Source organism: Electrona antarctica, assembly GCF_951216825.1.
Source record: "Electrona antarctica genome assembly, chromosome: 6".
In the NCBI taxonomy this organism is placed as follows: domain Eukaryota; kingdom Metazoa; phylum Chordata; class Actinopteri; order Myctophiformes; family Myctophidae; genus Electrona; species Electrona antarctica.
In genome coordinates, this window is record NC_136811.1 from 26,476,476 (window position 1) to 26,591,475 (window position 115,000).

At 42.5% G+C, this 115,000-nt stretch overlaps 3 protein-coding genes and 1 long non-coding RNA gene across 5 annotated transcripts in view; 2 read left to right on the forward strand and 2 right to left on the reverse strand.

The window, feature by feature from the left end:
- Positions 1 to 4,168, forward strand: part of LOC306924757 (doublecortin domain-containing protein 2-like) — a gene marked incomplete at its 5' end in the record, with an annotated part of 26,212 nt that extends 22,044 nt beyond the window's left edge. Inside the window, 2 exons of the mRNA XM_079503390.1 lie at positions 1,330 to 1,397; positions 2,522 to 4,168. Coding sequence (XP_079359516.1) covers positions 1,330 to 1,397; positions 2,522 to 3,319 — 866 coding nt within the window. The 3' untranslated portion in view covers positions 3,320 to 4,168. The remainder of the gene's footprint in view (positions 1 to 1,329; positions 1,398 to 2,521) is intronic.
- A 5,517-nt stretch (positions 4,169 to 9,685) lies between these two features.
- On the reverse strand, positions 9,686 to 12,340 carry nrsn1 (neurensin 1; the record flags this gene model as incomplete). The annotated part of the gene is made up of 5 exons (XM_079502746.1): positions 9,686 to 9,789; positions 10,882 to 11,069; positions 11,733 to 11,851; positions 12,014 to 12,106; positions 12,242 to 12,340. 5 exons carry the CDS (start codon positions 12,338 to 12,340, stop codon positions 9,686 to 9,688), a joined length of 603 nt encoding a protein of 200 aa, XP_079358872.1.
- Positions 12,341 to 45,171: 32,831 nt separating this feature from the next.
- LOC306924251 lies at positions 45,172 to 92,782 on the forward strand. 2 transcript variants are annotated; one of them, XR_013790145.1, is made up of 4 exons: positions 45,172 to 45,462; positions 83,005 to 83,048; positions 87,561 to 87,677; positions 91,321 to 92,782. It is a non-coding gene; the product is annotated as an uncharacterized lncRNA (long non-coding RNA). The 2 variants fall into 2 exon arrangements; XR_013790146.1 differs by lacking the exon at positions 83,005 to 83,048.
- Positions 46,481 to 52,766, reverse strand: LOC306924764 (uncharacterized protein). Its single transcript, XM_079503400.1, has 2 exons — positions 52,734 to 52,766; positions 46,481 to 47,605 (listed from the first exon to the last, which is right to left on the reverse strand). The coding sequence occupies exon 2, from the start codon at positions 47,571 to 47,573 to the stop codon at positions 47,004 to 47,006; it is 570 nt and encodes a 189-aa protein (XP_079359526.1). The 5' UTR covers positions 47,574 to 47,605; positions 52,734 to 52,766; the 3' UTR covers positions 46,481 to 47,003.
- Positions 92,783 to 115,000: the final 22,218 nt, after the last annotated feature.

The following is a 115,000-nucleotide window of genomic DNA, read 5'->3' on the forward strand; positions in this document are numbered from 1 at the left end:
TGTGTGTGTGTGTGTGTGTGTGTGTGTGTGTGTGTGTGTGCGCGTGCGCGAGCGTGCATGCGTGCGTGCGTGCGCACGTGTGGAATCAATGTGTTACAGCCTTGATGTACCTTGTGTATTACTTTCATATTTAAATATATAATGAATGTTACGATAATGATGATACGGTTGGGTCGTTTGAGCTTACAAATGTAGTTTATCTTTACCATGGAATTTTATCATATGATCAGTTACCTTAAAGCTTAAAAAGATTGTGAATACCTATCTCTTCTTCACCTCCATTGTCTGGGGAAGTTGTTTACTTGTATGAACCTGGTTGGGTGCATTTCATTTTATACCACCAGGTGTCACTGTTGTTCTATGTTTGTTGAAGTGGAACTTGCAGTTTATCTTTGTCTTTATGTGCCTCACACAGTATGGGTAATATATCATTTATTGTAATCATGTCATACATTACAATGAAATGCATGAGACATTTCTGTAAATGATATCACTACCTTCCACCATCTTACCTTTAGCGTGTCATTCTCATCTTGACCTTGTTCAAACCTGTGGCACACTATCTAAACACCTTTGTTCAATTCCTCTATATTTAACTTCAGTTGGCCTAGAAGCCACAGGTCCTTGAGGGGTCTCTACTCTCTTGCTAAATAGTAGGATTGATAGAGTTACAGACCTTTACAGAGTAGTTACTGTAGTTAGTTCCTAGTTGTTTTTTGGTTAGTTGGTTTGTTAGTTAGTTCATTGTTAAACAAATGGGTTAACAATAACTCTCAAATCAATATACGATAAGGGTCAATTTGTTTCCATGTATACACTTTCAGAGTTAAAGGAACACAGGATTTTACAGTGAAGAGACAAAGAAACAATAAATGGAGGTCTGTGACTTAATGCTGATTAAACTGTGGATCCTTGAAAAAGATATGTTATAATTTAGCTATTGGAAAATAGCAGATCTACAAGCTCATAGCGCGCCACCGAGTGGCGCGCTACGAGCTTGTAGGTCTGCTATTTTTGAAAAATCGTAAAAATGTGGCGCAAATCTTTGAATGTATATTCTTTCAAAGTGAATGTTTTTAACCCAGGCCTAAATGGGTTAAGAATCCCTGGCCGAGACAAGCCAACATATCGCACATTGAGATGGGAATTCACAGTAAGACTTCTGTGCGATAGTGGTTCTGTTGACTTGCCAAGACCGCCGCAGGGTGACACCTTGCGTTTCCCATCATTCACAGTGTGTGTGTGTGTGTGTGTGTGTGTGTGTGTGCGTTTCCCATCATTCACAGTGCACAGCGATAACACTTATGTCTCTCTCTCCTCTGTTGGCAGATGATGAATCAAAGGTTAATGATGCAGACGCTGAGCACAAGTCTCCTCAAGACTCTCCAGATGAAGAGGTGACATTATAACTACTACCGCCAGTTCAGACAATGGCATTCATGTTCAGACTGAGGGTTCAAAGTGTGTGCACTGTACTGCCATACAGTATGTCTCTCTTTTTCTCCTTCATGCTGTCTAGTAAAAAATCACACCCGTGTGAACTGAGTGGTGTAGGTCTTATATAGACTGATCAGCTGTGGTCTGACGTAATGTCTGACGTAATGAAATCACACCCGTGTGAACTGGGTGACCATAGCAACCATGCTCATTTTTTGGTACGAACAGACACGTACACTAACAAAGCCAGTTGGTACGAACAGACACGTAAACTAACAAAGCCAGTTGTAGGAGTGGTTTACACCACTCAAAAACAGTATACAAGCTAACCTAAACTACACCACAATGTGTTTTCTTTTTCAATTCATTGTTAATGGTTGTAATAGAAACACTGACAGACAGACACATTTTTTGCACTGATGTAAAATGTAAAAGAAAGGACTTCTATTGTGCACACTACCACTTTGGTGCAGTGGCACAAGCGTGACTCAAAGCTCGGCCAATCCGTGAAACTGATTGGGCTTCTCCCCCCATAGATATTTGTTGTGTCCTCAACAGCGCAGCTGACAGACAGATACAGACATGCATGGTTTATTGGTTTCAAACAGCCACCAGTTCAAGCAAATTCCAACTTGGCACAAACCATCCCTGGGTCATCACTGGCAAGTTTAAAGTCAATCGCTCAGACTGTGCTCGAATTATGCCTGGGAAAGACCGACAGACAGACAGACAGACAGACAGACAGACAGACAGACAGACAGACAGACAGACAGACAGACAGACAGACAGACAGGCAGGCAGGCAGGCAGGCAGGCAGGCAGGCAGGCAGGCAGGCAGACAGACAGACAGACAGACAGACAGACAGACAGACAGACAGACAGACAGACAGACAGACAGACAGACAGACAGACAGACAGACAGACAGACAGACAGACAGACAGACAGGCACGCACGCACGCACCCACGCACGCACGCACACACATATTCCTGCAATGCATAGGTCATGGGAAATAATCCAGTTAACTTGTGTATTTAATGCAATATGAAGTTAATTAAGTTCTGTGGCACTGTATGTGCATTACAGAAAGCTGCAGCCATGAAGAATGTTGAAAAGATGGAGGAGAAGGTCACAGCTGCTGCGGCCACAGACACAAATGCAGAAGACACCTCTTCCATCAAAGAGGAGAAGAAGGAAATCCAGGCGCCAAGCCAGACATCAGAGGAAGGAGCGATAGCAGGGCCTAGCTCTGTGAATGGAGGAGGGGAGAAGGACAGGGAGGCCGTTAAACAGGAGGGGGTTAAGCAGGAGACTAAGGAGAAGGAAAAGGTTAAAGAGGAAGCTAAGGAGGAGGCAGAGGTACATGAGGAGGTTCAACAGGAGGCTAAGGAGGGGGAGCAGATAGAGGAGGAGGTAGAACAAGGAACAAGCAGCAACAGTACTGACGAAGGCCAGGATGCCAAACAGGAGAGAGACAAAACCAGTGGAAAGGAGGGAAAAGACCCAGATAGCGTAAAAGAGAACGAGAGAGGCAACGACACAGATACGGACGGTAAAGAGAACAAGAACAGAAACGGCAGTGAACCCCCAGAGAAGAATGGTAGGGGCGGTAGCAAGGAAGAAACTGAGGTCAAAAGAGAAGAAAGATTAGAAAGAGAGGGTGCCAAAGGAGGGTCACGAGAAGTGGAGAGAGAGGTGAATGGAGAACTGAACGGGATAGCGGAGGAAGGTGCAGTGGTCAGTAAAGGGGTCGGAGGAAAGAAAAGGGAGACTTCAGAACATGCCAAAGTGAACAGAGATCAAATGGATGATGAGGAGAGCAACAAATACCACCAGAAAACAGGTGAGCAACCCAGGGAAGAGAGAGGTGGAGAAAGGAAGTGAAGAGCATGGTTGAGTGGAGTCGAGAATAGCAATTATACTAGCATTAAACATTACAGGAACCCTAGTGTATCTATTCTGGTCACAGTAATAAGTGGAAATAAGACAAACATCCGGCTTAAATAGATGAGCATTTGGCTAAAATAGGTGAAAATTCGGGAAAATAGCAAATCTACAAGCTCATAATGTATCACAAATGGCACGTGGTGAGCTTGTAGAGCTGCTATTTTCACTACTGATGTACGACAAAGTATATAGTGGTTAAGGTGGCAGAGCAAATGCAAGGATTTACTATAATCCAAGATGAAACACTAAAGAAATACTGTATTAGATGGCCTTATATATTCTAATATGAGAAAAGAAAGGTCTTCGCACTGTGGCGAGCAAATTATAGCTTTGATTGAATGGCTAACATGTCACCTGGAAAGCACCACCAGAAAGGTTTCAGATAAATGTTAATGGCTGGTGCGTATGAAGCAACAAAACAAATATTAGCTTATAATCTGCCGTTTAATTAAGATTTAAGCTCTATATTAAACTGCTTTATTGTGTCAATATGCACTGTGAGTGTGGGTAGTGTGAGTGACACAGGGGAAATGGAAGTACAATAATTGAACTCCCATTTCCACTGTGTCTCTCACTACACACAACCATAATTAGTATGGCTTTGGACTATAAGCACATTTATTTATATTTGTCTTCAACCTTATGATTATGCTTGGTATTTATTTTTAGAATTGTGTTTTTGTATGATATGGTAGACAGACAGCTTGGGTTAATGGCAGTTAAACATTTCAATCTACAACGGTGTTTTAAGTCAATACTGCTTCATACTTTATGCATATTTGTTACAACTAACAACAAATAAAGGACAAAATATACTAAATGATTCCAGTTAGTCTTTTATTCGTTCCAGTGACATAATTTCAGACATTTTACATTGTATTTCTTTTTATATACTGTAGTCACTCAGACTATAAAACATGGGAAGATCCGGTATGTATTGTTCAGTGTAGAGTGTACACTCTGTCTTGCCAAGGCCCAAGGGGCCCACCCCATATTTCATTTCTGACGTCACCACTGGCTCACACGTCCAGAACATTAAGGAGATAAATAATGTAAACTAATTTACATTATGAGGCAACTTTTCTGATTTCTTTGCAGAACTATAATCATCTATCTCTCTTGACTACAGGTAGGTATAGGATTACTCTACCTGCAATACTATTTCTACTGACTACAGGTAGGTATAGGATTACTCTACCTGCAATACTATTTCTACTGACTACAGGTAGGTATAGGATTACTCTACCTGCAATACTATTTATACTGACTACAGGTAGGTATAGGATTACTCTACCTGCAATACTATTTATACTGACTACAGGTAGGTATAGGATTACTCTACCTGCAATACTATTTATACTGACTACAGGTAGGTATAGGATTACTCTACCTGCAATACTATTTATACTGACTACAGGTAGGTATATGATGACTCTACCTGCAATACTATTTATACTGACTACAGGTAGGTATAGGATTACTCTACCTGCAATACTATTTATACTGACTACAGGTAGGTATAGGATTACTCTACCTGCAATACTATTTCTACTGAGTGTCTGTCAGAGTTATTCAGACTATGACCTCAGTTTTGAGTCGAATATTCCCATACTGTTTTTTACCTTAAAACAGATTACATTGATGTATTAGATTTTTGCCCATCTGTCTACATACTGCATGTACAGCACATTCCTTTCTTAACCCATTTTCACCCAGACTGAACTCCGTAATTTTGTTTGCATCCTGTGCTAGAGGCTTATGAAACCATATTGCTACAGGCATGATAAAGTACCCACCAGCCAAAGGCTTTTGACCCATTAAATGGTGTGGTTTTTTTCTCAGGGAAGAGGTTTGCATAAAAACACCTATAACATACACCCACAGACAGACGTGGCAATGAGTATGTGCGGTCTAATTCTGTTTATATGATGCCTTCCCTGCTCCACTCTCTCTTCCATATGATATATTGGTTCAAATTGAGATTCAGTGTCCCCTTTAATAGAAGAAACACGAGAGAGAGAGAGAGAGAGAGGAAGGAGGGGGTACCTCACCTGTGAGTCATCCTGCTTCTCAGGTTCTATTTCTGGATGTCCTATACTGCATCTCACCACCTAGCCTCTCACTGTGTGTGTGCGTGCGTGCGTGCGTGCGTGCGTGCGTGCGTGCGTGCGCGTGTATGTGTGTGCTTGCGTGCTAATCTGCTCGCAATAGCACAGCCCACGGCTCCTCTTCCCATAAATGATTATAGTAACAGGTCTTATGTAACCTAATCAAGGTTTAGTGCATTATAACCTTGTGTCACCGTCGGTTGGAACCCTTGTATGTCCAAAACCAAAACTGTTACTTGTGAGGAAACGTCAAATGTACATATGTTCCAAAGGATCCAATGTTGTTATTAATCATTCATATAGCTCTTGTTAATACTTTTTAAGCAGACTTAACAAACTTAACCAAATGTATAGAAACTCATAATGTAATTAGGAAAAAAATATCTGAGGAGCACGTTTTTGGTCTCCACCAGGCCAGGTAGCTTATTGTGGGCCAGCAAAGTTGGGAAAAAAACAAACAAAAACTTAAGGAATATTTGGGGAGTTGCGGAATAATCCAATCTATAACCAATGGAAAAATTACGAATTATTATTGTTCTGTTATAGCGCCACCTTGATGCAGATTTGAAAAATGTAGGGCATTTAGTTCAAAACGTGTCACTTCTGCAAACTTTGAAAGTTAATCTTTGCCAATCAGGATGTAATCTGAAATCTTGATCACATGCTATAGAGATAATGTGTTTTGGGGCTGAGGTTCTGCTCTGGTCTCCAGAGAGTGTGCATGCAGTTTCACGCAGCACACCGATTGGTCCAACGGTGACGGAGATTATAGCTGGTTATATAATAAAGCATATAAAGATCCATTTCTTCATTTTAACTCAACATTAATATTATTATTAATATTACTTGTAATGATTTTTCACAATGTTGGCTACTGTAACAATTATGTGAAGAAATTATGAAAATAAAACAAATAAATTAATAAATTCCACACATTAATGAGCCACAGAATATTCATTTTTTTAATTGTGTTCTTTGAAAAATAGACATATATAGACATTGATATAGTATTTGTTCTCTTTCCTATCTGAATCAATAAAATGTATATATTCATTTATATTTATTAGAATCCATTGATTAAAGTGATAGTTACCCCCCAAAATTACTATTTTCTTTTCGATTACTCACCCCATGGAGACGCGAATTCATGAATAATTATTTGTTTCAGTCGCATTCCTAAGCCAATAATTTGATGACCAGCTCCCTATGCTCCCTATGGAGACTCTTTGTGTCTCCATAGGGAACTACTGCTGTTCATCAAACGTATTGGCTAAGGAATGTGACGAAAACAAACACAAAGATAATCATAATTCAAGTTTCCATGGGGTGAATAATCGATAGAAACAATGTTATTAGGGTTGAACTATCCCTTTAAGTGGCCCTTGAAAGTGAAATAATATGGAAGTGAGGTCAACTACTCCTAAAACATGTTTCTGTAAGGTTTGCTATGCAGTAGAACATACAAATCCCTGCGCAACTTTGTGTCACAATAGGGAAACATCAAGTGTCCCAGTTTCGCCAGGTGAAGGCATTTTATTCTGCCCCTGTCAGTGTCCTTTGCAAACAATACAGCAGTGATTCCCAACCTATGGGCTGTGAGGATATTGCAAGTGGTACCCTATGGGAACTCACTAGGATTTTATTGATTATATAACATTAATGTAAAGAAATAATGTAAAAAAAAAACAACACAAAAAATAAAACTTAATGTCATTGTATTCTTTTACTCGTAATACCAATAAATAGGAACTTAAAGTATACGTATTATTCCATGGATCCAAGCTGGAACACAGTTGACTGATTGATTATTAAAATAAACATCTCTGAACATTGAAGTGGTCAGATGGGGGGCCCCTTGCAAACCCTGAGATTTTCAAGTGGGCCCTGAGCCACAAAAGGTTGGGAACCGCTGCAAATACAGGACTACAGCTTTGACTTCACCTCCAGGGGAGCCTTGCATCATTGTGCTCTGGTGTTGAATAAAGAAACGCAACACATTTCCATTTTACAGCAAATCAACTTGAAGACATTTAGCTCAAAGCAGATACACCGCTCACATTTTGAGCCAATATGTGGTGGTGGTGGTTTTGCCAGCAAGATTCCTTTGATATTTTTGTTCCGTAAAATGCATCACCTCAATCCACACATCATTTGCTAATATCAACAGATGTGTAAAATATTTACAACTGGGTTCATCACCTTTAAACCATCAAATCATAAACGATGAAAACAAACTTGTTATTCACAATATACAGTAGCACTATTACTCAACACATTATCACCCACCAACTGACCACTCTGACTACATTTGAGAGTTTGTAGTAACTTGTCTGGTATGTCTTCTGGTATGTTTCTAACAATGCTTTAAGTGTTTTTTGTCGTTTTCATTTTTTTTAACCTCCATCGTTTAATACAATATGTTTGATCTGGTGGTTATAGATTTGTTATTTATGTAGTCTAAGAGACATAATTTATTAGTGTTCAAATTACATCACTCACAAAAGTAAAAGAAGGCAGAGGAGGAGAGTGGATGGGGATGGCATGAAAGGTCATCTTACATGATCACATAGATTCTCGAAATCATTTAAGCAGCTGTGCTTGAATTCTGTACGCCAGTGGTTCCCGGCCGCCGTCCCAGTGAAACGGCCGGTGACTGTATCAGAGGAGACACATAATGGTATACCTCCCCAAGACCAGCAAGTAGGGGATGGCAGTGACAGGGACTATACTGTGTACACATGAGGGAATTTGCACTAAATTGGGGGTGAAAGCATAGCATTTAAGATACAAAACATTTAAACTAGAGAGGGAAACAAAACACGGACAATGTATAGCAATTCTATACCCAGATCTTAAATTATTAAAATGGCTGAAATAGCAGATATGGTGTCACTGGAAAGCTCAGTGTGCTATCTTCACCTCTGTCAGGTTACAGTATACCTAACACCCTACACTACCTAACACTTATCAAATACTAGTGCCACCTTTAGACCACAGTGGGGCTGTTATGCTTGTCTTGTTACAGTAGTTGACCCTGCAGCAAGCTGACGTCATGATGACGTTATGATAACGTCCTCCGGCCCAATATTATGTATATAATATATATATATTCCAGGACGTCTTCACCAATTGAAATAATTTAGCTTATTCTGGGCCGGATCTGACTAGCTACTATATATGACTTAAGTTGATCTGGCCTCTCTGATTCATCCAGGGATGAATTCTGGGCCAGATCTGACTAGTCTTGGTTTGACTTGATCTGGCCCCAATAGAGACGTCACTAATTCGTCCAGGTCCTGACCGTGCTTGTGGGGAACAGTTTAACTACTTCAATCATGTTGCAGAATGTTTGCCTATTATGACACACAGAATGCCATGGTTCATGTTGTTAAGTTGTCCCCGGCCGTGTCCTGTGAAAATAATCACAGGAAATTCACAGGAATGCTAGATTTATGTTGTGGTTGAGTGCTGAAACACATTGACTTTATCTTTCTGTCTAGTTTACTCTGTGCAGCTTCTCTTTGCCAGTTTGCTTGTAGGCCTATTGATCCTTTCTGGTGATTTACTGAATGCAAGAAGACAAGGCTGCAGCCTAAAGTAGACAAGACAGGAGATAACATGATGAAATGTGCCCTTCACATCCATTCGAATCTTCAATGTCTCATCTCCTGTGATAACTAATCACGTTATTGACAACAGCACACATGCGCACGCACGCACGCACGCACGCACGCACGCACGCACGCACGCACGCACGCACGCACACACAGAGAAACTGATTTATGACTGACAATCTGTGGATATAAAAGCTACCATGACAATGCATATACAATCAGTCAGCAACGCTTTGTATATTTTTGGTAGTTGTTGAATGCTAAGTTTTCAGATAAACGTAGCATTGGGCTTTGATGTTTTGAAAACATAAGTCTACACATAAAGATGTAATATCCTTTTCAAAGCATGTGGAGATGATCAAGATGATCAATCATGTAAGCTGACCTTTCAAATAAGAGAACACAAATATGGCTTCATACATACTGTACAGTACATTGTGTGTGCGCGCACACACACACACACACACACACACACACACACACACACACACACACACACACACACACACACACACACACACACACACACAATGCACATACAGTACACAATTCTTCACTTGATCCTTTCATCTGAACAGTTGTCAGGTTTCAGATTTTGTGTTGATCGGTTGGATGTTCTGGACTTTGGACAGAGTGACAGGCACCTTTCCTTCACCGGGGGTCGGCGCTCTTGTTATGGGGTTTCCTGAAACGATAGCAGCATTGCTATATTTTTCAGCACATAACATATTTGAGTTGTCAAGATCATGTCAATATGATGTCAGAATGATGTCAGTATCATGGTCAGTATCATGTCAGTATCATGGTCAGTGTCATGGTCAGTATCATGGTCAGTATAATGTCAGTGTCATGGTCAGTATCAGTATCGTGGGGGGGCAAGGTGGCATAGTCGGTAGTGCTGTCGCCTCACAGCTAGAAGGTCCTGGGTTCGATTCCCGCTGGGGACGCTGTGGGCGCTGGGGGCGTGCTCTCTCCTCCACGTCATCAGTGCCCATACCCGAGGCGGGGTTGGTGAAAGGGCCCTTCTGTGTGGAGTTTGCATGTTCTCCCCGTGTCCCCTAGGGTAGGTAAACATGCAGTAATCCTAGTCTCTAAAACTACCTTCCCCTGGCCGGGGCGCCCGATGGAGGGTAAAGGAACATGGTCAGAATAACGTGTTCCTTCCATTCGCTACGTCCGGCCGGGGAAACTCCCCCCTGTCAGGTGAAAAGAAGCAGCTTGGACTACTCATGCATAGAAGGAAGCATGCGGTCAGTCCGCTGCCCCCCAAGTTGGCAGAGGAAGTGTAGCGCCCAGGATTACATTAGATAATTGACACTGGGTGAAAAAATGGGTTGCAAAATCGTGGGATAAAACTATCAAAAAGCCAAAGAGTATCAGTATCATGTCAGTGCCATGGCCAGTATTTTGGTCAGTATTGTGGTCAGTATCATTGTCAGCATCATGGTCAGTATCGTGGTCAGATATCATTATCATAGCACCATGTTAGTAACTGTTTTACTATGGCTAAAGATCCATACAGATAGTACAGTACTGTACAATATAAATTAATGTACAGTATAACCACCAGGTATTATCTATATTGGGCAGTATATATAGATCATACATGTATAATTTTGCCTGAAGCTAGCCATCATACAACAGTGTCCTCATCCACATCCACATCACAACATGGCTATCAGGACACCATCTGACCATCATACTGTAACTGTACAACCAAGGCTTTACAATTCATTGGCACTTCAAATAATAATACAGTTGGTAGAAGAAACCTTACCGACTGTTGCCTGGCGATCCGCGAGCCTCTCTTTAAACTTCTGCTGGAGGAATAGTTCTTCTTTGGAGTAGCTCTTGGCAAAGGCAGACAGTAGGAGACCCACAGCCATGGACGTTCCTCCCACACAGAACAACACAGCGCCTGTCAGCTTGCAGACATCCAGGGCACGGTTGAATGTGACAGCATGGCTGGGTATGGAGATTTGTTTTAGTACTGTATATTAGCGACTTAAAATAGTGAAATCTCAAGCCTGGCTTGCAGATCTGCTATATTTGTCATTTTCAATTGTTGCGGGAAATGTTCATACCTTTTTGACAAAATAGGGATGGGTTGAAAGTGATAAATATTATTGTTAAGAACATCACAGAATTTCCCGGAATCTTGTACTGCACAATCAACATTTCTGAACATGAAAACATTCGCTCCCTTGCTTTCAGTAACATCTGAAAACCAGCCATCACAGTAATGTAAACATACGGTCGGCATGATCTACTGTATATAGAGATAGATAGTTTATTTTTCTCGGTCATGGTTTATCCAGCATTTTTACATACTGAAAAGGGATTGACTTGATACAATTGACCGAAAAGGAAAGGGCTGAAACCGAAGCTTATTATGCCCACCTTTTCGAGATTTCAGTAATCTCATAGAAGGAAACGAAGGAAAAGACATAAATCAAGACAATAAATATCCTACTACTTATACATGCATTGCTCTCTATACTATAATACCATGTGCCCAATGATGCCATTTCAGTGTTCCTAAGCTTACATATATCTTTCTATATTCCTTTTTTTATGCTCCAGGCAATAAAACATATTTTACTCTTCATTGAGATGTCAAGATGATACCTGTCAACAAAAAGGAGGTCATCCTCTCCGAAGGCCTCAATCCTGGCTGAGGTGGCATAGCCCACCAGGAGAACAATGAGGCCTGCAAATAGGATCAGGGTACCAAACGCAAGGCAGACCTGGAGGGGAGAGGAAATAGGGGAGAATAGCATAAAGTTGAAGTGGAGGAGCCATTCTGAACTGAAGTCTTATTTGTGGCTCATTTTCTAAAATAAAAATGGTGAGGATAATTGAAGGGAACTTTTCAGTATTGTTGGAGCAAGCCAAATGTCTGAGCTCACCTTCCAGAGTAAAGATCTCCACCGGCTAGGCGATCTCTGAATCTGATAATCTTCATCACGTTCCCAGATGGAGGCTGTGCACTCCTCATAGAACTGGGTTAAAACATGTAGAAACAGTTGACTTTGTTTTAGTCTTAGGTGTAAGAACTGTCCCTGTAATGCCATTGTGAATGTGTGTCTGTGTTCTACATGTAGGTGTAGGTAGGAGCGTGTGGCTGTGAGTTCTACCTGGTGTAGGTATGAGCGGACTCCATACTGCTGGCAACTCCCAGTGGCCTGGGCTTGCTCAGCATACTCCGACCCACAGATTTCTGGGCAAGAAGTCATTCTTCACAACCGTCAACCTGATACGCACGCACGCACGCACGCACGCACGCACGCACGCACGCACGCACGCACGCACGCACGCACGCACGCACGCACGCACACACACACACACACACACACACACACACACACACATGCACACACACACACATGCACACACACACACACACATGCACACAACCACACGGTCAAAGCTTTTGCATGGGATAAAAGAGTGCCATATAGACTGAAGTGCATGAAAGAAACCCCTGGTTGGCCAGTATAGAATTCATTCCATATGTTGATCTGACCTCATCTAACCATATGGAGCTGACCTGTTCTGACATCACAATGCTGACTCGACCAGCTCAGCAGAATGATTGCTCTCCAGAAAGATAGATCTACAACTCTACCTTCAAAATTCTTCACAGCACAGGACACTGAACAGCAGGACGTTCAGGATTCTACCTTTAAGACAGTAGTATTTTTCACTGTGCATTTTTTTTGTCATTATGTTTTTGCCAGCCAGCAACTCTACATCCTCACGGACACCAGATTAATAGTTTAACTCCTGCTTCTTAACTGTGCCGTATAAAGAAGCTCTGTTGTTTCAGCGCAACCTTGTCGCTTCTCGCCCTAAAGGCGTCTTACTGATGCTAGAACAGGGGTTCCCAAACTTTTCAGTTCAAGACCCAACATTTTTATTTGGTATCTCCCTAGGACCCAAAGTTACAAAATGACAGATAACAGTCTAATCATTGCCGTCTTGAGCCTGTGTATTTCTTGTCGTTATAAACTGGAACGTCTCGATAATCTGTGTATACCATGCATGCAAAATGCAATTTTTTGCATCCAATGGCTTAGTTACGCCAGCATTGGCCTGAGCTAACCCTGATTGGATCTCACTGATCAGTCACCCTGGCCCCTCCTCTCCCTCCCAGTGCAGCGCTACGTCACATAATTTGGAGCGACGCCCACCTGGAACGGTTGACTCCCACTTCTAGCCCAGAGCGGTCAATGCGTTCCTCCAGGATTTCATTTTTAGCACCAACGAAAATGAAAGCCTGGTACAGAGGCTACGCCAGCATTATTGTTCTGAAGCATTTTTTTTAAATAGGCCTAATAGAAGTGTTTAGAAACATTCATATTTTCATTTTGATTGTATGAAAGCCGTTTTGCATGCTCCTATCATTGGTGATAGGGGCATGCCTTAACAGACTTAACACTACTGCAACTATAATGATTGAAAGATTCGTAGGCCTACCAACCAACCAACAAGTAGTTAGTAACTAACTATCAGATCCAGGTACACTTACTGTAGACATTTATGCAAAACAAATCTTCCTCCTTATGTAATAAATTTAATACATCCCTGCACTGGAAATTAACATGTCCTCTCTTGATCTATTTAATTAGCTTGGCACTCATTATCTGGCTGGAATCATTTCTCCATTAGTTGTCCAATCCAAACCATTGGGTTCCTGAGGTCTCATCCTTAAAATAAAAAAAAATAGCACCGTAGCACTGACTATTTAAACAAAACTATGCTTCCCCATAGTACAATTTCCTCTCCACAGTAACCACCAGCACAAAAAGAGATTTGTCACTATGGAGATTCAAAACACCTGCCCTGTGACAGTTTAAACGTCCGTATAACACATGCATGGGCAGAGGGTTGTGAACTTGTGTTTAAATGAAGCAGCGGGACAATGTCTCCCCCACTGCTGCTTCCTCTCAGTGGTGGCCAGGTCCAAGGAAATACACAAGCGCACTCTGGCCTGCTTCCTCTCAGTGGTGGCCAGGTCCAAGGAAATACACAAGCGCACTCTGGCCAGCTTCCTGCTGGCTGCCCGCTGGTGCTGTGTTTGTTCCAAACGCTATGTGGTCTATTTGCTCCAGTTCAGTTACATTCCACCCTATTTGCTGGAGGAAGGGAGTCAGGGTACTCTCTCCGCTTTAGCCTTTTTTAGTCTTTTATATTCTTTTCCATGAAAACCAGAGATATACGGCCTAGTCTGGACTGTACATATATTATACATATTGAAGAATGCAGAAACCATTCCACATGTTAATGCTATAGCCTGTAGACGCTATTGGAACTGGCCCAACTGGTTCACCAATACTACACATGAAGTTCCACTTTTCACACAGTAGCTTAGAAGTACCATAGACTATACACTCACTATATGCCAGTGCACTGGCACCTTCTCACAATGTGTGGACACAGAACCACTGTGGCACACAGAAATGGGACATTTCTTACTTTTACCACATTGACTTAATTCTTATGGCTTCATCCAGAGTGGGCCATGTTCTACACACTGTCCAACTGATGCATCACCCGACACAGTTAGGGTTTGCCATCGACTGGAAAAAGAATCCCTCCCTGGGAGCAAGTCTGCTAAGCTACGCACTAAACTCTTAGAGCCAAGGCAAGCTGTCCTTATAAGCAATAAAGGAGGAGCAGCAAAGAAAGGCAGTGACACTGTAGGTTAGATCAGGCCACCCTGTAGTGGCTCCAGCTGGACCTGTATATTATGACATCACGAGCAACACCTGGTTTCCATTCCCCCAATAGCCAGGAGACATAAGAGCTTACTCTCCCCAGGGGTGTTCCTTCTGCCAAAACTGCCTGCAGTCCTTTCAATACTCCACATGTTATACAGGTGCCTATTGTACCTGACAGGATGTGGGGGGAACTGTTAGAATGGGTCTGTAAATGGTGTGTGTGGTCCACAGGGGAGAACGGATCATTACTGGAAATGACACCAGCGCCATTAATCCCACAACACTCTCTGCCGCTAATAACGAGTAAGGAGCGACATTCGCACAGTGGTGGCCTACTCTACATTAATCAACAGGCAATGTGGCGTAAGGTCTACAGAGCTATTGAAGGCTGCAGAGAATATCTGTGGCAGTGGCACATGCTGTATACGTGAATACAGCTAATGGCAGTACCTTCTTGCCAATTCCAATGGAGAGCATTGTTTATAGCAATAGCATAAGGGAAACTTTGACAGAAAAAGTCTTGCTCACCGTATAAAAAAAGAAGGAAAACTCCTTAGACCAAAACTTAAGAAAACATTTTTTCCTTTTATTTTATCATGCTCATAAAGTGCTCTGTGCTCAAAGTGCAATTAAAAAGCAAACGTTTCGGTCCTAAGACCTTCGTCAGCGCTATTATAGCAATAGCAGCAATGCCCAGACTGGATCAGCCTCTGATGGCTAAAGTCTAAGTTATACTTAGCTGCAGCACGCAGGTGCCGTGCAACGAAAGTAGCTCATTTACAAGCTCACAATGTGGTGCATTAACGCGTTGAGGGGAAGATCTTAAAGTACAAAGAGGCTGTTACAAAGTGTACTCTATTAGGCTCTGTTTTTCCTGCAGCTTCCAATAGAAAGAAGTACTGTGGGTCAAATTCCACTATTTAAATGTATCCTTCAACTCTCTCCTCGTACTGTAACGTTGGTTGGGAATGAAGCTGGATTCAGCCACCCTCTCCTTATATAAGAAGATTCATATAGGGATTCAGAAGGAGGCGGCCTGTGTTGCACTCCTCAGTCTCTCAGTGGGAATTGACAATTGTGCTCGAGGCTCTGTCTGAAAGAGAGCATATCTCTCTGAAATGGTTGTCAATGAAAGTATTTCATTGAAGCACTCAAATTCAAAACAAGATGCCCAGTCATTCCATTGACACTGAAGACTGGCAAAATGGGTATTTATGCTGCTGGCCTTATAATATGAGCAAAGCCTCATAGAGGCATAAGTACATCCTGATTGGCTGAGTGCACACATTTAACTGGGAACACAGCCCCATTAGAGACAAAACACCACCTGTGTTCATAATGTGTCCAATCTATTGTTACTGTATTAATTTATCTACTAAATGTGTACACTGTACAATCCTGAGAGTTACTTCAACTACGAGAGTGTACACACATTTTTAATTTAGGTTACATTTAGAATAAAAAAAAAAAATGAAATAATGTTGAGCATTAATAGTGTATAACCTACAAAGGATTGCATGACTCATGCATCAGAGAGAGAGAGCGAGAGAGAGAGATGGGGGGGGGGGGGGGGGGGGGGGGGGAGAGAGAGAGACACAGAGAGAGAGAGAGATTGTGTGTTTAGCTTTCTGTGTCATTCAGTTTGTCTACTGCCTGCCACTAATAATACTCTGTCTGACACAGTAACGTCACACTACGTCTTTCTACCTCTTTAGAATAATAGCAGATCTATAAACTGTCAACACGTTGTGTGTGATGTGTTGTGAGTTTTTAAATCATTTTCAACAAATGTTGCCCCCAGAATAGTGAATAGAGAATTTGTGTTCAAAGTAGTCAACATGGCACACAAAATAGACAATTATTGTTTTAACAGTTATGTCCAGATATATGACCATACCGTAAAATGTCAAATTATAACCCTAGCATGTAGCAGCTAGCTTCATATAGGCATTCTTCTCTCCTGATATAGATTCCTGTCACATGCAGGCCTTCTTGCTCAATACTGTACAACATAGCTCCTTGAATTAAGAAATATTACACAAGAGGGTGTCTGCGGTCTGCGGTTCCGAAAGGTATCGCAGAAGTGCATTAATGACGATAAAGAACACCCTCAAGTGTAATAATGTAATAATTATACAACAGTTCCCCTTAAAACTAAGAAAATCGCCGAAAAATAATACTTTTTCAATGACAGATGTAGCCACTACGACCACAAATGTCCCAAGAAACTAGCTAGCCTAGCCACCGAGTCTGCTGCACTCTGAGAGAAAAGCATGGCTGAATTCTTTGTTTTGATTAGCCGTGCCATTATCGTGGTTTAAGCATGGCTAGAAAGCTGTTTCAACCAATAAGATTGCTTCCTCGAAATGACCTGTTGTATAATGGTGGTAACACCATGTTAAGAATTCAGGTAGTTGACTTGACTCACTTTCCCCAAATTAATTATTATATTCAGAGCTTTAGAGACCCATTACTTTCAATGACTATTATAGCTCCAATCATAAGATTGTGCCCAAGTTGATAGGCTTTATTTTTTACTTTATTTTTTTATGAAGTTGAATTATTCAGTTAATGTTTTTCAGTTACACCAATTTAAAATGTTGCCATCATTCCTCCAAATATTCTCTCAATATTGAATAAAATATGCAAGTAATTTGCATACATGTATATTTTCTAAATGTGTCCCTTTTAAATTTAACTGAAAGACTTATATAATCATGTAACTAATGTAAACAGATGAGATTCATAGCATATGAATAGTTACATAAGATGTCACCATCTTGAGAGAATTCACAGTGACAGGCCCTTGAGCATCAATGAACCACTGGCACATGGTAGGGAATGATGCCATGCAGGATCATGACATTTTACTTGAAGATTACTTGTCACGAAATAATTATAATTAACAATTTGACATTGATTGAAACATTATGAATGAGTTACTGTAGCTTCTTTAGGCTTTGAAAATAAGCAATGCACTGGGCAGATATGACATATTTCATTATTTTATACTTTCAAAATGAAAAGTGGAAATAGCACATCTACAAGCTCACAACGTGACACGTCACAACACGTGAGCTTATAAATATGCAATTTGTTTTAGAATTTGGGGATTTTGTGTTTTTTGTATATTCTTTTTCTTTTTTGGGAGGGGGAATGATTTGAAACTCTATGTAACATAATTCAACATGGAAACATGATTATCTCTAGCAACTAATTGCAACATAGGCGATTATGTAATAACTATGACAGGCTACTGATATGCAGATATCTTGTCATTTAACTTAAACCGCATACGGTTGATGGCTGACCGGAGTCCCTCAGAGCTCTGTGCTAGAATATGTTCTGTTTCCTGTAATTGTGGGAATGCTTTCGCTGGAAATATAGCAGATTGTCAAGCTCACAATGTGACCCAACGGGGTGGGTTGTGAGCTTGTCGATCTGCTGTTTCAAGCGGATGCTTTCCCACAATATGGATGGTTTAAGTGGTTAAAACAAACTTCAGTGTTCTTTCTTCTACCACTATTCCACCCTAGCACGCACGTAGGCACGCACGCACGCACGCACGCACGCACGCACGCACGCACACGCACACGCACATGCACACGCACACACACACACACACACACACACACACACACACACACACACACACACACACACACACACACACACACACACACACACACAACCCTCAGTTTGCTATGCCAGTTTCACCTTGAGAAGGTTTTTTTACTTCGAATATTTCCGCCATAATTAAAGGGAATGCTTTTGTAAATTGTAACATGGGAATACACACCTGTTGATGTTCCATTACTGTTCAATGATCCACATTAAAATAATAGGCTATATGCATGAGGCATGCCCAGCTAGTCAATATGATTGACCTTGTGTGAACAGCTAAATATAAAGTAAACCATTATTATTTCACGTTTCAGGTAAGCCAATAGCCTACCTCTCTGATAAAGGATGTGCTTTAATAGCACAAAAGAGGCATGGTGCAATTTATAGGCTATACATAATTGGCTCAAATGACCGTTTCTTGCAGCCCGGAGCTGTCCATGGTACTGAAATTCACAGTGGACCAGCCTTCAGCTCAGCTCAAAATCACAGACGTAGTACGTGACGCCATAGGTCCTCCCTACCCCCTTGAGACAAAAATAGACTCAACACACACTTTTGCTGGGCTCAGATAAGCGGTAATTCAAAGAACCCATGGTGGAAATAAAAGCATCGTTTTGCATAACAATCAGTAGGCTACTTAGGCTATTAAATGTCGAACACTGAATCTTCTGATATTTAGCCTACAGTATTATAAGTTATGATTAAATCAAATGCATTTAGGCTATTTGTGATTTTGATGTACCAAAATCTAAAATGGCTTATACAAGTTAAATACACATGCAGGGGAGGAAAAACGCTTTTTACATAGACATTTCCCTAGACGATTGTTCCACACAAATCTGCTTCCAGATAAGATATCGTTAGCAAGGCTTGCAGCTTCGAAATTAATTTCGCAAGAAATCAACAATTGTCGTACAAAAATAAGATGGTAGGCTACAGCTTATTGCCCAAATAAAAATATCAAATAAATACAATAATATAGGCTACCTGTCATTACCAGCTCGGAGAGTGATCACTCGCTGCTGTTCCCTTAGCCAGGTCCCATCACTCTACGCTTCATCTCTCTCTCTCTCTCTCTCTCTCTCTCTCTCTCTCTCTCTCTCGCTCTCTCGCTCTCTCTCTCTCTGGCAACCGACGATTCTGAATCATGCATGCGCTGCGCATGCGTCTGATCCATGTTGATATGATTCAATGCAAGTGGATAGGTGGATAGGATGGAGGAGAGCTGTGAGGGAGATCAGCGATGAAAACATCAATTCAATGGTCAGGGGTTCAGAGACGAGATATATATAATGCAAGCAAAGGCATTTCAAGAGTTATGCAGTACTATCAGCATTAAACCACTAAGTATATTGTATTGTCCTCTTTGATGATAGCAAATTCCATACTGTATTTTGATTGGATACAACAATTACAAAAAATAAAATTAAAAACTTGAATAACTGACTGACTGACTGACTGACTGACTGACTGACTGACTGACTGACTGATTGATTGATTGATTGATTGATTGATTGATTGATTGATTGATTGATTGATTGATTGATTGATTGATTGATTGATTGATTGATTGATTGATTGATTGATTGATTGATTGATTGATTGATCGATCGATCGATCGATTGATTGATTGTTTGATTGATTGATTGATTGATTGGTCGATCTCTGGAAAATAGAAAATAAAACGAATAAAAGCTATAAAGACTTCATTCATATCCTTTATATACATCACTACTTCTTCAACATAATTATTGACCATCTCCAACAAAGGAATATCTGTAGTTTCCTACTTTGTTTTTAATAAGGTATAGCCTATATGCACATGCAGCAGCAACAGCCTATAGAAACTGACATGTTTCGGCACGTCAGCCTTCAATCAGTGTTTCAAACACCTGCTGTTTGAAACAACAAAAGGCTGACGTGCCTTAATAGTTCCTTCCTCCTGTGTTTATTTGTATACTAACAACAACACTACATGTTTAGTCTAATTCTTATCTATCTTATTTTATGAGCAATGATAACAATTGTATCATTCTGTTCTCTAACCTCACACACACACACACACACACACACACACACACACACACACACACACACACACACACACACACACACACACACACACACACACACACACACACACACACACACACACACACACACACAGCACAGCACAATCCAAAATCACATTCCAGAACAGTCTATATTTAGCATGGCCATTGACGTAAGCTGAAAGTGTTACTCACCATCTCTGTATTCCTGGTGAGGATGGGGAATGACCTACAATAGCAGATAAACCACTGCACGACTTGAAAGGGAGCTTCAGGATAAGTAGTCTTTTTGAGCCAATAGAACAAGTAATAATTGACTTTTCCTTTAATCAATCAACATTCCCTCCCAAGGCTAAAACCTCTGATCTTCCACCAAGAGGCAAACAATATAGCTACCTCACTGAATATGAATATGAGAAAATGTAGCCACACTGGCTTCACAAATGTGCTGTATCCTTAACCACTACATTAACAAAACAATGTAATAACCTCCTACTGTAAATTATGGTTAGAAACAAATTATTAAAAGAATAAGGTATACATTCTGATGATAATATGGGTATATTTGTCCTTTGTATTGCATTTGCCTCATCAGACAGCCATACAGTGTGGAATACGCCATACCAAAACAAAATGTTAACAGGCAATACAATACTTGTTGCCATGCCAAGACAACTGTGTAGGGACTTGGAGCATTACTGTAATTGAATCATAACAAGAACAACACAACACAATGCCAATGTACGGGGTATCATCCACATGTATTCAATGTATTCAACAGTTTTCTATTTGTTAGGCATTTGCCACAGTATAAATTAAATACCAAACAAAGCATTGTTCTCAAACGCATCTTGCAGGTCCGCTTAATCCATTTTTATCTTTCAAACTATATCATTATAACTAAGATAACCATCTATTCGGTCTGTGTTTCCGGGAATGGCTGTTGAGTCTGATGAGTCAACAGCCATTCAGTGTTGACAGTTCAGAAACCTGCCTATACCAATGACATCATCTGTACTAGGCAGGTTTGGTCATTTGAAACAATATTTACTGGTAAAAACTTTTTCTTTCATTAATGCAAGCTTAATGGCTTCTATTTCAGCAAGCAAACTTTCCAAGTAGAGAAAGGCTGTAGATTATATTAGCTTGTAATCCCCATCGATGATGTCATTGGTTGTTTCTGAATTGTCCACAGCCCACCAATGAGACGCAGAGTCTCACTCTTAATTGATAGTTTGTTTTTCACCCTTATCAACCCAATGTGATTCTCTAACATCATTTTGGAATAGCTCAAACAGTGAAAGAACTGCAAATATCAGGAGTTTGATCAAGTGTGGCATCTGTGCAGCCTTGTTTATTCACGTCCATGGAAACAACAATGAACACAGCCCATAATGTCAGGTTTCCCTATAAATTAAAGGGTAGTTTACTTTTGTGATAACTACATTACTGCACAACACATACATGGTCACATTGGTCAGGCAAGGCTAATATTAGATTATTCATGATATTACTGTATATGTATCTATGCAGTTCAAAGATATTGCCATTTAATTTAGTGGTGATGGATGTTTGTGTTTGATACAGTTATACTTTACTGTACATTTACTTCAAATGTTAAGTGTGGTAAAATGTACTGTATTATTCTTACTCTTCATATTCTTCTTCTTCTGATTATAAAGCTGGCAGAGCGGTTTTGCAGGCCGTGAAGTATACAGTAGGTGTAGAGGCAGGTCTGTGTAGGAGTGTGCATTCAGTCTCATGCTATAGTTACTTATTGTCTGTAGAGCGTCGCAGTCCCGCCCCCTATCAGGACCCAGGAAATGATTCTCCGTTCATTTTCCTCATAGACATTTCAAAAAGTATTTATTTAAAGACATTTACGCCGCGGACAAAGCCAACTCGAGTCGTGACAACTCATGACAACAAACACAATATTTTGGACCAAACAAATAATTACAAACAAGAAAAAAACGGCAGGTTACAACACTTTTTTTGTTGTTTTTCTTCTTTGTAATTATTTGTTTGGTCCAAAATATTGTGTTTGTTGTCATGAGTTGTCACGACTCGAGTTGGCTTTGTCCGTGGCGTAACCGTCTTTAAATAAATACTTTTTGAAATGTCTATGGGAAAAATGCATTGGGAATCATTTCCTGGGCCTAGCGTCGTCATGAAAGGGGGCGGGACTGCGACGCTCTATAGCTTTCGATGATACTGTAGGTAACTCTGGCCTGCACTATCACACACACAGTGGTAAACATGTATGCTGCCTCTTCCAAATGGCATGAAAAAGACACACATAGAAATTAAGACAGGCAATCAGTCTATGCATTTACTAATCATTGCATACATTTTTATAAAATGCATTTTCAAAATCCGTATTTGTATCACAAATACATTTCTCAGACCAGTATCTATGTTGTATTGTGATCATTTTCTTTGACCCAGTATTCGCATTTATACCTTTCGCACATCTCTGTATACATTTATGTGTCGGTACATACGTGTAGTTTTCTCATAAATATGGATATTTCAGTATTGAGGCAAATGTTTTTGAATGGTGATTCATCCTGTATCCAGCATGACAGGACACCTGAAATAACTTGTGCTTATGCCTTCATGTAACAGCATACTAATGTTGTTTTGTTTGGGAGAAAATGTTCTGTTCTCTCCCTGTCATCTCCCCCCCCCCCCCCCCCCCCCCCATCCACTCTCTCTCTCCTTGTGTCTACAAGCTGTGCACCTCGGAACAGAGACGGTTTCCGTGGCAACGCAAAAAGGTCACCTTCAGGAAGTTCTCAGTGAGCGTGTGCAGAATGCCAGTCGGATAATCAGGCTTCCTGTAATGACTGATAACAGACCACAGCTCATTAGGGAGAATGAGCGAATGAGAGAGAGAGACAGAGGGAGCAAGAGAGATAATTCGTCACAGCACTAGGACAGAGAAGAACATTTAAAATCGCTCGCACACTGCCAGAACAAAATGTGCACCTCTGTGAATGTGTTGGCCACACAGGAAAATACTTATAATGCAGCCAGGAGAGTTTCATTGATTTAGACCGATGTGGCTATGAGGAGAGTCGGTAATTTAGGATAAGCTTCTTACTTGGCTTGAATGTCAAAATCTGTGCACAGTTGAACATTGTGTGTGTGTTAAAAATTTATATACCTTCATTTTCAACTGACATTTTGAAATACCTTCATTTCATGACATTTTGGCAATGATCAGATGCTCTCATCCAGAGCTTCTTATGTGAACAAGATCAGAGTAAAGGAGTAGGTTGTGATTGAGCAACCAGGTTGGATTTTAAGGACTGGATTTAAAAGGTCTATTATGACATGGTTCTTTTTAGGTCCTTGACATATGCATATGACGTAACTCATAAATCATGGTAGGTTTTTCCCTCTCTGTGTTCTGCTGCAAGGACGATGTTGAGGGACTTTTCAGTGAAGGCATTTTCTTTTCAAGGTTTTCACTGTTTTCCCAGGCTAAATAATATGTTCCCCAGGCTATTCCCCATGCACAATGTGTATATGCCTGACTGTATAGTAAAAGCTTCACTGTGCCTTCACAGCCATGTTCATATTATGGCAAAAGGATCACCCACAGTATTTTTTTTTAAACTTTGTTTTTATTTTAATTTTTCGGTAAACAGGTGGGTCATGTTGGGCATCACAGTACATTTGAAATGTAACATTTGTTACATTTCTATTATTAACATTCATTGTGTTACGGGTCGTACAGTTCCAGGAGAGTAAGGGCCGATTCATACTCCTATTTTAAAGCCGAATAAAAGTCGGTTCGGCTTTGTAGAGCCTACAATTTTACGTCATTTGAGGTTCGGCGGGGGCGGGTACCGTCCTAAAGTCGGCTCTTCGGTGCTACTGAAAGTTTCTGACGAGCCGAAATCATTTCGGCACTACAGCGCCGAAACAGCGGTAAAATAGGAGTATGAATCGGCCCTATGGGACACCCACAGTATTAAGCCGTTTCCACCAACTGTAACGTTGCAAAGCCTGGTTTCTATTCGATCTATATCTATATATCAAATTTCCGCTCTAGACCCGAACTACAATCTGCAAAATCCCCATCTACTTTCACACACAAAAACTGCTGGATAAATATACGACCAGGTGTAAATGAAGTGCGTAATGATAGCGTATTTATCCGTCCGATAGCTCACAAGTCATTCACCAAAGGTGGCGTAATGACTTAATTTGTGCGGAAAGCCCGTGTATCTCATTTCGCCTCTTTCCCAAGCGATTCGCCTGGTGTCGCCTGGTATAATTGAACATCCACACCATATAAGGCAACAGGAACAGGAACAGGAACAGGCAACTCGGGTTAAAAACGTCATCACAGCCTGCACAATGCGCAATTAATTAATTAATTTATTTATTTGACAGGGACAAAGCTCATTAATCAACATGTCAGTTTTCACCTCAATGTAAATGGCCCAGAGTTAGCCAAAGCTAATTTCCATCTGTAGTCCCTGGGCAGGCTCTTAAAAAATGAATGATAAAAGAAAGACAGTGTATAGTGTGCCAGCACACAACACCATGCGTTGATGCCATGTGTGCTAGCACCCAACACTATGTCCATACAAAAACACAATACAATACAGTACAATACAGGAACAGATCAACATGGTACAGGGGACAGAACAACTGAAAAGTGAAGTGAAAAATGACACCGGTGAGAAATACTAAATAGTGCTGATAGTTACTCATGATTACAGATTTAAATTGTTTTTAGCCACCTTTTCAGGTTGAATTTGAAGGTTTTACCAAACACACTACGTCTGATTGGCATTTCACAGTCCCCTCTGGTAGTTGCCCTTGTTGCTCTGTCACCACTGTCCCTTCGACCTATGAACTGTTTCAGTGGTGGAGGTGCAAGTCCATTTAAGATCTTAAAAATGAGACAAGCATCTGCAAAGTGTTTAAAGTTGTTAAAATTAAACAAGTTGTACTTTTGAACTATGTGGCAATGGTGGTAACGGTTGGGCTTTTGGTCAAGTGTTTTTAATCTCTGTTTGTACAGTGATTCTATGGGTTTTAAAGTTGTCTGATTTGTCTGTGACCAGGTTGTGAAGAGTTTAGCTGCATCGGTTGTTAGATATGTCTGAAATTAGATAAATTGAATTTGATTTTGTTGGCTAAATTTTTAACATGTTTTTTAAATGTCAAGTTTGAGTCTAGTGTAATTCCAATATATTTAAATTCTGATACTATCTGAATACTACTACCCTCGATGAGAATGTCAATGTCAGGGTCTGTGGAGTTACGTGAAAAATACATACCGACAGTTTTTTTTGTGTTCAGATGCAAACATGAGTTCCTCAGCCAATCAGATACGTGGCCCATGGCTGCAGTTAATTTATCTGCTTTTGTTTTTAGCGTGTATATAAAGAACTGTGTCATCGGCATACATTTGTATGGAGACAGTTGGACAGACGGAAGGCAGATCATTTATATATAAACTAAACAGGATAGGGCCCAGTATTGATCCCTGAGGAACTCCAATGTTACAGTTAAGATATGTTGACTGAGTACCAGTACCAATACGAACACTTTGGTTCCTGTTTGTTAAATATGAGTGCATCCATTTGATTGCTTCTTTAGAGAAGTTAAAGAAGGAGAGCTTTGACAGGAGTACCTGATGGTGTACATTGTCAAATGCCTATGCCTCCTGCATCTAACTTTGACTTTACACTTTCCAGAAAGTAACAGTTAGCTGTTTCTGTTGAATGGTTGGAGCGAAAACCGAATTGCAGTGGGTGCAAAGGATTGTGGTCCGAGTTCAAATGAGCAGTCAGTTGTTTTGCCACCCATTTCTCAGCTGCTTTGGATACAACAGGTAAAATGCTAATTAAGTCTCTCTCAAATTGTTTTTGTCTCACCAAATTCAATTGCGTTTTTTCCAGTGTTGCCAAGTCTGCTTGTGCTTATTAATCGATACATTTGGGCATGTATTCATAGACCTAGTTGCTTATTGTTTCTCTCGCATATAACCTGGCAACACTAGTGGTTTCACCGTTGGAGTGAAGAAATGGATCATTGTATCATGGTAGAGATTTAGGCATATGCGTTGTAAGATAAATAATGAACTTTATTAACTTCATTGTTGGCAGTGCTAGCATGCTTGTTGCTTCACTGGTCAGCAAACAACTGTGGAGTGGAGCGGAGAAACAACACAAATTATTGGGAATATTTAAACTGACCGTCCAAGACATTTTGTAGTAAGTTTGCAATTCATGGCTTTTAGGCTTTAAACAGCAGGCTATGAGTTCCTGTCTTAGCAACATACTGACCTGACGAACATCTACTAAGATCGAAACGTTGTCGTTTATTCAATAAAGTAATTCTTTACCCTACCTTCCTTATTTGCACCCACAGTCGAGGTGCGTGTAAATAGGTATGCTCTTCCCGTCTTAGCAAGCCAGAGGTTTCAATTTCCAAATTACAACTAATTAAAAACTCTAGGGACAATAAAAGATTATCAGGATACTTTCGACTGACCATCATTATCAACTGGAAATTAAACGATTCGGAGTTCGGGGACATTGCCTGACATGGTGAGGTGAGTAGGACTATAGTCTTATCTTCATGTAGTTCATCTTCATGTATAGTATAGGCCTGCACTGCAGATCCTGGCCGCCATGCCAATGTTATAATTATTTTATCTTATTACCGTAATATAATTGGAGAGACTAAGCCTTTTTTGTCAGGCCTGGCCAGGCAGCGCAGAAACACTCAAATTCAACGGGGTTTAACTTTTCGAGATAGGCAAACCTCATGTCTGTCTGTCTGCCTGTTTGTCTGTCAGTTGATCTGTCTTTCTCTCGGTTTGTCCCATCTTCTGTCTGAGTGTTTGCCCAACTGCCTTTCTGTGTGATTCTTTTTGTATGATTGTGCGTTCTGCTGTCTCTCTCTGTTAGTGTTTTCTTGTTTCTCTGTCCGTTTATCAGCTTTACAGCTAGCTGCCTGCTCGTCGGCTAGTCTGTCTGTTGTCTGTGTTCCGTCTGTCTGGTTGGATTGCACTTTGTGTTTGTCCTTTTCATTGTCTGTAGTGTGTGTTGCCTGTCTAATATGTCTATATGCTTCTGTCAGTTTTGTTCCTGCTTGGCTCCCTTTCTATCTGTTCTGTGTTTGTGCCCTTTGCCCAGTTCAGTGTTTCTGTCCGACCCTGCCCTTAGCCAGTCAGTGTTTTTAGTATCATAGGCAGAAAGGAAACACTAGGAACCATACTACAAAATAAGATAAACAGAAACCAAGGCAACAGTAGGTGCGTTTCCATAAAGCCGTTTTTTTGCGCATTAAGGCTCTTGCGCAAAATCTCCTGGATGGAAACACATCAAAGTGCGAATAAGTCTCCATTTTTCGCAAAAACACTTTTTCGCTTGGAGGTTGCGGATTTAGGCTTTTTCGAAAAAAGGGAAATGCGCAAATAGTGTATGGAAACACTTGCGGAAAAGGTTTTGAATTAGAAAGCATTGAACTCGCATTATATCGCTTTTGAACAGTTGGGGGGGAAAAAAACCGAGGCAGTGGAGTGAACGGTGCATGGGAGGGTGGCTAGAGGGAGAGGGAGTGATGTTGTGGATACATATAAGGTCCCAATTTACTACTACCCGATCCGTCCAATTAATAATTGTGTAGTGTGTTCAAAGATCCCCAACCCGACCCCATATGAAGTCTGAATCCTCCCGAGTTGATCGGGGCGCTCCGATCATTTTGATATCTGGATCGCTAGGCCTACTGTATGGATGCAAGACACACACACACACACACACACACACACACACACACACACACACACACACACACACACACACACACACACACACACACACACACACACACACACACGTGGTGTAGTAGACTAAACTTTTATATAACCTAGCTGCCTGGGTCCCTGCAGGCTATTCGATTTCGATCCATGCATATGCTTCATCTATTCTTATATATTCATTGCATAAGATAAGCAACCTAAACGTGTAGGCTAAGTTATTTACAACTGTTTGCAGCTGCAATCAATCAATTTACAGTATAAACGACCAGTATGCTCCAATCGAGTCCCGCGACATAGGCTACATGTGCCCCGAATATATTAAGAAAAGCATTACACAACAAATCGTTCTTTGTACGTTCTTTGACTGTATAGGTGTCGTCAATACTGTGAAAGCAGCAGATGCCCGCTGGCTTGCTGTAGACTTGCTGACGGTCGGTCAGCCGCTGACCAGGGATCAGATTACAGCGCAGTATATGGTGTCCCGTCCGTTAAACTGAGAGCACGCACAAGCGCATCAAATCCCTAAATCAATGGTGTGAACATGGATTAGGACTACTTTACATGAGCCTCACTTTACTGGCAAAACAGTGCCAACTACTGCATATTTAATGAACTTATTTCATATGCGCATTTTATCAGTTTAATGGAAACACCGACAATTCGCTTTTCTTTTTTCGACTTAATGAACATACGCTTCCTTTTTTCGCAAAGGCTTAATGGAACCGCACCTACTGTAACAGAAAACCAAACAGAACAAGAACACATGACCAATACAGAATGTACTGAACTGACAGAGACATAAGTCCAAAACCTAAATAAAGACAGTCAAAGTCCACGGTCCAGATGTTCCAATATAACTGTAGCTGATGTTCAACAGTAAATAATACAATGGCATTGTTAAAATGTTGAATAATTTAGACCACACACACACACACACACACACACACACACACACACACACACACACACACACACACACACACACACACACACACACACACACACACACACACACACACACACACACAAACCAACAACAGCCAATTAGCTACTACAAACGTTATGCAAAGCTCGGCCAATCACAGCGGAAGTTAGGTAGGTTACTCCGGAAGAAGAAGAATACAAAAGTGTGACAATAACTATAGTCTGTGTGCCCTTTGGAAACCACACTAATGACCAAATGTGAAATATCCCTTTAATTCACTTTTTCTGTAACCTTTTCTGACCCCAAATGTCCATTGAGTTCAATTGACCTTTTCGTGTCATTCTGCGCAGTGATTGGCAGAAAAAGTGTCATTCTGTGCTGTGATTGGCTGGAAAGTTTAACATTCTGTGCTGTGATTGGCTGGAAAGTTTGTCATTCTGCGCTGTGATTGGCTGGAAAGTGTGTCATTCTGCGCTGTGATTGGCTTAGAGGTGTGTCATTATGCGCTGTGATTGGCTTAGAGGTATGTCATGCTGCGCTGTGATTGGGTGAAAAGTGTCATTCTGCGCTGTGATTGGCTGGAAAGTGTCATTCTGCGCTGCGATTGGCTGAAAAGTGTCATTCTGCGCTGTGATTGGCTGAAAAGGGTGTCATTCTGCGCTGTGATTGGCTGAAAAGTGTGTCCTTCTGCGCTGTGATTAGCCTGGGGTCCACCTATGCTTTCTATGGTATAGACAGCTCCCGGCAGGATCCTCCGGAGACTAATTAATTAGAGAAACAGAGAGAGAGAGCAGTGTGTGTGTGTGCGTGTGTGCGTCAATTTAAAGTGGACTCGGTCCCAGACTTTTTTTTTTCTCCCTGGAAATAAAAACGTCTGGGTTTCCGAGGCTACGCTGTGATTGTCATTCTGCGCTGTGATTGGCTGAAAAGTGACATTCTGCGCTGTGATTGACTGAAAAGTATGTCATTCTGCGCTGTGATTGGCTTAAAGGTGTGTCATTCTGCGCTGTGATTGGCTGAAAAGTGTCATTCTGCGCTGTGATTGGGTACATCCAGATATACGCGTCAACTTATAGCGGTGCGGGAAAGCGTTTCCGTTTTTTTGCCCACGCTGTGTGTGTGTGTGTGTGTTTGTGTGTGTGTGTGTGTGTGTGTGTGCGTGTGTGCGTGCGTGCGTGTGCACATTACCAAACATTATGTCTACAGTGAAATATTGTGATATTGCTCTAAATGATAGTTAATTAAAAATATTATACCACCATCCAAACTCAAGATGCAAATTCCCACACTGTTATTGTGGCACCTTCCTGTAAACACCAGTGTTGATGATATCTATGACTTTCAATTGGCAAGACTGACATCTACTGGCCATCATGAGTTGCACATCAACATTAATTCTGTGCCTTGATGTGGATTTGTCTGTGTTGGTCACATCAATGTAATGCAAGTCCTGTGGTAAACATATTCTCCACTGTAAGTCAAACTTTTATTTTTGGTAGGCCATCAAGGTTAAACATTTTTTTAAATAGCCTAATTTGAAAATTGACAAACTCACTCTCAACTCTGGTATATTCTACCTTCTACACAGGAATTGATTCTTCTGTATCGGACTGTCAACTTAATGTAAAATGTTCCTGTTCTTGTTCCTCTAGAATTCAATGCTTTATGCATAGGCTAATCAGTTTCATAAAAGCATATTCAGAATAAATTGTTGGATCCGGCTGGTCACTGTGCAAGATGAGGGCATTGCAATACTTATAGCATCTGTCCTTTAAGTTGTGACCAGGGCTCAGCATCAATTATGACCATGCAGGGGTCAGCATCAATATGTCCGTACACGGGCAAATGTGTCCGTGGCAAAGAATTGGTCTTGTCCGTGGCAAATGTTTGATCCTCTTTTATAATATTATTATGTTATTATAATGTTATTATTTTGATCATAAGACCCAATTACTGAATGCCAAGTCTCCAGGTCTTCAGAATATGCCAGGGTTCCCCAATTAATTTTCCTCAAGGGCCATATTTTGACTAGGGTACCAGGCTGGGGGCCGAGTCCGCACGCACGAGGTCAAGGTCTTGCTCTGAAAATTCATTTTCAGGGCAAGACCCCATTTGAAAAGGATGCCCAGTTTGACATGCATACTGTAGGCTACTGACCCCCATTTAATACCATTTATATCTGGGACCCCCTAAAAATGGCCAGCGGGCCGCCTATTGGGGAACCCTGGAATATGCTATGGTAGGAGTCCACTAATACTAGCAGTTCTCACATGTTTTATTTGCAAAGACCTTAACTCTGAGAGTGTACAAATGGAACCAAATTGTAATGGTCCGATTGGTTCCAATTTAAGACACTCAGAGTTACAGACCTGTTATGGTCATCTCTTTGTGTTTCTGGTAATAGTATTGTCCACTCATATTGTATGTCCACAAGCCAGCATGGTGATAGCCCCTGATTATGACCAGTACAATCACTCCTCCACATAGGCTACTAGAGAGAGCAGAGAAGGTAGAGACAGCAGGGAGACATAGTTGAATGTACTAGAATGTCCCAGTGACGTCACGTGTTGCAGATGCTACACATTGTGAGCTTGTAGATCTGCAAACAATTAGACATTATGCATATAGGTTGAACCCTGGTGCTGTGATAAATACAAATAAATAATAATCCTTTTCCAAAAACAGCCATTTTAAATCATTGAAAGTAATCATTAAAATACACCTTTCGCACTGTATTGATAAGCGTTTAAAAGCTGGATCTTCCTCAGAGCATCCAATCTTAGCACTCTTGTTTTATATGACCCCCCTCCCTCTTTCATATGATGGATGAGAGAGAGTGGGACACCAGATCCATCCATCTGAGAAAGCTTCGCCAGGGTGTTGTTATCCATCCTTCATTGTATTGATCCCCCTGTTACTTCACCAGACCTCCACTGGAAGCCTGTGCTGTTCACTCAGGTTTTGTTGTATTTCACGAACCATTGACTGGAGGGGGGAAAAAATGTCGCTCCACTGGAGATGATATTTCTCTGTATGAAGAGGTTGTCAAAGTTCTGTTACACACAGATGAACCCCTGTGCAAGGCTCAGAGAATAAAGCTGTACAGTAGGACTAGGGTAAGGTAATGTATTGTTCGAGTAAAGCAATTATTTATAAACTGATTTTTCATTTTAATTGAAGAAACCGCCATAGATAATAATTAATGTTAGACTACCGCATACTGAGGATCTTTGTGCAGTTGGACTCTAATGTGGAATAATTGATGATAGTACCAGATAATCATACCTGATATGACATGATGAGAGCCACATCTTGATTCTTAATGAAGTCTTGAAACATGCCTTGATTTCTTGATAATTTGATATTCTGTCTTCTATGCTCTAATTACAATGGCTATGGGGAGCAATTATGGATGAACATTTCATGTGGTTCACTAACACAAGTCTTTACATTAAAATTAGTCTGAAACAGACTCTAGGCAACCCAGATGGATTTGCGAATTCCAATATAAGCCTCCATTTAATGAGCATAACTGAAGTTCCCACAAATCAGATTATAACTTGACCTTCAAGATGCATGTCCTCAGTAACTATTATTTGACACAACCAGAAGATTCAGGGTAAGACAGGACATCAAGCTATTCCTGTTAATCCACATTTAGGGAATAGGAATGTTAAAAAGATTCTGAATGCAACTATACAAAGTTATAATATCATGGATATCCATCCAGCCTTCATTTTCCAGTCCTATATACTGTACCAACTTAAACTGAAAACAAGATCTTTCAGCATTTAGTCAGGTTAACAAAACACTAGTATGGTACAAAATATTATGATGATGCTCTTCTAAGCATAAATGACATCAAGTGAATTTGACTGAAGTTTCTCAACACAGAACATTTAATAGATTTACATTTAATACATCATACTCTCTAATCATACTGTAGTCATTAACCACATTAACCCTAATAGAGCTAGGACCGATACATCATCAACATAAGCATCAACGAAAATAGCAGATCTACAAGTCAATAGGGCTTAAGTGGTCCATTAAAGTACCCCCCCCCCCCCCCTCTCTCTCTCTCTCTCTCTCTCTCTCTCTCAAACCGGACCCTCTCTCTCTCTCTCTCTCTCTCTCTCTCTCTCTCTCTCTCTCTCTCTCTCTCTCTCTCTCTCTCTCTCAAACCAGACCATTTCCACAGCCAGGCTGATGCATACTCCCCAGTCCCCAGCCCCCTATTTTAATTGTATCATTTCAGACACTTCCAGTGAGTGGTCATCAGTCACAGGTCTACAGGGGTTGATGTATCGGTCTGAGTTCTAATAGTCTCTGCTATTCTCTCCAGGCACAACATCGCTTATGAGGGACGCACATGAAATCAATTAATCACACTGGAAATGTTCCCTTTACACCCCCCCCCCCCCCCCCCCTTCTCCCCTCTCTCTTTCTCTCTCTCTCTCCCTCCCCCCCCCCCCCCCCCTCTCTCTCTCTCTCTCTCTCTCTCTCTCTGTGTTTTGCCATACACTGTATGTGTGAAGTGCTGTTAAGTTGAGTATCTGAGATAAAAGAGTGCCCATTCAAGTCATACAGTCAACAGTTCCTCACATAACGATACTTTAAGGGTATAAATGCATTACAGACTTGCGGTTCTGTCAATTTTACATAAAATAAACTAACAATAGGTGTATTTTAAAAGAAGGCATACTGAGAACATGGATGTACGCAACACATGTTGAGTTAAATACTACCGTATGTGTACTTGCTTGTGCACTTACTGTACTGTACTTACATACATACAGTATACTGTTAAGAAATTTAAACAACTAAACATGAATTATAGTATCAAGCAATATAATAGGGGTCATGGATGGAACCATATAACAAACCTCATCCTTGGCATGGAGTTGTCCAGGGGTTTGGACAAGTGATAGGCAGAATGGCATGACAGGTCAGGTCAGGTCAGGTGAGGTCAGGTCAGGTCAGGTCAGGTCAGGTCAGGTCAGGTCAGGTCAGGTCAGGTCAACTTATCCAGTCTGCATGACCAAGATCAGCACGCCATCGTGGCCTGATGATGATAATGACCATGATACTGACATGGTTTCTAAATTATATATTTTTAAACAGTTTGAGAAACACTCATCTAAATATATACCTGCACCAGTCCAACTGTTGGTGTTCATTTTAAGCCATTGATTCAACAGGTTTTTCAAACTCTCAGTGCAACAAAAGTTGCACTAGACCGGTCAAACTCTTTTGATTCTGTCAGTAAAACATGAATGAAAGTAGAGCATAATGTTGTGAACTGAGAGAATGAGAACTGAGGACTATGATTTCCCATTGTGAAATCATATCTCATCGTGTGTGTGTGTGTGTGTGTGTGTGTGTGTGTGTGTGTGTGTGTGCGTGCGTGCGTGCGTGCGTGCGTGCGTGCGTGCGTGCGTGCGTGCGTGCGTGCGTGCGTGCGTGCGTGCGTGCGTGCGTGCGTGCGTGCGTGCGTGCGTGCGTGCGTGTTCATTTGACATTGCTGTCTAACTACCTCTGATTTATGCATCCCTTTTTTTCCAATTGTTGTTTACAGAGTTTACAGTTACACTTACAGTAGGTTACATTTTAATCACTGTTGTCTTAAGGTTAAGATAAGTGTATAATAATGACTATCAGGGTTACAAAATGATTTTAACTCAAAGAGAAAATCTAATATAACAGACTAATAATTGAGTAAAGTGTGTGTGTGTGTGTGTGTGTGTGTGTGTGTGTGTGTGTGTGTGTGTGTGTGTGTGTGTGTGTGTGTGTGTGTGTGTGTGTGTGTGTGTGTGTGTGTGTGTGTGTGCGCGTGCGCATGCATACGCACACACGGCCGAATGCAGGAAGTGCAGGCCAGACCAGCTGGTGAGCAGCCACTGCCACGTGGCAGCATGCAGCACACTGTGCCACTGCTCTGCTTTTTGCCAAGCTCTCCAATTACAGAACACTGCTCTGCCAAGAGGCTCCCCTTTTTCTGAGTAGATGGGATGACTGGGCTGCAGCCCCTCTCTCTCTCTATCGCACGCACGCACGCACGCACGCACGCACGCACGCACGCACGCACGCACGCACGCACGCACGCACGCACGCACGCACGCACGCACGCACGCACGCACACACACACACACACACACACACACACACACACACAATTTGGAGACCCCACTCCTCTTCTCTTCTTTCTTTCTGTGCTGCACCTGCCTCTCTGCTCTCCAGGCCAGCTCTACTCTATCAGAAGAGCTGAGCTCTTTTCTTGCAGCGAGCTAATCCAACACCTGTCTCCAGGCTTTACACAGGGAATAGAGGCCTGTGTGAGAGAGAGACACTGAGAGACAGAGAGATAGAAAAAGAGACTGAGAGAGACACAGTGTGCGTGCGTGCGTGCGTATGTGTGTGCGTGCGTGCGTGCGTGCGTGTGCGCACGTGTCAGTGAGTCAAGGCGCATGGGCTCGACTGAGCGGAGGAGGTATTCTTTTTCATTGGTATTGGAGTATGAAAGAGGATTTGGTGAATAGATGGGTTTCAGATTTTATTCTGCAGGGGGATGGGGGTCAGGTTAATGCTATAGCACAAAGGCAGAAAGAGATTTGGCTGTAACTATTCAATATCCATCTGCTGCACACTAATGACACATACCCTGTGGAAAAACAGAGGTTAATGCACCCAAATAACTATTTTTTATAGCATTTTATAAGTAGCCCTGTAACCTTTTTAGTTGATCATACAATCAATCAAATTAATTTAATACTGAGTGTGAAAGGGATATTTCACCTTAAAAATAAAAAATAAGGTGTAATTTTATCGTATACTCAGGCTTTTGTGAACACCCTGGACAGTTTTTATAAGTTGCTCGATTCAGTATAGTTGTAGTAGTTAATTCTATCGGACACACCCCTCCTACGCATTGTTTCTTTTTTCGCGCAGACGAAATGAAAGCCTGGGTAACGAGGCTATGTAACTTCTAACTCCATTTTAACCATGATGCACCGAAAACGCCCGTCCTTGGTTCTCGAGACTCATACTGCCCTCCTAATATGTACATTATTGCTTAATGTTTTTATTATATTGATTTTTTTCCATTTTCGAATAAATTAAAAAATAAATGGAAAAAAGTAATCGGAAAAAACACGGCCTCCTCGCGTAATTAGGAGGACAATATCAGTCACCAAAACCAACCAAGTTGTTTTCGATGTATCTATCATGGAACGGGGTGTATACGATAATACATCGCATGGATGCAACTGGGACGTATCCTCAGTGATGGGTTTCGGGTCTACCGTCTCGCGAACATCATACCCCTCACTCGGGTGACCCAGCCTGGGTGATCAAGTCCCGACTTACGTCCCAGTAGCTACCCTCGATCAGACCCACTAGGGAAAGACCAGGGCCACACAATCCGTTGGAACCACTCCGGAACTACTATGCCGGGACTGAGAGGTAGGCCTACTATTCTGGCATGTGGAGGGACTAGGCTCTGTGGGTTGACTCCTGTCCGGGGCCCCTCCTACGTCTCACCAGGTCCACTCCTGCTCTCACCAGGAGTACAGCTAGGACCTGTGCGTTGCACCAGACTCCCAGAACCAGACACTTTATTCAGGAGTGGTGGATTCTTGAGCCACAATGTTTCTGCAGGCTCCACCGCTGGGCAACGGTAGTACTGCAGGCTCCACTTGCGGCTCGAATGGCCCTCCTAAAGGCCTCACCGAAGGTTTTTGGACTGGGGACCCCCACCCTGATAAGCACTTGGAATGTATGAGTATTCAATTTTGTTGGAAAGATACATATTGTGCAATATTGTGCAAATAGCGGATCTACAAATACATTCAATATTGTGAAATACAGTATTGTGAAAATAGCAGACCTACAAGCTCGCAGCGCATTGGCTATTTAAAAAAAATGTTTCCCTTTCTTATATTATTTGACAATTTAGCCAATGTTTATAGTGTAGTTTGTTTATTACTTTTGATGTATTAAAGGGGTCTTAAAAGTCCTTAAATTGTCACTTTACTGTCATCTGGGGACTCCCCCAAATCTTGTGGGTACCCCCAGGTTGAGAACCACTGATGTAAGTGATACTTCCTACTGTACATGTGATTTCATAGTCTTGTTTTCACATCTAAGCATGAAGAGCCATTGAAATCCCCCTCCCTCCCCCCCCCCCCCTTTTTTTAACAGACTTTAATTTAACAGGACTACACACACCAGACACCAGAAGATCTTGCTGCAGGGGTCTCTCAAATTGGAAATTTGGGGGAAAATAAATCTGAGATTGCTTCCTTCCCTGAGAGTCCTGAAAATGGCTGGAGGGGATATATTAGGGAGAGAAAGATAGGGGGACGAGAGAGAGAGAGAGAGAGAGAGAGAGAGAGAGAGAGAGAGAGAGAGAGAGAGCGATGACAGTGAGTATAGGGAAGAGGGGAAGATGGAGGAGAGAGTGTGTGTGTGGGGTGGGGGGGTGGGGGGGTTAATGGAGCATTATTCATGTTAGCCAGTGGGGCCTGAAATAGTCTTCTACCAGCAGTCAGTTCTGAAACCTCTTTGTTCCTGTGTGTTTGTACATGTCAGTGTGTTGTGATGAAGACATTTGACGATGACTTGTAAGGTATACACGCCTATGTAGTACTGTGTGTGCGTGCGTGCGTGCGTGCGTGCGTGCGTGCGTGCGTGCGTGCGTGCGTGTGCAAATTCTGTATTAATTTGAGAATATTTACAGTCATTTACAACCACCTCAGAGGGTAGTGTACACTCCTGTGTCAAATCGGCTACAAATTATTTCTCAATAAGATGTAACATTAAAGAAAACTCAAGCTTTTAACTTGAACAATCGATCAATGATGCATACGTACATCGATGCTTAAATCACAATTACTTCAACATCAATCAAATGAGGTTAATTTAATTCAAACAACGGCTGATCAGTCACACTGCATGCAGATACAGAACACAGTACTATACAGTACAACTCATATTACTCTGCCAGCCAGTGTCCTTACATGAAAGTGCCAGTGAGATTTCTATCTAAATGTGTTACTGGGTCAAGCTTAAGAGATGTGTGTGTCTAATGGATTGGCTACAATTGGGGGAGCAGACAGAATATAAATTCAAAGCCATGTGAAATGAAAAATGACATTCCATGCATCAACCATGGCTTGCAACACCGTAAGGCCAATATAGAAGCAGTTGTTATAGAAGCGTTGATATAGTGCGGCGGTTAAGCTCATATATGGAAGGTATTGTGCATTTTATGACTAAAGCATGAAACTTTCAGAATATCATCTACACACCCCAAGGTTTGATTTCAGACGTGGAACCACTTTCTGACTGACCTCTGGTGACCTTGAGGGGTCATTGACCTCAGAATTGCATTTTTGCACGTTTTGCTCCATTATTTTCCACTATAATAATTATTTACGTTTGTTAAATGGAAGTTTTGTTCTAATGAATGACAACTTAAACCCCAATAGTCTACAGAGATGGTGAAGCATGTCAACCTTTATGATATAAATGCTATGACATTGTAATAACATTAAAAACATCTAGGAGAGCCGTTAAGCTCATATGGAAGGTATTGTGCATTTTACGACTAAAGCATGACACTTTCTACAGTGCTAGCCCAATAAAATAAAGATGCAGCTCTTTACACAGCTACAAAAAGGACTGTATGAAGAGGTATAAGGAACTGGTGGAGATGGTCAAAGCCGAGAAAGCTGCACAGAAGCTTTTGGCAGCGAAGAGTAAAAAATGACAAGAACCACAGAAGAGGTAGTTGTCGTTATTTTAACATTATTGTATTGGTTTTTAATGAAGTTATGGAAGAAAAAAATACAGAAAGACCTGATTGATGAGTTTGTTTGGTTTTTATATCCAATGAATATAGTTACAGTATATTCAAAGGTGCTATAGGGCATAGCAGTGGTGGTCATTTTCTGGTTCCATCGCTCTGGATTAAGAGCGTCTGCTAAATGCCTAAATTGTAATCCAGACTCCATTCATTTTCTGGTTCCATCCATCCAGACCCCATTCATTTTTCACATTTCCAAACAATATATATATCAATCATTCTAAGCCTATGTAATCAAGCCATCCAGGATCCTGGTAATTAATGACCATAAATTCTGTGAAAAACAAATGAAAAAACCTCAAAACAAATGCTATTATAAAGGCTAATAGTATATTATATAATTACATATTTAAAAAGAAATCACAGAATCAAATGTTTTATCGTCATGATTCAGTAGGGTCCTGGATGGCTATAGGCTTATTCATTTTTTATATAAATATTCGTAGAAATCTCTATGGGAAAGAAACAATGGGGTCTGGAACGATGGAACCCGAAAATGGCTGCCAATGCTACTGTACGCGCCCTATTCATCTCATGATTTTGGTTTTGGGGGCAGTATATGGCGAGGGTTCAGGGTTCATATGTTTTGGGGAAGTAACTGTTGGATACTCATAAACCTCCTACCAGGTGGCAGGAATTTAAGGAGATGTTGGGAGATAATATGGTACCATTTCTGTCATAACACTTGCTACCAGTGACACTGATGGAGAATCCAAGCTAATATAAACTGAAGACTTTATATTTTTGGAAAGTTAGCTATTAATTGTTCTCACATTAATACAAAATCAAATTAAAACATTTAAATGTTCGAAATGAACAAACCTGCCTACCGACAATGTCACCGGTAGGCAAGTCTCTGAACTGTCCACAGCCCTACTCTGAGACACAGACTGAGTGGACAAAAATTGTACCATAATGAGCACTAGTGAGTTCACTTAGAACCACAACCTCACACTCAATGGTCTTTTACCACTATCTTCATCATCTCTCTCCTCATTTCCTTCAGCCTCTACATCTTCTTTGTCTTTATCTTTGTGTATTAGACCTTATATTAATCATATTGGAAAATTCTGTTTTCGGCTTCAATTAGGTTATTGAAGCAGGTCAGACCTTTGAGGTCAGGGGGTAGTTGGGGATTAAGGGTCTTGCTTATGTATACCTCGACACATTGCCGGGGCCTGGAATTGAACCTGGGACCTTCTGTTTCCCAGGTGGCTCATTCAGCTATGGCCATCCTTCTTGTGAATGGGTTGTAGAAGTTCCAACAGGAACTGTATTGAGAGACTATAGGCATGGTACTTTCTCACGGGGTAGGAGAGTAAGGAGACAGTATCACATTGACATCCTAACAGGAAGGAGGACAAGCACAAGCATCTGATAACACTCGATGCCTGCTTTTATCACAGACATGCATGACATCAGAGTGTGCATCATGCCTTGCTTTCAGATTCCAAGACGTCCGCTCTACCTCATGAGCCACTGCTGCCCCGTCACATTAGACATGTCATAAAATAGGCCGAAAGACGAATTATTATATACTTTATGCAAATTATGCAAATGAGTAACAATTTCATAATTTAGTTATGTCAAGAGATTAATTTATGTAACATAATATAGATGTAGACTCTAAAACAACCTTGATATGTTGACTAAAAGCAATAACACTGTATAGCTAATTCCTAATTTGTACCTATGTTTTACATAATTTATGCCAATTATGCTAATGAAGAAAGGGTGTATGACTTCACCATAATAACAGATTAATTTCTGGATATCACAAACATAGACATTGACTCTTAAGTCATCTTTCAAAGTTAAATGGATGCAAAATGATAGCCATTTCCAGTTAATTTGCTCATTAAGCAATTGATTTGCTCATTATGCTAATTACTCGAATTGTCCAACATATAACTTTTTGCAAACAATCATCTGCTAGCCTATAGATGACATTTTAATCATAAAAGGAAACAACATTTATGGGTTTAACATGGGCCCTATGGCGGTTTACAGCATGGTTTGACAGCCCGAAATGTGTACAGCCTCTGACAAGTTCCAGATGTAAATTCAGAAGTGTTTCCATGTCTAAAAACAAACTTCATGGTATATAGAAACACTGTAGAAAGTGTCATGCTTTAGTCATAACATGCACAATACCTTCCAAATATGAGCTTAACCGCCGCACTCTCTCTCTCCGCACTCTCTCTCTCTCTCCTAGATGTTTTTAATGTTATAACAATGTCATAACATTTATATCATAAAAGTTGACATGATTCACCATTTCTGTAGACTATTGGGGTTTAAGTTGTCATTCATTAGAACAAAACTTCCATTTAACAAACATAAATAATTATTATAATGGAAAATAATGGAGCAAAACGTGCAAAAATGCAATTTTGAGGTCAATGACTCCTCAAGGTCACCAGATGTCAGTCAGAAAGTGGTTCCACGTCTGAAATCAAACCTTGGGGTGTGTAGATGATATTCTGAAAGTTTCATGCTTTAGTCATAAAATGCACAATTGGTTTGGTTATCCGCTGCACTAATACAATTTTACATGAAGAAGTCCAGGTACTCTCCCACCTCCAATGGAGGTTGGTGTTAGATTTGTCCAGCAAATATACAATTGCCAGTTGTTCAAGGGTGAAAATATTATTAAAATCAACCCCAAATCAAAGGATATGTTACTTTATTGCCCTTATGCTATCTCGATGGGCAAGGCCATGATTTTCGGAGGGGGTTTTAAACTGTTCTACCATGGGATGGTAAGAGTAGAAATGGGGTAGGTACAATCCTAAGGGAAGAGTATAGGTTGAAAGAAGTTAAGGTCAGAGAGAGTGGCAAGCATTTGTGTCCGGGTAGAACTCCACAAGGTCATGGGTTCGATCCCGGGCACCGTCAACTCGGCATTTGAGTCCATGTGTGGCAAGTAGGCCTACTTGAAGTAGTTGTTCGGTGTGAAGACAGATTTGTCAGGTGAAATAAACGCTGTCTCCGTTGTGCATCTTTCCTGCTCTCCAGTTAGCTCATAACATTAGCCGGTGTTATCAGGCACTCCGCTGCGGTGTGTGCCAGAGTCCTGCATCGGGTCGGATACCCGCGGATACCCCGTGGGTACCCGAGTTTGACGTATGAAAACAGGCGGGCAAATATACTTTTCTAAGTTGACGGGTGCGGGGACGGGTGGAACGCAACGAAACACGGGTGGGTAACATTTTAATCAGAGTGGACCCGCACTGCAGGATGTTATAAACAGCAGCTGAGCTGGGTGCTTCTCAACAGCAGAGACAAGTTAAGTCCGTCACATGCCCAAGGAATCGCCAGTAATGTCACATCAATGCTGATTCCTGCATAATGGCGTTCTGTTTCTGCTGCTGTGCTTAGTGTGCTACTTCCTTGTTGCATAGCAGTGACATCACGGCCGAATCCTTGCTTCTTTATCGTAGACAACCCGCAGCACTCCAGGTTAGAATAAAGTCCTTACGGTGCAAGGCTCGAATATACAAGTTGAAATGAAGAAAATGCCCATTGCTCATTGTATGTCCTTTTTATATGAATTTATCTACCTCTGACGTTGATAACGAACGCGTTTCGGCCTGTGTGGCCTGTGTCAGCGTTATCAACGTACTGATGAAACACCAAGGGATTATAATGTCAACATTCAACACAAGATGTAAGCTAACCCAGGTAATGTACTGCGTCACTCTGAAAGTTTAACTAAAGTTCTAACGTAATTTGTGATACAAGAATAGCTTTGGATCAAGACGGTCATCAGGCTAATCTTTTTTATTTTATCATCCTATCCTTGTTGATATATTACGCCATTTAGGTCAAAATAAATCATGATATAACTTTATGTTGTGATAATAAGCCCAGTAGCCTCATTCAACTACATGTCTTCCGTTTGCAATGACGAACCACCGCCGCCCACCACCACAACAACCACATCACCACATGCGGTGTTGGATCACATAAAGTCAAAGATAGCGAACGGTGATACGAACGGGTAACAGGGCGGGTAACGGGTAATTTTTTTGACAGGCGGGGCGGATCTGGTTTCGAGTTTTATATAAATCACTGATGTAAAGGCTGGAGGTGGCAGAATAGGGGATGCTATGTGCTTGGGTACAGTGGTAAAGTATAGCTGCTCACCATCACAGAGGTCATGGGCGATAATTGGCACTGCATGTAATTCTACAGTCTGGGGCCGGCACCTGTCAGTAGGGAGTGTTGCGGGTAGGAGGAGTATAGGATGGAGGTCATATAGGGCCTAATAGGGAAAAAAGGGTGCCACGGATAGAATCCTGGGGGACCCCCTGGTCAATGAAGTATATACAGTAGGGTAGCCTAAAGCATGCACCCTGACTGAGCTGCTCCCAGATCTGTTGAAACGTCTCCTTTTTCCACGTAGAAACAGCTTCTGTGTTACTAACAACAACAATGTTTAGGGCAGTTGTGCTGAAAGATCAGATCAGGTATTGAGAGATTAATAAGGAAAAATAAAAAGTATCAGTATCATATTGTTTAATTCTTTTTTAAATTGTGCCTATATGCATCAGTCTTAAAATATAGAATAACCACGTTAAGAAACTACTGGCTGGCAGCTGCAGGTCATGTATAATGCCGTGGCCACAAAGTCATACAGTATACATAATTATGTAAATTGTATATGATACAATGGGAACATTTCTACATATTCGTCCAAACAAGTTAGTAAACAGCACCTTTTTGCCATAGTGACACATACTGTATACAAACATACAGTATACACCCACATGGATGGCATTCCCCCTGGCTTTAATTAGGTTATTTACCGCCTGTCACCTCATGTCTGATTAGCGGTAACCCATTGTGCATCTGTCCTGTCTCCCTATTTCACTAATTTATGTGCGTACAATACAGTATATACTGTACACTCTCAGCCATGCAAGCTTGACTACCATTCTCTCTCTCTCTCTCTCTCTCTCTCTCTCTCTCTCTCTCACACACACAAACGTGCACACACTATACACGCACAGACGCATACTGTACAAGTGTACATGCAAGCACACACACATTCTGCAGAGTGCCTCAGAGGTAATTCACCCTCACTTCTCCATTGCAATGAGATTATAACTGTGTCATCCAGCACAGGCTGAGCAGAACTAGTGGTGCTGGGAGAAAAATGGGCAACCAATGCGTGCGCGTGCGACATGTGTACACACACACACGCACGCACGCACGCACGCACGCACGCACGCACGCACGCACGCACGCACGCACGCACGCACGCACACACACACACACACACACACACACACACACAGTCACACACACACACACACACACACACACACACACCAGCCAGACTGACTGGATTAGCATATCTGGGTGAGATAAAGAAGCAAAAGATGGTTACTTAACTTTGACTTAATGTCCTCCATCTGTCTGAGTCTATCATGCTGGCGCTGGCTGACTGTCTGCCTGTCTCACGCTTTCTTTCGCCAACTGAGTGGACACATCTGCTAATTGCGTCTCATTGTATAAGTATAACTAATCAGGGTTTGATGGGGAGATGCAGGCCTTTTCTTTTGATATCCCTATAATACCCCCTATCTGGCCATTCACTTTTATTGCCAGTGGGGATACGCTTTATCCCGGATTATGGTCAGACTGAATTAAATACATTTCTGATATGTTTTATATTTATGTTTGATAATATCAAGTGTTAACCCAGGTGTCCCTATTTTCTTTCTTTCTTTCTTTCTTTCTTTATTTCTGCCGTATACTCTCTTGATCTTCCTGCCTCTCTTTCTGCCCTTTCCTCATAGGCATGCTCAAGCCAATAAAATCATATTTTTATCATTGAATCCACCAAAAGCCTGTCTGATTATCTATTTGTGTCTGGGGTGGCTTTGTATAAATGGGCAAGTGGGGCTCAGCCCCCCCTATCCTATTAAAATGTTTTAGAAGAGATACTTTTATATTCTGGTAGAATCTAAAGCAGCAACAGCATCAAAAAGTTTCAAGAAAAACACAAAATATGTCAAAATGGGCTGATGATTTACAGCCCAAAACAGCTCCATTGGCTTTCATTGAGGGGCTGTGCGGTCACTGGCTTTTGACCAATCACAGCTCCTGCTCTTGTGCTGCTGTTTGATGCTAAGGAATGGCGCGTGGAAGTATTTGTTTTAAATAGATTAAGTTTATTATTTGCTTTATAATCTGTTTTGTCCCATGTCCGTGGAGGGAAAAAATAAGAGACTGGGGGCATGTCGTCCATTATGGATATAACAAAAGGAAAGAGGACAAAATCGTATGATTTGTTGGTTTGAAATGTGCGCTTTTGGTGCTGACATGACATCCGACAAGAACACCGCTTGGAACGGAACCAGAAAGGTATTGTGAATTTGCTTCATTTATCTCACAAAGTTAAGAAACATGATCACTGGTTTAATTTAATCACATTGGAAGTGGCTCGCGCTGTGGGGGAGAGAGAGCGAGAGAGAGAGAGAGAGAGATCAGGAGAGAGATCAGGAGAGAGAGAGTGAGACGTGTGTGTGTGTGTGTGTCTGTTTGCGACTGTGAGTGTTTGTGTTTTAATTTGTTTCGGTGTTGTGCGTGCGTGTGTGCGCATGTGTGCCTTGCTTGCGTCTTTATTTCATTTTGGTCGGTGCTGCTTTCCTCCGAGGTGGAAAGCCTGGTGAGGCGAGGTTAGCCAGTTGCGTGTGTGTTTGATTTGTTTCGGTGCGTGAACGTGTGTGATTCTGCTTAGGTGACGCGTTTGTTAGTTTTCACTTCATTCACGTGTGTGTGTGTGTGTGTGTGTGTGTGTGTGTGTGTGTGTGTGGCCTACACAGTCTTACTGCTGTAACCTGGTAGCCTGACAGTGAATTTTGATTTTGTTTCACATTTTAATGGTATCATCAGGGCTGGAGCCAGGCTAGTGACCTGGTATCTGGAATGTAATGCTGATGCTGTTGTTGCTGTAGACCAGTATTCGGTGAACATGCTGTAGGATGAACAATGTTAATGGGTAGTATAATAATTAAGATTTCTTAGGCAGCCCCGCCACCCAAAATCACCAAGAACTGCCATGTCACTGTACCCCCGATGCCATTGCAAGTCAAGGACACCTAGCATATTGTAATAAATGTGAGTTCTATCGTCCCCCAAACTGTAGGGGTAAACATCAGCCCTGGAAGCACCACAGACAAGGATGTACAAATGAGCGACCTTTATTATAATGCTCGACAAGTACATAGAATTAGTATAGTATGCGGAATAAGTATGAATTACAGTATATTAACATAACAACACCAGTAAAACCAAGTATAAACTACAGGCCTATATAAATACAATGTCTCTTAAATAATCAGTGCAACATACAGGAAATACACAATACAATGTCTCTTTATTCGGGTACTTAACTCGCCGTGGTGGCGGACCCTCCCCCGGGGTCTTTGCTTGTGACGCCGTCCAACTCCCCGGGGAGCTGCGTGTCGGACGACGTGACGTGCGGACAGTTAACCAGTCCTTCTCAGATCGCAGTACTGCGGAGGAGCAATGTGAGCACACACTCTCTAAGCCCCCTCTATCTAACTACAGGAGACCGCAGGTGTAGTCTCCCCTCCTGCTGACTTCAGACAACTAGCTCCCCCTCACTACCTGTCTTCACCGCCGGCAAGACTAATACTTGCGAACGGCCACCTCCCGCACCCAGAGTGCCGCTTCACAAGACGTGGGCTCCAACGACGCACAAACGTCTAAGTGTCACTTTTATACTGGCGTCCTATAGTCACCACCTGAATTCAATGCATGCAATCACTGTCCCCGTTCGTTTAACACGCCTGCCTGCGTGGCGTCATTGATGCGTCCGTGTTCACACGCACGCACATCACACTTCTCCCCTTCTTGAAGAAAGGGACTCGTCCCCGAGTCTATAAGGACATCTCGTAGTCTCGTGACCAGACGGCTGGTTTCCGCTGACGAGCTGGACGTCCTCCCCTTTGCGTTGGCACCCCTATGGCGTCTTGTTGCCACCGCTCAGGACGGGACGCTGACAGATCCAAGGGCTGGGTCGATTCCGCTGCTGCGGGGCCTTCTGGCCCGTTGGCCTTCTGCGACCCAGCTGATGAGCTCTGCTGGCGTGCAGAACATCCCTCCGACGTCGCTGCAGCTTGGTGGCCCGATTGTCCAAGACCAGCCACAGGCCTGTCCGAGGGAAGGGTTACTTCAGAGGCTGCTGAATCTACTGATGGCCCTCCTTGTTCTCCGGTGACATCTGAGACAGTCTCCAGGTCGCGCTGCAATACCGGTGTCATCACTCCTGCTGACGGGGTCCTCTGTTGCCGTTGACCACCCTCGGTCGCCCCTGCCGGCGCTGTCCTCACCTCCGCGGGGACATCACGGCGGGCCGGACGAAGCTGGACCCAACTGGAACAACCTGGAACCTCCGACTGCTGCCGTTGTTCTGGCGGAGTAGGGCAGACCCTCCGTCTATCTCCCATGGATGTCTCATTCTCTGTTGACTCAGATGGCACTGGCAAGGAAGAAGTACAGGGTTTGAGTCTATTGAAATGCACAACGGTTTCTGAGCCTCCCTCCATTGGCACTAGCCTGTAGAGGACATCAGTCACCCTTTCGGCCACTCTAAAGGGGCCTTTATACCGTCTCTGTAGTTTGGGACACAGACCACGCTTTTTAGCCTTGTTCCTCACCCAAACTAGTTCTCCCTCAGAATAATACTGGAACTTTGCCCTGAAATCATAAGCCACTTTCTGGTGTCCCGAGGCCCTGGCTTGATGTTTTTTAACTGCCTCAACCACAGTAGACAATGTGTCCCTCAATCTAGACACATACCCATCCACTGAGGCAAAGGACTCCTGGTTGTCAATGTTTAACATAACATCGACCGGCAAGACAATTTCCTGGCCAAACAATACCTTGTAAGGGGTGAAAAGGGTGCTAGCATGCACACTACTACGATAAGCCAGCATAACATACGGTAAAAGTGTGTCCCAATTAGCCTGATTCTCCTCCACAAAGAGGGATACCATATCCAAGAGAGTACGATTGAACCGCTCTATCAACCCGTCTGACTCTGGGTGATATGGTGTGGTGCGAGTTTTATGCATATGTAGCAGACTACACAATTCCTTAAACAGATTAGATTCAAAGTTGCGTCCCTGATCTGAGTGCAGACTCCGGGGGGCGCCAAACCGACACACCCATTGCTCAGTCAAAACTTTAGCAACAGTACAGGCCTCCTGGTTAGGCAGTGGAAAAGCCTCCGTCCACTTTGAGAAGTAATCACCAACAACCAATATGTACTTATTGTTTCTCGGGGTCTCTGGGAGAGGGCCCAGAATGTCAAGTGCAATCCTCTCAAATGGCCTCGATGTCACAGATGGCTGTAAAGGGGCACGTGGCTGTTTCCCCTGAGTCTTACGGGAAGCACAGTCTACACATTCTTTGACCCATGTCTTAACATCTCCAAACCACCCCAGCCAATAAAATCGGTCTTTAACCTTCCCCTGAAGTTTTTGCACCCCCAAATGGCCTCCAGTTGAAACATTGTGCAACTGTTTCAAAACATCTGGCACCATCGACTGAGGTAAAACCACCTGTACCTTAGATGCCGCATCAGAATGAGCAGCCGGGATCCTCACTAGTCTGCCTTCCTGCATTTTAAGCTGAGCCCAAATTTGAGCATATTTCTGTAAATCCGGATCGTCTGGAATTACACAGTCAGCTGCCAGATTTTTGCACTCAATTATTCTCTGCAACTCACTGTCTGCCATCTGTGCCTGAGACAGCTCATCTATTTCCCTAGCTACCACAGCGATTGGAACGTCCTGCACCACACGCACTTTTGGATTGGTCTTGGCAAGCGCTCCCTGAGGGGACTCCTGTTCAGACTGCTGTTTATTTTCAAGGAAGCCTGGTAGCCTAGAGAGAGCATCAGCATTGCTGTGTAGCTTGCCTGGCCGATGAACGATGGTGTATTGGAAATTTGCGAGCTGTTCAATCCAGCGAGCCAACTGCCCCTCTAAAGCCTGAAAATTGTGCAGCCATCGCAGTGAATTATGGTCAGTTCTCAACACAAACTCTTTACCTAACAAATAATGTCTGAAGTGTTTGGTATAGACCACCATAGCCAAAAGCTCCTTTTTTGTAGTAGCATATTTACGTTCCGGTTTTGTAAGGGCCCTACTGGCGTATGCAACCACTCGTTCCAAGCCTCCCTCCTCCTGGGATATCACTGCTCCTCACTTGCGTCTGTATCTAAAATAAAGGGTTTGCAGGGGTCTGGATAAGCCAACACAGGGGCAGTAATCAAGCTAGTCTTAAGCTGGTCAAAAGCACATTGACAGGCCTCAGTCCACTGGAAACGCTTCCCCTTCTCTGTCAGCCTATGTAAATGGCGAGCAATGTCTGCAAAACCTTTCACGAACCTCCTATAATAAGACGCTAGCCCTATAAAACTGGAAACCTCAGTCTGATTGGTTGGGGCGGGCCACTCTCTGACTGCCTCCACCTTAGCTGGGTCTGGCCCTACTCCCTCCGCAGATATAACATGCCCCAGGTAATGGACTTGGGTAGAAAATAGATTACACTTGGATGGTTTAACTTTCAGGTTGGCCTTCTGGAGTTTTCCCAGTACGTCATCAAGACGTGTCAGATGTTCCTGAAACGTACGGCCAAACACAATGATGTCATCCAAGTAAACTAAACACGTAGTCCACTGTAAATCAGCAAGGATTAGGTCCATTAACCTCTGAAAAGTGCTAGGTGCATTACAAAGGCCAAAACTCAAAACATTAAACTCGAACAATCCCTGACGGGTGGCAAAGGCAGTCTTAGCTCGATCCTCTGGCTCTACCTCCACCTGCCAATAACCGCTAGCCAAATCCAAAGTAGAAAACCAACGAGCATGTGACAGACTATCTAGGGCATCATCAATCCTAGGCAGGGGATATGCATCTTTTTTAGTAACCTCGTTGAGTTTCCTATAATCAACACAGAACCGGAGGCCACCCCCCTTCTTTTTCACAAGCACAACTGGGGCTGCCCATGGACTACAGGAAGGACGGATTATCCCATTAGCCAACATGTGTGTCAAATTATTTGTTACTTCCTGCTGTAAGTGAAGGGGAACCCGTCGAGGATGCAACTTAATGGGTTGTGCATTCCCAGTGTCAATTTTATGTGATGTTAAATGTGTTCTGCCCAAATCTGCATCTCCCCGACTGAACACATCCATGTATTTGTGGAAATACTGCCTAATTGCTCTCATCTCATCTGGGGCAAAACCTCTCTCCCCTACCCCAAAATGATCCATAAGTGTGTTAACAGTCCAAGGTGGCAATAAGGTTCCTCCCTCCCCGTCCTCACACTGCTCTGTCGTCTCTTCTCCCACTTCAATGTCAGTAAACAGTGTGCCTATTTTCATGCCGCTCTTTAGTGGTAGGCCGTCATTAGTTACATTAATAACTCGCACTGGTAGTTTACCCTGCTGTACACTGCAAACCACTCTGGCTACCAAAACATCACTCTGTTTAGAAATGGAGGTGGACGGTTCTAACATCCCTTCTGCATAATCCCCCCACCCACTCTGGACCTGTCCCCAAACAATGGCCTCACTGCGGGGGGGTACCACTGTATCTGTGTAGACAACAACTATCTGGGGCTCTAATGAGGGATTAAGATCAACCAAGGGAAATTGTTTGCCCATTATCTGACACCGTTTCTTCCCCAGATCAACAACAGCCCCATACTTGGCTAGAAAATCAAAGCCGAGCAAAACCTCTGTGGAGGGGATATCAGAGACTAGAAACTCAGCGACAAGTGCAAGTGAATCGAATTGACATACAGTCTGCCAGGACCCCAAAATATGCATCCCCCCACCATTGGCTGCTGTAGCTCTGCCAATATAATTAGCTAGGTCACTTCCTCCACTTGTAACAGAAAGCCACAGTTGCTTAGGAATAATGGAGCATGAGGCTCCTGTATCAACCAACACATAACAATCCAACCCACCTATTTTAGCTTTCAAATATCCAGAACCACCAGGGGCCACGGTTGACATAGAATCGGGGGCGGGCATTGGGCCCTCTGTGCACACCCCCTCTAGTTTCCCTGTAAATAAGGACAGTCACGTCGAATGTGGCGAGTACACCCACACTCCCAGCATCCCTTGTTCCGCTCAGCTTCCCGTTTGAATAGGGAGGGTGCTTGAACTGAGCGTCCATAAGGAACCGATACCGCTGGTGTGGTTGTAGGAGCAATTTTACTTGGGTGGCCTATTGCCTGTACTGTCGATTGCAGGGATTTGACTTCTTGTCGTAGGCCCTCTACCACCCCAAGTAGGGATTCTATCCGCTCGTCACTGGTAGATTTATCAACAACCCCGCGCACCTTAGCATCAGTCATTGGGCCCCCTCCCTCTAGACCCCTAATGAGTTCAAGCTCTGCAGCCAGGTTAATTGCTTCCTCCAATGTGGCTGGTTTGGCACTGCGGAGGTTAATACGCAAATCCCCATTTCCCACATGTGCAATAAAATGATCTTTTGCCAACACATCCTGGGTATTAAGATCTATTGTAGGGTATGCTTTAGTGACCAACCGGCGAAGTGCAATGCCAAATTCTCTTACAGTCTCATTATGTAACCTCCTACGTGACGAGAAGCTGGCCCTGTTCCAGTCCTCACTATCACATGGGTCTAAACATCTCCCCATTGCAGTCTTTAACGAGGCATAATTAGCTTTAGCTGCTGCAGACAACCCGCTATACACCTCCCGAGCTCGGCCAGACAAAAGTAGACTCATAAACTTTAATCTCAGAGATTCATCCCAATTATTAACATCAGCTGCCATTTCGAACTGTTCAGCCCAATCAGCCCATTCTCGCCCCGTGCCCGTGAATGTTTCTGGCATAAAGACTGGCCGTGGAGTTGCAGATAAATTGTTACTCCGGCCAACACCGTTGTTACTGGGGCCCGCTTCATGATCAGAGACTGACATTTCGATAGATCCCACCACTGCCACCAGTGTAATAAATGTGAGTTCTATCGTCCCCCAAACTGTAGGGGTAAACATCAGCCCTGGAAGCACCACAGACAAGGATGTACAAATGAGCGACCTTTATTATAATGCTCGACAAGTACATAGAATTAGTATAGTATGTGGAATAAGTATGAATTACAGTATATTAACATAACAACACCAGTAAAACCAAGTATAAACTACAGGCCTATATAAATACAATGTCTCTTAAATAATCAGTGCAACATACAGGAAATACACAATACAATGTCTCTTAAATAATCAGTGCATCCATGCCGGCAATACACGATACAATGTCTCTTAAATAATCAGTGCATCCATGCCGGCAATACACGATACAATGTCTCTTTATTCGGGTACTTAACTCGCCGTGGTGGCGGACCCTCCCCCGGGGTCTTTGCTTGTGACGCCGTCCAACTCCCCGGGGAGCTGCGTGTCGGACGACGTGACGTGCGGACAGTTAACCAGTCCTTCTCAGATCGCAGTACTGCGGAGGAGCAATGTGAGCACACACTCTCTAAGCCCCCTCTATCTAACTACAGGAGACCGCAGGTGTAGTCTCCCCTCCTGCTGACTTCAGACAACTAGCTCCCCCTCACTACCTGTCTTCACCGCCGGCAAGACTAATACTTGCGAACGGCCACCTCCCGCACCCAGAGTGCCGCTTCACAAGACGTGGGCTCCAACGACGCACAAACGTCTAAGTGTCACTTTTATACTGGCGTCCTATAGTCACCACCTGAATTCAATGCATGCAATCACTGTCCCCGTTCGTTTAACACGCCTGCCTGCGTGGCGTCATTGATGCGTCCGTGTTCACACGCACGCACATCACACTATCATGTTCACACAATATGCACCCAGCCGACAGACAGACAGACAGACAGACCGACCGAAGGAAAGATGGACAGACAGACGGATGGTAGGATGGACGGACGGACGGACATCTGGTCTGCAGGGGAACAAACAAAGTTTATACCCAGTATTCAAGAAATGTCATTTATGAGATAATAAGAGGCATGCGACACTATACAGGAGAAGGCTAAGAATTGGATCAAATTGTTGTGAAGACTGATATGCCTATTTTTGCGACCGCAGGCCGCATTTACTATTAAATCGTATGTTTTCACTCAAAATCCCCATACATGGGAAATCCCCCTTTTTTGGTGCCCAGATCTCGTGACATCACGTGACATCATCAGGGATGGAGATCCCTGATGATGTCATATAGTAAATGCAACCTGCTGTTGCAATTAAGCCCATATATGGAGATCCCTGGTCATTAATATTGGCCAGCAACTCTACATCTGACCTCAAACCCTTAGATCTCCATATATGGATTCTATATGTTGATCCTTCCTCTTCGATGTCTCCCTTTTGACTGATACCTTCATGTCCATTAAAACTCTAGACGGGTCTTCCCCAAAGTTAGCCCGGAAATGGCCCAGCCCTACCTGGACCCTCATCAAACCCTGTGCACTCAAGATACTGCCCCCGCTGCCACCCTTAGATCTATGGAGCTGACCTGTTCTGACATTCCATGTTGATCTGACCTCATCAAACCCTGTACACGTCAAGACACACTCCATATATGGCCAGTACAGAATTCATTCCATATGTTGATCTGACCCCCCCATTCCAAAGCGCCAGCGCTCGTCCATAGTCTGCTGTAAACCAGGCAGATGCGTTCACGTGACCATTGACATTCCTATATATGGGCTTAATATTGATGACATCAGGTATCTCCATATGGGCATAACAGGGATTGTATTAGGACATCGTCTGGGAATGCCCATATGGACCTTTTTTCTTCTTTTTTTCTTAAATTGATGTTTTCAGGCTTGAAACAACAGAGCTTCAACCTGACCTGACTCATGCTTCTCAACTGTGCCGTATTGAGTGACAGATGTCAGATCAACATATTGATGATGTCAGATCGACATATGGAGACAGCCATATATGGAGTGTGTCATGAGGTGTGATGTGGACGTGACACGATGCGTGACCATATATGGAGGCATGATGTGACATGACACGACTGAAATGCAGGTTTTCATAGTAACTGGCTAACTGCGACCTATCTCTGTACTACTCATTTCACATTTAGTGTAGGTTTTACACAGCAAGCTTATATCATAATTATGTTGCCATTTGCAAATCTAAATGAATCAGTGCAGCGGTCACCTTCCCTGATTGGTTAATTTGAACAGATCGTCTTTAGTGTTAGAGTGAGCCACTATTGAGAACGTCACAAACCATAATGAAATCAAGCTGCATTCCACTAATTGTCTCCACCAGGCCGAAGGCATGGGGAGAGAGTATGTTTTGCACTCCGTCCGTGTGTGTGTGTGTCCGTCTGTCTGTGTACAGCTAATCTCCGGCGCCGTTAACCCGGTCGATGCCAAACTTTGCACACACACTCCCTAGATGCCAATGATGAACCTCTGCCCCAAATTTTATAGCGCCACCAGATTTCTGTAAAACACATTTTTTGATATTACTCCAACATATTTTGTCCAAAAATCCCGCAAATCGTTACACACTATCTCTATAGTCATGTGTTCAAGCCGGATCTGTCTGATATTTCATATTCCATCCCGATTGGCTAACATTGTCTTTAAAAATTTGCAGGATTGGCCCGTTTTGAACAAAAAGCCTCAAATCATGAACGCAGCGTGCAATTTATGTGAAATCTTTCACAGACTTTCCTACTAGGCTGAGGAATATATCCCACCCTTTTCACATTGGCCTGTTATAGCGCCACCTACAGGTGGATTTTTGCAAAACACATTTTTGGAACAAAATGCCTCAAATCATCCAATTGCCATCCAAGGCGTAAGAAGAAATGGCACCCTTTTCACATTATTATTTTCGCTTATTATAGCACCACCAGGTGGCCACAACCTGACCTGCCCTGGTGGAGACCTGTGCCCCGAGGGGCACTTTTTCTAGTTAGCACTTTAAAAAAAAACAGAGAACTACGAATGAATGACAATGCTCCATTTGCATTCACTGGAGTTTTAAATGCCACAGCCATACATAGTCATAAGATTGATCCAGCATTGATTGTTAGAAAACCTCATCTGGGATTCCCGACTGCATTAGAACGTATGAATCTCCCTTTTGGAGTAAGTTACTGTTTTCATTTGTCAGAGCATAATGGCACTATTATTCAGCTCGTTGGCATTTGCTGCTCCGTGGAATGAATTTATGCATATCGTTGCTGTCGGGCAGAAACCTCCCATCTCCATATTATATTTTATTTTTTCGTAAATGAATACCTTCCTTGATCATACAACAGCATTACACAAAAGCATCAAAATATCAGATCCACAACCTCAACCGTTTTGAGCTTGTAGATCGAATTGTTGAATTTGAATCCTGAAAAGTAACAGTTTTGGACATATGAGGTTTCGACCCGACAGAGACGATTATGGGTGTCCAGTGCGAGAGTGTGTGCGCGCGCACACACACACACACACACACACACACACACACACACACACACACACACACACACACACACACACACACACACACACACACACACACACACACACACACACACACACACACACACACATACATACACACACACACACACACACACACACAGATGGTCAATAGTATGTTGGGCTGTGAACTTAATGATAATTTATTCACTGTCACCTGTCAGTGTAATTGAGATTTGCTTGCTACTAACCAACTACACTGTCTGTCTGCTACTGAGTGCTGCACAATGGCATATAGATGCACATTACCATCCATGCAGCCACCAAAAAAGCACTTATTCATATACACATACAAGCAGACACAGACCAATGTCCATAGCAACAAGGGGGAGACTCATTGATGGCATTCATAAATTATTTGTTGCTATGCTGCAACATTGACAGGCATTAAACACACACACACACGCACACACACACACACACACACACACACACACACACACACACACACACACACACACACACACACACACACCTTCCATGGCAACTAGGGGAAATCGTTGATGGCAATCACAATGATCTCATCCTAACATGATCTCATCCCCAGTGCATGTAAATGTTACTGTGGAAGGCATTGCATTTGCAGCTAATTGGAAGGGGAAAGGTTGTTTTTGAGGTTGTTCTCTTACAGATAGCCTATTACACATCATGTAATATGTTGAGAACACATTGAGAATGTGAGAATCATGCACAAGATTCATTATGCAGCTAAAATGCAGAGCTTCACATTAGAACTGAATATTACTATCAGAACAGACATGTCTAAAATAAATACATTAGGTACAGTATTGAATGATTCTTCTCTTCTCTTCTCTTCTCTTCTCTTCTCTTCTCTTCTCTTCTCTCTTGTCATCTAACCACATCTTTTCATTCTTTGTCATCTAATTTTCCTCTCCCTTGCTCTTCTTTACTTCCACTTAAATGTTGGTATTCTTGTATACACTGACACTATCTCCTTAAAAAAGAAAATAAAGAAGAATTGATGACATAGTCATAATTACCATGCAGCTGCGTTATTATATCTGCAGAATTGTGGTTGAAACAACTAGTGGGTTGTTGTTGCAACTTGCTGGCTGCAATGCAATGCTATCCCATTGGCTGAGAAGTCGGTCGGCTAGAGGCAAAACGTGTCTGGTTGCCTAGAGACGAGGCAGCCAATCAGAAAGATAGGTGACTACGGCAGCCAATGAAATTATAAGTTGCCACTACCAACCTGATAGAAAGGCGTCCGAGCGATTCCCAAGCAGGTTCTCCGGGAAGGAGCGCTCGTTTTACCACGCCGGCCACGCGTGCCCTACTACTAGTAGCCAAGGAAAGCGCCGCCCGCGCGGGCGGAACCTCACCTTCTAATACAAACACAAACCCCCATTCTGCCAGCTGCCTCGCTAGCCTAGTGGATTACTATGCTGACTTGTAATACCATGCTTCACACGTTCGTGCCCCACTGCCGCCACCTCTTTTACTACTGCAGACTTTTTAATAGTTTTTGGATTAAGGTTGGTGAGGGGTTCGTTAATAGTTTTTGGATTAAGGTTGGTGAGGGGTACGTTAATAGTTTTTGGATTAAGGTTGGTGAGGGGTTCGTTAATAGTTTTTGGATTAAGGTTGGTGAGGGGTGCATTAAAAAGATTGGATTAAGGTTGGTGAGGGATGCGTTGCTCCCCTGCTTGCGGTTATGTTTAGGTTAGAGTTAGAGATAGGGTTAGTACTAGTCATATAGTACTAGTAGGCATAAACACTTGTGTGCGGTCCAAAACACAGCCCAGCGCTTCCTACTTCCTACAACCAATCACAGCGCTCCAAATTCAACTCACGCTTGGGAATCGCTCGGACGCGATAGAAAGTAGACCAGCCTGCTTCGCAGCTGGTTAAAAAAAACTTCAATTTACCTCCATGACAGATCCCCCACCTGCTGCAGATAATAAGAAACTCCCCCTGGCCTGGCTGCGAGACTCATTCCCCCAGAATCCATCATTCTCCAAGTCACATTACAGCCCTTTACATGCACCAGGGTGTTTTTCTCCTTAATTGTAGTCCTATACATACCCTGCCCCCCTCCCCCATCCCCAGCGATAATAAATAGTCTTGTCCTCCATTATGGCCATTAGGGAACTCACACTGAGAGTACCATGCCGCCCACAGTGAGGAGCGCTTGTTTAGCATTGAGTGCTGTAGCCAAGGTATAGAAGAATGTCCTTATGTGTTGGAAAGGCATGTTAGGGCATTCAGTATCTTGACATACACAAGGGTGCAGCACAGACAGATGTGCCCTCTCTCTCTCTCTCTCTCTCCCTCTCTCGCTACCTCTTTTTCCGTCTTTCCCTTATCTCATGCACACATACAGTACAGTAAAGACATGTCCATATTGGACACACACACACACACACACACACACACACACACACACACACACACACACACACACACACACACACACACACACACACTTTGTAGGACACACTCAATATGTCACATAAACATCTTTTCCTGGGATGCAATAACAGCGTTTGTCTTTAACCATAATAGCGCAGACAGCAAGTCAAAAAGAAAATAACAATGCCTTGAAAACAGCCCCTTCTGGCCAATAGATGGCAGTATGATCCCATAATAGCCCATGCTTAGTCTATTTTCATAAATGGTATGGTGGTTTTCCAAAACACTCAAGACCACAGACACAGTGGGGCTTGCATCAAGACAGTGAAGATGAACTGACTCAGTCTGTCTAAATGTAAAAACTCATGCTTTCCACTATTTTAGATATTTATTCAGATTGTACGCCATAAGAGCATTTGAATGGTGATAACTGGTGAAATGCCAAAAGCATGCATGAAATTGACAATTGTAGAAAATGTCATTGGTGATAGATGCTGTTTTAAAATTATAAACTGCAGTAGATATGTGATAATAGTTATGTATATATAATATTTATAGGGTATTATAGGCCTACTCAATACATGGGTTTTATAAGATTAGTCTGAAGTTATTGTAAGCCATGTTTTGTGTCCGTCCATCTGTCATTCTGTCTGTGTACAGCTAATCTCCGGCACCGTTGGCTTGATGGCAGCAAAAGTCTGCACACACCCCCTGGATGCCATAGCTGAACTTCTGCACTAAATTTCTCACATGGGCCTGTGCCACCAGGAGGCCGATTTTTGACAGTACTCCTACAGATTTTGTACAAAACAGGTGTTTAAGATTTTTCATATTCCATTCTGAATGACTAAGATTGGCTTCCAAAGTTTGCAAGAGTGGGTCATCATGAACACAGCACGTACATTCCCACTAGGCAGAGGAAGAAATACCACTTGATTTTTTTCAAATGAGCCTTGTGGTGCAGCTATAACAGGTCGATTCGTGTTTTTACCTATAACTGCACCAAGTAAAACCGCAGACTCCCTAGATAGGAGGCCAAGGACACACTTTGTCTTTTATAGCGCCATCAGGAAGCTGACATTATGTAAAACTTATTTTTATATTACTCCTTCAGATTTTATCCAAATTTCACACAAATCGGTACACATGATCTCTATAGTCAGGTTGGATCTGTTTGCTTTTTCATATTTCATCCTGATTGGCTAAGATTGACAACATTCTGCAAATCATGAACACAGCGTCAGATTGCGGTCAAACTTTTGCACTAGGTTGAGGAACAAATGCCACCATTAAACATTGCCCTATTATAGCGCCATTAGGAGGCTCTACTGGTTACTGCTAGTTAATACCACTGTCCGTGGCTGGCAGGTCACACCTGACATCTCAAAATAAGTAATTCTTCCCCCAGAAGTGAGTAAATTATTTTTGTTACAATCTATCTGTACTCCCAGTGTTCGGAAGACACCTAAGTTTGACCTAACCTTTACCTGTTTTAATTTGGACCACATCATTGTCTCATGTGTATTGTGTTTGTGTAGCATATTGATGTGTCTTCATGACTCAAGAACCAGGGCAGTCTGCACTCGTATTAGCGTCATAGACAACAGACAACCATATGTGTACTTTAGGCCAACATTATACTGGAAGTTATGCTGTATACGTCCAAGTCTTGGGAATATGAGTGGCACAGGCCCGGGGGGAAAGTACTGTACCTGCCCTGCACCAGAGCAGGACACTGTGGTTCAATTCCTGTGGTTGGGGCACTCAAACAACACAATTGACCGCGTTTGTGGGTGGCAAGCCAGAAAGGGAGTGTGTTCTTTGTTGCTGCATTAGTGACTTCTACAGGTTGTCCTACAGTCACCAGCGAACCTGGGAGGTATAACGTGCTCCTTCACATGCATTATCCACTCCTGGTGATCAACTCCTCACTGTCAGATGAAAAGAAGTTTATGGCAAGTCTGGTGACTCCATGTACGTGGCTGTCTACACCCTCAAAAGAACAACAGTAGCCGGTATACTGACAGGGACTGTGCACACATGTACGCATGGGTCATGGTGGGGAATTGGTATAGCTAAATTGGGGAGAAAACAAAAGAAAAGTTTAATAAGTCCTAGTCTAATTTTGTCCCAGTGTTGTGTCCTTGTCCCTGTTCCTCTTTAACAACACCCCATATGCTTTTATAGATTTTGTGTGTTTTACGGTGAGACGTCCCTCTTTTTCAGCGGCCTGCTGTCATGTCTGGTCCTATGTCCCTGATACGAACAGGCCAATTTACAGATGGGGACATGAGCAACCGGCACAGAAATCATTACGACCGGATTCATAAATATCAGCAGCTCTGTTTCTTTTAATGGTCAGGAGTCAGAAGTTTAAGGTCTGGAAGTCCTGGAGCTAAAAGACTCAAGGATAGATCAATGTCAGCCGTCAGGGGGAATGAAAGCCAGTCTGGCGGAAAGGGGGGTGTGGGGGGGTGTTGAAGGAGCTTCAGGCACTGGAAAGTCATATCATAGAGTCGTCTGGGTGGGCTGTGGTGGTTTCAAATCATGAATTCTTTAATGTACTAAGTCCAAATGGTCCCCTGTGCCCCTACAGTGCCTTGCCTGGCAGTCTGAAAATAATTGAGGAGTTGAGGAAGAGAAGAGGGAGGGAGTGAGAGAGTGAAATCGGATGAGAGAGAGAGAGAGAGAGAGAGAGAGAGTGAGAGAGAGAGAGAGAGAGAGAGAGAGAGAGAACAAATGAATGGAGAGATGGAGAGACTCCTTTCTGTACAAAAATTACCTTTCCCCACACTTCTTTTCCCTCAGCTCTCCTGTGACTTTAGGGCCGTCATTCGTTCAGTCCTTCATTCATTCCTTGTATCGTTCACAGCGATGATGAAGCTTCGTGGTGGAAGGTAATCTAGCAGCGTGTCAGGAAATGGACCTCGGAGGAATACTTCCTCCATCTGCGGTCATTAATCCCAACGTCCAATCACCTCGCTCGTAGATCAATAGAACAGTCCTGTGCTAAAAATGGAGACATGAAAAGTGATGCTGAAGTATTAAACATGTGCCGTATCGTTCCCTCTCAGCAGGTTTACAGTCGATTGGGTCAGTGAGTGGGTTCTCGGCTAGAGATGAGTGTGTGTGGCCTTTCATGCCACCACAAATGAATCAGTCCGGGACGGGTGCCTGGTTTCTCGTACTGTGGCAACAACAGAGAAAAAAGCTGGAGGTGGCTGTTGGACAGTGTTATTCATTTTACTCTCTGAGGAAGGAATGATTTTTCCCATTAGGCGTCCGGGTGTCCCTGTCAGAGGGGAACTACAGCTGTGTTTTCACTGTTTGACTGTCTGCAACTGCTTTGCAACTGACTAGCTACGTTTGGTAACTGATCTCCCTTACAAATTAGGACATACTACTGTATGTATTGCACTTTAGGTATAACGTTGTTTCTTTTTAAGTGTGAAAAAAAAGAACAGGTCTAACCACATCAACCCTAGCCTCCCTATAACCTGGGGGTGAACATTAAGCAAAAATAGCTGATCTACAAGCTCATGTGCTGAGTTGTGCACTTGTAAATCGACTGGAAAACTCCCATCAACAGAGTACACAGGCTTTAAGTGAGTGCCATTTTCAGTGATAAAATGGTACATTTTCAATGATAAAATGGTACATTTTTTCCTATATGTGTCTCATAGTAGTGACATCATCGTTAGGCACGTATTCTTTTTCCAAATTACTTTCCAGGAATAGAAAGCATGCACTTTCTATTCCACTGGTAGGCGGGTTTCTGAACGGTTACAGCCTTCCTGTGAGACACAGACCAAGTAGACTGTGTACTTATATTATAATAAGCTTTAGTGAGGACCAATTATATGAAGATAGGTGGAAACTGGGTGAAGTCGTTTCTTTAAATAAAAAGAGCCTGCTTAATGAAAGAAGAAGAAAAAAATCCTGCACTGTTAGGATTAGGATTTAGGAAAATCATCCTCTATCAGCCCTCTCTGATAATCTTGATAATTGACTTGCCTGATTTCTCACTTCACTGAATAGTGGCCACTGACTCCCTTAGCTGGTTGGATCTTCATTAGAAATCTTCATTCAATAGTTAAAATGGATATGAGTTTTCAGCCAGCCCATTAAAGGCCAAATGTCACAGATTTAACTGTGTGCAGGGCTCATAAAAGAAGTCGTGCATGCTATTGATATTCAGTACCACTCCGTGCTTTGTAACGATCCGCCTAGTGTCAGAATGCAGAGGATGTATCTGCACAAATTATAAAATGCATATAGAACGTTTCTGTTTCATTATAATTGTGCAGCTGTGTCTATGATAGTTGGCAGCATTGATGTTAACACTTTCTCAGTTTGTCTGAAGATACCAAATGTGGTATAACATATGTTATAGTATATACTGTATTATGTATTTCCCTCAATTTGTGCTGCACACATTAAGCCTCAAGCGGCTGACTATATTCAGTATAACATCAGTTATTTTTCATACCATAGATATTATGATTACATAATTATGTACTGTATGGATCCGTTGTATGTGTAAGCTGAGGACCATACTGGCCTGCATGTCATGAAAGCTTTGGACATACTTTAATATTGTAGGCTACATAAACCATTTTCCCATCTATGGTCATTAAAAAAAAACACACACTTTACCTTATACTTACCAATCTGGCCTGGACGGTTAGCTCAACCATCTGGGCACCTAGGCTGCTGAGCAAGCCTGACGGAGCACTGAGGGGTTCGACTCCAGATCCCGACCCATGTCTCTCCCCATTTCCTGTCAGAATACTTTCATCCAACCAATAAAGGCCAAAGCCAAAACAAATATCTTAAAAAAAAGAAATAAAAAAAGAAATAAAAACTATGTAACTTTGACCAAAAAATTACCATTGGCAATAATGTTGGATAACATATCTCAAGCAATTTTCATGGATTTACAAGTAGATTTCCATACACTAATGAAAGGAAAGTAGACTTTAACAAACTATTCTTTGGGACTGGAAAGTATACAGTGGTCCTTAATGATAACCTAACACAATACTGGTAGCAAACAAACAGTTGTCTTTGTAAGGCTCCTCTGGCCTCATAGTAAACATCCACACACTAATGGTGTGTTGTTGTGCATTCCAACATCAACCCAGATGCACTCACTCTACTATGTGTTCAGCATGAGGGGACAAATAACCCACATCAACAGACCCCTCAACATGCCCAGAAGGGGAGTAAGAAAGGGATTGGGTTATTCCAAAGATGAATGTGCCTCGCAGCTTTTAGGTACACAACACAAACCCAGCGAAAGGGAACATCGGCATCATTTGATGAGGCATTCCAAATGTCTCGGGGGGGACCAATTCGCCGTGGGCTAAATGACAAATATATGTTGGTGGTGGCTGTAGAGAGTGATTCTGTTGGCTGCCCTGAGGTGTCTCCGTGGCTGCCAGCGCTGCACCATTTGTCCTTGAAGATGTTGGCTGAAATGTTGTCAACTGCTGCTGGAGTTCTTGTTTTCCTGTTTATTCTATAGATCTCTCCCAGTCTTTGTGACTTTCTCTCTCACGGACATGGTCTATCTCCCTCTCTCTATCTCTCTCTCTCTCTCTCTCTCTCTCTCTCTCTCTCTCTCTCTCTCTCTGAGGCATTCTCTATATCGCAATATCTTTCTTTAGGATGACCCCCCCCTCTTTCTCCAATTCTTTCACACTGCCTCTACCTACTTCTACTCTTTCTCTCTCACTTTTCCTCCATACTTCTCTTGGTCTGTAAAGCTGATGATGGCATTTCTAGCGATGAAAAACGCGCATCGTCGCGTTTTGGCATTTCTAGCGATGAAAAACGCGCATCGTTGCGTTTTGGCATTTCTAGCGCTGAAAAACGCGCATCGTCGCGTATTGGCATTTCTAGCGCTGAAAAACGCGCAACGTCGCGTTTTGGCATTTCTAGCGATGAAAAACGCGCATCGTCGCGTTTTGGCATTTCTAGCGATGAAAAACGCGCATCGTCGCGTTTTGGCATTTCTAGCGATGAAAAACGTGCGTCGTCACGTTTTGGCATTTCTAGCGATGAAAAACGCGCATCGTCGCGTTTTGACCTTTCTAGCGATGAAAAACGCGCATCGTCGCGTTTTGGCATTTCTAGCGATGAAAAAAGCACATCGTCGCGTTTTGGCCTTTCTAGCGATGAAAAACGCGCATCGTCGCGTTTTGACCTTTCTAGCGATGAAAAGCGCGCATCGTCGCGTTTTGACCTTTCTAGCGATGAAAAAAGCGCATCGTCGCGTTTTGACCTTTCTAGCGATGAAAAACGCGCATCGTCGCGTTTTGACCTTTCTAGCGATGAAAAAAGCGCATCGTCGCGTTTTTACCTTTCTAGCGATGAAAAAAGCGCATCGTCGCGTTTTGACCTTTCTAGCGATGAAAAAAGCGCATCGTCGCGTTTTGACCTTTCTAGCGATGAAAAACGCGCATCGTCGCGTTTTGACCTTTCTAGCAATGAAAAAAGCGCATCGTCGCGTTTTGACCTTTCTAGCGATGAAAAAAGCGCATCGTCGCGTTTTGACCTTTCTAGCGTTGAAAAACGCGCATCGTCGCGTTTTGACCTTTCTAGCGATGAAAAAAGCGCATCGTCGCGTTTTGACCTTTCTAGCGATGAAAAAAGCGCATCGTCGCGTTTTGACGTTTCTAGCGATGAAAAAAGCGCATCGTCGCGTTTTGACCTTTCTAGCGATGAAAAACGTGCATCGTCGCGTTTTGTCAGTGTAGAATCTGATCAGACTCGTCTTGATCACATGACTACAGAGATCATGTGTACCGATTTGCGTGAGATTTGGATGAAATCTAGCGCATCGTCGCGTTTTTACCTTTCTAGCGATGAAAAACGCGCATCGTCGCGTTTTGACCTTTCTAGCGATGAAAAAAGCGCATCGTCGCGTTTTGACCTTTCTAGCGATGAAAAACGTGCATCGACGCGTTTTGACCTTTCTAGCGATGAAAAACGTGCATCGTCGCGTTTTGACCTTTCTAGCGATGAAAAAAGCACATCGTCGCGTTTTGACCTTTCTAGCGATGAAAAAAGCGCATCGTCGCGTTTTGACCTTTCTAGCGATGAAAAAAGCACATCGTCGCGTTTTGACCTTTCTAGCGATGAAAAAAGCGCATCGTCGCGTTTTGACCTTTCTAGCGATGAAAAAAGCGCATCGTCGCATTTTGACCTTTCTAGCGATGAAAAACGCGCATCGTCGCGTTTTGACCTTTCTAGCGCTGAAAAAAGCGCATCGTCGCGTTTTGAGCTTTCTAGCGCTGAAAAAAGCGCATCGTCGCGTTTTGAGCTTTCTAGCGATGAAAAACGCGCATCGTTGCGTTTTGGCATTTCTAGCGCTGAAAAACGCGCATCGTCGCGTATTGGCATTTCTAGCGCTGAAAAACGCGCAACGTCGCGTTTTGGCATTTCTAGCGATGAAAAACGCGCATCGTCGCGTTTTGGCATTTCTAGCGATGAAAAACGCGCATCGTCGCGTTTTGGCATTTCTAGCGATGAAAAACGTGCGTCGTCACGTTTTGGCATTTCTAGCGATGAAAAACGCGCATCGTCGCGTTTTGACCTTTCTAGCGATGAAAAACGCGCATCGTCGCGTTTTGGCATTTCTAGCGATGAAAAAAGCACATCGTCGCGTTTTGGCCTTTCTAGCGATGAAAAACGCGCATCGTCGCGTTTTGACCTTTCTAGCGATGAAAAGCGCGCATCGTCGCGTTTTGACCTTTCTAGCGATGAAAAAAGCGCATCGTCGCGTTTTGACCTTTCTAGCGATGAAAAACGCGCATCGTCGCGTTTTGGCATTTCTAGCGATGAAAAACGCGCATCGTTGCGTTTTGGCATTTCTAGCGCTGAAAAACGCGCATCGTCGCGTATTGGCATTTCTAGCGCTGAAAAACGCGCAACGTCGCGTTTTGGCATTTCTAGCGATGAAAAACGCGCATCGTCGCGTTTTGGCATTTCTAGCGATGAAAAACGCGCATCGTCGCGTTTTGGCATTTCTAGCGATGAAAAACGTGCGTCGTCACGTTTTGGCATTTCTAGCGATGAAAAACGCGCATCGTCGCGTTTTGACCTTTCTAGCGATGAAAAACGCGCATCGTCGCGTTTTGGCATTTCTAGCGATGAAAAAAGCACATCGTCGCGTTTTGGCCTTTCTAGCGATGAAAAACGCGCATCGTCGCGTTTTGACCTTTCTAGCGATGAAAAGCGCGCATCGTCGCGTTTTGACCTTTCTAGCGATGAAAAAAGCGCATCGTCGCGTTTTGACCTTTCTAGCGATGAAAAACGCGCATCGTCGCGTTTTGACCTTTCTAGCGATGAAAAAAGCGCATCGTCGCGTTTTTACCTTTCTAGCGATGAAAAAAGCGCATCGTCGCGTTTTGACCTTTCTAGCGATGAAAAAAGCGCATCGTCGCGTTTTGACCTTTCTAGCGATGAAAAACGCGCATCGTCGCGTTTTGACCTTTCTAGCAATGAAAAAAGCGCATCGTCGCGTTTTGACCTTTCTAGCGATGAAAAAAGCGCATCGTCGCGTTTTGACCTTTCTAGCGTTGAAAAACGCGCATCGTCGCGTTTTGACCTTTCTAGCGATGAAAAAAGCGCATCGTCGCGTTTTGACCTTTCTAGCGATGAAAAAAGCGCATCGTCGCGTTTTGACGTTTCTAGCGATGAAAAAAGCGCATCGTCGCGTTTTGACCTTTCTAGCGATGAAAAACGTGCATCGTCGCGTTTTGTCAGTGTAGAATCTGATCAGACTCGTCTTGATCACATGACTACAGAGATCATGTGTACCGATTTGCGTGAGATTTGGATGAAATCTAGCGCATCGTCGCGTTTTTACCTTTCTAGCGATGAAAAACGCGCATCGTCGCGTTTTGACCTTTCTAGCGATGAAAAAAGCGCATCGTCGCGTTTTGACCTTTCTAGCGATGAAAAACGTGCATCGACGCGTTTTGACCTTTCTAGCGATGAAAAACGTGCATCGTCGCGTTTTGACCTTTCTAGCGATGAAAAAAGCACATCGTCGCGTTTTGACCTTTCTAGCGATGAAAAAAGCGCATCGTCGCGTTTTGACCTTTCTAGCGATGAAAAAAGCACATCGTCGCGTTTTGACCTTTCTAGCGATGAAAAAAGCGCATCGTCGCGTTTTGACCTTTCTAGCGATGAAAAAAGCGCATCGTCGCATTTTGACCTTTCTAGCGATGAAAAACGCGCATCGTCGCGTTTTGACCTTTCTAGCGCTGAAAAAAGCGCATCGTCGCGTTTTGAGCTTTCTAGCGCTGAAAAAAGCGCATCGTCGCGTTTTGAGCTTTCTAGCGATGAAAAACGCGCATCGTTGCGTTTTGGCATTTCTAGCGCTGAAAAACGCGCATCGTCGCGTATTGGCATTTCTAGCGCTGAAAAACGCGCAACGTCGCGTTTTGGCATTTCTAGCGATGAAAAACGCGCATCGTCGCGTTTTGGCATTTCTAGCGATGAAAAACGCGCATCGTCGCGTTTTGGCATTTCTAGCGATGAAAAACGTGCGTCGTCACGTTTTGGCATTTCTAGCGATGAAAAACGCGCATCGTCGCGTTTTGACCTTTCTAGCGATGAAAAACGCGCATCGTCGCGTTTTGGCATTTCTAGCGATGAAAAAAGCACATCGTCGCGTTTTGGCCTTTCTAGCGATGAAAAACGCGCATCGTCGCGTTTTGACCTTTCTAGCGATGAAAAGCGCGCATCGTCGCGTTTTGACCTTTCTAGCGATGAAAAAAGCGCATCGTCGCGTTTTGACCTTTCTAGCGATGAAAAACGCGCATCGTCGCGTTTTGACCTTTCTAGCGATGAAAAAAGCGCATCGTCGCGTTTTTACCTTTCTAGCGATGAAAAAAGCGCATCGTCGCGTTTTGACCTTTCTAGCGATGAAAAAAGCGCATCGTCGCGTTTTGACCTTTCTAGCGATGAAAAACGCGCATCGTCGCGTTTTGACCTTTCTAGCAATGAAAAAAGCGCATCGTCGCGTTTTGACCTTTCTAGCGATGAAAAAAGCGCATCGTCGCGTTTTGACCTTTCTAGCGTTGAAAAACGCGCATCGTCGCGTTTTGACCTTTCTAGCGATGAAAAAAGCGCATCGTCGCGTTTTGACCTTTCTAGCGATGAAAAAAGCGCATCGTCGCGTTTTGACGTTTCTAGCGATGAAAAAAGCGCATCGTCGCGTTTTGACCTTTCTAGCGATGAAAAACGTGCATCGTCGCGTTTTGTCAGTGTAGAATCTGATCAGACTCGTCTTGATCACATGACTACAGAGATCATGTGTACCGATTTGCGTGAGATTTGGATGAAATCTAGCGCATCGTCGCGTTTTTACCTTTCTAGCGATGAAAAACGCGCATCGTCGCGTTTTGACCTTTCTAGCGATGAAAAAAGCGCATCGTCGCGTTTTGACCTTTCTAGCGATGAAAAACGTGCATCGACGCGTTTTGACCTTTCTAGCGATGAAAAACGTGCATCGTCGCGTTTTGACCTTTCTAGCGATGAAAAAAGCACATCGTCGCGTTTTGACCTTTCTAGCGATGAAAAAAGCGCATCGTCGCGTTTTGACCTTTCTAGCGATGAAAAAAGCACATCGTCGCGTTTTGACCTTTCTAGCGATGAAAAAAGCGCATCGTCGCGTTTTGACCTTTCTAGCGATGAAAAAAGCGCATCGTCGCATTTTGACCTTTCTAGCGATGAAAAACGCGCATCGTCGCGTTTTGACCTTTCTAGCGCTGAAAAAAGCGCATCGTCGCGTTTTGAGCTTTCTAGCGCTGAAAAAAGCGCATCGTCGCGTTTTGAGCTTTCTAGCGATGAAAAAAGCGCATCGTCGCATTTTGAGCTTTCTAGCGATGAAAAAAGCGCATCGTCGCGTTTTGGCCTTTCTAGCGATGAAAAACGCGCATCGTCGCGTTTTGGCATTTCTAGCGATGAAAAACGCGCATCGTCGCGTTTTGGCTTTTCTAGCGATGAAAAACGCGCATCGTCGCGTTTTGGCATTTCTAGCGATGAAAAACGCGCATCGTCGCGTTTTGGCATTTCTAGCGATGAAAAACGCGCATCGTCGCGTTTTGGTATTTCTAGCGGTGAAAAACGCGCATCGGCGTGTTTTGGCATTTCTAGCGATGAAAAACGTGCATCGTCGCGTTTTGGCATTTCTAGCGATGAAAAACGCGTATCGTCGCGTTTTGGCATTTCTAGCGATGAAAAACGCGTATCGTCGCGTTTTGGCATTTCTAGCGATGAAAAACGCGCATCGTCGCGTTTTGGCATTTCTAGTGATGAAAAACGCGCATCGTCGCGTTTGTGAATTTCTAGCGATGAAAAACACACATCATCGCGTTTTGGGAAAAAGAGTTAACTTTATTACTGGACTAAGACAAAGACTGCATTATGTAGGCTATCAAGTGAGATTCGTATGGAACTGTTGGAGCATAACTTAACACAGTTGCATACACACATCAAAAACTACATTTGCATAAACTGCACCTTCTATACCATGTGAGGCATTGTTCCTTTTTCAAAGTTTCATAATTCTTAAAGGCTTGTAGTTACGAAATGCATAGAAATGAATAATTCTGCAGTACGTGGAGAGCCCTATCTGTGCCCATTTCTTCCCCCTTTTTCTTCTTACCAGACTGAATTATTGATATAAGTCTCAGAGAATTGCGTCTCTGTGTCTAAGGTGGATTATCCATGTGTGTGCCTAAAGACAAAACAACATTATAAAAACCTCCATCAGAGAGGGAGAGAGATGGAGTTTGAATATTTACAGCCAGCTGATGACATTTCCATTCTGCAGGCTTGTCAGAAATTACAAAGCCCCGCATTTACCCTCCGCATCTGCTTAAGTCTCTATTCCTCCGCCTGGTGCCCCAAGTGGCTCAGAAATCCTACTTTATAGCGGAGAGGTGTCAGAATTTTAAACAGGCCCTGTCTTTATCCCCTGCTTCCCCGAGCTGTTTCCCTTTTATTCCTGGAAGAGGAGGCCAGGGTCGCCTTTTAACCCTCACCTGCTCCTCCGCTAGAATAATGTTGGCCGCCCTCTTCCCCCCCCTTTTTTTTCTCCTTATTTGGGGGGAGGGGGTGGGGGGGGGGTATATAAGGCAGGAGAGGAAAGATGTACAGAGAGAAAGAGGGAGGTGGAGAAAAAACATGAGGGGGGGTGTATGTCTGAGGAATTAGACAGGAAACACAGACGGGGAGAGAGAGCGAGAGAGAGGAGGGACAGACAGAGGGAAGGCTAGAGTTATATTATTCTCTGGTGGGATGCTGACTGGCCATTTATCATTGCTGGCTGTGAAAGAAAGGAAGGAGGGAGAGGGAGGATGCAGGTTTTTCCATCTTGTCAGACAAACCTGATGACAAAGCACTATCCACTGGTGGAGTAAAGAGTGTCTGGTGGACCCAGGTAGTTTTTAAGCAATTTGAAATTGGGAACAATTTTACACACCGCAAGATAAGGAGACGTGAATTGCATGCAGTGCTTGACCTATATTTGGTGAAAGGCACCAAATATAGTTAAAATACATCTTTATAGCATTGTGATATGTACACACACAGCAAAATGGAGTGTTTATTTAACTCTTTATTTAACTTTATTAAGGCTGGAAGTGGACAACACCTCTGGGCATGGTAGAAAGTAACATTTTCTTTAAGTACTGTACTTAATAAGTACATTGTTTAGGTGTTTGTACTTTTACTCCATTACTTTATCCATTACTTTATTTATTTAAAATTTTAATTACTAGTTAATTTGCCCATTTTGATTATTATAGGCTACAAAACGTACATTAACCACTTCAGCCCTATACCGGTATACATTTTGGCCATTTGAAAATAGCCGATCTACAAGCTCACAATGCTCACAATGCGACACATTGTGAACTTGAAATGCTGCATTGTGAGTCCTTTCTACTTTTTGTACTTTAAGTACATTTTGATACCAATACTTTTGTATTTGTACTCAAGTACATTTCGAATTCTGGACTTTTACTTGTAACAGAGTATTTCTATAATGCAGTATTGATACTTTTACTTAACACTTTTTTTGCTGGGGAATTATAGCGTTTATATTCCAAATATAAGCGCCTTAGATTTAGAGTTATGAGACTTTTTAGTCGGGCCGTAATCAAGGAAGTGAACATGCTCGAAACACAAGGAGATCGCTGTAGAAGAAAAGGCTAAAATATATTGTTTTTAATGATTTTTATAAAATGGTTTTTGATATCAATAAAAAAGACATAAAGACGCCTATACACGTCCAAGGCACCCAGCTGTGGTTTTGATTCTAAAGACGTGTGTACGTCATTAAGTAAAAGAAAATAGTGCTTTTTCCACCACTGACTCTGGCCTTACCTCAGATGCAGTTCGCAGATAGGATTATGATTGTAGGATTGCACATCTTTTGCCTGTATTTAGGCCAGGTACTGGATGTCAAGGAATCAAGGCAAATATCAAAGAGGAATAAACATCCTCAAATTTGTTTTTAGAGCTCCATAGTAGACTTACTTTATTATATGGCAAGAAGCCGCAACATTTCGACCATTAGGTCTTCATCAGGCAAATGTTGCCTTACCTCAGATGCAAACATCCCTGTGTTTTAAGTTCAGCAAAATATTGACAGCATACATGTTTGTAGCTGTTCATCGTAGTCTTTATTTTTGTATAATTTTGTGCATTGTAATTTAGCAAATTGAGTGCACTGTTGTTGACATACTGTAGACAAAGGGTTCTGAGACAGTGGTTTGTCTGAGACAGTAGGCCTATATTGTACGTGTGTGGGGTGAGAGGCACAACAATTTCTGCACAATGCTCACAGGGCTATTGGCTATATTAGTATTATGCCCTAAAAATGCTCATACATTTTGGGACATTTAAAATGTTCTTGTAGTCTAGAATCTGCCCAACATTAAAAGGAATAAATCACCAGCAGTTTCCAAATGATTCGTCTATAAATGATATTCTGCTCTATGAGTAATTGCCTGCGATTCACTCCCCTTTGAGTCAATCTCATGTGTGAAGTCGACGCTGTTAATTAGGCCTGTTTTTGTGCTTGGGGAGCCAGCTGAGCCTCGCACGCACGCACGCACGCACGCACGCACGCACGCACGCACGCACGCACGCACGCACGCACGCACACACACACACACACACACACACACACACACACACACACACACACACACACACACACACACACTCTCCTCCACCATTTGTACTTAATTACTAAGGGACTCTGCTGTCTGCACCAGCGAGGCATAACAAAGAGGTGTAATGCCATTAGCGAGTTCATAAAAAAGTACAAAGAAAAAAGGAGATTTCTTTGCTTTCTTTATTTTATTTTATACAGATGTCTTGAGAGAGAGTTGGTTTATGACACTATGATACTATGATTACAATGATACAAAAATAAAAACACTATTTATATACATTATATTTGTAAGCTTGGCGATCATAAACAGATGTGCTGAAGTTGACAAAAAAAAAGGATACTGGATAATACTATAATTTTTGGTGCAGAGGTCTATACTGTAAGAGTGTAAGGTATACTGTACCGTAATGTAAGATAGTAAGCTGATATCTCTGCTGTCTGGAAGTTTGATGATGCCTGGAATAACTTTCAAATTATAATGTGTGTAAAGTTCAAGAATACAAACTATCATAAGACATATGTTGAGACAGTATCAGGTTTTAGTGATTGTTTTTTCCTGATGGGTGATTTGGTTTAATTTGTGGTTAAACGGTCGTGCCAGTGTGCTGGACCAAGACATTGGGGCCTATACTGTCTCCCTGGCAGAATGGCTGACATCTGCTCCTAATAGCTGAGATGGGTTAACCACATGAACCATATCGTCCTTATTCTGGTCATGTAGGTGAAAATAGACAGACATCTGGTGAAAATAGGCAAATATTCTGTGAAACTGCCGTACCCTTCTGTTCTTAGCTAACACAAGGATAAATGTTTGACAATTTCTAATAATAAGCAACAAGCTGACTCGATCTGGACAAGGGTCGTCTCCTAGCAACATGTGAGTATTCGGATGAAAACATTTTGTAGAATTATTCTAATTAAAGGATGTGGTTTAATCTTAATGATGTTACTGTGCTGTGTAATACACTGTGCAGAGATTGACATGACACGTGTGGTTGCACCTATTAAGTATTGAAAACGGGAAAATTGGATTCACACCACTGTGGCTGGTTTCGTCTGTAGTTCAAAGAGCAGTAGGAGGTTAGTGGTGAGCTTTGTGGAAGATCAAGTCACAGGGATGCATAATTATAATGTGCATAATGTGCACACGCACACACACATGCACACCCACGCACACACACATGCATACACGCACGCACGCACGCACGCATGCACGCACGTACCGTACACAGACACGCTCATGAACATACACATGCATACCATGTGTACATGAACTCACATAAATGGGCGTAACCTCATGCGTGTGCACAAATACGCACGCACAAGCACACACACACACACACACACACACACACACACACACACACACACACACACACACACACACACACACACACACACACACACACACACACAAGGCTGAGAGGACGTCCTGTACAGTAGGTGTTTGACACCTCTGATTGTATTTGACACCACAAGAGTCCATTGCACATGTAATGTGGAAATTATCCATTGATTTCAGGACTCTGTCTAAGGTTTTTATATGTGGTGAATTGAATCAGCCATGGCTTTGCTAGGATCTCTGATACGTAAGGTTATGAGAGAGGGTTCATAATTTAATGCAGCCATACTGTAGAATAGCTTGAACTGCAGAAGCTGAAGTAATCATGTTTGAAATAAAGGGGGCTCACATATTTCGCTCACTCAGTTCCCAGGGGTCCATGGCAATGGTATGATTTTGTTGATTAAAGTGATTTCATAGATTTTCTTTTTCAACCTCATAGTTTTCCTTATTACATCTAGACAGCTCCGATGCAATCTAACACCTTCAGGTACAACGATTCGACTAGACATATTTGATCACTATTTACAACAAACAAACGCCACTGTCTGACATTCTCTGTATGACATTCTCTGTATGACATTCCTAAGACTATTATTATCTATTTATTATTAAACTTAATACAATTATAAAATAAACCCTCCCACATGATTAAACTTAAAAGTAAATGCCAAACTCTCGGATATGATCACAAAATAACTAATAACTAATAACTAACTTTTTTAGGTTTTTTAATTTATACCAGCTGCTTGCAAAGCAGGCTGGTCAAAGAATAGCCTGGAAATGTACACGACAAGTTTGCCACCTAGTTTGTCATCTGACAACTCTGTTCACTTTAATGGGACCAGTCCAATGGCGGCTCACATGCTTAACATAGCTCTTGTCCCAGTTCAGGCTGCATGAACAGTTTTTTGCCCCCTCAATGTTGTAAGCCAGCATTAACCAGGGTTGCCAAGTCCGTTTATTTCCAGCCACACTTGGATTCGTTTTTCCCCCACAGTCCGATATTTCAGATTCCATCCTAATTGGCTAACATTGCCTTTCAAAGTTTGCAGGATTGGCCCGTTTTGAACAAAAAGCCTCAAATCATGAACGCAGCGGGCAATTTACGTGAAATCTTTCACGGACTTTCCTACTAGGCTGAGGAATATATCCCACCCTTTTCACATTGGCCTGTTATAGAGCCACCAACAGGTGGATTTTTGCAAAACACATTTTTGGAACAAAATTAAATGTCACCCTTTTCACATTGGCCTATTATAGCGCCACCAGGAGGCCACAACCTGACCTGCCCTGGTGGAGACCTGTGCCCCGAGGGGCACTTTTTCTAGTTTTTACTGTGGACCACCACTGCCGCAAATATAAAAGCAGCTGGTAATAATATGACTTCATAATTTCTTGTTTTTCCATGAATCAGTGCTATTGAACACCCTTTACGTGTTGTTTCGAAATATACTCCATTGGACCCTCAAACTGTCTGCTAAAACATCTAACTCCACCACCTCTCTCTTTCTCATGCAAGTAATTGACAATATCTAATGTCACAACACCAACTTTGATGAGGCAGTATTGCATCGTTTAAAAAATACAAGGCTCCATTCATTTCCTGAAAAATGAACATTTTGGAGTTATGAGGTTTCCTCCGGACAGCAGAGACAAGTACTCATAGCTTCCGATGCAGAAAGTTATTTATTAGGACAATACAGAGAAGACAAATCAACGTTTGGCAACAATGCTTAATTGGACCGATTCATTAATCGGTCTGATTGATTAATCTCCCATCACTACTCAAAGCGAGTATGATTGTCCTCCTGTCAGTGGGTCTGGTCATCTGTACTGGGATCACATAAATGTTACAGGTTCAGTAAGACAATTATCTACCCTAGATATAGGCTACAGTATCAAATATTACCATAATACTTTCCCTTATCAGTACACTACACACATTAGAAATCAAGTTATATGCCGTACATAACACAATAGACAAAATACTCTTCTCTCCGAAATCATATCACAAGTAAAGACAGTACATTTGGATATTTGGACATACTGTAGTGGAAATGCACGCACGTACGCACGCACGCCATGCACACCATGTACGGACGCACACACGCAGCACTGTAGAAGTAACCGTGACACACATCAGCATTTATTCCTCGTTAGGGAAAAAGCAGTTGTAACTCAAGTCTTTTGTCAAGTCACTGTACAGTACATATGAGTGCATGAATTTAAACTGTACAGTATGCAGTGAGACGCTAATATGCTCAACACAATTAAAAACAACAAAAAGGTTGCTTTTATTTCGTCCCCCATTTCATTGTGAATTTTCAATATCAATAACCATTATTTAGAAATGTACATATTACTTGTACATATTATTATAAAAATGTTATAGCAGTTACAATTTGACAATGAATAACTGATGTCAATTGTGAGTCCACTTATTTGTATCCAAGAATGTCAGTACACACACAATGCACACACGCACATGCTTCACATGCACGCACTTTCCAATAAACTATTTAGTCATTGTGTCAAAAATACCTCTGAACTTATGATTTCAAAACCTTTTGATTGATGGCCAGGATTTCAATTTAAAAACAGCAATGCACAAACTGTATTGAAAGTAGGCATTCCATTGATCTAACCCAGCAAGTATTTGAGGTAAATTGAATCAGTCCCTCTGTCTTATACGAAGCGAGAGCCCCGCCATCCGTGATTCCATTTTGCACTTTCAGAAGTAGGGAAGCCCTCCATTTATCAAATGGTAAAATAATACAAACTGCCAAAGGCAACATAATGTCTCATTGATCAAATGTAATGCCTTCTGAGGCAGATTTCTGTGAATGGATTGCATGTATCAATGACTTGGATGATTCAGAAAAGCATGCTTCCTTTCAACAATCGGAGGGTAAAACAAATGAACACATTCTGCCAACTATGGTCCTTTAGACACAGTTACAGTGTAATGCAGTATCACATCTTGGGGCCAGGGATCGAGGGCCACCTTTAACACAAATGCACCCATCCCAAAGTAAGACCTTTGGCGTGGGTGCATCTGTGGTGTGTGTGTGTGTGTGTGTGTGTGTGTGTGTGTGTGTGTGTGTGTGTGTGTGTGCGTGTGTGTGTGTGTGTGTGTGTGTGTGTGTGTGTGTGTGTGTGTGTGTGTGTGTGTGTGTGTTGGGGGGGGGGGCTGCTGGGGACAACTGACTGCCTGATAGTAGTTCAGTCCGTTTAACTTCCAACTTCAACTTTATTGGCAGTTGAATTATCATCGGACATACGGTATTAACAGTATACTGTATAGTTTAAAGAACAATAGCAACTAGAAAAGTGTGCTCCTCCTAGCTTGATCTCTTTCAGGCCAGGTTGCCAACCCAATGCTATGTCATGGTGTGCAGCCGCCAGGACGTGAGGAAGCTGCGGGGGGAAATTTGTACAGCACACAGTGCAATGTTCATCTTTGTAGTGGCCCCTATGGGCAGAACTCCATAATAGGGTGATCTCAACATGTGATTTCAATTTGGGATGATTGGATGTTGCTTTGAAGATACATAGTTTTCATAAGAAATAGTATGCAAACCTTGTTTGGTGTTTATTGTCACATTGACACACAAGAGCATTTCCTTGGCCTACTGGGAGTGTGCGTGCATTCCTGCAACATAATCGGTCCAGCGGTGCCAGAGATAAACATACAAACACTAAACAGACAAACCTGACAGGGTCCAAAACATAACCCACGGCCTTCGGCCATGCAGCCTGCTCTTGCGGAGATAATAAAATAGCAAAAGATTTGGAAACATAATCCCTTGTGCATGTTTTCCCACATGCACTTGAGACATCAGCATTGTAAGCGTTTTTACACTCTCAGAGGTAAATTAAAACAGAGAATTTTGCTGTGTGGCCTCAATACCTTACGGGCCCAATGCAATAGTGTGGTTAGTGGAAACTCAAATTGGATCATGAGAGCAAAGTGGGCTTGTGGGGCAGATGGTTACCTGTTTGAATCCAGGGAACAGCCAGGGAAATCTGTGCAAGCAAAGTAAATGAATAATGAGAAAAAGCTAAAGGTTGTGGCTGTAGTGGGCAGTACCCATGGTCTGTAACTCACTACTGATTAGCCATTTAAGCTCTATTTTATACTTTATAATAGCTGATCTACAAGGTCATAACACAAGTCCTGGGAAATTGCATTCATGCTCAGCAAATATTCCCTTGATAAATGTCTTAAAAAGGGCTAATGAACTGGAGCCAGTTGCACGACCTCAAACTTAGCCTAGTTATAGCTTAAATGGCTTATGCAATACTGTATGCATATAAAATTCGTAGCCATTTAAGCTATAACTAGGCTAAGTTTGAACTAGTGAGGCGGTACAATTGACTCCTGTATTCAAAATGACTAGTAGTGCAGTAGTTGCATGCCCATGTAGGTCACGCCTCATGACATCACACATCCATATATGGTCACGCCTCGTGACATCACGCCTCCATATATGGTCACCCATCGTGACATCACGACTCCATATGGTAATGCCTTGTGACATCATGCCATATATGACCAACTCCATATGAAGATCACGACACTGACCTCATCTAACCCTGGATAACCATACATGGAGAAGACTGGATCATCACCTAGATCTGCATATATGGAGCCAGCCAGCAATGCTACATCTGACCTCAAGCCTCAAACCCTTAGATCTCCATATATGGAGCTGACCTGTTCTGACATTCCATATGTTGATCCTTCCCCACCCGTCCTTCCTGTCTGACATTCCATGTTGATCTGACCTCATCAAACCCTGTACACTCAAGACACGCTCCATATATGGCCAGTACATGATTCTTTCCATATGTTGATCTGACCCCCCATGCCAAAGCGCCAGCGCTTACCCAGCAGTCTGCCGTCACCCAGGCGGATGCGTGCACGCAACCGTGCCTACAGGGATCTAACTGGTAGTAGTAGTAGTAGTAGTAGTAGTAGTAGTAGTAGTAGTAATTCAGACCAAAGTACTTCACATTCAAATAGCAAATAAAATAATTCCCACATCCGCCCCCAACAAATCAAACCCTAAAGTAGACAGTGTAAATTGATCAAATGTAGCCCACAGTTAAAACAAAATAAGAGTGCAAAAAAACTTGGTGCTTCAACAGTTGCAGTGCACAGTCACAAGACAAGACTATTCATGACAGCACAGATTTACATGCAGGTTTTGTATGTTCTTGGTGGAGATTTTTCCATTGTAAAGTTTATAGTCCCCAAGAGTCAAGTCTGCGGATGATGTCATCAGTTGTCAAATCTTGGAGAAAACAGTGTCATTAGGGATAGTTTTTCACTTCACAGTATTTCTAGAGGAAAAATACAATAGTAAACCCCACATGCTTATGTCGCCCATGGCCAGTTTAGTGCCTGATTGCCGCATAGTCTAATGACTACAGCGAACAACAGCTCATTTTTCATTCGTTAGGGCCCAGCGAGGGTGACCTTTCACTCCAAACTACTAAGGGGCGTTTTGATTATCTCGATTGCATGATAATAGCGATGAAAATAAATGACTCAGTGAGAGTATTAACCCATTCAGGCCTGACGTCGAAATTAAAAAAAAAAAAAAGTTTTCTAAATCATGACAATTTTCGGAAAGATTTGAGGCACATTTTAACGATTTTTCAAAAATAGCAGACCTACAAGTTCATAGCGCGCCACTCGGTGGCGCGCTATGAGCTTGTAGATCTGCTATTTTTCAATAGCTAAATTATAACAATGTTTAAAACACCAAAAGGGGTTCCCGCCCCAAAATGGGTTAATGGTTAATGTGGTTAAACGCTAATGTGACATGGATGCGTTCCAGGTCTCAATGGATTAAATCAAACCAGTGTAATATCTCTGTGTTAATGTATATATTATTCCCCATTTCCCATTATCGCTCAAGGGCTTTGGGGCAGAATTCATGATTTGTTATCGTTTTTACCCACAAGTACTATACATTATGTTATGGTTGCACAGGATTGCACAGAATGAAAACGTATTATTCAGTATGTGTACAATATATGTCTGAACTGGACCACAATAATATCACATGCAGGATATATGTGCAAGTTGCAAGGGCACCAAACAGCACTATACTGCTACTGCTACTGGTGCATGCATGCATGTGTGCGTGCATGTGTGCGTGCACGCATGTGTGTATTTCCATTTGATATGTTTCACCTATAAACTGTTTCACTACTACCGGTTATACAGTAAGTATGGAGTAGTGCTACAACACATGTCCAATGGAGCAATATGCCCATGTGTTTGAGTTATGACCCAGACATGGAAACATCAGCTCTATATGGCTGTCACACTGAGTGAGTGATGGGGCTTGGGGAAGAACACACAGACACACACAGACGCACGCATGCACAGATGCACGCACAGACGCACACACACATACACAAGATTCTCAAGCAAATGCACACAAAACTATTAAACTGTGCACACGGTAGTCCCTCACCTTATATAAAGATTGCAATATATCAACTACCATAGAAATTATGGTAAACCTTTATAGCTTGAAACTTGCACTCTATGCTTAGATGTATTTGGATCCAAGGAAGCCAGGTTAAAATAAATGTTGCTTCTATAACTATACAAATCAAAACTTAGTGGGCAAAATGTAAAGTGGGTTGGTACAGCCTCACCATGAGGTTGATTGGTGCATTTTCTTTTCCTGAGTAGAGAAAGTGGCAAATTTCATAATCTCTCTCTCTCTCTCTCTCTCTCTCTCTCTCTCTCTCTCTCTCTCTCTCTCTCTCTCTCTCTCTCTCTCTCTCTCTCTCTCTCAAGCTATATATATATACAATACTATACAATGTCATATATATGACTATACAATGTCATATATATATATATATATATATATATATATATATATATATATATATATAAAATATAAAACTTACAAAAATGCTTTAAATGAAAGCTGAATTCATTGTATAGTCATCGCCTATGGCTCTAGAGTAGCGCAGTGTACTGTATATCACAGAGTGACGGTAAAAGGCATTCTAAGGAGGGTATCTTAAGGTCATCACCATCCCTTGCAGCTCACTGGAGCCATAAGTTGATAAATTCAGAGGGGCATTTGCCCTTCAAGCTGCACCATTTGCTAGCAGCCCTGCCTCCGTTAGGCCTGCCTTAATCTAATGCCAACTGTCCACCCGCAAAGAAAAATGGAAAAATTGTTTGTGAAAAATGAGCGTCCAAACCCTGCTATGCCCCCCACCCCTCCCTTCAGCCCCTAATCAGAAATACGGTCAAACAGCAGCACTTATTGGGCCTGGGAGAATTTCTCATGTTTGGCCCTCTAAGGAGAAGTAAACGCAGGCAATTATATATGAAGCGATTTAACATGCCAGCGTGCTGTTTCCTACATAAGTGGCTCATTGTAAAGAGCAGGCTATGGGGTCAGTGCATGCTAAGCACCCTATAGCACTGCTGCCGTTGCTGCCTTTTGCCATGGCAGTAATGTTTGTCTTTGAAGGACTTGGAAACCACTGAGAAAATGTTCCTTAGCTGGCAATTCTTAGATGTATCATTGAGTGCAGTTTAAGACACAACATTTGCAAATGGTCATATACAGAAATGCCAACCGATTCAGTCCCACTTCAGCTGCATGCACGCCTGACAAATATACAATACGCATCATTATGGCAAGTTAGGGCTGGGTGATTAATGGAAGATATATCGAAACCGATATTTAAAAACAATATAATAACTGAACAATCGATAATCAAGGTTTTAATATATTTTTCAATCAATGAATCATGATTTTTTTTATAATCAACTAAATTAGTCTGATTAACCCTAGAACACTAAACATCCCTTTTGTCCCACAAAAACCCAGGCATATTTAAAAAAATCGATTCGAATTAGAATCGCGATTCCCGTTATGAACGATTCAAAATCGATTCATAATTTCTATTCATAATAATCTATTTTTAGATTTTTTTTTCTGGTTACAGTTACAGGAGTTTTCACTACATGGTGTTTGTGATATGAAATGTAAGCTCCCCCTAATCACAGTAAACATCATGTCTTCAGTCATTTTCAAGTTACTGTAGTATAGTCACTTCAGTTGGCTGGAGTAGATTGTGATGAAATGTATTGAATCGAGAATCATTTTGAATAGAGAATCGTTTTGAATCTGGAAAAAAAAATGCTTTTGAATTGTTTTTTATCGAATCGTGACCCCAATAATCGAATCGAATCGAATCGAATCGAATCGTGGGACACCCAAAGATTCACAGCCCTATTTTATACCTTATACCTTATACCATGATTGTTTTTCTCATCAAAATATATTGAAGTACAGCAATACATGGCAACTTGAGGTAGGCCTACTCTTCTTTAATATTTCATCATGACTTGATAAAAAACTACATGAAAAAACGAAAAATAGATATCATGGACGGGCCCTATCATAGGGACCCTCCTGGTGGGGCTCCCGTGGCAGGTGAGTCAGTAGGATATATGAGAGCAGTGACAACTCAACTCAACTCAACTTTATTTATATAGCACATTTATCATGACAAAGCGTCAACCAAAGTGCTTTGGTTGACTTTTAAAAGAAAAACAAGGGGCGAACAATGCAATATAAACAAACATTAAAGCATATAAACAGGCAGTAGAAAAGCAAAAGCAAACAGCAAAGCAAAAAGTGCAATATAAACAGACATCTGTAGGCAATATAAAAAGGCACAAAACTAGCAAGCATTTGTTTACAAGTTTTTAGCAGGGATTTAAAAATATACAGAAATGTGTGTGGGGAGGAATCAATTGGCATAACGAGTCAACGACTACATTGCGTAGAAAAAAGGGGGTTAAAAAAATATTGGTTACTCTAATTTTAGTAAAAAAATAAATGGAAATTCCACTGGCTTATGCTGTCTATGGCGACGCCATGGCGAGTCTTCTTTTTGGACCAAAAACAAGCTTGATTTGCGGATCATTTCTCTAAACGTTATGGTCCTAGCTTACACAAAGTATGTTTTGGGTGGATTAATTGACAATCGCGGGACATGTTACATAGCGGATTTTTACTTCCTGACTCGCAGTTTCCGGCCAAATCGGCTTTCAATCTAAGAGTCTCGCCCATAGATTTATATGGACGCCACTCTGAGCCGACCACCATATGGCGCTGTGGCGGTCAATGAGTTAAGTCAGTAAACTGAAGTGTGTCTTGCTTGCTTTTGTGGAGGGGAATATTAGAGGCAAATGAAAATCCATCGTCAGAAAGTGTCAGAAGCTCGTATTCATGTTTTAATGGTAAATCCATATTACTCTACAGTGAACAGCAAAGAGAATATTAGCTTTATCTCATTGAACCATTACTCATACTTTTTAATGTATGTGGTGAATATCAACTATAAGACTATTGTAGTCTCTTTTCCTTTTTTCTTTTTAGATTGCAAGCTTTCATTTTGACAGCTGGTCTTCTGGTGTCTCGTGGTAAGTGATGTTCATGTCAACCTGGGCACGTGCACACGCACGCACGCACGCACGCACGCACGCACGCACGCACGCACGCACGCACGCACGCACGCACGCACGCACGCACGCACGCACGCACGCACGCACACACACACACACACACACACACACACACACACACACACACACACACAGCTAACCTAACAGCCCATAAGCGCCTCCTCTGCATGCCTCTGCCATAACTAACAGGATTAGTCAGCCACAATCGATTTGGCACACGCTATCAAAACCAAACAGCCATCCTCCTAAACCCCCCCGTCTCTCTTCATCTTTTACATACTACTTCTCCTTTCCTTCTTGCTTCCACCCCATCCTTCCGTCTGTCGATTATTTCCTTTCCTCACTCGCATAAGTCCTCTCTCCTCCGCTCCCACTAGTCTCCTGCTCTCCCTTCATTTTGCAATGCCTTCTCTCTCTCCCAGTCCATCCTAGCCGCCTCATTTCGCTGCATCCTTCCACTTTTCCTCTTTTCCTCCTCCATGTTGCCTCACTCCTGTCACTCAGGTCATTCATGTCCCACCCTAAAAGGCAAACCTCCCTCTCCATCATCCCCCCTTCTCTCTGCTCCACTCCTCCTGTCCTCCCTCCCTCCCTCCCTCCCTCCCTCACTTACTCCTTCAATTCCATGGCCCTCACACTCTCCTCCTCCCCACACATCCTCCATCCATTCTTTCTTTCACTTCTCTTGCCAAATCACCCCCTAGCAGATGCCCCACTCATTCAATGGGCCTCCCAAGTGTGTGTGTGTGTGTGTGTGTGTGTGTGTGTGTGTGTGTGTGTGTGTGTGTGTGTGTGTGTGTGTGTGTGTGTGTGTGTGTGTGTGCGCGCGCGTGTGCGTGTCTGTCTGAGAGAAGAGGATGTTTGTGTTTGCGTAGCAGTCCTGTCCGCTGTGTGTCTGTGTATTTGTGTATATGCCAAATAAAGTATGAGTACATGTATCTTTGTGTGTGTGTGTGTGTGTGTGTGTGTGTGTGTGTGTGTGTGTGTGTGTGTGTGTGTGTGTGTGTGTGTGTGCGTGTGCGTGTGCGTGTGCGTGCGTGCGTGCGTGCGTGCGTGCGTGCGTGCGTGCGTGCGTGCGTGCGTGCGTGCGTGCGTGCGTGCGTGCGTGCGTGCGTGCGTGACAGACAATACATCATGCGTGCATCTCAGTGGAGCAGGGCTCGCCAAGGCTAATTGTCACCTCCTACCTGATGGTGACAGGCCCAATCAAAGACGATGAGCTCACCAATCTCTCTCTTTCTCTCTCTCTCTCACTCCCCTCACTTCCTCACTCGCTACCCTCTATCTCCTCTCACTTCCTTTCTTTCCATCTGTGCCCCCCAACGCACACACACACACACACACACACACACACACACACACACACACACACACACACACACACACACACACACACACACACACACACACACACACACACACACACACACACACACAACCTTCTCTCCCTTTCCTCAGCTGGCATATAGAAATTGATAGACAGCCTCCAGTCTCCTACCCATTATGGGTTGTTTTTGGAAAGGAGAAGAAGAGTATACGAGGTTAGCGGGGGACAGAGGAGAGAGAGAAGAGGGGCGTTCCATTCAACTCTCTCCACTTAAGGGCACCGCACGAGACCACAAATTGGCCCGAGTGCTTGAGGTTTGGAGGGACACAGGTTGCAGCACAACAATGGCCTTATTCACATCCACTTGCATGGCAAAGAGGCAAAATTGATTGCATGAATGAATAAATGAATGGATGAATGAATACATTTGGTTTCAGCATCTTTTGGGGAACAAATGGGTGATGGGGCACAGAGAGATGTGGGGCAATCATCTTCAATCATCTTCTCTTCTATGAGTGAGTGAGTGGCAGTGTTGTGGAAGGTGAATTTACCCATATTCTTTCGAAAAGTGGGTGGCACCAGATCATTATTCACGCTCTCTCTAGTGTCTGTCTGTCTGTCTGTCTGTCTGTCTGTCTGTCTGTCTGTCTGTCTGTGTGTCTGTGTGTGTGTGTGTGTGTGTGTGTGTGTGTGTGTGTGTGCGCGTGCGCGCGCGTGCACGTGCACTATGCGCGCGTGTGTGTGTACTGAATATGCTTCTTTTTTTCCTTCTTCTGGAAAGTAAGATATTATTTAGGCTTTTAAAGTGATAACCATCAGAGTCTCCAGACCATAGAAGCTTCCTAGTGCCACAGTGAGTTTCATATGATGGATTTGGGAAGCTCTTAATTCTAGCATACCTCCTACATGTGATGATGTGCTCTCTTAAACCTCAACATCACTCTGTTATCTCTCCTACTCTGGCTATACCACCACTGTTTATTTTCTCTTATTCTTTTACTTTGTTCGCACTCTGATTCTCTCTCTCTCTCTCTCTCTCTCTCTCTCTCTCTCTCTCTCTCTCTCTCTCTCTGTCGGACCTCCTTCTAGTTTTCCTCATATCCCGCCCTCAGAAATGACATGTTCTCTGGTGCTTGTCAAGTGTGGGGAGGATTCACATGGATGGTTATCTGCTGCATGTGGAGGTTTTATCAGGCCTCTTTGAATCAAAGGTTATGGGAGATTGAAGCAATCTGTCAAATTGAATCTATATTGGTCTTTACTTTCTCCAGTGGAGAGTATTACTGCTCCCCTGATTTAGGTAATGTTAAATCATGAGTTTGCATTCCACTTGCAAGGGCATTTGGATGCATTGCGTTTATGTTTTCCTGTGAGGTAGCCAGTCTAGCCACCATGAAATTGGTATAGTAGAAATGCAGTTGCATCTGTAACTGCAATGAGAGATTCTAAGATTAATCCTACATAATCAGTTACTATCCTACTCAATCCATTTCTGATGAACATATAAATTCACTGAGGTCATCAAGCATGATCACCACCCGTTATATACAGTAAGATAGTTTAACAGGATGAATAACATATTTTCGTTGCGCTAGTACGCACGCATAAAATGGCTCTGATGCATAATCAGAATCTGTCATGTAAGTCATTCAGTCAGTTACTAGCAATTGTAACAAATATATTGATAGATAAAACAACAACATCTACATAAAATTGGTAGTACATGTGTACAGTTACATACTAACTTAACATTTACAGTAGAGTACTGATGTAGCCTACAACTTTATCTCAACTTTATGTATCATGCAATTTTTTTTAAATAATTGTTTTACCGTACATGTTTTACATGTTGCAAGATATCAATGAAAGATATAACATCTGACTCTAGAATCATGACAGGTGGTTGTCTTCTATATGTCGCCAGTTGCTTTAAAATCATAAAATGGCACTCGGTCAACAGATGAGTTAATCATTTCTAGTGCCAGGACTAGCAATGCAAATAGTCTAACATATGGCATTGGCTGTCGTAAAATGATGTAATTTCCCCAGTGCATGATATTAGAGAGGCATTATTTTTATTTTATTGTCTGTTATGGGTATGAATTAAAGGCCGGGTATAGCAGGGTGTTTGTGATATCTACAGTGCAGTGCACATGTGTACATCTAAATCATTCATATTCTACAGTGTTTGCAAAAACGTAGAGGAAGATTGTATGACATTCTTGTTATTTTATTTTGTAATTCAAACATTTATTTATTTTCCAAAATGGTACAGAATGTAACTCTGGCATAGTGCAGCATATAAAACAACATTAGAATACAGCCAGTCCATAAAATAAAAGCACAGCTTAGCAATCCCAATTAAACTATGTATTTCATAGAATAGGTCTCATATTTGGCTGAGGGTATGAAGTAGAGCCATGACATTGCAGCTGGTCATTGTGTGTATGCATGCGTGTGTGAAGAGATCTGTGGGTTGATATTTCTGTCTATAGGGGCCACAAACCAAGCACAGTACAGAGTACAGTTACAGTAAAATACTTGAAAATAAATTATGGCAATGTCACATTAAAGTCTGTACAGGATTGTATAACTGCAACAGATGGCATGTTGGAGTGACAGTGGTACTTGACTCACAACATCATTTCTTTCACCTTTCTGCTGAAAAAGTAATGTTCCAATACTACCAGCAGGTACTGTATACCCATGCCTATTTCTAAGGGGAAGAAAAGTAGGAGCATGTCTTAGTAACTCTCCCAAAGGACGCAAATCTATTTTTCTCAAGCCGCAGGTGCTTATTCCATACAAGAAAACACAATAGCACGAGTTCAAGAGGACAGCGGAGAGGAAAAGGTAAATTGTTCCAGATTGGAATTTAAAGTGCACTCCATTGCTATACATTGGCTGGGCTATTTCTGAAGTGTGCAAAGCTGATGGGAGAAGACAGTGAGCACGATGAAACAGACCTCCATAGGAGTACTGGGCCTCCTTAAATATCACATTACACAGCACTCCAACAATAATACAACTTTCCTTTTTGCTCTCAAAGCAATAACGCATCTAAACTGCACCACATGAGAAAGACCACAGCAGTGTCAGTTCCATCAAAACTAATCAATTCTACTGTGTCTTCATTTCCAAAGGAAAACACGTTGAGCTGGTGAGAGCTGTGGAGGGCTTGATTTATGAAGCACACTCCAGGACATGGATGCTGCAGATTTAGAAATTTTCATCTTGGATCAAGCCCCCCATGACACAAGGTTTGAACTGAAATGGATTATGTTCATGGCCTGTTTCTTCTTCATGATTGCATGTTTTAGTGAGTGTTTGCATATATGGCTGTGAAAGTGTGTTTGTGGGCTGTCAGTGGCTCTAGCTATCATAGTACTTGTCTTGTACATGGATGTCTTTTATATGTAGTGCTCAGGTACAATAAGGCCCGCCTTCCCTTTCCCCAAAAAAACATTTTTACATTGCGCTAGTAAGTCTGATCTCTCTTTTGAAATTTGAAGCATTAATATTGTAACCACAATGCATCATGAAGTCAGAAATTAGACCACAACATCCACGTTATGATCAATCAGTGCAGATGCAGCATAGATTCAGAGAAAATAGGGAGTTTTTGTCCGGCCGTAAACAAGGGTAGATATAGTCAAATGCTATTATCTTCACCAGACCGACAGGCCGGGACAGGGATGTTTTCATCCCTGTCCGTATGTCTGTCCATTTATCCATCCGTGTGTCTGTGAACAGCTAATGTTGGACACCACTGCACTGATCGGTGTGAAACTCTCAGTAGGCCAAGGAAGACACCCACATTTTTCAAATCAGCCTCATGGCCCTATACTGTTTGTGTTTTGGCCTATTATAACTCTTGAGCAAGTCAAGTGTTTCTTGGATCATGCAACTCCCCATATAGGGGGAGTTGCATGCACCTTTTTCTACTACTCCTACATATTTTGTCCAACATTCACACACATTGGTACACTATGTCTGAAGTTATGTGATATACAGTCTTTGTTCAGATTGACTATGACCGTTTTCCAGATTTGTGGACAAATCTGGAGAAGCTATGACCATATGACGTAGAAATGGTATTAACCCTCACAGCATCCTTGTGCCCTGCATGTTGGCAGCAACCCATCAATAGCTAAACATACATTCTTTTTTTTTTTTTTTTTTTGGCTTTCACCTTTATTTTATATTTTTTATGGAGGGACAGACAGTAGGCTGACAGGAAATGGGGAGAGAGATGGGGGGGAAGACATGCAGTAAAGGCCGTCGGGAACGGGAGTCGAACCCGCGGCACACTGCCAGACTGGATTACTGCCTGGACCACTGAGCCATGGCCCAGGCCTAAACATACATTGTTGTGTATATAGTAGGCTATACGTCCTCTTGGCTGAATGCATTAGGCTACATACCTATTGTTGTTTTGCACTGCCAATGTGCTAGTTATTTATTGTATTACGGTAACATGATAACATTTCATTCATGAAAATATGTCCTGGATTGCAGCTTTTAGGTGTGCATAGTTTAGCTGGGATCATGGCATCCAACTGAGAAATCTTACACGATGTAATGCTGCATCTTCCACACCCTCTTTATACATGATTGTAGACATCACCTCTAACTGTGCTTTGCATGGAAAAGACCAATGAAGGCAAAAGCACAGTCCAACACATTGTAAATTATGCCATCGGAATTGTATACCTCCCTTCAAGTGGTCTTCTGCACTCCTCTCTTCCTGTTGGCCCCAGCCTCCACCCACAGTGTCCAGCTAGTAGCATGTGATAACCTCGTCTAAGCCCAGCCAAACCAGTTTAATTTTCCCTATGTCAAAGGCAAGCTTATGAAATCTCCTTTTTATCTGGCGGAGAAAAAGTATATATCAGGATGCTGGCTTCCAGCAACATGGTGGGGCATCAACTAGGGTGTGTATGTGTGTGTGTGTGTGTGTGTGTGTGTGTGTGTGTGTGTGTGTGTGTGTGCCTGTGCATGTGCGTACGGTGCGCGTGTGCGTGACAACAGACATTAAATAAGGGATAAAGCTTTGGCTAGTCTTTGCCAGCCACCGCCAGCCTTGTGAAACCCCTCCGCCCTTCAAATAATAGTAAAATGATTTCCTCAGCATTTGGTTTAGTCATGTCAAAGGCCAATGAGATGAACCTTGCTGACACCAAATCCCTCAGTGCCAGAAAATTGGAACTAAACTTATTTAATATTAACAGTTGCTTTTATATCACATCCCCCATGCCCCCAATCCCATTTTTCCCATCCACTTTGGAGCTCCCTGCTTTGTAGCATGAAAAGATGTGCTTCTTTTGTGATAAGGCCCATATTTTTTATCCTCTTAAACTCAATACTGACCCTGCCACCTTACTATGGGGACAATGTGTGTGATTCCAAATGGAGACATTTAGTAAGATCTGTGAATCTTTACTTAGGCTACTTCACTCAAACGCCTGTATCAATCACATAAGAGCACCTACTGTATGTCAAATGTTGCATAATAATGTGTGCAACTCGGACACACGCACGCACGCACGCACGCACGCACGCACGCACGCACGCACGCACGCACGCACGCACGCACGCACGCACGCACGCACGCACGCACGCACGCACGCACGCACGCACGCACACACACACACACACACACACACACACACACACACACACACACACACACACACACACACACACACACACACACACACACACACACACACACACACACACACCTTCTCGCACACACATATATAAAATGCCTTCATGGAGCATGGAGTGAATGTGTGGGCGATTAACCACTTGACCGGATTCACCTAGGGGCCTATAGGCTTCCTCCTTCCCCCACTCTACACTAAATATCTTTGCTGAACATATACAAGGTCTTGTGATGTTGTGGATCTGCTAATTTCACCAAATACTCGCCCCCACAATAGGGACGCTAGAGTTAAAGAAAATTAAATCGTATTAGGTCACATCATTAACTGAATTTATACTGTAGCATTTTATGTAAATCCTAAAGGAAATTAAATTAAAACATCAAGTGTTAGTGTTAGTGAATCCTGTGTTCATTAGTAACCATTCTGATTGAATTATATGAGGTGACATCATTTTCCAATAATTAGCTTATTAGCATGGAAGGCAGTGCATTGGAGGGCCAAGCAATCAGAACAACAGTTAGCCACCATTAGTGTTTAGAGCGTTAGAATGGGGCGCACAGATTAGATAGAGTCTTATGACAACAGCGGTCAACTTATTTTCATTACAATCAATTAGTGCGTAGCATAATTTGATCTAATGCATTACTGGTACCTAATTGACAGTTAATGAATATCACTGCATCAGTCTGATTTTGCTCACATTAGCATGCTTGACAACCTGTTTTGGGTGTACTGTAGCTCACAGATACTTGAACTGATCATTGTTAGGAAAACTAAGGATGTTATACTTACTTTTTCAACAGTTTCTTGTTGACGCTGGAAAAAACATCTACAGTATAACCATAGAATACAACCAATATGTATATTTCAATCCACAGCCGCTCTCCTATGGTAGCCTACCACATCAATACAGCATGGAATTGTGGACAACATCTTATTCAATGACAACAGAAATACACAATACACATTCTAAGACAAGTTTTGGGGCTGAGAGGCTTCAAATGGTGCTTTAAGATAAGTCCCCACAGCTGCCTTCCTAAAATGTATTATTTGTCTAAACAACTAACATTCTGTATATACGAACACCTATACGTATACTAGGCTGTATGTCTGCTGTTTCTAGTGAGTTGTTGAGTTGAGTACAGCTAGTGTACAGTATGTGGCTCTTTGTCAGCTCACTTTCTTTCTAACTCACTTAATCAAAGCTTATGGTGTCTCTCAACCTGCTCCACAGGTACAATACACGAGCCAGGATGATGACCCCAGACCTCCAAGCTTAGCTTCTTCTCAGCCCTGAGTCCATTATCAGCCTGCCCTAAATCCCTGACCACTGCACTAGACCAGAATGCTATGTGCAGTACTAAACGTCCAAGACTGAGTGAGAAGATATGGCAGCCAGGAGAATGAGGCTGGCCGGTGCCATTGATACTGGGAGTAAAGTACTGGCCAGCTAGCCAGATGTATGGAGGATGGAGATGACTGACCCTATATCCATGGGTTCCAAAGTTTGACTGCTAGGACTAGGAACTTTGTTTTTTGCTTCTTTGCTGACTGCTGCTGCTGCTTGTGTTGTATGCTGTGTATACTAGTGTGATGCAAGCTACTATTACTGTCATTTTGGGACCCAGTGACTGGCTGGCAATGAAACACATGTTCAGTAACTGTTTGTGGCTCTGGAATTTAATGCTGATGTGAATCTACAGTTTGTATGTTGTGTTGTATCTGTTGAATGTATGTGAGTTGTAAGTTGTAACAGTGTATGTGTATGTGACTCTCATTCACTTCAATAATCCTATGAGTGAATTTGCTATTTATTTTTGTTCGTGCTAGAGGTTTAGGGCTTGGACATAACAGCCAACAATTCCAAATGTTAATTTTCAATTGAAGACTAACCAGTAGGACGCCCTGAGGGCGAGGTCACGCTGAGGACGATGTTGCGCTGAAACTACAGGTCTGGGATGTGTGCTAATTAGTAAGGCCAGGCGGGGCCTCTGGCCAGCCCAGTTAGGGCCCAGGTACTGTAGGGCCGGGCCTTCATTTTTGTCCAGCTCATGAATGTAGCCTGTGATTAGTGTGATTAGTGAGTAACAAGGAAAACAAAGAACTCTAATCTTAACCCATGGAACGGTGCATGAAACCCCATCACTATTGTGTCAGGTGGGTCTATGATGGACCCACCCGACACAAGAGTGGTGGTCCCCAGATTGCTATTAGTCAGGATGGTGGTCCCTCGGCCAAAGTCAGTTGAAAACCCCTGCTTTTCAGTATTGTAGTGTAAAATAGTGTAAAATGCCAGGCCGTCGGCTTGTCCATCCGTCAGTGTGTCTGTGTGTCCTAATATCCCACATTGAAGTACAGGAGCCAGCACCTCTGGCCCAGATTTGTGGTGATTGTATAACGGGGACTTCACATTTTGGCCCTTACTCTTGAACTAGTTACCCCCCTGGATTTATTGGCTCCCCAGCCATTTATGCCATATACAGTACTAGAGTTTTCTTCAAAACACACTTGTTGCTACTACTTCTAAAAAGTTTGACCAAACCTTAGACAAAACACAAAACGTTGTACATCATTACCGTCAGATTTGTCAGATACCAATTCCATTCCAGTTGGCCATGACTTTCTTCTAAAGTTTGTGGGGAACTCGACCTGACGAAGACCTGCATTTCTGAGAAGATTTATTTTTATTTTTTAATTTTTGACACCATTATACCATGCATGCTTATCTGCAGTCTATGGGTGTGGTCATTAGTGATATACATTAGTTGCTCAGGATTGCAAAAAAATCCATGTGACAGTAGAAATCATACTGTGTATGAGAAGGCTGTCGTTATGAATCACATCATAAATATTGTAGATACATGCCTTTGGTGTCCATGTGAAATATAATATCTCCCCAGTTTACCTCCAATACCCCCGAAGCATCCAGCAGCATACGGAGTGAAAAGGCTGTCATGTCTGTATGTGGGAATTGCCTTCCCTGGGTCTTGTCAACGAGCCAGATCAAAGACAGAGACATGGCATTTTTCTGTCTACAGACTTTTTTTCTCCTTTTTTTTTTTTGAAGTGTAAATCAAACTGAAAGCCATCTTTCCCCACTGCTGTAACCCACAGCCTGATGATCATAACAGAAATGCCAATTATTTTCTCATTGCTTTAACCCCTCATCCTCCAGTTCACACGCATACTCACCTAATGAGGACAAGTTATTCAGTGTTAATTTAGTGAACACGTTAGATTGCATAGCAATAATCACATATCTCAGATGCCGTTTTATGGGCATGTAAGGTCATTGCTTTTCTTCTTAATGATTTTAGATAAGCAGTAATCCCTCATAGAATGTCTTTGCCTTTTAGATTTGTCCATCAAGTATAGATTCGAAAAACAGGTCAGCGCGCGAGCACTGCAAACGTTGTTGAGGTTGCCCCAAACACTATATTGGTTTGAAATTACCAATCAACTAAAAGTTATACAGTAGTTAAATCATGTATATGCTATGTTGCTCCATTTTTAATTATTATTGCAGCCAACAAATTGCACAACACGCTCTTTCCAAAATAGTTCCCCCACATTTTGCCCTTTTATTTAGCTCACAAGAGGGTTCATGCAAATGTGTTGTGCTCCAAGGTACAGCCAGCACACATCTTGGAGTCCCCTTGATGATTACCAGGAATATGTTGCGACACAGTGCTAATTTTCTATCTGAAGCATTTACTTTGCCCAGGGTGGAGGAAATCAATGGCTGAGATCCTTGAGAGAGCAAGCCAAGTCTTTGTCTTCATACTCGTAAAACAGCTCCCACACACACACCTGTCAGTGACAGTCGCTACTGCAGCAACATTGCAAAATCAACCAGCGCTGTCGAGGTGCCAACTTGCGCCTTACGCACAAGTAGGCACATGTATGGCCTACTTGTGCGTAAGCAGAGCACGCAAGTACTGCTAGTACTAACTAATGTCAATTACAACTGCTGTTCTAAATCCTTACACACACACACACACACACACACACACACACACACACACACACACACACACACACACACACACACACACACACACACACACACACACACACACACACACACACACACACACACACACACACACACACACACACACACACACACACACACACACACACACACACACACACACACACACACACACACACACACACACACACACAGTAGTAACGTCATCAACCAATCATGATTGGCCGACGGACGAATGTATTCTAGCAATGTGCGTTGTGGAAAAGAGATGACATAAGGGAGTACTAGTTTCTCAGGAGGTAAAGTGGGTGACCGGGAATCGGAAGCTTCCTGGTTCAATCCTCGTCTAACTGTTCCAGATGAGCAGGTTGGTGCCTTGTATGATTGTCTCCACCAGGCTGAAGGCATGGTGAGAGAGTATGTTTTGCACTCCGTCCGTGTGTGTGTCACAGTACGAAGCAGGAGGTTTTCGGACCCAAGTGCAGGACAGAGGCAGAGAGGCAAAGCAGTGGAAGTGTAGGACGTTTATTTCCAAAATCCAGGAACACGAAGAGAACAGGAACTAGGAATACACTGGGAGTTCACTAGGAGCAAAAAACACTAGTGACAAAAAACAATGATCTGACAAAGGAAATGAAAAACCAGGGGAGTATAAATACACAAAGACACAGGTGAATTCAACAGATAATCAACACAATGATTGGCTAAAAGACTAACAAGACAAGGTGGAAACACTAGGGTAATCAGGGTACTGGTGAGACAACACAGGTAACAACAAGCAACAGAGGAAACCAAGGGATCAAAAATACTACAAAACAAAAGCACAACAGAAAATGTCACAGATCGTGACAGTGTGTGTGTCCGTCCGTCAGGTCTGTTACCAGCTAATCTCTGGCACTGTTAACCCGGTCGTGCCAAATTTTGCACGCACACTCCTTGGATGCCAACAATGAACCTCTGCCCCACATTTTCCAGAACGGCCTGTTATAGCGCCACCAGGAGGCTGACTTTTGAAAAACATTTATTTTTACTCCTCCAGATACTGTCCAAATATCTTGCAAATCGTTACACACTATATAGTCATGTGGTCAAGACGGATCCGTCCGATATTTCAGATTCCATCCTAATTGGCTAGAACGCAGCGTGCAATTTACGTGAAATCTTTCACAGACTTTCCTAATAGGCTGAGGAATATATGTCACCCTTTTTACATTGGCCTGTTATAGCGCCACAGGTGGAGTTTTGCAAAACACATTTTTGGAACAAAGTGCCTCAAATCATCAAATTGCCATCCAAGGCGTAAGAAGAAATGTCACCCTTTTCACATTGGCCTATTATAGCGCCACCAGGAGGCCACAACCTGACCTGCCCTGGTGGAGACCTGTGCCCCGAGGGGCACTTTTTCTAGTTTCCCCTGCCGTCCGTGGGTGAATCTAATGTATAATACACATTGTAAAGTGCTTTGGATAAAGGAGCTATATAAAGTAAATACACCATTTACATTATACAGTATCATCAGTATGTGGCCACAATAATGATGATGATGATGATGATGATGATGATGATAAAATATACAACTTGTAACTTTGCCTTTTCTTATTTTTTACACCGAATCAAATGTTTTATGGACACGATTCACCAGGAGCCTGGGTGGCTTGGTTCGGGACAGGATGAATGAATTTCTATCAGTGGAATTAGAGCTGGTAAAACAAAGTGTTTGCCACTGCTATGCTCTATACATATTGTACTTCATTGAGTCCCCCAGGGGTCTACACTTGGTACACTCCTTCTTCCCCCATATCTCTTTGCCAAACACAGCCAATCTACAAGCTCACAATTTGTCACGATGTTGTGGCGCGAGATCTGCGCTTTCTGCCGAATGTTTGCCCTGGATCATAATAGGGGCATCTGCAGCTACAGCACCTTGTTTGGCCAGTGAGTTGGTACCAGAAATCTTCTCTTTCTGTTCCTATCAGTGCACGGACAGACCGGCCCACCAGATGTTTTTGCCAACAACATCTAACAGCAGCTCGTATGAAGGTTTCAGAGGGAACAGGATTATGGCAATAACAATAAGAGTACAACTTGGTCTGTGTACACATGAGAATACCAGTGCACCAACCACATTTTCCACATCAAAATGAACACAGTGAGCAGTTATTAAGCAGGTAATTTGTTGATTACGGCAAATCACTTGAGACTTACATCACTCAAACATCATTGTGTGGCCAAGTGCAGTAAAGGAACTTCGAGGGCTGAAGTCCAAGTTATGTGTAAAATTAATTCAACGCACCCCCCCCCACACACACACACACACACACATTGTACACGCACGCACACACATTGTACACGCACGCACGCATGCACACACACACACACACACACACACACACACACACACACACACACACACACACACACACACACCACGCCACCCACACACAAAGCAGAGACCTGCAAGCCCATTCATACATACTGTACAAAATGCACTATATCCACAAGCAGCCGACAAGGGTTGACTGAGGGGACTTTAGAGGGGACTTTGTGGAGTCGTCCAGGGGCCAATAGTGGGATTGCCAGTTGGGCGGGGGATTACAGTTTCCTGTGTTCTGCCTCCCACAATCCACTGGGGTTTGTTCTGCCATGGCTAGATTATGGAGCTGAGCCTGAATGCAATGGTCTTAAGTATGTATCAACAGTTTCCTTGCGTTAAGAGGATCTCAGCACCCAAATGACACTTCAGCAGCACTCTCTCAGATGTGTGTGGGTAAGCAGAAGCAGCATAATGCTTTATGACTGCTCATCTCCTCACATGTACACACACAGCTTATAATTTGCTCTCAACATCATCAGTACGCACGCACGAATAGAGTCCATATAAGCTGCTTATTGAAGAAGGGCCTTCTCTTATAGTCACGTTGTGCTCCAGCTCCAGACCTTGTTGACAAAACAAATAAGATAGACAGGGACAGAGCATGGACACATTTTAGATGTCAGGTAACAGGCTAGCACAACTGTGAGCACTGAGCAGTGTAGGTCCTACTGGCCAACACGTGAGAAACCTGTGTTGTTTACAGAACTCTGGGGGGGGAAATTCAAGTTACTGTATAAAACAACATGGATGACATGATGGATAATTTTTTATTTGTCTGTGTCTTAAATGGATAATTAATGTAAGACTTTCCTGCATATAAATGTGCTATTGGAATTAAGGGCTATTAATATTACAAATCTACAAAGTATCAAATCAACCAAAGAAAGTGCACTTAAGTACATTACTTGAGTAAGTGTACTTACTTTACTTTCCACTACTGGGTGTGATCACATTGCACAGCTCTCCTCCTCCTGTATCAGAATCTATTCAAACAACAAGTACAACTGAGAAAAAGCACCACCAACACGCAATCCCCAAGAGCAACACTGCCCACGACGAGCCCCAGAACATGCATGGTTCCAAATTAGCAAGTCTCCAAGGTGCAGGCCACACTTCAAGCCAGTGAGGACACTCATAAAACATTCTGCTAATTGCTCTGTCACATCAGATCTCTGATGCACTTTATTGTCCCCAATTAAAGGCTAGCACTACTCCAAGAAGTTAGTAATAATGTAACTCTCATTAGGGCCAAAACAGCTGAGAATAACACAAGAGAGGAGCAATTAACTTTAAATTAAATGCACCTCTCCAATGCATTTCAGGCCAATGCCAAATTGGTCTTAATAAGAGGGATCCAGAAGAAAGATACCCCCAATTTATATATATTTTTTTAAATTAGCATGTCCATTAATGGCTCAGAGACTTATTTGCATAATTTAACATTCCCTTTCCATTAGCAGACATTATTTTCCCAGTGTTTTTTCTTTAGGCTCCTGGGTTTTGGTCACAGCACGGACTATAAATCTAGGATAGACTTTGACATCAATTTGCAGGTCCTTACCAACAAGGGGATATTTGGTTGGAAATGAACAAAGTTTGAAGTTTGGTTTTTCATTCATTGTCATTTCCGATGATGTCTGCTTTTTAAATTGTGTGTGACCTAATTGCAATTTGTTTTAACCCAAATAGACCCGAGACCAACTCTAAAAACACCTTCAAACATAAAAAAAAGGGGGAAAAAAGATGGGCATAACTCTGGTGCCGTCCAACCGGTTGACCTCAAACTTGAGTCCTAGATGATTTGGGGGTGTGCAGTGATTTGGGGGTGTGCAGTGATTTGGGGGTGTGCAGTGTGATTTGGGGGTATGCAGTGATTTGGGGGTGTGCAGTGTGATTTGGGGGTGTGCAGTGATGTGGGGGTGTGCAGTGATTTGGGGGTGTGCAGTGTGATTTGGGGGTGTGCAGTGATTTGGGGGTGTGCAGTGTGATTTGGGGGTGTGCAGTGATTTGGGGGTGTGCAGTGATTTGGGGGTGTGCAGTGTGATTTGGGGGTGTGCAGTGATTTGGGGGTGTGCAGTGTGATTTGGGGGTGTGCAGTGATTTGGGGGTGTGCAGTGATTTGGGGGTGTGCAGTGTGATTTGGGGGTGTGCAGTGATTTGGGGGTGTGCAGTGTGATTTGGGGGTGTGTAGTGTGATTTGGGGGTGTGCAGTGTCGAAATCATTCTCATGTAATTCCACATCCAGCAATGTGCATTTAAATGAAATTGTCCTTCAACTGGACAGAACATTGCCAAGCTTTTATATTGGTAAATCAAACAAAGAGGCTCAAGAAAGCACGACATTGGCCCGACGTTTTGATTGGTGGCAATGGTGGCAGTAAAATGTTGAATTGTTTAATTCCTTTTTCTAGCCTTTATCCTACATGAATCCATGTCATTTTTTACTCACATTAGACCTTGTCAGGGATTCTCTTTCAAGTATTTGTTTCGGTGGGTCGCTCTGGGGGAATGTGCCTGCGATTACCTGGCAAGCTGCCATGTTGCGAAGAGCAAAGATCCCATATGGTCTATACGGTTCGACTTCCGGTATGGGAACCATGGAATGCTCAGAGCCTGCCCTGCCATTTCCCACTCAGGGAAGTTAGATTCCATCCATCCACTGTTGGATGGTGGTGACAATTAACAGCCAAGAGGCTAACATCACAGATGTCCTGGATGCCTGCAGTGTTAATTCTGATCCTTCTGAAAATGGTTCAGATAATTTCCTGTCTGGTTACGAAGAGAGGGATTTTCACTTCATTCCTTTTGGCCAAAACTCCCATACTGGAGCCGAAGGGAACAGCGGTGCAAGCCAGCTATCCCGTGGCATGATATCAAGATCAGGTGGCGCTCAGTGGTGCTCAGTTGCTTAGGGTGCCAACTGCTGGGGGTTCCCTGAATTAATAATAATAATACTACTACTACTACTAATAATAATAATAATAATAAACTTTATTTATAAAGTGCTTTTCGAAAACAATGTTTACAAAGTGCTTTACAGTGTCAAGGGATAACCAACAACAATCAAATTAAATGCATATTATTGACATATAAGACAATAATAGAACCAAAGCGGACATGAAAAATGAGCAACATGATGAATCTAAAGAAAGGCTTTAGTGTACAAATATGTTTTCAAAAGTGATTTGAAAGTTGACACTGAATTAGCTAGCCTTAAAGCCAAAGGTAGGTCATTCCAGAGTCTGTGTGCCCGGGCAGCAAAAGCCTGGTTGCCCATAGTGACCAGGCGAGTGGAGGGAACTTCCAAGAGGGCCAGACCTGAGGATCTAAGGGTGCGTACTGGCCTGTATGGTTTCAGCATATCTGAGATATAGCTGGGAGCCAGGCCTCGCAGGGCTTTAAAAGTAATCAATACAATTTTGAAATCAACTCTAAAAGTCATTGGCAGCAGTGGAGATGGAGAGCAGCCAGGATTGGTGTAATGTGGTCCTGCCTCCGAGACCTTGTTAGTATTCTAGCTGCAGAGTTTTGTACAAGTTGAAGACGGGAGATAACTTTTTTGCTGAGCCCTGAGTATAGTGAATTGCAGTAGTCTAAGCGAGAAGAAATAAAAACATGAATTACTTTTTCAAGGTCTGCAAATGATAAAAATGAAGTTGAAAGAAACATGATTGTACAACTTTTGTTACTTGCACATTAAAAGATAAGTCAGAGTCAAACATCACACTCAAGTTGCGGGCCAAGTGGCCAAGATGTGACTGGACATTTGATTTCTGATAAACAGGTGAGAATTTGGGTCATGTTACTGATGTCACCGGGCTTGAGTGGAATGTATAACTGTGTGTCATCTGCGTAACAATGGATATTGATGTTGTGTCTGCGTATTATGTGACCTAGATGAAGCAGAAACAGTAGCGGGCCCAAAATTGAGCCCTGGGGGACACCAGAGCACAGGGGGCTGACATGTTACTGACCATGATACTGACCATGATGATAGTGACATGATATTAACCATGATACTGACATGATACTATATACTGACATGATACTGACATCATATTAACCATGATACTAACTGACAAGATACTGATTACATGATTCTGACCATGACACTGACATAATAGTGACATGATGATCGGTCTGACCACGTACTGATATGACACTGACATGATAATGACCATGAAACAGTGACCGTGATATACAACTGATGTGATAAACATATTTATGCAGTTACAACCATAAATAAGCATTTTATTCATGCAGGGAAAGCAGATAGTCTCTAATTACACAGAGGTCATACATGACCACAATGACATCATGTGATGCCATGGTGAACGGTCTCTTGGGGCAGATCATTGACCACATTGCTCCCACTAAAACCAGAAAGCTAACGGGAAGCCTAAAGCTCCCTCGAGAAATGGGGAAAGTGTACAGATTTGTAAGAGAACCTCTCAGAAGGCAGAGTATAAATGGAGAAAAAACACAAGCTGCAGACGCACGCACGCACGCGCGCACGCACGCACGCACGCACGCACGCACGCATGTATATACACAGGACAAAAATAAATCCTTTGTGGTGGCCTGTCCCGTCAGAACATCTTCTCAGTGCTTATTCACCAGTCTGATTGCCAGGTGGAAACTGTTCACATCACAATCTGGTCGTATGGCTTTGGTTGGTTAGTGCTTGCCTAAAGTCGTGGCCACATGTAGTGGTGTGAATGGAATGGCTGGGGTGATAAGTGTGACTGTCCATGATAATTTGCTCAGCCTTGATTTCACACCGCTTCTTGTAACTGTAGTGAGGGAACCTTACCTCCAATGGAGCATCGGGCCATCCACACTACCCTCTGTAGGGCTTTCTGGTTGAGGGTCATGCAGTTTACCAGGCGTTGATGAAGCCAGTGGTGGAAGAAGTACTTTACTTAAGTAAAAGTATCAATACTGTAATGTAGAAATACTTTGTAAAAAAAAAAGACGCAATGCGACACATTGGCAATTTTCAAATGGCCAAAAATGTATGTATATAGGGCTAATTTGTTTTGTAACTAATCAAAATCTACAAAGTAACTAGTAAGTAGTAACTAAAGTATTCAAATCAATGTAGTGGAAGAAATAATAGGATTCTGAGATGCAGTGGAGTAGTGCGTGCGTGCGTGCGTGCGTGCGTGCGTGCGTGCGTGCGTGCGTGCGTGCGTGCGTGCGTGCGAGAGAGAGAGAGAGAGAGAGAGAGAGAGAGAGAGAGAGAAAGAGAGCATATGCGAGGCAGTTCATTGTGGTCATTCAGGTCATTCAAACTCCTCACTAGCCAACACACTAGCATATGGTGAGCGTGCGTTCTAGCTGTGCCAACAATGACTGCATCAGGGTAATTTTGCAGCTAAAATGTGTAGTTTCATAACCTGAGAAGTGCTATGTTGAAAGTAATTTAGTAGTAACATGAGTTCTACATGATGTTCAGAGTCAGACAAGACAAGAAATCTATCCATTCTCTTCTCTTCTCTTCTCTTCTCTTCTCTTCTCTTCTCTTCTCTTCTCTTCTCTTCTCTTCTCTTCTCTTCTCTTCTCTTCTCTTCTCATGTAGCGTTCTTGCTCTATAATAATCCAGACAGTGGGTCTGGCAGCTGTAGAAACAAATAATGAAATAATCCATTGTATTGGACTCGTTTCACATTACATCATCAGACTAGACTGACTTCATGATGTCTCTGGCAGCCTGAAGGGGGCAGGCAAGGGCTTTGGGAAAAGGCATAAAAGAATAATTTCAGAACCAATTTTATGCTGAATACAGATGGATGGTGTGAAGAAACACCCCCATATTTTTAAGCATGTTTAACCACAAGCCACGATGGGGTTCCGGATGGAGTGGTAGGTCCTCCTTTTTTGGGTTAAGAAAAGAAGGAAAAAAGCTGAGATAACTTAAGCTTACTTTACCAGTTACCACCATTTAATTTCGTATCCACTGTACACTGTTGACGGACACATTTTAATGGCATCCAACTGTAATGTGATGGTGTTTCATGATTAAAAAGAAAGAATGGAAAAGGAAAAGAAAAAACTTTTGTAAATATAGCATCCTGTAATGAAGAATAGCATGTTGAGCTCTGATGTAATATGATAAAAACTCAGTTTCTATGGTTAAAACACCTTGCATGATGATTAAAAAGCCTCCAAACTCATCAAGCATCATATCAAACACATGAATGACTAATTAACAAGTGTACATGCAAAAATAAATGAATAAACACAGAACAATTAAGACCTGCATGCGTAAGGAGTACTGCTGCGAACAATTAGTTTATCCTGGCGTAGTTAATCAGCCTACACTCGCAGTAACCACTTCTCACTTTTCTCGACAATTCTTTGTCTGCTTCTTGACAGCATTGCAATCATTTCATCATTCCTTCACATTCAATCAACTCAAACTTTGTCACATCACAGGTTTACGCCAAAGTATAAAGGTGGGTGGGTGAAATAATTTTCAACAAGGTTCATTATTGTTATTAGAACACACACACACACACACACACACACACACACACACACACACACACACACACACACACACACACACACACACACACACACACACACGTATATATATATATATATATATATATATATATATATATATATATATATATATATAATTTTTTTATTATATTTAATATTGCCAGCCAATTACAATGCCACGTCACCCCTGTGATCATGCTTAAGTAATTCGAAGGGGATTTAACCCCCAAAAATCATGATTTTGCGACAAACGGTAAAATTTCTCGCATTTGCGGCCCCCCCTATGGATGAAAATGGAATTGCTTTTGGAACTTGGTTTTTTGAACCACCCGGGACAATTTGGGATGAATTGGACATTCCGTTCGTGATTTGTGGAATTTTTGGTCAAATAGGCCCCTCCCACTAACTTCGGAAGCTGATTACGGCCGAACGATACGCACTATCAAAATTCCGCCTTTGGCGTTTTCATCGGAAAGGTCCAGAGATCATGTGTATCTGTAGGAGGAGGAGCAAAAAGTGGGTTTTGGAGAAAATTCAAAATGGCGGAAAATCTATCATGACGCATATAGGCGTGGCCAATATGGGTAGATGCGTCATAACCCAAGGAATCCAGGGGAAAAAATATTTGTTATAGCGCCACCATGAGGCCGACCGATAACATTATAAGTTAATTCATTTTAGTAATTATTATGAACCTACCCTCCAAGTTTTGTAACTATAGTGCTTACAGTCTCCGAGGAAAAAATACTTGGGAAATTTTATTCACTAATAAATTCATATCAATTAAACTATAGAATATTTCTCTTAACAAAATACAAGCACACCATTCCCGATGAAGCCGGTCAATTTGATGGCTCAAGTGCGTGCTGCCAAAACTGTGGGAGGAGTAGTGCGTCCATAAAAAGGTTACTCCTATGGAATAAGTATATGTAATAAAGTGTTACAATTACAATAGTCTGGTTCAACCACACTAATTACAGTACTGTACATCAGTGTGAATGTACTAGTAATTACAGTATTACTACAGTACATATTTTACTTTGCAGTCATCACTTTTATGCTCTTCTCACTTGTTTCCTCTCCAGCTATGCTCTGCATGTGCCATCTTCCTAACTATCATTATGACACATCAATCTGTCACTCATGTCACATAAAATAGTTAATTAACCAATCAAATGTCTAGATTATGTGGAGTTGCCGTGTGATTGCTCACAGTGGCCAATGAGCACCTATGGATTAGTTGTGGTGGTGATTACGCTTCCCGGTGCATATGGAGCTCCATTAACCTTTCATTAGTGTGCATGTTTGTCTAGGAGGCTATGTGTACCTGTATGTATTAGTACCCTTATGTTCAGAGTGCTTTTGTATGCAGACACGTGCATGTGTGCACTTTTGTTTTGTATTACATGTGCGTGCGTGCGTGTGTGCATGTTTGGGCTACATCTGCATGCCTGCATTTGAACTTTAAGGCCTTTACTGTGTGCATGTGTGTATGATTGTAGCTGTGCTCATAGTGTGTGTATTTATTTGTGTGTATATTCATGATTGCTGTGCACTCACATACATGCATGCATGCATGCGTCACAATGGTTCACACAGGGCCCCTACTGAGTTCCTGTGGCCCTAGTCTTAATTAAAGCTATATTTAGTGTAGAACATAGAGCGAGATCAGCAGGACAACCATCATAAACACCAAGGTGATATACAGTAACACCTCTCCTTATTAATGCCAAGATTATTGAGGCTCTGCTCTTGCTCTCATTTTAGCATAGTGCAGATGTACACTTTATAAGGCAATCTACAAAACGTGGTAGTCCTTGGCTGATACTATATTTGAATGCCAATAAGAGACACTTCTCATATTCTCATACTTCACATTGTCTTTGTGTTTGCTAAAGGATGATGTACCCATGCATGGATATAATAAAATTCAATAACAACTGCAAAGCAGCAATGTTATTACTTGAGATTACGATCTTATCATTGTACGGCTATATGCATAAAGGGAATTATACTAAAATCAGAGTTTTATACAAGTGTGTGTGCGTGTGTGTGTGTGTGTGTGTGTGTGTGTGTGTGTGTGTGTGTGTGTGTGTGTGTGTGTGTGTGTGTGTGTGTGTGTGTGTACAGTATATACACTGTATACAAGTAGGTCAGGAGAGGCTTATTGTCTGTATCATCTTATAACGCAGGAGTCAGTCTGTTGAATGCAAGACACATCTGTGATACCTTGATGTATCAATTTAATCACTTGCTCATTAATTCACTTATGTTATTTAAACCATGTATGACAAAGACGATGGTCAGTATCATGTCAGTATGGTCAGTAATTAATTATGACTGTCAAGGATTTTCAAAGTAGGACCCAAATGCAAGGGAAAATGGACAAAAAGTTGACATGGAAAACTTGGTTTATTTCTCCAGTACTCACACAATTAGATTAGCAAAACAAGCAACAGGAACAGACAACACAACCAGGCTACAGAAAACAAACAATCCACAAACATCCAAGGAAACCACTTTAATGGAAACTAAGACACAGGTGAACTGAAGAACAATCAACACAGTGATTGGCTGGAACTGAACAGGACACAGGTGAACAACTCACATTTGCTATAGAGCACCGAAGTCCTGACGTCACTTTCAGTAGAGGGCACCAACACACAGGTTTATAGGTTTTTTATTTGTATTGAAATCTCCATAGGGCGATTTTATGTCGCTTCATATAAGAACTGTGTTTGAAAAATAAACCGATCACCCCGGCCTTTTCACTCATATGGATATGAAGCATCGACTGAAGGTGGAAATGTACAAATATACCCAAAGAGTAACAAAATAAGCGTTAGAAACGAGCCAAACAACCCAGAGACTACATTTCCGGGTAGGCTGCTTCTGCCCGCAGTCCGTCGCACAACAGAAACTGAACGTTAATTACGTTTATTTTTATTTTTATTTTATTGATATATAATGTATCGTGGTTAGTACGAGTCGAGTCACCACCAGCTGAGCTTACGTCAACGAGGAATCTCAGGAACGCAATATGTTGACAGCTGGGCTGGGCTGGTATATGCTCAGCGACATTGCATTCATATGTAGTTTCAAGGCTTTTGCGGTCACATTAATTCCATTTTCTCTAGAAACTGGCTGTATCAAATATGAATGGACATCATTAACGACGCACAGCCACTCCCCTGACAGAAACGCCGGGGTGGTCGGTTTATTTTTCAAACACAGTTCTTATATGAAGCGACATAAAATCGCCCTATGGAGATTTCAATACAAATAAAAAACCTATAAACCTGTGTGTTGGTGCCCTCTACTGAAAGTGACGTCAGACTTCGGTGCTCTATAGTAAACCATAATAGGCTAATTAAGGCTATACAACTCATAACATACTAGACAAGTACAAAAGCAAAGGATACAGTAAAGGTAACCAGTTCCAACTTCCAACTCAACTAATTGATGGTTAAGTCCAGCTGCTGACTTAAGAGGGCCGTTTTAGGATTAGGATTTAGGTTTAGAATTAGAATAAGACAGTTAGGCTTTGAGGATCAGGAATGAATGTTGTTCAATGGAAGTTGGTCACAAGTCTATACAAAAGTAAGTGTGTGTGTGTGTGTGTGTGTGTGTGCGTGCGTGCGTGCGTGCGTGCGTGCGTGCGTGTGTGTGTGTGTATGTGTGTGCGTGCATGTGCGTATATTATGCACGCACAATTGTGTGCATGCTTGCGTGTGCACATGCATGCGTGCGTTCAAAGTGTCTGTGTCTTCCGGCACTAAACCGGTTGGGGGTTCAGAACAGACTCACGCTGTGTCCCTCCAAGCGCTCACACTGCTGTTCAACATTCATCCACTTCCATAGTCTCCCCTACTCTCCCGCCTCCTCCCTCACCTTCCTCTCCCTCTCTTCTTGTCTCTCATTACCTCTATTATTTCTTTTTGCTCCCTGTAGCCTCCACCTTTCTTTCTGTTTCATCTGTTCATCTCCTTCATGCCCCTTCTTTCTCGCTCCCTGCTCTTTATTCCCCTTTCCCTGCTCTCGCTCACCCCTTACCTCTCCCAACTCCACGCTCACATAATAAAACAGAAGGGGAGAAAGGGAGAGAAGGCATTATGCCATCTCTCCTTTTTTCATGTGTGTGGACGGTGGATGCTCATGAATTTATGGATTTTTGCATGGGGGAGTTGGGTGAGAGGTGGGGGCTCTGTTCTGAGGGAGACCAAAAAAATGATTTCACAGCCCGCTGTGTGGAATATGGGCTTGTAGAGATGCAGGCTGGGAGCCCAAAACACGAGACAACTGTTTTGTTCTGGTCCACTCTCCACCACAAAGACAAGGTTCCACCTGAAAAGCGAGCAAGAAGTGACCTTTCTCACAACAGAGGTGTGAGAAAAATTAATGCCAACTTGCCAAGTGTTGTTTGTTCGCTGTCTAGACCCCCCCCCCCCCCACCACCACCACGTCTCATGACCTGGTATATTGCGACTGCAGGTCGCAGTTAATTCATATTTGGTCACACCTGAAACCTCAAACCCTTAGATCTCCATATATGGAGCTGACCTGTTCTGACATTCCATATTATGATCCTTCCCCATCCATCCTTCCTCTTCGATGTCTCCCTTTTGACTGATACCTGTCCTGTCCAAGTACTGTTTTCGGCTGCGTATGTCCATGACTGCTTCATCCAATCAGGGATTGAGAATTTTCTGTGACACGCTCGGCCAATCAGGGATTGTGTGTGTTTGGTGGCGTCGATCGGCCAATCAGGGATTGACTGATGACGTAACTATGTATGTTTATGTAAAAACGGTGGTTCCTGATTGGCTGAGGGACAACACTTGACATATGTGGATGACGTAACCAATTTGAGTTTCAAACGTATATATAGGAAACTTAAAATATTTAGAATCCATTGTAGTGGTGAGAGATCAGTTGCGTGCTCTGCTTGCAAACTTGTGTGCAAAGCGCAAGTTGGGAGCTCGACAGAGTTGGGAGCTCGACAGAGTTCTAGTTAGTGCAGCCGCGCCCGGCAGCCGGCGAAAACTAGAGTTCTCAACAGGCCCGAAAATTAAGGCCCGGCCCTACCTCATCGAACCCTGTACACTCAAGACACTGCGCCCGCTGCCACCCGTAGATCTTCATATATGGAGCTGACCTGTTCTGACATTCCATATACTGATCTGACCTCATCACACCCTGTACACTTACTGTAAGACATGCTCCTTATATGGCCAGTACAGAATTCATTCCATATGTTGATCTGACCCCCCATGCCAAAGCGCCAGAGCTCGCCCAGCTTACTGCTGTCACCCAGGTGGATGCGTGCACGGTGCACGCGACCTCGCCCTTTCGGGTATAACGGTTACTGGTAACGTCTATGTCATCTCACAAAACACAAGAGAAGACAAATCTAAACTCTTTTATGGTATTTTACTTTATAGAGAACAGTCAATGTTTAGTCACACCACTATAGTAGTAAATTTTTGGTTATTCTGACAAAAGTCTGCTCTGTATGGATATGTACTGTACATTACTCATACATACATTTTTCACACAGGGCAAAGGTCAGAACGTAAATTGTAAATGGTGCATTTACTGTATATAGCGCTTTTATCCAAAGCGCTTTCTTCACATTGTGAATTACAGTACATTCACCCATTCATACACCTATGGCGGAGGAAGCCATGCAAGGCACCAACCTGCGCATCAGGATCAATTAGGGGTTCAGTGTCTTGCTCAAGGACACTTCGACACTAACTCTGGGGGAGCCCGGGATCGAACTGGGAACCTTGTGGTTCCCATCCGGCTGTTTGGCCACTCTACCCCTGAGCCACTGCCGCCGCAGTGGCTGTGTAGTCAGGCATGTGTAACAAGCATGTTTATTGTGTTCTAATCAAATTTGTAATGACAAAAACCTAGGCAAACTTCAAGAAGGATGTGGATACACATTCTCCCAATCTCCCCTACTGTATATGACTTTGTGAGAGAAATATGTTTTTGTGTTACACTAGGATTGTACCCAGTGATGATTACTTGAGCATTTTGCCTAAGGTGTTTTATTTTTTGTTGTTTGTTTTTTTCACCTACAATATGTATAATGATCATTGTTTTCCAATGATTATTATACATCACCGTTTTCAAGGAGGCGTTTTTGTGTTGTCCAAAGATGATTACATGGATGTTTTCACAGGAGGTGGAGAATAATTGAAACAAATTGAGTCCATGTTTTCCTCCAGCAGTTTAATGAATAGAGAAGCAGGAAGAAAAAGCCTGCAGCCAAGTTACTTGTTATTTTATTCATGTAGTGGTATAAAGATAAAGCTATAGCAGTATAGCGACAACTTGCATTCTAGAAACCACTACGGTAATACCTATTATCACTTTGGTTGTACCTATAACTATGATTATATGGTATGATTGTCCCTGAATTCCAAAAGAACATTATCAGCATGAAAAAAGGACAGGTACTGTAATTTGATTTGGTCAATTCTCTGAACAATGAGAGCTAGAGAGAGATGGCACTAGAGACAGGTAGAGATCCAGAGATCTCGATGCTCAGGCCACTCTCAGAGGTGGCCTGGGAGACACAATGTTCACTTAGTGTGAACGCAAATGGCTCCCTTTACACACTAAGGACCGCGTAGTCAACAATGTTGAATGCAAAGTGTGCTAGCCATTGTTCCTCAGTGAATGTCAAATCGCCTACACAGCAAAGAAAAAAAGCTGCTCTCCTCTTCCTCTTCGCTGATTCTCAAAATTAAGTAAAGTTGGCATTGTGCACGATGCCCGTGAACTTCGAAAAGTACCAAGAAAAAAGATCCACTGCTCACTGAATTTATAGATTTTTCTTTCAAATGCTTAATAGCACTGTTGCACTTCCTCCCTCCAGTACACTGTGGACCTGAGCTTTAAAATCAGTTATGTGATTTAATTGTGTGGGTGGGTCTTGACATTGTAATGCTCCTGATTGAATCACTTCACCTCATGCTATTGTGTTCTCTCACTTATTCTCTATATTTCACGCGGTGGAGGAAATCTTTGAGTTCAATAATTTCATTGCCTGCTAAAATACCATGTGTAGCCTATCATCTGTGCATCAATAAAGCATCTTGAACTTGAACTTTGGCTCTCCAAAAAGGGCTCCATTATTGGAACATGTCTTAAAGCCCCGCTAGTGGCACCTAAAGGCATTTCTGCTCCTTAACGCCCAACCCAGGCCAAAGTGGTTTCAAACCACAGCAATTCCACCCTTAGAGCCCTCCACTCTCGCTAAAATAAATTACAGTATAATATTTTATATTCACTGAATGGGGATGAATCAGGAAAGGCTTGGGGATGAAATCTATTGGGTTCGTCCTGCAATCTGCCAATTATATTATGAAATATCTTGTGTGAGATGTTGACGTTTTAGCCTGAGGGTGGCAGTACAACAAAGGTCATGAGGTCACTCAAATGGTTAGCGTTCATTTTCATTGGAGTATTAATGAGCTCGGGAAGGCGATCCGTTTTGATAGAGATATCTAGGGTGCAAATGGAAATATTGGCCTAAGGGTGGTGCTTGGGCAGAGACCATGGCCTCAACCAACACCAATAGGTTCATGCTCTGGTAAACATGAAATCAACTCATTAGATTTTGGCAGATAGGCAGATATCTCCCAGTATTCTCCATTGTCAGGCTATGAATGGTACATGTAACATTAAAAGCTATTGTGAGAATAGCATTTCTAATTCAGCAGAAATATTATTTTCTTTTATCTGCGGTTTAACTGCTTTTTGATGATTATGTCTGATATTGTGAGTGTGTGTGTGTGTGTGTCGAAGTCGATCAATTTTCACTTTGCTCCATAGACAGTGCTCTGTAACTGATTTTAACTAAAACAAACTTTCCAGAGAGAAAATGAATTATTTGTGATTGTTATGTACACCAAACCTATTTATCTGACTTATAAACAGCAATATAACACGGATGGAAAGGTTGATAAAATCTAGCCTATTAGACAATATTTGAGAGAGAAAAAAACTAACAGAAACACCACTGATTCAGACCAAGGACAGCACTGGCACTGTATAAGCTAATAGTCTCATTAGTCACTCACTGCACCAGAGTTTTGCGCGAGAGTTTTGTACGTAATAATATGTTTTTCAATGAACCATCATTGACCCCTGCCACAGTCAGTGTTTCCCAGTAGCCATCAGCTATAACCAAGCCTGCATAGATTCAGTTCTGTTATCGACTTCTTGGGTTAATCATTCCTGCTTTACTGGACTACTGGGATGTATTCTATATATAGAGGGCAGTTTACGTGCTTCGGTAAACTTCTGTAAATGTTTCACTATTGATGGTATACTGTACAGTGCACACTGCTGTAACAAACGCATATAATAGTCCCAAATACTTTTGCAATAATAGTCAAATTGCACCCAGTAGGTTTCCCCATGCAGGTAGCATTGTACAGGGATTGCCTTTCAGATATAACACATACCACATATATGGTACAAACACCCGCCTGAAAGGACCTTAATGCTGTGTGCATGTAAGTGTTTACCCTTTAACCCTCTATTATGAGGTTATAATGATTATATTATTTAATTTTAAATGTCACGTACCATAATTAATTTTAAATGTCACATACCACAAGTTGACAGGACGTTAGGAGTTGTATTGTAGCATATTATATACTTTGCCAATAGGCTAACATAGACAGTGGCATAACTGGGTTTCATAGAAAGTATATTGTTTTAGGGCCATGGTTACTTTTTTACACACTAGCCTTGTTTCACAGGGTTTGAAATCATCCTTCAAAATCCATTCCTTCCTACCGTCCCTTCTTCTTGCAGTATGGTTGCACAATAGAGACCCAGCACAGCAAATAAAAAAATAAAAAACATGCCAAGAACATGTAGCCGCAAAATACATCACAGAGGCAAGATTCCCATTTTATGTGTACTTCTAGCCGTATACATCCCTTACTCCTGGGCAGTACTGTATAATAAAGCCATTATTGTTGAGTTGACATATAGACCCATACAGGTCCCATGAATTCTATGTGCCAATAGAAGGATGGGGATGTCAATTTGTATGTCAGGTGGGGACAAATTTTCGACAACTTGCCAACTCAGCGTTAATGACACAGAAATGAGGGCTCAGGTTAAAGGTTAAGGGTGTGTGGCACACACGCATGCCATACATTCTTACAGGAACACATGTCGACAATTGCAAATGCACGGGCAGATAAAGACATAGGCCTACAGTATGTGTGCATGTGCATCATGTACGCACACGCACGCACGCATGCACGCACGCGTGAACGCACGCACGCACGCACGCACGCACGCACGCACGCACGCACGCACGCACGCACGCACGCACGCACGCACGCACGCACGCACGTCGCGCACACACACACACACACGCACACACACCACAGTCTGGTACTATGGCGCCACACTTCAAAGTAGATGAAGACATTGAGACACTTTAATACATTAGAATTTAGCTCTGTCTTTTTTTCAAGATGATAAAGATTTAAAAAGCACTTTGTTCAAAGGACAAACAAGGTCTGTATTGTATAACAAACTACAGAATTATGATTGCCCTTGGCTCTCCTTTATTACTGTCCTCTGCGGCTGTCCCCATTTCTGCCTTACTTTTTCCACTCTGTCCTTCTGTTGAGTTATGTCTCAATTTGCCCTTGCCTCATGTCTTGCTCTCCCACCTCTCAATTTCATTCCACACGGCTTCCTTGCCCTCTCTCTCTCTCTCTCTCTCTCTCTCTCTCTCTCTCTCTCTCTCTCTCTCTCTCTCTGTCTTCCAATCTCCACCAATCCCATCCCTCTCCCCCATATGATGAGGAGCTGTTAAGCAGATGTCACGTCTAAGTGCACACACAGGGCATCCAGTGTGTCTGCCATATGTTGCCACCACCTTATAAGTCATCATTCATTTTGCTCGCACACACGCACGCACGCACGCACGCACGCACGCACGCACGCACGCACGCACGCACGCACGCACGCACGCACGCACGCACGCACACACACACACACACACACACACACACACACACACACACACACACACACACACACACACACACACACACTCTCTCTCTCTCTCTCAATGTTTGTTGCTCTTTTTTTGGCTTGTTGTCCATGCTCTCCTGTGCACTTTGCATATGTCTCAACCCTCCCCCATTCCCTTAAATCTCCTTGAGGACACACAACTGCAAGGTCATACCTTCAGATATCTATGAGTATCCGTTTTCATAGTTCTGACTCAGATGTAAATACAGCTCACAAATTGACCATAACCTTGACACAGCTCATTCCACGTGCTTGTCACGGAATGAGCATCATGGCAATGCCGGTAACCCTGTCCAGTCAAATTGTCTGACAGCCACCTGTTTAAAACACTCTACGAGATTAAACATGTTGATTATGTTTGAGGAGTAAGGTTATTTGGTCAAATGTTTCTAGTTTCATCCATAGCTGCACTGAGAGGAGAGTGTCGTGGAGACGAGCATGTCAAACCAAATCTCATCTAAACATGGCACAGCACAATGGAAGGAAAACAATTTCCCATAAGCCAAAACAAAACCTTGTGGTAATATTTAGTATAAATAAAGCTTTACTTTCTTATATGCTGCTAAAGAAGCCTGCTAATCCCTAGCCTGGCTCCAGCCCTGAATCGCTAGCCAATGTAGCCATGCAAAAAAAAAAAAAAAAGAAGTGAGGGGGGCTCTTATCATCATACATCATCTCATTCCGACCAATCACAATTTGCGTCCTCACGTTTGTCTTCAATGTTTGTGTTTACACTCAAAACTGGCCATTCATTATCAATGGCATTCAATGTTTGTGTTTGCACAAACACTCACAACTGGCCATTCATTGTCAATGGCATTCAATGTTTGTGTTTGCACAAACACTCACAATTGGCCATTCATTGTCAATGGCATGTTTATATACACAAACCCTCAAAGCTGGATATAGGAGGGGCTAACACAAATGTTCTGGCGATTCAGGTCTGGTGACTCGTTCTAGGGGTGTGAAAGTCTCGATCGAAAATCTGATCGCAGCAACTGATTGGCCAACAGAGCCGTCACTCGATGACGTCAAACAACAAACATGGCTGCCCCCACTGTTCGTAGCACTGTGGTAACTTGTGACCATATCGACCTGGCTATTAAATCGCCCTATGATAAATAGTTTCTTTACAGAAACGAGAGGTTTTAGAATCATCATCCGACACATTTTTATACTTTTTCTTTTATTTTCTTACATGCTAGTAGCACTCACTGACTGTGTTTGTTTGGTAGGCAACCGGGTTAGCCACATTGACAACGACGTCATCTGTTTTGCCTCTATTTTGATTGGTTGGTGTGAACCAATCGCCGAAGACTGCTGCTTTGTCAACGCCCATCCCCGAAACTGCTGCCGTGGGAAGGGCTTTCAGTCTGAATAATGAAGTGAAACAAAATGAAAATTGAAAAATGAGTGTCAGGCAGTGTTGTAACTAACGCCCTTACATCACGTTACGTTACCTAACGGAACTACTTTTTGCAGTAACTTGTAACCTAACGCTTTACATTTCCCCATTCCATAACGGCCTTATAGTTAGTGTGTGTGCGTTACCCGCGTTATGGCGTTATTATGTCAACTTATGATCCACGTGAAAAGTCTCCCCATGCAGCGCCATGAGTCTTACAGGCGTCTCTGTGCTGACTGCTGAGAGAGCGCTCTCTGTGTTGTACTCTGTTGACAGTTTGTGCTCTCATACTAGCCTCTGAGCCCACATGGCTTCGCACTCTAACTTGAACAAAGCACGTCGCAGAAGAGGTCATTGATTGGCTAACGTAGGGACAGATTTCAGGGTAAGCCAATCAGAGACAGTCTGACAGAGTAGGGCGGGTCTTACTCGTATGGCTGTGGTAAACAGTGCTAAACACAGACACACAAACCCTTGTAACGCATACACAGAAAACGCCGGTTGAACGAACATTATTACCACATGCTACAATGGCAAATGCGGATGAC

Bases quoted from the DNA above. Each gene is read 5' to 3' on its own strand.
- LOC306924764 (XM_079503400.1), bottom strand. From the start codon at position 47,573: ATGGGAGATAGACGGAGGGTCTGCCCTACTCCGCCAGAACAACGGCAG.